The 144,179-nt window shown below is 40.8% G+C and overlaps 2 protein-coding genes across 3 annotated transcripts; one reads left to right on the top strand and one right to left on the bottom strand.

Moving 5' to 3' along the window:
* The first annotated feature begins 3,105 nt into the window (after nucleotides 1-3,105).
* Nucleotides 3,106-23,404, top strand: LOC125374759 (extensin-like). The gene is made up of 2 exons (XM_048386210.1): nucleotides 3,106-3,226; nucleotides 21,591-23,404. The coding sequence occupies exons 1-2, from the start codon at nucleotides 3,106-3,108 to the stop codon at nucleotides 23,402-23,404; spliced, it is 1,935 nt and encodes a 644-aa protein (XP_048242167.1).
* Nucleotides 23,405-23,546: 142 nt separating this feature from the next.
* LOC124115617 (rhodopsin-like) lies at nucleotides 23,547-116,866 on the bottom strand. Of its 2 annotated transcripts, XM_046476670.2 has the most exons (3): nucleotides 116,593-116,866; nucleotides 52,543-52,597; nucleotides 23,547-25,314 (listed from the first exon to the last, which is right to left on the bottom strand). In XM_046476670.2, exon 3 carries the CDS (start codon nucleotides 25,139-25,141, stop codon nucleotides 24,014-24,016), a length of 1,128 nt encoding a protein of 375 aa, XP_046332626.2. In that variant the 5' UTR covers nucleotides 25,142-25,314; nucleotides 52,543-52,597; nucleotides 116,593-116,866; the 3' UTR covers nucleotides 23,547-24,013. The 2 variants fall into 2 exon arrangements, with proteins under 2 accessions (XP_046332626.2, XP_046332625.2); XM_046476669.2 differs by lacking the exon at nucleotides 52,543-52,597.
* Nucleotides 116,867-144,179: the final 27,313 nt, after the last annotated feature.

The following is a 144,179-nucleotide window of genomic DNA, read 5'->3' on the forward strand; positions in this document are numbered from 1 at the left end:
TCTTTGTAACAAGAAATGAAGCTGTAGCTGTATAATGTAGTGATATCATGTCGGTGAATATTGTAATCATGTTCTTTGTAACAAGAAATGAAGCTGTAGCTGTATAATGTAGTGATATCATGTTGGTAAATATTGTAATCATGTTCTTTGTAACAAGAAATGAAGCTGTAGCTGTATAATGTAGTGATATCATGTCGGTGAATATTGTAATCATGTTCTTTGTAACAAGAAATGAAGCTGTAGCTGTATAATGTAGTGATATCATGTCGGTGAATATTGTAATCATGTTCTTTGTAACAAGAAATGAAGCTGTAGCTGTATAATGTAGTGATATCATGTTGGTAAATATTGTAATCATGTTCTTTGTAACAAGAAATGAAGCTGTAGCTGTATAATGTAGTGATATCATGTCGGTGAATATTGTAATCATGTTCTTTGTAACAAGAAATGAAGCTGTAGCTGTATAATGTAGTGATATCATGTTGGTAAATATTGTAATCATGTTCTTTGTAACAAGAAATGAAGCTGTAGCTGTATAATGTAGTGATATCATGTCGGTGAATATTGTAATCATGTTCTTTGTAACAAGAAATGAAGCTGTAGCTGTATAATGTAGTGATATCATGTCGGTGAATATTGTAATCATGTTCTTTGTAACAAGAAATGAAGCTGTAGCTGTATAATGTAGTGATATCATGTCGGTGAATATTGTAATCATGTTCTTTGTAACAAGAAATGAAGCTGTAGCTGTATAATGTAGTGATATCATGTTGGTAAATATTGTAATCATGTTCTTTGTAACAAGAAATGAAGCTGTAGCTGTATAATGTAGTGATATCATGTCGGTGAATATTGTAATCATGTTCTTTGTAACAAGAAATGAAGCTGTAGCTGTATAATGTAGTGATATCATGTCGGTGAATATTGTAATCATGTTCTTTGTAACAAGAAATGAAGCTGTAGCTGTATAATGTAGTGATATCATGTCGGTGAATATTGTAATCATGTTCTTTGTAACAAGAGATGAAGCTGTAGCTGTATAATGTAGTGATATCATGTCGGTGAATAGGTTAATATTATGTTTTCACAACTGAGGAAGACTTTGAAGTCCTTTGATATTTTTATCCTATTGACTTTATGTCAGTAAATATTGTAATGCTATTTGTCATAACGGGCGAACACACTTTAGCTTATTAAGAAAAACAATTTTGGCAAATAGTGTAACATCATCTTTTACGTGGTTCCGGGCCAGGATTTTTCAGCACTTGTGACAGGATCTGGATCAACGTCCTCCCCTGGCATTTAACTTGACGAATCTATGTCCTGCCCCCTACTCAGCTCCAAGTGGCTGTCGGTTGGCGGTGTCTATCATAAACTTTAGTGGTGTTGTGCTTCAGACATTTCTGAAAGAAATATTATTTAACATCAGTACTTTTGGTTCGTCCCCATTACCCACATTTGCATCTATCATTATTTGATTAGACTGCGTCTAATTGACTAGACGGACCATGTAATTGGGACGTGGTGAGCGCGGGCAGACTTCTGGTATAAAAAACTAACACCAAATTAAAATAATTAAAATAAGACAGAATTACTGTCATTGAACATCTGCAAACTTGCTGACTCTGCATTGAACAACGTGAAAGATAGTTGGGTTTAGATCATGTTTTACGAATTGTTGTCGAAACGTGCTATTTGATCTGTAAGAATATTATTGGTATATTCGAGGTGTCGCTGGGTTTCCTACCAATGCCAGAGTATGCTGCTGGTTAATTATTTTCAACTGTGAACAGAATTCAGTGTCATTAAATCTCTTCGAAACGAAGTCCTTGGCATCATAAACTATCTCGAGTTCGTAACTAATGTAGTTCGTGAGAGATATAACATCATGGTACCCATCAGGGCACTGTCTTGGCTATTCAAAGAGATTCTTCTAAAACGGTATTGGAATTAACAGTTTTCGACTTAACGAGGTGTTATATACGAACCTTGAGTCGACCAGTCGCGACCAGTGAGTGAACATGATTTAACGCCGCTTTTAACATGATTTCATTTCTATCTCGGCGTGTCAGATTGATTTGTGAGCAAAGCGCTGAGTGTTGTAATTTGTCTCAAGAGCTTTTAAACTTTAGTGGAAGCCAAAATACGGGTGTTGTACTAACACGTTTAGGAAGATTATCAGGCGAATCGTACCAGTGTACCGCGAGCCCAGAGTGAGCATTTTTCATCACATTAATGCACTGTGGATTAGTAGATTTGGAACTCTATTGGTAGAATCTTTTCAACAGAGTTAATACATACGTCAGCGCCGGACAATAACCAATCTCGATTATCCTACAAAACAGATTCCATTGAGCATAAAAGGCAACACAGCGGTGAAAACTATATGAATGGATCACCGAAAATCAGTGATCTGACCAGGTGATCCCCAAAAGGGTAAACATATCCTGCCTAACGGATAATACCTGCCACGTGCACAATTTGCATAACAAAGTTAGTGTTTGGTGTGCCTGACGTCGCACGGCAGTATTTCTGCCAGGCTACGGCGGCCTGTAATGACACCAGCGGTTGAAGTGTCCCCTCTACGAATGTTAATAAATGATTCTCAGACAACGTTGTATATGTCTTTTCTCCTCTGTACATCTATCACCACTAGATGCCACTTGCTACTTTTGTGTTGAAGGCTTCAACTGAACTAATGCATGCTACTTTCAATTTATATTTGTTCAAGGCTTTATCCTGACTTCTGTTAAATATATCTTGTTAAAGGCGATTTTCGAGAGCTACAGCGGGCGTCAACCTCGTTGTTCCATACATCGTCTTAACAGCATTGCTGCCAGTGATGGATTCACAACATCGCGTGCACGTTAAAAACATTCTTCATTGGAAAAATGGGTCGTATTAGGTTTTGTAATACAGATGTGGCGTTTTTCATTACGTTTGACTGTATGAGCATAGTGGCGACAAACAACACACCAGGCGGGTAGAATGACTCCGCACCAGGACAGTGACACCGCATTGATCAACGATTGGTGTTCCTGGTTCGGTACATTCATTCAGCGGGAGCGGGCGTCCTGAACGGGAAGAGGATGAGAGGGTGAAAGGATGAGTTGGATCAGAGGAAGAGTGGACCAGAGGATGAGAGGATCAGAGGATGAGGTGGATCAGAGGATGAGAGGATGGGTGGACCAGAGGATGAGTGGACCAGAGGATGAGAGTATCAGAGGTTGAGCGGACCAAGGATGAGTGGATCAGAGCATGAGAGGATGAGTTGGATCAGAGGATGAGGTGGATCAGAGGATGAGAGGATGGGTGGATCAGAGGATAAGTGGATCAGTGGATGAGTGATCAGAGGATGAGGTTGATCAGAGGATGAGTGAATCAGAGGATGAGAGGATCAGAGGATGAGTGGATCAGAGGAGCAGAGGATCAGAAGATGAATGGATCAGAGCATCAGAGGATGATCGGTTTAGAGGATGAGTGGATGAGAGGATGAGTGGATCAGAGAATGGGTGGATCAGAGGATAAGAGGATGGGGTGGATCAGAGGATGAGATGGATCAGAGGATGAGTTGATGAGTGGATGAGTGATCTGAGTGGATGATCCCGTTTGTCGCCTCTTACGACAAGCATTAGTCTCTGAAGGCCAAATCCAACCGAAACTTCACGTCACCTTATAATTAATATGAATCACATGCTAATAAATAATTAACGATATGTTGGTCTTTGATAGTTTCAGACTACATAAGGACTTTTCAGATGTCCACCACATGATGTTTATATTGTTTCTAGTAAACACAAAACTGTTTAAAAAGAATTCGAAAATTATAATATGAATATGAATAAGGTTGAATATAAAATTCCCTTTTTACATGTTTGTTCTCAATAGACAATAAAGAAATGTTATACCCAAACATCCTTGTATCAACCAAAATACGTTCACTTTCTAATAATGTAACTGAAACGCTTTAAAGCTGCATGATTTTATTTGATTTAAACATACACTATGTTAAAGTGTTCAATGTGTTATTTATGTGTTATAAAAGATAAGTTGTAATTCAAACACTCAAAGCATTGGAAATGTACGCTATGCCTGTGGCATTCTGGGTAGTGAAACAAAAGATTGAATGTTAATATCTAACCTGTGCTAATAATCTGCACATGCGTGACCTTTCGGTCCACCCCACATCCCCTTACTGATTGCACTTTCCATATAAAAAATGACACGAAGGAGTGTTGTTATTAACTGTAAAAAACTCAGTCTGCATTTGATGTCTTTTATGAGAACATTTTAATATGCCACCATATATTCCAGAATGTAAAGAAAGAAAGAAGTTTGGGATGGTTGTGAAACAACAACATGTTTTATTAAAGTCCGAGTGCATGTTTCGTGATTGTTTTATTGTCAATGTGACGGCACCACACGCAACTCCAGTCTTATTTTCGGTGGGAAGGCGCATAAAAGAAAACAGTCGCAATTTATTGTACATAAAACAGTATTAAACATAACATATTTGAAATATCATTCAAGAAAGAATGGCTCCTTGAAAACAAAGCGCCTCGTGTGTGTCGTTTGATAGGCAATTTAATGTCCATGTTTACATCCATTGTAATGCATGGCATGGTTCTTCAAAGGATAGGAGAGAAACGAATATAGTTTGTGGGGGCGGAACAGGGTGTACTCAGGATTGTTATGAAAGTTTCGTTAGGGAGTCTGAAAATTATATTCGCATACAGTTAAACCTCGTAAGTTTTGACCCCGTTTATCCGGAAACCCGCTTTCCGGACGGCAGCCGTTCAGAGGCATTTACTAACTATGACACGATGCATTTCAACATGGCGATGCTATCTCATACCGCGGCCTTCACAGAGAGTCTTCACACCTCCCTACCCACTGGCACCTACTTGCATGGGTCGGGAGGTCTTGCATGGGTCGGGAGGTCTTGCATGGTGACTTGGTTGGTAGCCTGGCGTCGTACCCCAACAACGTTGGCCTTTGCTTATTATACTGATCACCGGAGTGTCTGGTCCTGACTCCATTGTTTACAGATCGCCGTATGGCAGGAATATTAATGGGTGCCGTGGAAGGAACAAACACTTATTATTGATGAAAATTGTGTGGCCTGTGCCCCCGGTAGAGCAGAACATGCCTGACCTTCTCGCGAACACCTGGTGTTATCACTGATTCATTCCATCACGTAGCTGGAATATCGCTGAGTGCCGCGTTAGACAACAAATAAACAATTCAACATGACCATATAATCATATATAAGTTCATGACTATTTTTTTTATTTTACGACCATCGGTGTCAGATAAATGAGGCTGACTATTTTTAGTGTCGTTGACGTTTTGAATTTAGGAATGGCTGCGTATTGACAAAGTACAACACTCAGTAACGATAACTCGTTAATACGGACATTTATACTCGCAATGGTGCCGTCCGGATTAACGAATGAGTAAGTATTATTTTACGCCGCTTTTATCAATATTCCAGGAATTCACGTCGGGGGACACCAGAAATGGGCTTCACACATTGTACCCATGTGTGGAATCGAACCAGGGACTTAGCCGTGACGCTTTAACCACTAGGCTTCACGCATAAACTAACATGCATACATAAAACGATTCCATGAGTAAGTACTGCACGTTTTATGACATGGTCAAAGTAGGTAGAAGGTTCCACACTGTGGAGCTGGTATCTTGATAAGTACGTCGTTAGACGGAAGGTCACGATCAATTGGTAATGGCCCATTACAGGTTTCCTGTAACGAAGTAATTAGTTTACGGGTCACCTTGATCATATAACGGGAATCAGAACAATGATGATTAACGTTGCTAGACATTAGGGTAGGGTGATAATGACTTGGTCTTTGCAGATGCCTAACACTGTCCGGACTTGAGCGCGGACTCGGCCAGTCTATCATCTGGAACGAGATGTTGATATCTAAATATGTTATTGTCAACCTTTCTGCACAGCCAACACAATCCATCACCTTTAAGTTAATGACATCGACATCGGATGTTTGTCATGTATTTATTGATTAAAAATCAGTGATACAGTGAGTGAGTGAGTGAGTGAGTGAGTGAGATGGGTTAAACGCCGATATAAGCAGTAATCCAGTTTTATCACTGTGTGTCAGCTTAATGTCGGAGGAAAGCCCGAAGTGATGCAAGTCTCACATTTTTACCACTTCGGTGAAACCCACGAGGACGGGTATGGTGCTGACAAACCTAGAAACATAATAGGGGCGAACAGGTGAAGCTGTAGCTGTAGTTGTATAATGTATTGATATCATGTCGGTGAATATTGTAATCATGTTCTTTGTAACAAGAGATGAAGCTGTAGCTGTATAATGTAGTGATATCATGTCGGTGAATATTGTAATCATGTTCTTTGTAACAAGAAATGAAGCTGTAGCTGTATAATGTAGTGATATCATGTCGGTGAATATTGTAATCATGTTCTTTGTAACAAGAAATGAAGCTGTAGCTGTATAATGTAGTGATATCATGTCGGTGAATATTGTAATCATGTTCTTTGTAACAAGAAATGAAGCTGTAGCTGTATAATGTAGTGATATCATGTCGGTGAATATTGTAATCATGTTCTTTGTAACAAGAAATGAAGCTGTAGCTGTATAATGTAGTGATATCATGTTGGTAAATATTGTAATCATGTTCTTTGTAACAAGAAATGAAGCTGTAGCTGTATAATGTAGTGATATCATGTCGGTGAATATTGTAATCATGTTCTTTGTAACAAGAAATGAAGCTGTAGCTGTATAATGTAGTGATATCATGTCGGTGAATATTGTAATCATGTTCTTTGTAACAAGAAATGAAGCTGTAGCTGTATAATGTAGTGATATCATGTTGGTAAATATTGTAATCATGTTCTTTGTAACAAGAAATGAAGCTGTAGCTGTATAATGTAGTGATATCATGTCGGTGAATATTGTAATCATGTTCTTTGTAACAAGAAATGAAGCTGTAGCTGTATAATGTAGTGATATCATGTCGGTGAATATTGTAATCATGTTCTTTGTAACAAGAAATGAAGCTGTAGCTGAATAATGTAGTGATATCATGTTGGTAAATATTGTAATCATGTTCTTTGTAACAAGAAATGAAGCTGTAGCTGTATAATGTAGTGATATCATGTCGGTGAATATTGTAATCATGTTCTTTGTAACAAGAAATGAAGCTGTAGCTGTATAATGTAGTGATATCATGTTGGTAAATATTGTAATCATGTTCTTTGTAACAAGAAATGAAGCTGTAGCTGTATAATGTAGTGATATCATGTCGGTGAATATTGTAATCATGTTCTTTGTAACAAGAAATGAAGCTGTAGCTGTATAATGTAGTGATATCATGTCGGTGAATATTGTAATCATGTTCTTTGTAACAAGAAATGAAGCTGTAGCTGTATAATGTAGTGATATCATGTCGGTGAATATTGTAATCATGTTCTTTGTAACAAGAAATGAAGCTGTAGCTGTATAATGTAGTGATATCATGTTGGTAAATATTGTAATCATGTTCTTTGTAACAAGAAATGAAGCTGTAGCTGTATAATGTAGTGATATCATGTCGGTGAATATTGTAATCATGTTCTTTGTAACAAGAAATGAAGCTGTAGCTGTATAATGTAGTGATATCATGTCGGTGAATATTGTAATCATGTTCTTTGTAACAAGAAATGAAGCTGTAGCTGTATAATGTAGTGATATCATGTCGGTGAATATTGTAATCATGTTCTTTGTAACAAGAGATGAAGCTGTAGCTGTATAATGTAGTGATATCATGTCGGTGAATAGGTTAATATTATGTTTTCACAACTGAGGAAGACTTTGAAGTCCTTTGATATTTTTATCCTATTGACTTTATGTCAGTAAATATTGTAATGCTATTTGTCATAACGGGCGAACACACTTTAGCTTATTAAGAAAAACAATTTTGGCAAATAGTGTAACATCATCTTTTACGTGGTTCCGGGCCAGGATTTTTCAGCACTTGTGACAGGATCTGGATCAACGTCCTCCCCTGGCATTTAACTTGACGAATCTATGTCCTGCCCCCTACTCAGCTCCAAGTGGCTGTCGGTTGGCGGTGTCTATCATAAACTTTAGTGGTGTTGTGCTTCAGACATTTCTGAAAGAAATATTATTTAACATCAGTACTTTTGGTTCGTCCCCATTACCCACATTTGCATCTATCATTATTTGATTAGACTGCGTCTAATTGACTAGACGGACCATGTAATTGGGACGTGGTGAGCGCGGGCAGACTGCTGGTATAAAAAACTAACACCAAATTAAAATAATTAAAATAAGACAGAATTACTGTCATTGAACATCTGCAAACTTGCTGACTCTGCATTGAGCAACGTGAAAGATAGTTGGGTTTAGATCATGTTTTACGAATTGTTGTCGAAACGTGCTATTTGATCTGTAAGAATATTATTGGTATATTCGAGGTGTCGCTGGGTTTCCTACCAATGCCAGAGTATGCTGCTGGTTAATTATTTTCAACTGTGAACAGAATTCAGTGTCATTAAATCTCTTCGAAACGAAGTCCTTGGCATCATAAACTATCTCGAGTTCGTAACTAATGTAGTTCGTGAGAGATATAACATCATGGTACCCATCAGGGCACTGTCTTGGCTATTCAAAGAGATTCTTCTAAAACGGTATTGGAATTAACAGTTTTCGACTTAACGAGGTGTTATATACGAACCTTGAGTCGACCAGTCGCGACCAGTGAGTGAACATGATTTAACGCCGCTTTTAACATGATTTCATTTCTATCTCGGCGTGTCAGATTGATTTGTGAGCAAAGCGCTGAGTGTTGTAATTTGTCTCAAGAGCTTTTAAACTTTAGTGGAAGCCAAAATACGGGTGTTGTACTAACACGTTTAGGAAGATTATCAGGCGAATCGTACCAGTGTACCGCGAGCCCAGAGTGAGCATTTTTCATCACATTAATGCACTGTGGATTAGTAGATTTGGAACTCTATTGGTAGAATCTTTTCAACAGAGTTAATACATACGTCAGCGCCGGACAATAACCAATCTCGATTATCCTACAAAACAGATTCCATTGAGCATAAAAGGCAACACAGCGGTGAAAACTATATGAATGGATCACCGAAAATCAGTGATCTGACCAGGTGATCCCCAAAAGGGTAAACATATCCTGCCTAACGGATAATACCTGCCACGTGCACAATTTGCATAACAAAGTTAGTGTTTGGTGTGCCTGACGTCGCACGGCAGTATTTCTGCCAGGCTACGGCGGCCTGTAATGACACCAGCGGTTGAAGTGTCCCCTCTACGAATGTTAATAAATGATTCTCAGACAACGTTGTATATGTCTTTTCTCCTCTGTACATCTATCACCACTAGATGCCACTTGCTACTTTTGTGTTGAAGGCTTCAACTGAACTAATGCATGCTACTTTCAATTTATATTTGTTCAAGGCTTTATCCTGACTTCTGTTAAATATATCTTGTTAAAGGCGATTTTCGAGAGCTACAGCGGGCGTCAACCTCGTTGTTCCATACATCGTCTTAACAGCATTGCTGCCAGTGATGGATTCACAACATCGCGTGCACGTTAAAAACATTCTTCATTGGAAAAATGGGTCGTATTAGGTTTTGTAATACAGATGTGGCGTTTTTCATTACGTTTGACTGTATGAGCATAGTGGCGACAAACAACACACCAGGCGGGTAGAATGACTCCGCACCAGGACAGTGACACCGCATTGATCAACGATTGGTGTTCCTGGTTCGGTACATTCATTCAGCGGGAGCGGGCGTCCTGAACGGGAAGACCTATTAACCTGCTGATCGCGGGCTGAACGTTATCACATAAAGCAGGCCTCGTGTCTCGTTAACTATTGTGCTATTTTCGGTAGCAGGCTATTCGACTCACGGAGTCAAGATGTCGCATCCTGGCCTTATGTTATTAACCAGCCATGTCCTGTCTGATTCGACTGCTGAGCATCTCATACATTCTGTGTGGAATATGTCAAGGCCAAAGTCGTCTATGGCGCACGGAGCACGCCAAAGGGCCGTTCAAGATGAATAAATGTACGTTAACTCATTATATAATCAAGTTTTGTTTGTCCCGGACAGACTGACGAAGGAATCGACAAATTACATTATTTTGATCTTCTGGAGACGCTAGCTCCCAAAGTACGGTCTCATTATGTGGCTTAAGCTATTGGCGTGAAATGAGTGTATAGTTTTAAAAGGGTAATTACAGTACAAATTGAAAGAACGTGGTGAGTTGGCCTCGTTACAACGCTTTCCTTTGGTACAGTACTGGCACTAGTTGTGACCACACATATCTGCCAAGGTTTGCGTTACAAACCCCTGTGGTCAAGCGTGCCGTTTTACAAATAATAGCGCAAATACTTGAAACACTTGCTTGATAACGGTGTTGGAACCTACACGGAAACACTTGCTTGATAACGGTGTTAGAATCTACACCGAAACACTTGCTTGATAACGGTGTTGGAATCTACACGGAAACACTTGCTTGATAACGATGTTAGAATCTACACGGAAACACTTGCTTGATAACGGTGTCGGAACCTACACGGAAACACTTGCTTGATAACGGTGTTAGAACCTACACGGAAACACTTGCTTGATAACGGTGTTAGAATCTACACCGAAACACTTGCTTGATAACGGTGTCGGAACCTACACGGAAACACTTGCTTGATAACGGTGTGAGAATCTACACGGAAACACTTGCTTGATAACGGTGTCGGAACCTACACGTAAACACTTGCTTGATAACGGTGTTGGAACCTACACCGAAACACTTGCTTGATAACGGTGTTGGAACCTACACGGAAACACTTGCTTGATAACGGTGTTAGAATCTACACGGAAACACTTGCTTGATAACGGTGTTAGAACCTACACCGAAACACTTGCTTGATAACGGTGTTAGAATTTACACCGAAACACTTGCTTGATAACGGTGTAAGAATCTACACCGAAACACTTGCTTGATAACGGTGTTAGAATTTACACCGAAACACTTGCTTGATAACGGTGTTAGAATCTACACCGAAACACTTGCTTGATAACGGTGTCGGAACCTACACGGAAACACTTGCTTGATAACGGTGTTGGAACCTACACGGAAACACTTGCTTGATAACAGTTTTAGAATCTACACGGAAACACTTGCTTGATAACGGTGTTAGAATCTACACCGAAACACTTGCTTGATAACGGTGTCGGAACCTACACGGAAACACTTGCTTGATAACGGTGTTAGAATCTACACCGAAACACTTGCTTGATAACGGTGTTGGAACCTACACGGAAACACTTGCTTGATAACGGTGTTAGAATCTACACGGAAACACTTGCTTGATAACGGTGTTAGAATCTACACGGAAACACTTGCTTGATAACGATGTTAGAATCTACACGGAAACACTTGCTTGATAACGGTGTCGGAACCTACACGGAAACACTTGCTTGATAACGGTGTTAGAACCTACACCGAAACACTTGCTTGATAACGGTGTTAGAACCTACACGGAAACACTTGCTTGATAACGGTGTTAGAATCTACACCGAAACACTTGCTTGATAACGGTGTCGGAACCTACACGGAAACACTTGCTTGATAACGGTGTGAGAATCTACACGGAAACACTTGCTTGATAACGGTGTCGGAACCTACACGTAAACACTTGCTTGATAACGGTGTTGGAACCTACACCGAAACACTTGCTTGATAACGGTGTTGGAACCTACACCGAAACACTTGCTTGATAACGGTGTTAGAATCTACACGGAAACACTTGCTTGATAACGGTGTCGGAACCTACACGGAAACACTTGCTTGATAACGGTGTTAGAACCTACACCGAAACACTTGCTTGATAACGGTGTTAGAATTTACACCGAAACACTTGCTTGATAACGGTGTCGGAACCTACACGTAAACACTTGCTTGATAACGGTGTTAGAATCTACACCGAAACACTTGCTTGATAACGGTGTCGGAACCTACACGGAAACACTTGCTTGATAACGGTGTTGGAACCTACACGGAAACACTTGCTTGATAACAGTTTTAGAATCTACACGGAAACACTTGCTTGATAACGGTGTTAGAATCTACACCGAAACACTTGCTTGATAACGGTGTCGGAACCTACACGGAAACACTTGCTTGATAACGGTGTTAGAATCTACACCGAAACACTTGCTTGATAACGGTGTCGGAACCTACACGGAAACACTTGCTTGATAACGGTGTTGGAACCTACACGGAAACACTTGCTTGATAACAGTTTTAGAATCTACACCGAAACACTTGCTTGATAACGGTGTTAGAATCTACACCGAAACACTTGCTTGATAACGGTGTTAGAACCTACACGGAAACACTTGCTTGATAACGGTGTTAGAATCTACACCGAAACACTTGCTTGATAACGGTGTTAGAATCTACACGGAAACACTTGCTTGATAACGGTGTTAGAATCTACACGGAAACACTTGCTTGATAACGGTGTTAGAATCTACACCGAAACATCGCTCTTAATTGTAAAACAGAAGTTATTCATCCATAATTTCTTATCCTTACTTAGTACTCCCACTTCTAAATGCCTATCAAAGAAGAAGATCTTAGTATAGTCGACTAACGTTTGATAGTAAGCAAACGGTACTCACTATCACCATGTCTCGAATCTACCCTTGCCTAGCTCGGCGGTCGTCGTTATTGAGTGTCATTGCATTCTAAGTTGGAGAATTAGTGACCCGGCTGTTTCATTCTCTTGTGATTTAACGGCACACACTTACCATGTATTGACTTGATGTGTGTTATCTCCGATATGTTCGCTACCTTATTCCTGTATTGATGTGTTTGTAACTGTGATATCCGAACATACGATTATTTAAATGTACACTAAAATGTTTCTCGTGTATTTGTGACGATATTTGCCTCCTCAAAAATTCTACATGGCTTGTTGTAAATATTTAATGATACCGTCAGATAGCGTTTGTTCAGCGCTTTAATTTGGTACTCACATCATCCTTAGCTATTTGTGTTTTCCCAATGTTTAGAAACACTTGGGCTCAGCGCCCCCAACTGTTGTATTCCCTGCTATCCAGGGTAGATTGGCCTCTCTGATACTCTTTCTAGATCTTGGATTGTTTCCCCCCAAGGATCCGTCAGAGCCTTTGCTACGTGGTGGTCGTACGAAACTTAGGTTTTCTTAGTAAGTGATTACGGGGAATGTTTATTCTAGTACGGAGTTACTGTGGTTGTATTGAGCTAAACGTATTGACTAGGGTTTCCAATTATCCGTTTTATTTTTGTTTAATGACCCCCCTAAACACTGGACCACAGCTCCCTGACACCCACACGTATATATCCAGTTTGCCACATTTCCGTTAACGGTGTTTCCAGCAACTTCTAATACTCCATTAATAAACAACCACCACCTGAAATAACAACACTAAGAATAGACACACGATATTAATTTTAGATGCGTTAACATCAGTTCAATAATATATTCAGCAAATGCATATCACTGGCACATGCCTTATTTAGTTAGGTAATAAACAATATGCTCCAAAAACATATTATCATAAAACTAAAACTCTCAATTTCTCATCAAATGCTCGCCCAGGTGTTACCATGACGACGTTCTAATTTAATGAAGACATTGCCAATACAGACTAAATGACCCAGAGGAGTAACGAAATGTTCTAATTAAGCCGAAATTTCTACTGAAATGATTCTAGTTGTCAGATTTCAAATGATGATAAAGAAAAGAGGAAGGAATACGATATCAGGTAATGCTGTCATTACCCCGAGAAAGTATTTCCTTTTCTGTTTTCTTTGTCTAGTTATCCGGTTGCTACGTGATTCAACTGTATGACGTTTGGAGCATTTAGAAACTCAGTGATTGATTAGAAGATCTGTTAGTTGCGCATAAAATCAAAATAACTCTTTTCTGTCATTTATTGTATTAATTGTAATTGAGCATACATGTAAATTTATAAATTGTGGATAGAATATGTTTAAACTAAAAGCATCTAGCATCCTAACGAATAAGGTCCTGACTTAATGGATGTGAGCCAAGATCCGACCCCATATAGCTCGCACGTCCGTTTCTCCCTTGCTTCAACATACAGGCGATGTTCTTAGCACAATATAGGACAGTGTCCAGGAGAAATTCATGCTAACAAATATTTTCTATTGGACCAAACAAAATACGCTGAATCTTTTCAACTGATTATAACGTGGCATCGTTTACGATCTACGTCACTTTGAGCTACAACCCTTTACAATCGTACGTGTGTTCTTCGGTGTCACACCGATGTGAAATGAAATGAATAGTTTAAGTTCACTTCATTCATGGAACACCCGTGAAGACCCGGGGTAGAATAGGTCTTCAGCAACCCATTCTTGCCGTAAAGGAGACTATGCTTGTCGTAAGAGGCAACTAACAGGATCGGGTGGTGAGGCTCGCTGACTTGGATGATGCATGTCATCATATCCCAATTGCGTGGATCGATGCTCATGATGTCCATCGCTAGTATGTCTGGTCCAGACTTGATTATTTACAGATCGCCGTCATATAGCTGGAATATTGGTGAGTGCGGCGTTAAACAATAAAGAAACAAACAAACAAACAAACAAAACACATCCTACATGGAAAGTGCCTTCCTTACATCCTCTCCACCAGTGTTTACACTGATCACAAACTGCTCACGGTATACCAATCAGACCTACAGGCCTGACTCCGGCCCTGGGTAGGAAGAAATCACAACAAAAAACATAATTATTATGATTAACATATTTTATTCGAGTATTGTATTGGAGAAAAGGTTATTCCTGATGTAAGGCCACAGGTGTATATGCATGTATATATGAGGTTGGAGTAGGAACAAATGCTATTTACAAGCCCCAATAGCTACTTATACAGCTGCGTAGCTCACCCTTCGGCAAGCATGTCAGAAATACAGTAACGAACTCCTCTTAGACGGCGTAATACTAAATCCAAAATACAAATTAACTTTAATGCAATACACACTGGAAGCAAAGATGGCCGTTACAAAATAACAAATATTTTGACATTAATTGATGTTAATCTATGAATGTATGTTACGCTTCTAAATGTCATATTTAAAATTGTCCAGAGTTGTAAATTGATGATTTACAACCTTTGAGAATGCAGCAAAGGTTTATGTTTCTTCCAATGACTTCTTTCCTCAAATGAAATACATATATCCAGGGAATTATTTGTTTGTTAAATACCCCAGATTACTTAGCATTGTCGAGAATATCCCGGGGAATTTAAAGATTTAAGCAAAAGAAGCTTAAACAACTTGAGTTTAAATTTCTTGATCATGCTATTAAATAATATAGTCAGCAAAATTCTTTTAGGGGCTGAGTTGCAAAAGTTAAAGGCTGTAAGCGACTGTAACATGTTATATCCTTGCAGACACCAAGCACTTCTACATTACACGTCGAGTATGTGTAGTCATGAAACTGGAATGTAATACAAAGGGTCTTGCCATACCTCCAGGTCAAAATGACGAGATCTGATTGGTCCACGTGATTTTGATTAAATACGTTATCATACCTCCATGTCAGAATGATGAGATCTCATTGAACCACGTGATCTTGATTAAATACAAAGTATCCATCCTTGGTGGGAAAAACATTTCTCAGGGGGAAAATAAATCACTCATATCCCGCCACGAGCAAGTCAAGCTGCACGTGGATTCGGAGAGGCATAATACATCCCTTTTGCCCGTCTTCGAAGCAAAAAGCAAGTCAATGAAAGTCACGTCACACAGCACAAGCTAACCTCCGCTCAGCTCGAGCAGCTGTTTCCTATTAATTTTGAATTTGTTTTAATTATTTTACAATGTCATACTAAAACATGCCGGTAAGATACATTCGTTGTCGCAGGATCACGCGGTGCTTTATACGTCCCTCGCCTCAGCCTCGCCTGGTGCAAAACCTAACGTGGGACGCATAAATCCCATCTACCTCTCGTGTTCCTGCTTTAAGTTAAAGTATGGCATATGCTTCGTTCTATGTGTTCTTATTGAGACTGGAATGCATGTATGGGACTTTGAAGCAACAGAGAACATGCTGAAAAGCATTACAATACACATAAATGTATACACAAAACCCACATCACGCATGTTACCAATATATTATGAAGACTAAAACTAGAGGGACCGTTCGGCAAATGAAAGTATACACAATGCATGCCTTAACATGTGTGAATATAACAGACATAAATGTAGCTATGTTTTAATTACTATAAAGGTTAGTGAATTGAAGACACAGGTAATGAACTTAACATTACGTCTGCATGATCACAAGTACTGAGTCTTATGTTCGGTGAAACATGTCACACACATATTGATAATATCTTAATAGAACAATTTCGTTTCACCCATGCTTTGAACTTGCCCTGGCTGTTAGTTATTTGTTTGGAAACTACATGTTGCATGTTAAAGATCAGCCTTGACACTATGCATATTAATGATCAGCCTTGACACTATGCACGATAGTGATCAGCCTTGACACTATGAATGTTTATGATCAGCCTTGACACTTAGCCTGTTGATGATCAGCTTTGACACTATGCATGTTAATGATCAGCTTTGACACTATGAATGTTGATGATCAGCTTTGACACTATGCATGTTAATGATCAGCCTTGACACTATGCATGTTAATGATCAGCTTTGACACTATGCACGTTAATGATCAGCCTTGACACTATGCATATTAATGATCAGCCTCGACACTATGCACGTTAATGATCAGCCTTGACACTATGCATATTAATGATCAGCCAGGACACTATGGATGTTAATGATCAGGCAGGATGCTATGCACGTTAATAATCAGCTTTGACACTATGCACGTTAATGATCAGCCTTGACACTATGCATATTAATGATCAGCCTCGACACTATGCACGTTAATGATCAGCCTTGACACTATGCATATTAATGATCAGCCAGGACACTATGAATGTTAATGATCAGGCAGGATGCTATGCACGTTAATGATCAGCTTTGACACTATGCGTCTTAATGACCAGCCTTGACACTATGCATGTTAATGATCAGCCTGAAAGATTTGCATGTTAATGATCATCCTTGACACTATATAGTTAATGATCAGCCTTGACACTATGCACGTTAATGATCAGCCTTGACATTATGCGTCTTAATGACCAGCCTTGACACTATGCATGTAAAAGATCAGCCTGAAAGATTTGCATGTTAATGATCAGCCTTGACACTATGCATGTAAATGATCAGCCTTGACACTATGCATGTTAATGATCAGCCTTGACACTATGCGTCTTAATGACCAGCCTTGACACTATGCATGTTAATGATAAGCCTTGACACTATGCATTTTAATGATCAGCCTTGACACTTTATGTGTTAATGACCAGCCTTGACACTTTGTTAGTTAATGACCAGCCTTGACACTTTTTGTGTAAATGATCAGCCTTGACACTTTGCCTGTTAATGATCAGCCTTGACACTATGCATGTTAATGATCAGCCTTGACACTATGCATTTTAATGACCAGCCTTGACACTTTGTGTGTTAATGACCAGCCTTGACACTTTGTGTGTTAAAGATCAGCCTTGACACTTTGTGTGTTAATGATCAGCCTTGACACTTTGCCTGTTAATCTCCAGACTTGACACTATGCATGTTAATGATCAGCCGGGATGCTATGCATGTTAATGATCAGGCTTCACACTATGCATGATAATGATCAGCCTGAAAGCTTTGCTTGTTAATGATCAGCCTTGACACTATGCATGTTAATGATCAGCCTTGACACTATGCGTCTTAATGACCAGCCTTGACACTATGCATGTTAATGATCAGCCTGAAAGATTTGCATGTTAATGATCAGCATTGACACTATGCATGTAAATGTTCAGCCTTGACACTATGTATGTTAATGATCAGCCAGGATGCAATGTATTTTAATGATCAGCCTTGACACTATGCATGTTAATGATCAGCCGGGATGCTATGCATGTAAATGATCAGCCTTGACACTATGCATGTTAATGATCAGCCAGGATGCAATGCATGTTAATGATCAGCCTTGACACGTTTTGTGTTAATGATCAGTCTTGATACTATGCATGTTAATGATCAGCCTTGACACGTTTTTTGTCAATGATCAGTCTTGATACTATGCATGTTAATGATCAGCCAGGACACAATGCATGTTAATGATCAGCCTTGATACTATGCATCTTAATGATCAGCCTTGACACTTTGAGTGTTAATGATCAGTCTTGATACTATGCATGTTAGTGATCAGCCAGGACACAATGCATGTTAATGATCAGCCTTGATATTATGCATCTTAATGATCAGCCTTGACACGTTTTGTGTTAATGATCAGTCTTGATACTATGCATGTTAATGATCAGCCTTGACACTATGCATGTTAATGATCAGCCTTGACACTTTGTGTGCTAATGATCAGCCTTGACTTTTTGTGTGTTAATGATCAGCCTTGACACTATGCATGTTAATGATCAGCCTTGACACTATGCATGTTAATGATCAGCCTTGACACTATGCATGTTAATGATCAGCCTGAAAGCTTTGCATGTTAATGATCAGCCTTGACACTTTTTAAGTTAATGATCAGCCTGAAAGCTTTGCATGTAAAGATCAGCCTTGACACTATACATGTTAATGATCAGCCTTGACACTATGCATGTTAATGTCCAGCCTTGGTACTATGCATGTTAATGTCCAGCCTTGACACTATGCATGTTAATAATCAGCCTTGACACTATGCATGTTAATGATCAGCCTTGACACTATGCATGTTAATGATCAGCCTTGACACTATGCATGTTAATGATCAGCCTGAAAGCTTTGCATGTTAATGATCAGCCTTGACACTTTTTAAGTTAATGATCAGCCTGAAAGCTTTGCATGTAAAGATCAGCCTTGACACTATACATGTTAATGATCAGCCTTGACACTATGCATGTTAATGTCCAGCCTTGGTACTATGCATGTTAATGTCCAGCCTTGACACTATGCATGTTAATAATCAGCCTTGACACTATGCATGTTAATGATCAGCCAATACACTATGCTGGTTAATGATCAGCCAGGACGCTATGCATGCTAATGATCAGCCAGGATACTTTGCATGTTAATCATGAATCTGGAAGCTATTCATCAGAAAATGACATGCAATGTGAGGGCTCAATGACCTTGTTACATTTAATAGTTCTTTCAAATCGATCTCTATCACGACAAATCTATTTCTATTCTAAAATATTGCGAAACCCCGCTTAACAGCAAGCTGCTGTTCCCAATGAAATGTTCAGTAATACATATTCAGATCAACAGGTTGGACTATCAAAGAGTAGGCGTTGAATGGATGCTACTCAACATTCGATCGTGCTGTCAAGACAGCTGGTCTTCGTTTCGTTGAAATGCCATGCCAAATTATAAATGTTATTGTCCTACACCACCATATCGGATGCCTAAATGACAATAAAAAACACTGTCAAGAAGGCCAAAATATAACTTGGATGAATTCAGTGCAATGCGAAAAGTAAACTGTCAAGCTTTGTCAAATGTTGACTATAATTCTAATCTAATAATGATATACATACATGTGACTGGGGACCGACCATTGTATATCCATGTCTTGAAGCAGTGACAGCACAGGGCACCCCGTACCTCCCCTCAGTATTAAATGAACGGTCCCTTAATCATATATCACAATCACAATAGATCGTATATCACAATCATCTTGACATTGCTCGTCACGTTGAGAGGGGTGAACGTTAAGTACACAAGTAACACAACTGATATATAGCATGCCTCGCATTTACACGTCCTGTGCTAGTGGCCGCTCATTTAATCATTTCTGGGGGGAGGCGGTGGCAAGGATATTTGTTTTGGAAAAATATAACATTCTTCCCATAAATGCTGGAAAAGTATTTTGACCTCAGGTTTCGCCAAAACAAATCTATTACTAGACATGCGTTCATGTTTTGAAAAATGGTTTTATGCGGGTTCCCAAAATTGTTTGGCTCATCAGAAAAACATCGTGTGTCTTCAGGAGCCGAGTATAATAATCTGTCTCAATTAAACAAACTCAGCACGCCTCCCTTCTCCCCCCACCCACTCCTCCCTCCCACTCGCCCCTCCACCTCCCTCCTCACCCCTCCCACTCATCCCTTCCACTCATCCCCCCCACTCGCCCCTCCCAGTCCCTTCTCACCCCTTCCACTCACCCCTCCCACTCGTCCCTCACACTCCATTCTCACCCCTCCTACTCGCCCCTCATCCCCCCACTCACCTCTCCCGCTCACTCCTTCCACTCACCCTCCCCCTCGCCCCTCCCACTCCCTTCTCAGCCTCCCACTCACCCCTCCCAGTCACCCCTCCCACTCACCCCTCTCACTCACCCCTCCCACTCACCCCTCCCACTCCCTTCTCCCCCCTTCCACTCACCCCTCCCACTCACCCCTCCCACTCACCTCTCCCACTCGCCCATCCAACTCACCCCCTCACTCACCCCTCTCACTCACCCCTCTCACTCACCCCTCCCACTCACCCCTCTCACTCACCCCTCTCGCTCACCCCTCTCACTCACCCCTCTCGCTCACCCCTCCCAGTCACCCCTCTCACTCACTACTCCCACTCACCCCTCTCGCTCACCCCTCTCACTCACCCCTCCCACTCACCCCTCTCACTCATCCCTCCCAGTCACCCCTCTCACTCGCCCCTCCCAGTCACCCCTCTCACTCACTACTCCCACTCACCCCTCTCGCTCATCCCTCCCAGTCACCCCTCTCACTCGCCCCTCCCACTAACCTCTCCCAGTCACTCCTCTCACTCACCCCTCCCACTCACCCTTCTCACTCACCCCTCTCACTCACCCCTCCCACTCGCCCATCCAACTCACCCCTCCCACTCACCCCTCTCGCTCACCCGTCTCAGTCAACCCTCCCACTCGCCCCTCCCAGTCACCCCTACCACCCACCCCTCTCACTCACCCCTCTCACTCACCCCTCCCAGTCACCCCTCTCACTCACCCCTCCCAGTCACCCCTCTCACTCACCTCTCCCACTCACCCCTTCCACTCACCCCTCCCACTCGCCCCTCCTACTCCTTTCTCACCCTCCCACTCACCCCTCCCACTCAGCCCTTCCACTCCCTTCTCACCCCTCCCACTCACCTCTCCCACTCACCTCTCCCACTCGCCCCTCCCACTCCCTTCTCACCCCTTCCACTCACCCCTCCCACTCCCTTCTCACCCCTCCCACTCGCACCTCCCGCTACCTTCTCACACCTCCCACTCACCCCTCCCACTCACCCCTCCCACTCCCTTCTCACCCCTCCCACTCGCACCTCCCGCTACCTTCTCACACCTCCCACTCACCTCTCCCACTCGCCCCTCCCACTCCCTTCTCACCCCTTCCACTCACCCCTCCCACTCGCCCCTCCTACTCCTTTCTCACCCTCCCACTCACCCCTCCCACTCAGCCCTTCCACTCCCTTCTCACCCCTCCCACTCACCTCTCCCACTCACCTCTCCCACTCGCCCCTCCCACTCCCTTCTCACCCCTTCCACTCACCCCTCCCACTCCCTTCTCACCCCTCCCACTCGCACCTCCCGCTACCTTCTCACACCTTCCACTCACCCCTCCCACTCCCTTCTCACCCCTCCCACTCGCACCTCCCGCTACCTTCTCACACCTCCCACTCACCCCTCCCACTCACCCCTCCCACTCCCTTCTCACCCCTCCCACTCGCACCTCCCGCTACCTTCTCACACCTCCCACTCACCCCTCCCACTCACCCCTCCCACTCCCTTCTCACCCCTCCCACTCGCACCTCCCGCTACCTTCTCACACCTCCCACTCACCCCTCCCACTCACCCCTCCCACTCCCTTCTCACCCCTCCCACTCACCCCTCCCACTCCCTTCTCACCCCTCCCACTCGCACCTCCCGCTACCTTCTCACACCTTCCACTCACCCCTCCCACTCCCTTCTCACCCCTCCCACTCGCACCTCCCGCTACCTTCTCACACCTCCCACTCACCCCTCCCACTCACCCCTCCCACTCCCTTCTCACCCCTCCCACTCGCACCTCCCGCTACCTTCTCACACCTCCCACTCACCCCTCCCACTCACCCCTCCCACTCCCTTCTCACCCCTCCCACTCGCACCTCCCGCTACCTTCTCACACCTCCCACTCACCCCTCCCACTCACCCCTCCCACTCCCTTCTCACCCCTCCCACTCACCCCTCCCACTCCCTTCTCACCCCTCCCACTCGCCCCTCCCACTCCCTTCTCACACCTCCCACTCGCCCCTCCCACTCCCTTCTCACACCTCCCACTCACCCCTCCCACTCACCCCTCCCACTCCCTTCTCACCCCTCCCACTCACACCTCCCACTCACCCCTCCCACTCCCTTCTCACACCTCCCACTCGCACCTCCCACTCACCCCTCCCACTCCCTTCTCACCCCTCCCACTCACACCTCCCACTCACCCCTCCCACTCCCTTCTCACACCTCCCACTCACCCCTCCCACTCACCCCTCCCACTCCCTTCTCACCCCTCCCACTCACCCCTCCCACTCACCCCTCCCACTCCCTTCTCACACCTCCCACTCGCACCTCCCGCTACCTTCTCACACCTCCCACTCACCCCTCCCACTCACCCCTCCCACTCCCTTCTCACCCCTCCCACTCACCCCTCCCACTCCCTTCTCACCCCTCCCACTCGCCCCTCCCACTCCCTTCTCACACCTCCCACTCGCCCCTCCCACTCCCTTCTCACACCTCCCACTCACCCCTCCCACTCACCCCTTCCACTCCCTTCTCACCCCTCCCACTCACACCTCCCACTCACACCTCCCACTCACCCCTCCCACTCACCCCTTCCACTCCCTTCTCACCTCTCCCACTCGCCCCTCCCACTCCCTTCTCACCCCTTCCACTCACCCCTCCCACTCCCTTCTCACCCCTTCCACTCACCCCTCCCACTCCCTTCTCACCCCTCCCACTCACCCCTTCCACTCCCTTCTCACCTCTCCCACTCGCCCCTCCCACTCCCTTCTCACACCTCCCACTCACCCCTCCCACTCCCTTCTCACCCCTTCCACTCGCACCTCCCGCTACCTTCTCACCCCTCCCACTCACCCCTCCCACTCCCTTCTCACCCCTCCCACTCGCACCTCCCGCTACCTTCTCACACCTCCCACTCACCCCTCCCACACGCCCCTCGCACTCCTTTCTCCCCCCTTCCACTCACCCCTCCCACTCACCCCTCCCACTCCCCGGCCCGTGAGTATCACATGGTCGATCCCTCCCTACAGAATGCGACAACTGATATCCGCCTCTCACATTCCTCCTGGTAGAGATGTAAGGCAAACATATTTAGCTGCTCTGGGTCGGGGCCATTACAATGAACGTCACATTACGTCACTGTATCTACAAATATCTCTGTTTATAATACTTCCAGTGGAAATGTCAGGCCGCAGTCTGAATCGTCCAGATTGAGAACTTGGCATCGCGACGATCCGCGTCAAGATCCGCATCCTCAGTCATTTGGGGATAAGAAGACACAACCAATACCTTGAAATGAATTGAATTAAGCCCTATAGGCACACTTCAGGTCATCCGACTTAGCTCACACAGTTCTAGGCTTAGCTACACCTACCCACAACTAAGCTATTAAAAAGAAACTTTTCACTTTTTCCCGCAATAAGAAGTTAAAATACCAAATGCTTCCCGTGCAATACTATCCGGCTGTTAACTCAAAAAGTGAACGCTTGACGCAAGAAAGTCCCGTATGCAAAGCGATGGCTAATAATACATCATCCGTTCAGAATACATGCCAAGAATTCGCAAAATAAATAAGCAATGTTAACGTTGTGCTTTCGTCCCGCAGATGAAGCTATATGTAGTTGTTGGGACATGTCGTTGCGGTGTTGGAGTTGGGGTAGGCGGCTCCACGACGTGAACACATGACGACCTTCAGGAAGTTACGTCTGAATTTCCGGGCACTTAGGAAATATAGATAGAAGTTGACAGCATGGCTGAGATCACACAGAAGGTAGGCCATGTCCCTGAATATGCTCTTCCATCCCTGTTGGACGCTGTAGGGGGAGACGTGCCAGTAGACGTTCACGACGTAGTAGACACACACCGGCAGCGTCAGCAGCACGAACACTATCGACGCCGTCAACAACATTGCCGTGATCTGGACGTTGAAATTACTGCCTCTTCTGGAGTTGATGCTGTTGGTGAGGAGGGTCCGTGTTTTGAGTGAGTGCGTCGTGTCGCGGATGATGAGAACGTTGAGCGTGAAGAGTGAGATGCACGGGATGACGGCATACACAACGGAGTCGATCCAGTGCCAGACCTCTTCCACGAAGTAACGGTACTCCTCTGGTTCACCACACCGCATGACGTCCAGGTAGGAGTCGTAGATGTAGGAGTGGGTCCACAACACCGGGGCAAACACCCAGAACAAGATCCCTGCCTCAACAGACACCACAAGGACGGCTTTCTTCATCTTAAACTTCCGGGTAGATGTTTGAGAGAACGGGAAATGTATTGCTATGAACCGTTCCACTGCAAGGGTGATGAGCACCCAGTTTGCAAACGCAACAAGAAAACTTCCAAGAAACTTCAACGTCTTGCATCCGGATACTCCAATGGGAACACTGTACATTGCTAGTTGATGATACAGCAGTTTGACAACGATGGCGAGGTTGTCCACGACGGCCAGCAGCAGCACATAGAAGGATGGCGTTCCCACATGGCCGACTCGGAGGATGGTGAAGATGGTGGCGATGTTGCCAGGGAAACCAAATGCGAATATGAACCACAAATACCGCTGGTCAATATAATAGGAGACTGTTGCCAGTTCAACCCATTTATCGTATTCCTCATAGATTAAACGTGGGTCCGGATAAGGGCTTGTTGTGTGGTTTTCGTTCACAACCGCGGTGACGTTACTGTCCCCCTCTGGGTACATGGTAAACTCATCCATTGGCGAAGTGCTTCTATTCAATATCATATTCTTACATCTCGAGTCTCGCGCTGGAGACGACTGCTGGTATCACTACCATGGAGAGTTGGCAACTTATTGTACTTCCGTGCAGATTGGTGACTGGCTAATCGATCGCATCTTTTAGTGTGAGCTGCGTCAACATGCTTCCATTGGCGTCCTTACCCGCCAGCGCCAGCCAACTAAAACACACAAAACAGAGATTAGAACACGCTTGTTATCATGCTTGCAGTTCAGCGAATCACTTGCCTAGGGCTGGAGCTTATCATAAAAGTCTTTAACTCAATTTCCCACTTCGTCTCATATTCAATTAGGTATTACCATTTACGCAAGTGAAGACATTATCCTGTGATTCTAAGCAAGCGATCACGTCAACTCCTACTCGCTAGCGTCTAATATCAGCTTTCGATCGATCTCATTCTAAGGATGTCGATCAACTATTAATGAAACACTTTCAGGACTAAACATCAAATATATTGTCCTATTCTCGTAATCGGTTACAGATACGCTAGTAGTTACGATAAGCTGCATTTGAAATTTAACTACGTTTTTTGTGCTCGAAAGCTTTGTAGGTGATTTTGTGAGGTAGGACGGTTTAGATCGTGAAATTCTTATCACATTATCAGAGATTTATGGATACATTATATGCGTCCTGTAATACAGAGGATACAGTTTCACGATGATAAAAGTGGATGCACTATTAGTTTTTTGTTTTGTCTGTTTGTTGTGTAACGCTGCACTCAGCAAGATTCCAGCGATACGATAGCGGTCTAAATAATCGAGTCTGGGGCAGACAATCCAGTGATTGACATCATGAGCATTGATCTACGCCTTTGAGGGTACACTGTCACTATGATTCAGAGCTGCGCGTAGCTTGAAGAGTCTCAATTTTATCATAATGATACATAACTAGTGATATATCTCACAATTTAAACAGAGAAATGTTTCATAGTCTCAAACAATGTTGCTTTGCATTCATTCGGAACTCGTGAGTAACAAGAAACAAAAACATACCTTGAATTTTTAATATTATTTTAGCAGGTTATTTTAGGCAAAGAAGGTTGTGCCTAGGTCATAAGGTTGGATATAAACCTCCGTTTAAACCGTGTTAGTGGTAGGCATTAATTAATGTAAACTCAACGTATCCATTGCTAGGTTGAAATTCGTAAGTCGTTATACAGTTAACACGTTGTATCGAACGCCGATGTTTATTTACCCGGTCATGAGTTTGGTTAAATGTACGTTGGACTAGCCACGTCTCAAGTGAAGTAGGGATATAGGGAATGTCTTGACCCTTCGTGGCATTTTGTTCAAAGCAAAAGCAAAATGACAATTAATTTGTGAAGAGGCTCTCATATTGTGAAATCACAGAGAGGTCCTAACATCAGACGGCATGCCTCTATGGTAAAGTCGCTGTAAGTCAGACATATCTTCGTGGTTAATACACGTAGGTTTGAGACTACGCTGTTAATAGGGAAAAGGTCAGTATTGATAATTATATGTGTTCAACAAACACTCAGTCTTAACGACAAATGTATACAGATGACAACACTGGTAATAGGGAAAAGGTCAGTAGTGATAATTATATGTGTTCAACAAACACTCAGTCTTAACGACAACTGTATACAGATGACTACACTGGTGATAGGGAAAAGGTCAGTAATAATAATTATATGTGTTCAACAAACACTCAGTCTTAACGACAACTGTATACAGATGACTACACTGGTGATAGGGAAAAGGTCAGTAATAATAATTACATGTGTTCAACAAACACTCAGTCTTAACGACAACTGTATACAGATGACTACACTGGTGATAGGGAAATGGTCAGTAATAATAATTATATGTGTTCAAGATGCCATCAATCTTAAGGACAAATGTATACAGATGACTACACTGGTGATAGGGAAAAGGTCAGTAATAATAATTATATGTGTTCAACAAACACTCAGTCTTAACGACAACTGTATACAGATGACTACACTGGTGATAGGGAAAAGGTCAGTAATAATAATTATATGTGTTCAACAAACACTCAGTCTTAACGACAAATGTATACAGATGACTACACTGGTGATAGGGAAAAGGTCAGTAATAATAATTATATGTGTTCAACAAACACTCAGTCTTAACGACAACTGTATACAGATGACTACACTGGTGATAGGGAAAAGGTCAGTAATAATAATTATATGTGTTCAACATACACTCAGCCTTTACGACAAATGTATACAGATGACTACACTGGTGATAGGGAAAAGGTCAGTAATAATAATTATATGTGTTCAACAAACACTCAGTCTTAACGACAAATGTATACAGATGACTACACTGGTGATAGGGAAAAGGTCAGTAATAATAATTATATGTGTTCAACAAACACTCAGTCTTAACGACAACTGTATACAGATGACTACACTGGTGATAGGGAAAAGGTCAGTAATAATAATTATATGTGTTCAAGATGCCACCAATCTTAACGACAAATGTATACAAATGACTACACTGGTGATAGGGAAAAGGTCAGTAATAATAATTATATGTGTTCAACAAACACTCAGTCTTAACGACAAATGTATACAGATGACTACACTGGTGATAGGGAAAAGGTCAGTAATAATAATTATATGTGTTCAACAAACACTCAGTCTTAACGACAACTGTATACATATGACAACACTGGTAATAGGGAAAAGGTCAGTAATAATAATTATATGTGTTCAAGATGCCATCAATCTTAACGACAACTGTATACAGATGACTACACTGGTGATAGGGAAAAGGTCAGTAATAATAATTATATGTGTTCAAGATGCCATCAATCTTAAGGACAAATGTATACAGATGACTACACTGGTGATAGGGAAAAGGTCAGTAATAATAATTATATGTGTTCAAGATGCCACCAATCTTAACGACAAATGTATACAAATGACTACACTGGTGATAGGGAAAAGGTCAGTAATAAAAATTATATGTGTTCAACAAACACTCAGTCTTAACGACAAATGTATACAGATGACAACACTGGTAATAGGGAAAAGGTCAGTAATAATAATTATATGTGTTCAAGATGCCATCAATCTTAACGACAACTGTATACAGATGACTACACTGGTGATAGGGAAATTGTCAGTAATAATAATTATATGTGTTCAACAAACACTCAGTCTTAACGACAACTGTATACAGATGACTACACTGGTGATAGGGATAAGGTCAGTAATAATAATTATATGTGTTCAACAAACACTCAGTCTTAACGACAACTGTATACAGATGACAACACTGGTAATAGGGAAAAGGTCAGTAGTGATAATTACATGTGTTCAACAAACACTCAGTCTTAACGACAACTGTATACAGATGACAACACTGGTGATAGGGATAAGGTCAGTAATAATAATTATATGTGTTCAACAAACACTCAGTCTTAACGACAACTGTATACAGATGACAACACTGGTAATAGGGAAAAGGTCAGTAGTGATAATTACATGTGTTCAACAAACACTCAGTCTTAACGACAACTGTATACAGATGACTACACTGGTGATAGGGAAATGGTCAGTAATAATAATTATATGTGTTCAAGATGCCATCAATCTTAAGGACAAATGTATACAGATGACTACACTGGTGACAGGGAAAAGGTCAGTAATAATAATTATATGTGTTCAACATACACTCAGTCTTAACGACAACTGTATACAGATGGCAACACTGGTGATAGGGTAAAGGTCAGTAATAATAATAACATGTGTTCAACATACACTCAGTCTTAACTGTATACAGATGTAAAAATTGTCCCCACAGACGATAAGGTATTTCCGGTATGATAACCAATGGTACAAGAAGGAAACTGATGTGATAGGCATACAACTTGATGACGCCAGGGCCAAGAAATCCCCCTTGGAGTGAGCACGTCATTTTGTCAGAAAGCTCTTGTGATGGCACTCGCTCTTAAGAGTGCCCCTATGGACAAATGTTCTTCGCAACATGGCGGTGACTTCTCCGTGACTGGAAAAAAAACATGCCGAGTCTCTTCCCGTTGAATATAGTTCCCTTATGACGTCATGCTGGGTGCGTCGCGTTCCTGGTTCACAGTACCATGAGAATACTCCTTGTGCGTGTGCAGTTACATCACGCTCGTGTGATAACGTGGTTCAGCCATTTTCATTCATAAAACTTGCGCTTCATATATAGCACATAACAGTGTGCTTGTAGTGGGGGCTAAGGTTCTGATAGTGATGGTTGCATCTGATAGTGTAATTGGATAAAAATATAGCCATTCGATTTTTAATTTGGAAAAGGTTCTTTTCATCGTCATTATAGAATTACATGTTATTGAAAGTGAAAAGGGTGGTTATGAAATACCAAAGAAAGTACAATTTTTGGACAACAATGTCTTGTTTATTGCACTTCTGGTTTATGTACAGTGTAAGAATCACATCGAAATGCCGCTTTTTGCGTTAAACCTGAAGTTGGTATCCATGATGTTTTCTTATTTACTCACCGATTTCTAGAACGCCCATCAAACAGTTAAAGAAATACTATTTCGCAAACCTTGGGCACATCAAATGTCATAACGATACATATGAATATAGAAATGTGCGCGTCTCTGGGATCGTGTATGCAAAGTGTTAACTACATACATGTATGCATTGTTTTGTCAGACGCAATGTCGAAAATGAAAAAAATGTAACGACTTGATTTATATTGAGATGAACTAAAGGGCAAACGGTGGTGGGTGGAGTGGGCAATGTGGATAATAAGTTACATTTCATGTGTGTATTGATACAAAATAAACGACAAGGGCGAGACAAATTTAAACACAATAAATATTTCAATGCACGGAATGAACTCAAGTTCAGAAAAACCGTAAACGACGACCATCTCACGAACCACTAAATGATTATTGCTTTCAAAGATTATATGTCTCGGGTCAGTGGTTGCTAATGAGTTATCTAAATTATTGACACGCATGTCTCTTGGGGCGTTTGGTTTGCGTTCGAGAAAACAGTGTGGACGAATACACGTTATTGTCTTCATGTTGTGCCAGCGATTATCAAACACATCAAGGAGAACCCTGCTTCACGGTTTTTCAAACGATTTATGTTTTCATGTTAACAAAGATATCTTTGAAAGGTGCCTTGGTCCTGATATCCGCAAGTCAGTTTCATACTGATAGTGATTCTCGTTTTGTCATCATAACCCCGAACACCTTTGTTTCAATAATATACTACCAGCTGCATCATTTACGATTTCCTCCACTTGGCGGTCCCGGGTCAGAGTTGGTCACCCTCAATCTATGCCAGTCGTAAGCGGCGATCACGTGGATCGATTTGTCAGACTCCATGACTCGGTTGATAGCCTGTAATCTTATCTCAACGTCGTTACCCGTGAAGATCCGGGATAGAACAGGACTTCAGCAACCCATGCTTGCCGTTAAAGGCGACTGTGCTTGCGACTAACGGGATCGGGTCGTCAGGCTCGCTGACTTGGTTGATGCATGCCATCGTATCCCCATTGCGTGGATCGATGCTCATGATGTCAATCAATGGATTGTCTAGTCCAGACTCGATTATTTCAACCGCCGTCATATAGCTTGAACATTGCTGAGTGCGGCGTTAAACAACACACAACAACAACATATCTCGACGTCGTAAATCGTTGTTCTCAATATCAAAGCTTTGCATTGTCTGGCCCAGACTCGACTATTTTACTGGCGGACGCCATGTGCTTATGGCTAGAATATTTCTGAAACAAACATCTTTTAGGGTTTTCTCAAAAATTCAACTGACAAGTTATCATTGAACAAAGCTGGGTGTTAAACCAAGATCATTTAGTCACAGAATAAAATATTAAATGGTCCCAATTTGTTAGTGTATACAACACAAAAACATATTTAAGAGGCTGTGTCAAAACGTTTAGAGCCTTGCATACATTGAAATGAAAGCTTGAGCTTTCATTATTTTTCAAAATGGTCCCCTTTCATATTAATGAAACTATATCTCTCTCCACTGTTTTGTCGAAGGTCAAATCAAACTCGTTCTGCCAGTCCTCCGCAGCAGCAACCAATTTCTGGTCCTCGTTAAATTTTTGACCACGGTTGCCCATATGTTTTCTAATGTTGAACACGTGCACCTGTGGCAGTCGCTGTGATTCAGATCTGGTGAAGAAGTTGGATGGGGAATCTCAAAGGTAGGGCGAATATAGGATTCGAACCCAGAACCAGCATACCTAATCACGGCAATGATCCGCAGCGTCTTTTTGCATCGCAACCCAGTGAAGCACATTTATGGTGGGAACAGAGATCTAGAAATACCATAGTTTAGAAATGTTTTAATCAAGACGGTATCTTTGGGGAATACTTTCTGTCGGGATTAAGGGGGTGTCGCCGTCTCTCTACATTTATTATGTAGAAATGTTAGTGGCATGACCGCTGTTCTTGCTCAGCTGTCTCCGAGAACAGTGCGCTGAGTTTAAGATGCAAGGCCAGCTAGCAGCACTGTTACCTAACAGACTTTATAGTTGTTGCAAGTTGACATGTTAAAAACCAAAGGGACGGAATGACCATTGGCAAGCATCAGCGCAAGGCGTAGGCCACAGTGACATCAAAGATTCAATTATCAGCATCGGTGAGCCAGTTACGAAACTTGAACACAGACGCTTGCTGAGAATTAGCATGCACAAAGGGCCCCAGGTGAAAGAATAGTTAGCGTTAAGATATTAGTTATACAAACGGCTAACACGACTATCGATGCGTTTATATTGAGTATGCATCAGTTATTGTGACTAATTAAAATTCATGTACACATCATTGATGTCAGACAGATTCGCGTTGTGAAGTCGAGATGACTTGTGCCGTCTGACGTCCGTCTGATCTTGCACTGTTTCCACCCCAGCTGAGGTCACAGTGACCTATACACATGGAGCGTGTTTCAACAAGCATGACAGGTGATGGAAAGGCATCATCACTGTAGTGCCTTAAAAAACAATGATGTTGACAGAAAAAGTCAACATCATTGTTTTTTATGTGCATGATCCAGGGACTGGAGGCCAGAACACTGTTGTCAAGCAAGCAATGTTGTTAATAGACAGTGTGACTGACGCTACCAGACAATGTTGTTCATAGACAATGTGACTGAAGCTATACCAGACAATGTTGTTAATAGACAATGTGACTGACGCTACCAGACAATGTTGTTAATAGACAGTGTGACTGGCGCTACCAGACAATGTTGTTAATAGACAATGTGAGCTATACCAGACAATGTTGTTAATAGACAATGTGACTGAAGCTACCAGACAATGTTGTTAATAGACAGTGTGACTGACGCTACCAGACAATGTTGTTAATAGACAATGTGACTGAAGCTATACCAGACAATGTTGTTAATAGACAATGTGACTGAGGCTACCAGACAATGTTGTTAATAGACAGTGTGACTGACGCTACCAGACAATGTTGTTAATAGACAATGTGAGCTATACCAGACAATGTTGTAAATGGACCATGTGACTGACGCTATATCAGACAATGTTGTTAATGGACTATGTGACTGACGCTACAAGACAATGTTGTTAATAGACAATGTGACTGAGGCTACCAGACAATGTTGTTAATAGACAATGTGACTCACAAATATGTAGGACTGTTACTTTTGTGTTTGCTGACCATTACATGGAAATGGCAGATGATTCATTAAGTTAAAATACTCAGTACAGTATATATTTTATTACTCATGAACATTCATTCACTTTCATTTAATTTTTCATTTTAATAAATTAAGTTTTATTCATTTATCTCTTGTCTTCTCTTATCACTATGTGTATCGTAGCGTATCGAGATACGTATGGAATCGTGATGTAAGTATCGAGATACGTATCGTATCGTGTCCTAGGTGTATCGTTGCAGCCCTATTAGATTGTACAATTATGACAGAACAGTCATCACTGCTTATGTCTTATTATTTCACGTAGGCATATGTCCCATTTTCCCACACCCCAGTTTCTGTTTGGTATTTTGTAGAATTATTAAAAGAAAGTTTTGTGTGGGACTTAACATTTATCACTAATTCTAAGAGGATATTGGAAATGAATATGAACAGCCATTTTGTCTCACTGTTGATAGAATGTTAGATCTTCACAATCACCAGGTGTGACCATGTAGACAGAATCTCGTTTGGGTTTGTGATTTTTACATTTGCCCAATGACCATGGTGAGTATTGTTGGGGATACCAAACGTGACAGTTTACTATTAGAGGAAATTGGTTGTGAGTACTTATACCATTTGGGTAGGATATCTTTAGGATTTTAATCCTTTCTTTCTCTGTGGGTAATCCTTTTACGTTGATGGAAGGAATCACTCAACCAGGTCATGACAATGGTCATGCGCAAGGCTCGGAATCGCGAAAAGATCACTGGAGGTGTTGATGGAGGCTGGACATGCAGCATACAGCACTCCACATTCAAAACTTTGACCATTCACAGGTGCATTTATCTATTTACAATGAAGTTGTTTAGCGTTCCCAGTATTTCTATACTATCTCACTGATTCCGTGTTAATTGGTCACTGCAAGTGCCTTAATTTTTAAAATTTCAGTGAACTGAGTTTATTCACATGTTAGCTTTCAAAGGTTGTGATGGATATGCTCAGTTGAGTTTACTCACTAACTACTATGAGGGTTTTGGCATGACTTCTGTGCTTGTATAAACACAGTAACTGTTACAAGCGGCGTAAAACCATGTTCACTCACAGTAACTGTTAATCATCTGCATATTGGTACATGACCCCGTGTCGACACTGTCACATCGGTGTATTGGTATATGACCCCGTGTCTACACTATCACATCGGTGTATTGGTACATGACCCTGTATCTACACTATCACATCGGTGTATTGGTATATGATCCTGTATCTACACTATCACATCGGTGTATTGGTACATGATCCTGTATCTACACTGTCACATCGGTGTATTGGTACATGATCCTGTATCTACACTATCACATCGGTGTATTGGTATATAACCCCGTGTCTACACTATCACATCGGTGTATTGGTACATGACCCTGTATCTACACTATCACATCGGTGTATTGGTACATGACCCTGTATCTACACTATCACATCGGTGTATTGGTACATGACCCTGTATCTACACTATCACATCGGTGTATTGGTACATGACCCTGTATCTACACTATCACATCGGTGTATTGGTACATGACCCCGTGTCTACACTATCACATCGGTGTATTGGTATATGACCCCGTGTCTACACTATCACATCGGTGTATTGGTACATGACCCTGTATCTACACTATCACATCGGTGTATTGGTACATGACCCCGTGTCTACACTATCACATCGGTGTATTGGTACATGACCCTGTATCTACACTATCACATCGGTGTATTGGTACATGATCATGTATCTACACTACCACATCGGTGTCTTGGTACATGACCCTGTATCTACACTACCACATCGGTGTATTGGTACATGACCCCGTGTCTACACTATCACATCGGTGTATTGGTACATAGCCCTGTATCTACACTATCACATCGGTGTATTGGTACATGATCCTGTATCTACACTACCACATCGGTGTATTGGTATATGACCCCGTGTCTACACTATCACATCGGTGTATTGGTATATGACCCCGTGTCTACACTATCACATCGGTGTATTGGTACATGACCCCGTGTCTACACTATCACATCGGTGTATTGGTACATGACCCCGTGTCTACACTATCACATCGGTGTATTGGTATATGACCCCGTGTCTACACTATCACATCGGTGTATTGGTACATAACCCTGTATCTACACTATCACATCGGTGTATTGGTACATGACCCCGTGTCTACACTATCACATCGGTGTATTGGTACATAACCCTGTATCTACACTATCACATCGGTGTATTGGTACATGACCCCGTGTCTACACTATCACATCGGTGTATTGGTATATGATCCTGTATCTACACTATCACATCGGTGTATTGGTACATGATCCTGTATCTACACTATCACAATGGTGTATTGGTACAACGCCAATCAGACATGTCCATACAACAACGCTATCTCACGGCGTACTCGTACATGTCCCTACCACCACACTATCTCATGGGCGTACATCTATATGTCCCTACCACCACACTATCTCATGGACGTACTCGTACATATCCCTACCGCCACACTATCTCATGGACGTACTCGTACATATCCCTACCGCCACACTATCTCATGGACGTACTCGTACATATCCCTACCGCCAAACTATCTCATCGACGTTCTCCTATATGTTCCTTACCAATACACTATCTCATCGACGTACTCCTACATGTCCCTACCACTACACTATCTCATGGGCGTACTCCTATATGTCCCTACCACTACACTATCTCATCGACGCACTCGTACATATCCCTACCACTACACTATCTCATCGATGTTCTCCTACATGTCCCTACCACCACACTATCTCATGGACGCACATGTACATGTCCCTCCGTATGCACTCTCTCATTGACGTTCTCCAACATGTTCCTTCGTCGAAACTATCCCATCGGCTTACACATTGGTGTCCCTGTGTCTACACTATCTCACGACGTGCACGCACATGTTCCTGTCGCCTACACTATCCAATGTCCTCTCTTTTCTCATCCATTCCCAACGTACGTGTTATTTTTAATCTCCAAAATATTTGAACAGTTAATTGTAATAATTACCAGCCGAATATCCACGCTACACTATCAAAACCGTGCAAAAAACTAAATGTATCACATGTGCATAAAAATTCGATCAGACAAGCTGTTGAAATATGATTTATAATCAACGCAGAAAGGTAGCTCGCAATGAGCGTGTGCTTCTTCATTGTGTACCACGTGGCTGCACATACCGAAGGCGACAGCTGAAGGCTTTGTGTTGATAGGGACAGACTACGCTCATTTACACTTTATGGGACTTGGAGACATGCGGCATGTATTTCCTCAACCGCTCAACTCACGATGTTCAGTAATGATAATGTTTTCTGGGAATGAGAAAATCAGACGTAGTCGTGAAATATTCAGTTACTGAAGGCAAAGTCGCATGTTAGGCATGAGGGATTGTTGATTGTTTTGTGTATATGAATATGTGTATTTGGGTTTATCTGCAGGTTTAACTTTAGTTTGGTTATATCGTCAGCTAAATGAAGGTGAAATCTTCGACTTCTGCCACTTTGTGAAAGCCACGAGTGTATGGATAAAGTCTTGACATACCAAGGCTCATAATCGAATATAATCTGGAATTTGACAACGAGTGGTACAAATGTATAGTGATAAAGTGAAATTATTTGCAATGAAAGAAAATTCCCAATCCAATTAACGCACACGTACATGTTCATGGTCTACACTATCCAGTACTGCCCTGGAATCTTCCCTGTCAAGCCAAGGTACATGTTTAAGGTCTACACTATCCAGTTCTGTCCTGGCGTCGTCCCTGTCCAGCCAAGGTACGTGTTCAAGGTCTACCCTATCCAGTACTGGTACATGTCCCTCAGTCTTCCCTGTCCAGCCAAGGTACATGTTCCATAGTCTACACTATCCAGTACTGCCCTGGAATCTTCCCTGTCAAGCCAAGGTACATGTTTAAGGTCTACACTATCCAGTTCTGTCCTGGCGTCGTCCCTGTCCAGCCAAGGTACGTGTTCAAGGTCTACCCTATCCAGTACTGGTACATGTCCCTCAGTCTTCCCTGTCCAGCCAAGGTACATGTTCCATAGTCTACACTATCCAGTACTGCCCTGGAATCTTCCCTGTCAAGCCAAGGTACATGTTCATGGTCTACACTATCCAGTACTGTCCTGGAATCTTCCCTGTCAAGCCAAGGTACATGTTTAAGGTCTACACTATCCAGTACTGGTACATGTCCCTCAGTCTCCCTGTCCAGCCAAAGTACATGTTCCATAGCCTACGCTATCCAATACTGGTATATGTCCCTCAGTCTCCTCTGTCCAGCCAAGGCACAAGTTCATGGTCTACACTATCCAGTACTGGTACATGTTCCTCAGTCATCCCTGTCCAGCCAAAATACATGTTCATGGTCTACACTATCCAGTACTGTCCTGGAGTCGTCCCTGTCCAGCCAAGGTACATGTTCAAGGTCTGCGCTATCCAGTACTGGTACATGTCCCTCAGTCATCCCTGTCCAGCCAAAATACATGTTCATGGTCTACACTATCCAGTACTGTCCTGGAGTCGTCCCTGTCCAGCCAAGGTACATGTTCAAGGTCTGCGCTATCCAGTACTGGTAGATGTCCCTCAGTCTTCTCTGTCCAGCCAAGGTACATGTTCATGGTCTACACTATCCAGTACTGTCCTGGAATCTTCCCTGTCCAGCCAAAGTATATGTTCATGGTCTACACTATCTAGTACTGCCCTCGAGTCTTCCCTGTCAAGCCAAAGTGCGTGTTCCATAGTCTACACTTTCCAGTACTCGTAGATGTCCCTCAGTTTCCCTGTCCAGCCACGGTTCGCGTACATGTTCATGGTCTACCCTATCCAGTACTGTCCTGGAATCTTCCCTGTCAAGCCAATGTACATGTTCAAGGTCTACACTATCCAGTACTGGTACATGTCCCTCAGTCTTCTCTGTCCAGCCAAAGTACATGTTTATGGTCTACACTATCCAGTACTGCCCTGGAGTCTTCCCTGTCAAGCCAAGGTACATGTTCAAGGTCTACACTATCCAGTACTGGTACATGTCCCTCAGTCTTCTCTGTTTAGCCAAGGTATATGTTCATGGTCTACACTATCCAGTACTGTCCTGGAGTCGCCCCTGTCCAGCCAAGGTATATGTTCATGGTCTACACTATCCAGTATTGTCCTGGAATCTTCCCTGTCAAGCCAAAGTGCATGTTCCATAGTCTACACTTTCGATTACTCGTAGATGTCCCTCAATCCTCCCTGTCCACCCACGGTTCGCGTACATGTTCATGGTCTACACTATCCAGTACTGTCCTGAAAACTTCCCTGTCCAGCCAAGGTATATGTTCATGGTCTACACTATCCAGTACTGGTACATGTCCCTCAGTCTTCCCTGTCCAGCCATAGTACATGTTCATGGTCTACACTATCCAGTACTGCCCTGGAGTCTTCCCTGTCAAGCCAAGGTACATGTTCAAGGTCTACGCTATCCAGTACTGGTACATGTCCCTCAGTCTTCTTTGTCCAGCCAAGGTATATGTTCATGGTCTACACTATCCAGTACTGTCCTGGAATCTTCCCTGTCCAGCCAAGGTACATGTTCAAGGTCTACGCTATCCAGTACTGGTACATGTCCCTCAGTCTTCTCTGTCCAGCCAAGGTACATGTTCATGGTCTACAGTATCCAGTACTGTCCTGGAATCTTCCCTGTCAAGCCAATGTACATGTTCAAGGTCTACACTATCCAGTACTGGTACATGTCCCTCAGTCTTCTCTGTCCAGCCAAGATACAAGTTCATGGTCTACACTATCCAGTACTGTCCTGGAATCTTCCCTGTCCAGCCAAGGTATATGTTCATGGTCTACACTATCCAGTACTGCCCTGGAGTCTTCCCTGTCAAGCCAAGGTACATGTTCAAGGTCTTCGCTATCCAGTACTGGTAGATGTCCCTCAGTCTTCTCTGTTTAGCCAAGGTACAGGTTCATGGTCTACACTATCCAGTACTGTCCTGGAATCTTCCCTGTCCAGCCAAAGTATATGTTCATGGTCTACACTATCTAGTACTGTCCTGGAGTCTTCCCTGTCAAGCCAAAGTATATGTTCATGGTCTACACTATCCAGTACTGCCCTGGAGTCTTCCCTGTCAAGCCAAGGTACATGTTCAAGGTCTTCGCTATCCAGTACTGGTAGATGTCCCTCAGTCTTCTCTGTTTAGCCAAGGTACAGGTTCATGGTCTACACTATCCAGTACTGTCCTGGAATCTTCCCTGTCCAGCCAAAGTACATGTTCATGGTCTACACTATCCAGTACTGTCCTGGAATCTTCCATGTCCAGCCAAGGTGCACGTACATGTTTATTGTCTAATAATTAAATTTTCGTTGTGTTCATTGAAATTCCTGTATTCTGATTAGCTGAATGGGTCACGTGTTATTGCATTCATTTCCCAGTGCATGTAAAAAACTAAGCCACGCCCACCGAGGCGCACTACTTTTATTACTTCGGAATGTCGGGGAATCCCAATATTACAGTCGAGGGAATTCCCTTTCTGCTCACGTGTATCGTCATGCACTGGACATTTAGCGACTTTCATGCATATTCATTGTCCAAACAAACTTTTGAAGCCGAAGGCCGAGAATGAATGAAACAGCAAACGTGCAGGCTCACTCGCCTGTTTTTTTTTCTGCTCGCCTCGATTCAACTTTCATTTCTTCGGTGTTTCTTCGTTTTTATTTAGATACCCAATAAATATTCAATAGCATCTTAAAAAATGAAAACAGATAATGTCCCAAATGACATAAGAAATATACGCTTTAGTTCATTTCCTTGTAATATCTTACATAAAAAGTAGATATATTTTTATCTGACGCTTGCATCTTGAAGAGGGCAATTTTCTTTGGGCAATTTTCATTTTAAAGTTCTTGACACGTAGTAATACAACGCTACGATCTTTTACATGTGATTGATAACTAATTAACTTGAATTATATATATTAAGTACTAGTGATCCTTCAGTGACATATATATCATGGACGAAGTAGTGATTGTGGCATTATTATACAATAGCCCAGACTTTGAGGAAACTAACAAATAAAAATCCATACATCATGCAAACAAAGTTCTCTGGGAAGAATAAAACATAATACGACGGAGGCATAGAGCATAGACAGAACCTACATTGTACGTTTATACATGGACACTAACACCAATAGGTCCATTCATGTTCGAATGTAAAGCTGTCACCATGACGCAAATGTTGCGTTATTCCAAAACAGTCAAATGAATTAGTGAATCTTATATAACTTAGTCAATTGTATCATTCTAAAGATTATAAGCAAGACTGAACGAGTGAGGTGTGTTAACTCCTCTTTCTAAATCACCCATATAACGTAGAGGCAAGGCCCAAATTTTGGGCAGGTCTTTTTTGTTTATGTTTTGTATTTCACGCCGCACTCACTAGTATTCCAGCTATATGAAGACGGTCTGAAGATAATCGACCAGACAATCCGGTTATTGACATCATACACATTCCGAGATAAATTTGTGACGGAGGCGGTCTGTGGCATGGAACTACAAGAAATCGTCCCATTATCAGGTGAACAGCTTGCAGTGTAAGTGTTGTAGTGTAATGTCTCATATATATCTTTTGAGAAGCAAGTATACTGAACCGCAAAAGAAACGTCACCCCAAGTAACATTGCATGAAAAGTTGTCATTTAAATATCTGGGTAATTATTGGCAAAGTTTCTAAAATGTAACATTACCTTGTCCGGAAAAATGAAATTTGATGATAAAAAAACAAAGCAAATGACAATAAAACCGATCGCCCAAACGCATCACGGCAACGGCCATGGTAACCCGATTCACGTGAGTTCCGTGCAAATTGAAACGCACATGTGTTCCCCCATTTCTTGCCCTATAAAAATCCACCCAGATCGGATAACATTCATTCGTTATTGAATTGCTACCACATGCCAAGATTGACAAGAAACAAGCGACACCAAGCCCTTGGACGATTGCCACCTGGACAAACCGCCCGGCAAGTAGCCAATGCATTTCAAGTCCACCTAAGGACCATATACAGGCTCCAGCAACAGTACCAGACCACCAACACTACAGATGACCGACCACGTAGTGGAAGACCAAGGGTCACCATCCGACGTCAGGATCGTCAGATTGTGCGACAGCATCTTCAAGATCGCTTTGTTACTGCTGCGGAAACTGCTCGACAGACCATGGGGACACAACAGCGACACATTAGTGCCGGGACCGTCTTCAGTGGGAAACACAGCACCAGCATTGGCGCCACAAGTAGTGGAGAGGAGTCATTTTCTCAGACGAGAGCCGTTACTGTATCTCAATAGCAGATGACAGAGAGAGAGAGAGTCTGGCGACGCCGTGGGTACGTTATTCGGATGCTTGTGTTGTTGAGAGAGACTCGTAGGGTAGTCCGAGCATCATGGTGTGGGGTGGAATTGGTCTTGCACAGAGGGTCGGACCAGAACATCGGTCCAGGGAGAGGCAATGGTGTCACAGCAGCTCGGTACATTGATCAAGTCTTGAGACCACACGCCATACCTCATTCGGCACGTCGCCGCAACCACGCCCGTGCTCACACTGCGAGAGCAACAAGAGACTTCCTCCAGCAGAATGGCATCAGAACCACGCAGTGGCCTGCCCTCAGTCCCGATTTAAATCCCATTGAGCACCTGTGGGACGAGATCCAATGACGGCTGAATGATTTCCTGCAAGGCCGACAACTGCAGCTGAACAGCGTCAGGCGTTCCTCGGAGTGTGGGCTCAAGCCCTATGGCCTTCATAATCCGCCTCATCCATTCCATGTATCGACGTTGCACGGCAATCATCAATGCATATGGCGGACACACGAGATACTGACTTGTGATGCCATTTTCTCAGAGACACTTATATTTCCATCTTGATGATCAGTTTTGTCAAGTTTCATCTGTATAATATGTCTCAAAGTATGTTTACAGTGACAAATACGGTTTCTCATATATCTATCCATGGTGACATTTCTTTTGCGGTTCATGTCACTATGTTTTATTGCGGATATCAAGGATTGAAACATGCGTCGTCTTGTAAAATGTGAGAGGTGAGATGAAATGGAGTTTAACGTCGCGTCCAAACGTGTGTGAATTCGGTCTAACTCCCCTTAGAAATGTATTTCCGTTATATCATGGCGTACATGCTTGACATTGGAGGAGAGCAGACATGATGCTTGTCGTATATGTTTACTACTTCGGTGGAACCCAGGTTGGGTTATTATGATTACGGTCCGGAATTCGAACCCTCGATTACCAATGTCTGGCACGCCCAAGGGACGCAACTCTGCACATCGAGCTGAAGCGCCCTCGACGAGTGAGCCAGCCACGAACAGTTACTTCTTAATATAGTATCTCCACTATCGTTATCAACCGACTCACAAGTTTACCCTGCTGGTGCCCCTCACAAGTCGGACCATATACTAGTATTAAGCTTCAAGTGGTGTTGGTTGAGGTTATCTGTAAATCTAGTATAAGGACTATCTCCTCGAAATTGAGAGATTATTGCAAAACGGACTTGGCCAAGTCGAATCAGTGTCGGGCGGCCTTAGCTTTTTTAAAATAAAACATGCTTAGCAAACAGAAGCACGCAATTTGAAAAGTTCATTCAGAATTTACAACTGCTTTCAGTCAGTATTTCTAAACCTTAAAACCTACGTGTACGAAGCCATTCTCTCGCAATGACACACTTGTACCATTAATTTCGTCGCAGCCTCAGATTTTTGTCTAAGAGTTAGTATAGCCAATATTTCAGCCACATAATGACTACAACAATGTATACATTGATAATAAATAAAGTTAGACGATAAAACCAGTTAAAAAGGACAGGAAAATAACCATACTATCACAGATTTATATTTAAAACTAGATAAAAAGATAGCACGATACATAGCAATACATTATATAACACGGGATACGGATGACCAGGAAGCAACGGGTAGGCTCCATACCAGGGACCAGTGGGACCACACGCTTTGAAAACAATATTTCTGCTACCAGCAGGACTTACGCCATCCCTTTAGCTGCAGCCGAGTGTTGGTAGTTGTAGCCGGCAAATAAAATCAACAAAAAATCAACGATTAAAATAGTGGTAGGCCAAAATATATTGTGAATGATTTGGAACATCCGTATTTTATTTTTACAATAATTTTATACTACTTTCATCCACTTCAAGGATATAGCCACTAACAAGCTCAGTCTTTACTAATTTTAAAAGCATATTTTATTGAAAAAATCTTTTTAGTTATGAAAATCATTACGCAATAATAAGAATATAAACAATGTATGCTGTCTTGCACGTCTTTAATGAGAAAATGTTAATATGTGTTGGTGGGATAGGGAATGAAAGGTAGGCAACAAACCCAGTGGGTTCGATTTCTCAAGTGGGCGTATGCGTGAAGTATATTGATGATGTCCTCCTGTTTAATATGGTGTTATTACATCCCATGAAGATTCCGGGTTAGAATTGGTCTTCAGCAACCCATGCTTGTCGTAAGAGGCGACTAACGGTATCGGGTCGTCAGTCTCACTGACTTAGATGATGCATGTCATCGTATCCCAGTTGCGTAGATCGATGCTCAGGATGTCAATCTCTAGATTGTCTGGTCCAGATTCGATTATTTTCAAACCGCCGTGATAAAGCTGGAATATCGCTAAGTGCAGCGTTAAACAACAAATAAACAAAAAACAAACAAACAACCAACATTAATAGAACCCTTAGTAATTCGTGTTATGACGAGAAAAGCATCTCATCCGCTTGTTTCAAAAAGTGACAATGCAATTCGTCAGCAACTCTAGCGTGCACAGCGATAACGACAAAGAAGCGCCACATTTAGCCCGCCCCTGCAGAATATAAGAATGAAAGGACACAGCTCACATGATATCCTGTCGCCAGTCATCTTTACAGTCAAACAACCTTTGCACCGCTTCGTAACAGACAGCCAATCCAAACTGGATTGGACGATGCAAATGTTCGTCCTATGGGATGAGTGGAATAATGACTTGTAAAAAGACCATCAAGGTTGTCATTGCCCATTGGTGCCTTCAATGTCATCGGTTTTGTTGCTAGTTTATTGATGTAGGCCAACACCACCAACGTGGAACACAGTCAGTGTTGTTCATTTGAAACAAATGAGAAATCCGAAAATGGTATTTCTGATGATAAGTGAAAGGTTACATTAAACGATTCTGGATATTGACTCGCAGTAACTGTTGTCATGACCCTTATCACTTGAAGGTAATTTTGCACAAACCTCTTCAGGAATAGGATAATACCAAATAGTTGTGATCCTTTTTATCCGTATATCTATGTTACCTATTCTTTGGCCATTAATATTCGCGGTTTTCCCAACGACATACGTGACTGGAGTGTTTCATCTTAACAATGTCTTAATGTGAAGATATTACATGGTTAAGATCATGAAAAGCGAAACCGAAGCATGCGATGAGCATTGTTTGAGTATTTATTGCTGACTTGTTAAATTCTAAGACTGACGAGTAGGTGTGGTAGAGTTGTGCAATGGTGCTAGAGAAACAATGGATGTATACTAGTATATATATGTATTTCTCTAGATATATCAAGCCACCGGTTCCACGAGATCAAAGAAACTTATGACTTGAAAAATAACTGTTAATGAAATGACTGGACAACATCGTAAGGTGAAACTTGAACTTACCAAAAATATTTGGTAAAATGACAACATGGCGAGCATGGCCAGTGACTGACTGCATGGCGAGTATGGCCAATGACTACTTTGGGAGTATTGCTTAAGACGACATAGTCTTTGTAACCAATGCCTACATGTTGAGTATGGCCGATGCATTTATGATGAGTATGGCCAATGTTACATGGTGAGTATGACCAATGCCTACATCATAACAATGACCAATGTCTACATGATGAGTATGACCAATGTTACATGGTGAGTGTGACCAATGCCTACATGATGAGTATGGGCAATGTTACATTGTGAGTATGATCAATGCCTACATCATGACTATGACCAATGCCTACATGATGAGTATGACCAATGTCTACACGATGAGTATGACCAATGCCTACATCATGACTATGACCAATGCCTACATCATGACTATGACCAATGCCTACATGGGGAGTATGACCAATGCCTACATGATGAGTATGACCAATGCCTACATGATGAATATGACCAATGCCTACATGGTGAGTATGACCAGTGCCTACATGATGACTATTACCAATGCCTACATGATGACTATGACCAATGCCTACATGATGAGTATGACCAATGCCTACATGATGAGTATGGCCAATGCCTACGTCATGACTATGACCAATGCCTACATGATGAGTATGGCCAATGCCTACATGATGAGTATGGCCAATGCCTACATGGTGAGTATGACCAATGTTACATGGTGAGTATGGCCAATGCCTACATGGTGAGTATGGCCAATGCCTACATGGTGAGTATGACCAATGCCTACATGGTGAGTATAGCCAATGTTACATTGTGAGTATGCCAAATGCATACATGATGAGTATGGCAAATACCTTCATGGTGAGTATGACCAATGCCTACATGGTGAGTATGGCCAATGCCTACATGGTGAGTATGACCAATGTTACATGGTGAATATGGCCAATGCCTATATGGTGAGTATGACCAATGCCTACATGGCGAGTATGACCAATGCCTACATAGTGAGTATGACCAATGTTACATGGTGAGTATGGCCAATGCATACATGGTGAGTATGGCCAATGCCTACATGGTGAGTATGACCAATGTTACATGGTGAGTATGGCCAATGCCTACATGGTGAGTGTGGCCAATGCCTACATGGTGAGTATGACCAATGCCTACATGGTGAGTATAGCCAATGTTACATTGTGAGTATGCCAAATGCATACATGATGAGTATGGCACATGCCTACATGGTGAGTATGACCAATGCCTACATAGTGAGTATGACCAGTGCCTACATGGGGAATATGACCAATGCCTAGATGGTGAGTATAGCCAATGTTACATAGTGAGTACGTCAAATGCCTACATGGGGAGTATGACCAATGCCTACATGTTGAGTATGGCCAATGCCTACATGGTGAGTATGACCAATGCCTACATGGTGAGTATGACCAATGCCTACATGGTGAGTATAGGAAGTCCAGCTTGATGTTGGAAGAATGTCCACCTTGATGTGGGAGGAAAGTCAACCTTGATGTGTGAAGACAGCCCACCTCTATGTGTGAGAAATGTCCACCTTGATGTGGGAGGAAAGCCAACCTTGATGAGGGAGGAAAGCCCACCTCATTGTGGCAGGAAAGCCCACCTTATTGTGGGAGGAAAGCCCACCTTGAAGTGGGGGGAAAGCCAACCTTATTGTGGCAGGAAAGCCCACCTTGATTTCGGAGGAAAGCCCACCCTGATCTGGAAGGAAAGCCCACCTTGATTTCGGAGGAAAACCCACCTTGATATGGGAGGAAAGCCGACCTTGATGTGTGAGGAAAGCCTACCTTGATGAGGGAGGAAAGCCCACCTCATTGTGGCAGGAAAGCCCACCTTATTGTGGGAGGAAAGCCCACCTTGAAGTGGGAGGAAAGCCAACCTTATTGTGGCAGGAAAGCCCACCTTGATTTCGGAGGAAAGCCCACCCTGATCTGGAAGGAAAGCCCACCTTGATTTCGGAGGAAAACCCACCTTGATATGGGAGGAAAGCCGACCTTGATGTGTGAGGAAAGCCTACCTTGATATGGGAAGAAAGCCCACCCTGATGTGGGAGGAAAGCCCACCTTGATGTGGGAGGAAAGCCCACCTTAATGTGGGAGGAAAGCCCACCTTGATGTTGGAGGAAAGCCCACCCTAATGTGGGAGGAAAGCCCACCTTGATGTGCGAGGAAAGTCCACCTTGATATTGGAGGAAAGTCCACCTTGATATGGGAGGAAAACCCACCTTGATGTGCGAGGAAAGCCCACATTGATGTTGGAGGAAAGCCCACCTTGATATGGGAGGAAAGCCCACCCTGATGTCGGAGGAAAGCCCACCTTGATGTGGGAGGAAAGCCTATCTGTGTTGGAGGAAAGAGCACCTTGGTGTTTACAATTGTTCGTTGTCTTCAGAAATACGTTTCCTCAATGATAAAAGGAAAAAACTTAAACCATGACGAAACTGTATGCGTCATCTACTGAAGCTGAAAGCATCGCTTCCTCGAAAAACCAAAAAGTGATCGTAATCGGTAACTGATTCTGGATGGCTGTCATTTATAAACACACTGCTGCTTTGAACTTTCTATGTTTTTTCCCCATTACTACGATTGAATAAGAACAACTTTATTGTACTAAATGAATCTCTAAGTGCACTGGCTTAATTTTAGTGTTTCATACTGATTGAATTTTCAAGACATCAAATGTCGAAATCATAAATAACAACTGTATTGAAGCAGTGCAATTTAGATTGAAACGAACAAAGGAGGAGCATGCCACAATTCCACTGATGCATGTCATTCTCATCTCAAAAACAGATACAATTTATTTCAACCATTGAAGTTATATTGAAGTTATATTATTGGGTAATGTTTAACTGAATCACCGGTAGATTGGGAGAAAACGTGTGTACAGCTGATTGCTGTTTCCGGCTTAGTTTACGAGGAAATACACTCGATAATCTCAATCGATGCATATAACACAATGCTTAGCAGGACTGAAAATACAATTTTAATAGTAAATCATCATGTCTAGTGATGTTTTATCGCAAATTTGACACTTTTATTGACCATGTTTGTTATTTCCTGTTCGTGCACCTAATTCGCTGCAGGGTGAGGTTACGTGAGGTGAAATGGGGTTTAACATCGCGTCAAAGATTATTTCACCTATATAGTGACGTGCTTGCACTTGTGTGTGTATGTGTGTGTGTGAATGTGTCTGACCGCCTCCGTGGTCTAAAGGTAGTGCGTTTGCCCGGAGAGCGCAAGGCCCGTGGTTCGATCCCCGGGCGCGTCATACCGAAAGACGTTAAACGATGGTACTTTAAAAACAAAGACTTTTCGCCTCGGAGTCAGTATATTGTGTCCGAGTGGGGTGTTCGTGTTAAACTGTCGCATGGCATGTCAGTGGGCTAGCACTATAAATCGGCATCAGTCGGGACTAGTACAAGCAGACACATACACGTACATGCACGTAAGCGAAAGCTTGGACGCAACGTTAAACCCCATTTCACCTCACCTCACCTCAACTCTGCTAGCCCACTGACATGCCATGCGACAGTTTAACATAAATACCCCACTCAGATACAATAACCTGACTCCGAGCTGACCAGTCGACCACTTAACTCCGAGTGCTTGGCAGGATAACAATAAGTACCATCCTTTAATTAATATAACGTCTTGTGGTATGGGCCCGTGGGGCTCGGGGTACTCTTTTTGTACACAACTGTATTTTGTTTTTCACAAATGTTTTGCTTGGTCTTGGTCTTTGAAAACCCTAATTATTGATGTAATATACAGACTAGAGTCCTGTGCAAGAAGGAGGTGGCTCACGGGCCTATCTTGTAATGTTGACTACTGAATATTGTACGTCTCTAAAATATTGTTATGGGCAGAACCAGCCTAGCTATTCATGTTATATTTACTGGAGTATACCACCCCTGTAGCCCTGGTGTTTTGCGTTCTGGATATCCAATGCAATAAGACACCGTCCTCGTTGACACTCGATGGTGGGTGGGGAGCAACCGGTACAGAACCACTTTAGTTCATTATCTCTATAAAACACTCTGGCTCAAACAGAAAACACTTAGATGCTAGCTTGTCTGATGAAGAGACTGAAGTGCAATTAGATTCCTGGGCTCGATTCATTGTAATCGAAGCATCAGATCTTCAACCCATGAAACTAAACCTGTTTGCCATTTCCAAGGCCGTCAATGGCACGAGTGAAAATAAGAATGTTACAGAATTGGAAAAAAACCGAGGTGTTACAGCTGTCATACGTTTCACAAGAAAACAAATTGACAATAATATCAAGACAAACATACACATCTTTACTTTTTCTTTTCTAAAAGTCCTGAATCTTTCACAACTTTGTATTTTAATATGGGAGTGGAGGTTTATGTACCAAACCCACTCCGTCAAAATTTTGGGCACGGTGCCAAAACCTGCACCTTCAGCACAGTCTGTATCCACTGCAGCGGCTCACATGAGAATACTGAGTGCACAGACGCAAATAATTGTGCACATTGCGATTGGGAACACTTGGCCTCATCCAAACTGTGTCCATATTTTGTCCTTCAATCAAAGATTTAAAAAAAAACTATGTCTCTTTTCATGATGGTAAAAAGTGTTCAATCTCATTCCGCAAATACTTCTACTAAATCCTTCTCAGCAGTAGTAACTTCCCATCCTATTGTCAAATTTGCTGCAGCATCTTCAGGATGCCAAACAACCATCTCTTCGTTTCGTGATCAGCAGATGCTAGTAGATATAAAAGTTCAAAAGCATCTCCAGATGATAAAATAAAAGCAACATCAGCCTCACAGACGGAGGATCTAAAATCACCACAGCCTTCAAATGAAACAATAGAACTGGAATAATTAATTAACAATTCAAGGAGATTTCATTTAACGAAACAATATGATAATAAAAATCCGGTCAGGGCCCTTCATCACTTGGAGGTGCCTTCTTCCCGGTCCAGTTTGAACCTCTGGCGATGGAGGTCACTCCATCTCAAACAGGCCATGGAACTAGACCTCCATCCCTGTCATGATCCCCAGTAGAACTACCATGAACACTTCTAATCCATTAACACAGTGGAACTGCTGAGGCCTAAAGAACAATTTTATATATCTGTAGCCATCCAACTTTAGATTACAGGAAACATACTTTAGACTTACAGATCAGCTTAACATTAGACGATATAATTCATATAATTTCTTTTCACCTCCAGGGGCTGGGCAACTGGATGTTCTTCAATCTTGGTGAGGCAGGGATTTATTGAGTCCTGTTCCTCTCACAACCCGTCTTCAGGCTACCGCAGTTCGTATCACCATGCAATGTTTTTACTCAGTGCTCTCTCTGTGCCGTCCCAGGCGACCTCTGTGGAAGGGACCACTTTCTGACCATTCTAAACCCTATTACCCCATCTGGTGTTCCTCCATCACCTCGATGGAACTTTAGTAAACCAACTGGCCTTTATATGATATTCTTTGCACCGCCAAACCTGATCTCTGTACTGACGTTCGTGACCCCTATGCAATGATTTTCTGATGAACAAAACAAACTAGCTGACGATTGTGTTTTAAATTCTTCAGCAAATCCCCACAAACGTAAACCCCGAGGTTAAACGGTGACTGTAAACAAGCTAGGAAGGAGGAGCTTTATTTCCGTCGCCACACTATTGTTGCTAAAACTAAAATTGTAAACGCTGAAACACGGCGTAATTTAAACAAAGGTTAAATTATGTCTTAAAAAGATTCACGAACGCCCATGTCCAAGGTTTGGAACATGATCCAAAAAATCAAAGGTGAGGGCGTTAAATCTAGTATTCATCATCCTACAAATGGGGACAAATTACTAACTCACAAATGAGATATTGCTGATAAACTTTGTGAAATGTTGGCTAAACACTCTCCCTCGTCTAACCATGTACCTTAATTCCAAAAGTATAAATTTATTATTCATGAGATGCAAACTGCCCTTGGACAGGCTGACGAAACTGCAACAGGAGCTGATAACATAATATCAACTCCTTCAAACACTTACCAGTATCATCGTCAGAAACACGCTTGGGTATGTTTCACGAAATTTAGACGTACCAATACCCGAACCCGGGCGAGATCATACAGACCCTTCACATTACCGATCAATATCATTGACAAGCTGCGTAAGCAAAACCATGAACGCATGATAAATAATCGACTATTTTGGTACAAAGAAACCAACAATGTTATTACTGATACACAATGTGGTTTCCGGAAGAACCGAAGTACCATCGATCATTTGGTTCGCTCAGAATCATTTGTTAAAAATGCCGGTTTTAAATTCTCAAAATCTAAACAAACTATATTCATTTTTGTAGAAAACAGAAACCTCACAAAGACCTTTCTGTACCACATTAAATACTTAAAGAATAAATGTCTGAAGGCCCTTGATATATCAAAAGTTGTTTTCAATTCCAAGTGGATCAGAAGGTCCTCCTTCAAATGTACGGAACCCCGATACGCTCTAAACTTCATTACGGTTCCGTCGTTTATGGCGGAACCTGTAAAATAATTATATATTGGATATTTATAAAAAAATATTGTATAATGCTCATCAACAAGGCCTAAGTCGTTGCCTTGGTGCCTTCAGAACATTTCCTAACAATAGCCTGTACGTGGAGGCTGATGAGCCATCTCTCAAACAACGGCGCATTAAACTATCATTACAATTCAATGTCCCTTTATTTTCTCAAATTGGATTGGGCGGGGCCGGGTAGGTCTTTTGGGCCGGAGAAATATGGGGCCATTTGGGACCAGCACACCTACTAACAGACACACACTCACAGGTGATGAATATGTATACCACAATTATTTTCACCAGCATTTAAGATGACACCACACGCATGTTATTAATTAATGTCCGACAGCATAGTAACTAGTAGCCTATACGTGGTGTGTGATTGCTGCATGTTTACTTTCCAATGAGCGGAATCAGTTCCTTTGTTGTTGTTATGGAGACACAAATAATGATACCCCCGCGAGCGCATTTAACAATATGTACAATAACTATACCATGCAGGTGTTATTTGATAGAAGCATGTATTACCCTACCAAATACAATAATAATGCCTTTGCCAAGAAATAAAGACTAAACGACAACCTATATAAACAAACTCGTAAAGAACCGGGTTAGAAAATGTCTTCAGCAACCCATACTCGTCGTAAAAGACGACTATCGGGATCGGGTGGTCAGGCTCGCTGACTTGGTTGATGCATGTCATCGTGTCCGAATTGCGTGGATCGATGATCATCATGTCAACCAATCACTGGATTGTCTGGTCCAGACTCGATTATTTACAGACCGATGTCATATAGCTGGAATATTGCGGCATGCAGCGTTAAACAAGAAACAAACAAACACAATATATTAAGAGGTAATGATTATGTTCATGTATCATGAACTATGTTATGAATCGTGCTGCTAAACTGACAACAACACGACCAGCTTCAATCCACTGGTGGCCCGTGAAGATTCCGGGGTAGAATAGGTCTTCAGCAACCCATGCTTGTCGTAAAAGGCGACTAACGGGATCGGGTGGTCAGACTCGCTGACTCGCATGATATTAATCACTGGATTGTCTGGTCCAGACTCGATTACTTACAGACCGCCGTCATATAGCTGGAATATTGCTGAGTGCGGCGTTAAACAACAAACCAACAAACCAACCAACCAATCCACTGGTAACGTGATATTGTCAGATTTATCGAAAATAACACAGGCACATGTACAGTCGCACGTATTTATCAGAAGAGTATCACAATGTTCCAATAAAACGCCCAATTCCCATATGATACACGTACGAGGTAATGTGGATAAAATGCCGGTATGCTCCATCCACAAAATGTTTTCTGCACCTTTTTGCTGTTAGCTAGCTCACATTGTACTAATTTGCTCATACTCACCATACCACCTCCGGCTTGGCTGGGACATGGCACCGCTCCGTGGAATCAACTCCTCCTGTGAATTTATGAAACACAGTGATGCCAGTGGAAATTCCAAAGCGATGAGTCTGTTTCAAATACCACTCTAAATCACGTGCACCAACTTCCCGGAGCATCTAACTATACCGAACATGTATTGCTTCTGGGTATTTTAACAAAGAACATAATTTTAGATTGATGAAACTGCAATTTCCCTCAAAACACAGAATCAACAGCCTTTGTTGATATTTTCATAATACTATACTTTACTATTGGTGAATATATTTTTTGTAATTAGATGGGGGTGAGTATATGATATACAAATGCAGTTGGCTCGGGCGTTAATGAGCGGTCTCCCATCAGTGTTGATGGCATAGGCGTTGACGTGCCTTCCTCTTCTAGTTCATGGTTGAGGGCATGGGCATTAATGCGCCGTGTCCTATATTTACTGGTGTCGTCCTTGACTAGACTGTGATCAACTGTTGATGGCATGAGAGTAGATGTGCCGTCTCCTGGATGATCAAGTGTTGATGGCATGGGCGTTGATGTGCCGTGTTCTGGGTGGTCAAGTGTTGATGGCATGGGCGCTGATGTGCCGTCTTCTGGGTGGTCAAGTGTTGATGGCATGGGCGCTGATGTGCCGTCTTCTGGGTGGTCAAGTGTTGATGGCATGGGCGCTGATGTGCCGTCTTCTGGATGGTCAAGTGTTGATGGCATGGGCGTTGATGTGCCGTGTTCTGGATGATCAACTGTTGATGGCATGAGCGTTGATGTGCCGTCTCCTGGATGATCAAGTGTTGATGGCATGGGCGTTGATGTGCCGTCTTCTGGGTGATCAAGTGTTGATGGCATGAGCGATGATGTGCCGTCTTCTGGGTGATCAAGTGTTGATTTGATGGCATGGGCGTTCATGTGCCGTCTTCTTGGTTATCAAGTGTTGATTTGATGGCATGGGCGTTGATGTGCCGTCTTCTGGGTGATCAAGTGTTGATGGCATGGGCGCTGATGTGCCGTCTTCTAGGTGATCAAGTGTTGATGGCATGGGCGCTGATGTGCCGTCTTCTGGGTGGTCAAGTGTTGATGGCATGGGCGCTGATGTGCCGTCTTCTGGGTGGTCAAGTGTTGATGGCATGGGCGCTGATGTGCCGTCTTCTGGGTGGTCAAGTGTTGATGGCATGGGCGTTGATGTGCCGTCTTCTGGGTGGTCAAGTGTTGATGGCATGGGCGCTGATGTGCCGTCTTCTGGGTGGTCAAGTGTTGATGGCATGGGCGTTGATGTGCCGTCTTCTGGGTGGTCAAGTGTTGATGGCATGGGCGTTGATGTGCCGTCTTCTGGGTGATCAAGTGTTGATGGCATTGGCGTTGATGTGCCGTCCTCTGGGTTATCAAGTGTTGATTTGATGGCATGAGCGTTGATGTGACGTCGTCTGGGTGATCAAGTGTTGATGGCATGGGCGTTGATATGCCGTCTTCTGGTTTATCAAGTGTTGATTTGATGGCATGAGCGTTGATGTGACGTCGTCTGGGTGATCAAGTGTTGATGGCATAGGCGTTGATATGCCGTCTTCTGGTTTATCAAGTGTTGATTTGATGGCATGAGCGTTGATGTGACGTCGTCTGGGTGATCAAGTGTTGATGGCATTGGCGTTGATGTGCCGTCTTCTGGGTGATCAAGTGTTGATTTGGTGGCATGAGCGTTGATATGACGTCGTCTGGGTGATCAAGTGTTGATGGCATGGGCGTTGATGTGCCGTCTTCTGGGTTATCAAGTGTTGATAGAATGGGCGCTGATGTGCCGTCCTCTGGGTTATCAAGTGTTGATTTGATGGCATGAGCGTTGATGTGACGTCGTCTGGGTGATCAAGTGTTGATGGCATGGGCGTTGATATGCCGTCTTCTGGTTTATCAAGTGTTGATTTGATGGCATGAGCGTTGATGTGACGTCGTCTGGGTGATCAAGTGTTGATGGCATTGGCGTTGATGTGCCGTCTTCTGGGTGATCAAGTGTTGATTTGGTGGCATGAGCGTTGATATGACGTCGTCTGGGTGATCAAGTGTTGATGGCATGGGCGTTGATGTGCCGTCTTCTGGGTTATCAAGTGTTGATTTGATGGCATGAGCGTTGATGTGACGTCGTCTGGGTGATCAAGTGTTGATGGCATTGGCGTTGATGTGCCGTCTTCTGGGTGATCAAGTGTTGATTTGATGGCATGAGCGTTGATGTGCCGTTATCTGGGTGACCAAGTGTTGATGGCATTGGCGTTCTTGTGTCTCTTCATGACTGATCGCATCGTCGTTGATGTGCAAACGTTCCAGTCGCTAGTTTCCACTAATAGGGCTCATTGTTGATGGTAAAACGCCATTTTCATTTATGGTTAATGACACAAGTCGTAAGTCACCGGACAATTTCTAGTAATTAGTACGACATCCACACACTGCTGGATATGACCTATTTGAAATTTGAATCGACAGTACATACAAAGTACATCTACGAGAAGTATACTTATGTCGTCTTGAAAGTAAAGGAACATTTGTGGCGGTTGAAATATCATATAGCACTGTCGTAATGCCGAGTGCCTCTGTGAATGGACAAGTCAATTACCATAGTGAGTGGAATATGCTGGAATGTGAGCGTGCAAATGCATTATCCGCATGCTTATTAAACACGTTTTTAAGAATTAAGTGAGTGAGTATGGTTTTAGCAATACTTCCAGCAATATCACAGCGGAGAACACCCGAAATGGGCTTCACACATTGTACCCATGTCGGAAATCGAACCCGGCGTGAACGAGCGAACGCTTTAACCACTAGGCTACCCGATCGCCCCTTTAAGAAATAAGAACTTACATGTGTGAAATATACTACACATGACGGCATGCCCGGTAAGACATTGTCACTTTAGCCAAGGAGGCCACTTCAAAAGGGCGGTTGTCGGTATCAATAGCATTGTCAGGTATCCATGCGATTTTGTACTCCCTCACGCAAACAATATTCAAAATGTCTTGGTGTCCACATATGGCCAAGACTACAGTAAACCTATGTGGATACCACAAAAGATTAAATAAATATTCGACATACAGAAACCAGCATATCACAATGCTGACCACCTCTTCCTTCAAGCCATATATGGATTTTGTTCTGCAAAAAGATCGTCACTAATGGATAGATTTAAAAGGTAACGAAATCCTAACACTTTTAATCTTGTTTTTGCAGTAATCCCCATCTCCCCTGAGCCTGGATACAGAAGATGCTGAGTGCCCATGGCATTTCCGACATCTTTCTACTCTCAAGAACTTTGTTCCGTCACCCAATTCCGAAGTTCAAATAGGCAAATTAACCTAAAAACATCCCTCACTTTGAAAATGTCGATGGTCCCAAATTACTTTGGAGACCAACTCAGAGTTTTTAGCGATGAAATGCATATACGATGTGACTTCCAGTTCGATCTTTGATTTCTTTGATGGAATTCAGACTCGTATGAAGAACATTTATATGTATATTATTATCTCAGTTTTAATTAGAATTCAATCTCCAAAGGCAGAATGTCATTCCCAGACGAAAACCTATATAAAATACATTTGTATACTGAGTCAAATTAAAAACTTCACATTTTTAAAAGTAATCCCATATATGATATACAACGGACAAATGTATCAGAGAAGGTAATTTTTAATCATTAATGTCCAAAGAAGGATTCTAATTAACGATGGTAACTATAATTTGTTCCAAGCACCTACGGTATTCGGTAATAACATCAACAGTTTAAATCATATGTCCCCAGCACGAGAATCTGATGGCACACAAGTTCAGTAGCGTGTATGGCCACCATGTGCGTTGACAACTGCCACACAACGCCTCCGCATGGATCTTGTGATGCTTGTGAACACATGATTGGGAAGACGACGCCATTGTTGCTGCAAAATGGTGCCAAGATCTTGCAAATTCTGTGGTTGGTTCTGGAGAGTGCGCAGACTTCTGCCAAGAGCATCCCAGGCGTGTTCGATGGGATTAAGGTCGGGAGACCTTGACGGCCAGTCCATGACGTTGACTCCCGCATTCTGAAGGAAATTCCTTGTCAAAATTGCTGTGTGGGGTCTGGCATTGTCGTGTTGGAAGATCAAACCGGGTCCATATGCTGCCATAAAAGGCAGAAGTTCTGGTGCCAGTACCTGGTCGCGGTAAGCAGCAGCGTTGAGGTTGCCACGGATGACAAGAAGCCTGGAACGTGCATTGCCACAGAAAGCACCCCACACCATGACACTTCCACCTCGAAATCTGTCAACTTCCTGTACACAACACTGGGCGTAACGTTCATAACGGCGCCTCCACACCCTCGCCCTACCATCAGCAAATCGAAGATTAAATCCGGATTCATCACTGAAGACGACTCATCCAATTCCTCTTAGTCCATCGTAAGTGTCGCTGTGCCCACAATTGACGTTGACGTCTGTGTAATTGAATCGGCCTGCAGTATGGCCGTCGTGCTTGAAGGTGAGCAGTTCTCAGACGGTTTCGAACAGTTTGCGCACTGAGTCTACCCCTAAACAGTTCATTTCTGGTTGATGTAGCCGTCAAAAATCGGTTACAGAGGTGACGTAAGACAATCTGACGATCCTCTGCATGTGACGTCACACGTGGTCGAACTGGCCGAGGGCGATCAGCGGTGGTACCCGTTTGCTGTAGACGCGTCTGTAAATCATAAACAGTCCGTCGACTAAAACCATCGTCCTTGCGACTTCAGCTACGGAAGTTCCCGTCTGCAACATGCCGATGGCACGTTCACGTTGCACATTTGAAAGGCGTGGCATGACAAATGGCCGTAAAAACTTTTGTTTTCTTGTGTTTTTCTTTTTTTGTTAATGACTGCCAACAAGTATGGCTGAAACCACGTGCGGTATTATGGCCACGTGACCAGTTGCACGTGAAAAACCACTTTTGCCACTATAGTGCTGTGCACATGATTTTGATCGATTCACCTGCACAAAAACGGGTGTTATCTGAAGACAGTACGTGGCCATTACTGTTTAAATACACAATAAGGGCCCACAATGATAACTGGTCAAAATGTTAAAATTTTAGGATTGTGAAGTTTTTAATTTGGTTCAGTATAGTTAATAAAGAATTGGAATTTGAAGTTAAATGACTGAATAAGTATAGAAAACTTAAATATATAAAGGAAAGGTTTAAGTGCACTATAAATTCTTTTTATATATTGACTGCGTATAATATATGATTTTATTTGCGTCCCGCGTAACGTGCTGCTGAGACCCGAATAGTCTCAATACACCGAGACTGTGGGTCGCCAGCCTCTTAGTTGACAGCACTTAAGCGAAGCTGCGCCAGTGCTGTATCTTGTGAGTGAGTGAGTTGGGGGTTAACCCTCATCATGTGCTTGAATATGGGCGTTATGTTCTTAAAGTGAAAGAGAAAACGTGATATCGCCGTACAGTTCTGTCACTTACGGAAACGGTGAGATGGCTTTGTGTTTAAAGCGTTCGCTTGTGAAGCGGGAGGTCTGGGTTCGATTCCCAAGGTCTGGGTTTGTTCCTGTACATTGAACAAATTTTGTGTGGATTGTTTTCATGGGTATGATGCGTGAAGCCCCTGTGTGATGTTCCGCCTTGCTGCAATATTGCACAAAGCGGCGAAAAACCATACTCATTCATTGTCGGTTACCCCAACATATATACTTCTGATGAGGTAGATATGGTCATTGCATCGCAATTCTCTACTTCAGAAATTGCAGGGAATCTTCCTGTTCAGTGTGTGAATTACTTTCACATTCCTTGATAACAGATGCCGCACTCTTATACCCAAATGAATTTAGTTTTGAGACTCATTATTATCCCCCGCCCAACAAAGTTTTTCCGGATGATAGAGAAACGGTCTCCGTCCGTCCGTCCGTGCGTTCGTCCGTCACGTTTCAAGAGCATAACTCAGAAATCGTTCAATATTTTTTCATCAAACTTTGCAGATCTGTCAAGTACATGCTGAACTGGTGCCTTTTGCTATTTAGAATGTTTAGAAATTTGTATTGTTTATGTTTCCATGGCAACACGATGGACTTAGGTTCTGTGAGGGTAGGGTTCGTTTCCGGAGCATAACTCATAAACCGTTCAATATATTTTCATTAAACTTTACAGGTCTGTCAGGTACATGCTGAACTGGTTCCTTTTGCTATTAAGAAATGTAAGAAATTTGTATTTTTTACGTTTCCATGGCAACAAGATGGACTTAGGTTCCAAACTCTCCTTTTTCACAATTTCCATGACAAGTTCCACCTCGGTTAAAAAAGATTAGGGTTTGTTTAGATTTAATCATGTCATAAATTCTGCAACAGGGGCGGGGGATATAGCTACGGGCAAACTCTCATTTGATTGAAATTGATAGTAATAGTGTGTGTGTGTTAGTGTTTGTGTGTGTGTTAGTGTTAGTGTGTGTGTTAGTTTTAGTGTGTGTTAGTGTGTGTGTGATAGTGTTAGTGTGTGTGTGTTAGTGTTAGTGTGCGTTAGTGTGTGTGTGTGTGTAAGTGTGTGTGTGTGTATGTTAGTGTTTGTCAGTGTTAGTATTAATGTGTATTAGTGTTAGTGTTTGTGTGTGATTGTATGTGTGTGTGATGATTGTACAACTCAGCTATTCTGTAGTCCTTTGGACAAATTTATCTATGTTATGTAGATTCTAAATAAATGGTCTGCCACTTTGCAACAATCCTAAACAGAAACATTAACGTTTCAGATCGAGGATGGGTTTCTCTTCAGGCAATTATACAAAGAATCCAGTGAGCAGCGGATGGCGACAGAGACAACATCACTCCATGTCGTGTTCAGGAGTCCATTCCGGTTGATACGGTCACTGAAGGAAGGATAGTGGTGACTTAGTGGTGTTCATGCTTCCATTTTAGTATCAAATATCTTTCTCTTTAAAGTAAACCCATCAATTGTGAATATGCAGCAGCATGATGTTGTTGAGCCGTCGCTGGGTCGTGGGACTTCTGAGGTGTGTTTATTCGTGGGAATAACCGTTCACATTTTGCAGTTGTATTGTCAAGTAAATCTCGAGTGGCTTGATAACTTCAGTGAACATGCCCATCAAAACCCGACATGTGTTCAAGACATCACATGTAGTAAGAACTAATGTAAATGGTTTGATCAAGCATTCCCTCTCTTTAGACACAGATGGCATCGGTTGTGAGGGCATCTGCAATTGCTCCTGAAGACGTTTGAAATCAACATCTTTGCACAGGTCAGAAACGGGTACTCGGACAATGGCAATTTGCAAGTTTCTGAGTGGCATGAAAGCATGGCTTCATTTCTATCACAATAGTTGTTCATTGTGAAGTACATTGTGTTTATGTAAGAATAAAAATATGACAAAATTAAACGATTGCGAATGATAAATTTTATAAGTCATAACAACGACCAAGAGCCTGTTGCCAGTGGAACCACACCGAATAGCATGGAGCCCAGATCCAGACAGGACGGCCCGGTACGACATGACAGAGTTTTCATTTTTGTGACCTGTCACGGTATTTGAAGCTCAACTGTTGTGGTCCTGACACAGTAGATCGTGTATCGTTGCTCATTGTGCTTGTTTTGAATTTGATTTCATCATGATTGATAGGCTGTTATGACTAAATGCCTATGCAATATTCCAGCTATATGACGTCGGTCTGTAAATAATCGAGTCTGGACCAGACAATACAGTGATTAATATCATGAGCATCGATCTACGCTATTGGGATCGATTACTGCATCAACCAAGTCAGCGAGCCTGACCACCCAATCCCGACTCTGTAGTGTACCAGTTAGTGTCGAGAGCTGGGTTTGTGTGTTGTCGCGGCCTTTGGAAGAGACCAGTGATGTCTGGTTGTCATTTGGGACAGATACAAGTCTCGTGAAGCCATAGGACAGCCAGCAGTACCATCGTATAGGAGCTTGGTTTCGTCTCGTTTGAATTCTAAAGATCATCGCTATGATTTTGGGTCACCTGATTGTTGGTGCTAAACTCGCACCATACGTCGTCGACCTAGATATGGAAAGAAGTGCGGGTGAGGAATCCCCTCTTGCCAAATCCTAGCATTGGTGGTTGACCCAGACGGCAATAAATATCGATCACAATAATGTTTGTTAACACTATATGTTGTCATGTTTAAAGTTTGTTTAAAGAGCTTTTCTGATGTTTGTTTTACGTTTATTATTGTTTGTGTCATGTACCAAAAGTGTTATGAACGTTATCCTGTGTAGACAAACGATGTGCCTTCATCTCATCATCAAAACAGTCAGGGGGGTGAATGGCTCGGGGCGTCACACAAAGATCCGATAATGTTCCGATATCGAACATACACACTTATGATGGGTTATCGGCATTTTTGTGGAAAGATGTATGGGTTATCGATGTATTCATATGTACGTTTTAAATGTGCAGATTTATTTTAAAAGAGGTTTCAAACCTAAAATTGATACCTCGTTTTAGCCAATCAGAATAAAACAGTATGCAATGTATGAGTAAATTGTTATTGGAGGACATTGACATTTGAAGTACATTTGTGTTTGTCTTTGTTATCAGTATCAGTTGATGAATGCGTCTGGTGTCATATGATGCTCAGTATACAGTTGTGTGTCAGCTTGGAGCGGCCATATTGATCAAATTTGCCTTTGATTAAGGAAAACACACATGTTAATAATCTATCAATATATATTTTTCTTTCAGATTCACATCGTGTCTATCTTGATAGATGGGTGGTGCTGCTCTACACTCCAATTACCGCCAAACAGCAAGTCTGGCTTGATGCCGAAAGTTCGCTGGTCGGTAGATTTGATATTGAGGTCTGGCCTGTTTGTTGTAATTGGCCATTGATTCAATGTTTTCCAAAGATATTTTGACGCATGAAATTGTTATCAATTGCAATAAGCAAACATACAAGATGATGCATATACAGCATCATGTTCGACAAAATGGTTTTGTCATATAAGAGCCACTTGATATTCATTGGAAAGTTTGGGATATATGTTAGAAACTGGATATCGTTTTGGTTTCTGCATCAAAACAAGCAATGTTAATTCCAATGAGAGTATAAGCCAAACAATTTAACGTTTTCATTTCAGAACATCCATGATCTCCGGCGAACAATTTACTTTTCAAACCCTGAAGACAAAGTAATTGTTTTCAATAAATAAAAGCAGCTAAAACATGTCCATGGTAAAAACAGATTTGGCGTCGATTGTTTCATGCATGTATCTGACACTCGTGTAAATAAAAACGACAAAACCCTTTTTAAAATCAGACATATCTGTTAAAGGTCCATCGTACGATTCCGACTATATGATAAGCAAGTATTATGAATCACTATCAAACAGTGATGACACAAGATGTTCGCGAAAAGGTGAGCGTATCCTATTTATATATTTGCACGATACGCATACATATTCTCTCGTGTGTAAGAATGCCTGACGTATTGATTTACTTGTCTGATGACAATGAACTTGCTTTAGTTCACGATGGGTTCACCTGTTATGATATGAGATGGCCAGGTTTTAGTTTTCAAAAGATTTCCTGGTAGACATGTGGATTTCCAAATTTGAAACATGAATGACTAAGATTGACCATAATATGTTGGTATAGATTTGAACTGCCTTTGCATGTGTTTGCGACAGCTGCCCCCGCTGAGCCAGATGGGCTCATCTATTCGTGAACACCTGGTGTCATCACTATTTGTTAGTGATGTATAACCATATGCTCAATGACAGTCGGACTCGTACAATCGACTCTGCTTTTAGCAGAGATTTCCCTTGATTATTGAGTGAGTGAGTGAGTGAGTGAGTGAGTTGGGTTTAACGCCGCTTTTAACAGTATACCAGTTATATCACGGCGTGCCAATCACATGTGTGGGGAAAGCCCGAAGTGATGCCGGTCTCAGACGTTTACCACTTTGGTGAAACCCACGAGCACGGGTATGGCGCAGACAAACCTTGAAATATAATCGGGGCGAACCGGGATTCGAACCGAAAATCATATGGTTTCTGGTGTGCCCAAGGGACGACATGATTCTATCAAACATCACCTGCTTGTATTTGTACACATTATAGCAATGTAATGATTTAGTGAGATGGGTTTAATACGGTTACCGCTTTTAACAGTATACCAGTTATATCATGGCGTGCCAATCACATGTGTGAGGAAAGCCCGAAGTGATACCGGTCTCAGACGTTTTCTACTTGCACAGCGAATCGCGGCGCCTCAGACGAGTGGGCCATCTGTGCCCCCTCATGATTGTTGAACCGGTTTTGTCACTTTTATGCAGATACTAACTACTAACATCTTAACTGGTGCAATTAGTTATTGACATTTGGACATGCGTTATTCCCATGGCGAAGTCGAGAATGTTGCGTTACACCGCTGTCAGCAAAAGTGCTGCATTGTGTGGAGATTAGCCATGAGGAATCCATGTTAATACTTTGTAAATACTTTGTGGCGAAGTCGTTGTTGATCCTACACGTGTGTAACTTAGACAGGGGTATGCAGAACTGTTACACCGTGTAACAATATTTACACTTTCAACATAATGATTTCAACAGATTGACAATTGAGGTTGTTAATCATACAGTTATTCAATCATAGCCACAAAGGTGAAATAGCGCGTTAGGAATTTCGAAACCACTGGAAGTATACTTTTGTGGTTCAATCAATGTTTTTAACCCGCCATACTCGTCAAATCGTCAGCTTTTCTTCGACCCAACAGCTCCATGCTCGTTACAAAGATACTAAATCTATTTCCTGTCACTTGGTTTGTAAAACTAATGAGCACGGGTCAATATCGTCAGAGAATAATATATGTCAGGAACGATGTTCACGCTACCAGACAACTGATTATGATATGACATAAAGCAAATATGTTGCCCCCCTTAAAATAGTTAATCTCATATACTCATAGGCCGAGCGATCAATCTGAGAAATATATCAACAGAAAGTGACTAAACTTGCTGATGGTGAAATCCAACTGTAATTGCCCAACTCAATCACCAACTCACTCACTCATTGCAAGGTGGAAACACTTCAACAATAACCATCATTGTTCATGCAAGGGGTGGAAGCGATCTTGACTAGTGTTCTCATGAATTGGCATCATTTCAAATTTCGTGCAAATTTCAACACACGACAATTACTACATACATGTACTACTATATACGGTTAACCTGATGCTTGGGGAATGTATTTTTCCTTGACTCATATGCGTTACATAATAGATAATATAAGTACTTTTCTAAACAACTAATTTTACTGGTAGTAGTTTGTTCTTCAGCCCCCCCCCCCCCCCCCCCCCCCCCCCCCACACACACACACTCCCACTATACTACAGGGTCACGGGTGGTCCAGTCGTCTAAGTCCCCACAGTTGGCTGTGCAGATTTGCGTCCCAAGGACAGATTAGACAGTTATGATCGTGGGTTCGAATCCCGATTCGCCATGATAGGTTTGTCAGCACAATACTAAGCCCATGGGTTTCACCAAAGTGGTAAACGTCTGAGACCTGCATCGGTACGTACGTTCCTCCCACATTAAGCTGACTCGCTTTGATATAACTGGAATACTGTTCAAATGGGTGTTACATTCAACTCACTCACTCTATACTATTCGTTTATCCATGTGGTACACTCTCGTTGTTACAGTTTGTTACAGTTTACACCCCATGATGATGTTACTCGTATGTCAAACAATCAGGCCACAGTGTGAGAGTGGAGCAAGAAAGATGTCGAGGGTCCTGTTGATTTTAAAACATTCTACGATGAATTTCGTGGACTTTCCAGTTTGTCAAGGACAAAACTAAACCTGTTTCTCAATGGCGGTTAAACATAACAGTGTGTAAGCAGGTTCGAAAGTTTACATGGACATGCTAAATTTAAGATTAATGTCTTGACTTGACTACATTAATGATTGACTATAGTTAAATGTAATTAACCTAAACCTTTACACATTCACAAGATACGTAGGTTGAACGTTTCCAAAGAATGTTTCCAGATCATATATAAAGACATCCAACTCATTTACGTATATCACAGGCAGGGGTTTATTGCATTATTTCGACACTAATGTGGAAGGAAGGCCCAAAGTGGTGCTGTCCTAGTACACTTGAATGATGGTAATTGTATGAGTGCCCAGGATCGTGGTGAAAGGGTACGCAATGTTAGCGGAACTTGGCGTGGCTGAGTATACATGTTTAGAGGTGGTAGCAGAAAGCAGTGTGCAGCAAACATTTTAACGTCTTACTCTCGATACACTTGAACATAATATTCCCCTTAAGCAAACAAAGCTACGAAGCCCTTTCCATATTCATAAGAAAACTATTTAAAAAAGCAGAAAATGTGTAAAAAGGTTGTCAAAGAAATAGAGCTCTGTTTATAATTTAAACATGCACTCAAGACAGGACATGACAAAATCTAAGACATCGCTGACCTTATCAGATTACCAACATTCTTAAATGGCAGCAAAAGTAGCTACTTCAGGTAGCTGTCTGGCTAAATAAGTTGGTATCCTGTATCCATTTTCAAACGAATCTCGTGGATATAAAGATAGAACCACCTTTGCAACGCCCCATTCTGATAAAGCTATGCTACTGCTTGAAGCAAAGTACATCCACACTCAGACAATCTTATTGCAAGTAACATATTCCAGACACAGACTTAAAACGATCCCTAGATTCCTTCATGCGGACTGAGGTACTTGATGGACTTATACTGACTTAAAGAGACGTCCTCGTAAGAAAATGTAATTCGTTTGATCAATTTTTTTTTTACCTTGTTGGGCACAAACATTATTCTGTTTCATCGGAAACATTTGCTAGACAATCACATTTCATCTGCTCGTCCACTTCCTCTTGTTTGAGAGACTAGTTTAACTGCCTCATCAGCGTTATACTTATATCTGTGCGTAAAGACTCAGCGTGGCAAGCTTCAATAGTCAACTTACTTTGTGTCGAGCAATGTTCCAGTAATGTTACATTCGACCATGCTCATTCTACGACGACATGAACGTGCGTCATACGACTCCTGCTCGTTGTTTGAGCAGGGTTACACCATTTGACGCCTTCGAGTCGGAAATGCTAGAAAAATGACTTTTGCCCGTTCGAAAAGGATAGAAGTTTTTACAGACTGTTGCTGTTGAAATATCGATCTACCTGTGGTTTGAGGTATTTCAGTCACAAGGAGTTCTATCGACAATTTTGCAAGAGACAAATTCGAACGTAAACAGGTGGTTCAGATTTATTAGACTATAGACTTAAGGGCATGCGACTTAGTAATCCATCCATGTAGTGTGTGGTGTGTGTGATGTGATGTGTGTATATATGTAGTTTGTAGTGTGTCTGTATGTGTGTGTGTGTCTGTCTGTGTGGTTCTATGTGTGTGTGTCTATGTGTGTGTCTGTGTGTGTTTACGTGTGTGTGTCAGTGTGTGCCTGTGTGTGTCTATGTGTGTGTCTGTGTGTGACCATGTGTGTGTCTGTGTGTGTGTGTTCATGTGTGTGTGTTTGTTTGTGCCCATGTGTGTGTCTGTGTGTGTGTGTGTGTGTGTGTGTGTTCACACGATCGCGGTGTGGTTCTGTCATACCGTGAATCTGACTCATCATTTTGAACTCAAAATAGTCTCTGTTACAAAATTAATTGACAACCATTATCTGAAAGTTTAGAAAGCTCACGAGAATACACAACATCGGAAAAATCAATGTTCAACTTCCTTATCAGAGCTACTACCTCCTCTTGTTTCACCAAGAACAAACAAATTACCGAAGAATTGTGATATATAGGTGTTCCATTATCTAGGACTTCAACTCGTAAAGGTCATATGTGTACTAGAACTCAACATTGATTTCAGGGAAAGTTATTCTTAAGACGACGTTAAGTAGAAATGTGAAGGGAGCGCTATTCCCGCATCTTGGCATTTCAACTATGGAATGTGATCATTACATACTCTGCCATCTTTCCGTGGACATAGTTTCATTTGAAAACTATTCTGACATTCGAATAGACGTATTGCTGGAAAATGTTATAGGAAGTTTTCCATGGTGTACATGCTTCATTAAATAAATCTAAACCCCTCTTCTATCAACGTAAATACGACAGTGTGTAGTTTTAGGCTGCTAATAAATAAGTTCACATGAACTAATCAAAGCACACATCTCACTTCTATTTAATTGTAGCCCCAGGTGCGATATCCACCTGTTAGGGATGACGTAGAGATACAGTCAAACACCGTTGTCTTGACACAACTGAAAAGAGGAATGAAGGAATATGCAGGAACCAAACTTTACGAGACAACCGTACATTCAACACATCAAAGTTCGACACAACGGTGTTTGACTGTATGTACATATTGATCAGAAATAAAAACTGTATATTTTAATATTATAGTTATTTGTTTGTTTTCCATTTCGTTTATTCTTCGGAGATACCGAGATACAACTAACCATCGATCTCGAGATAGTCACACGTGTATTGGGGCACCGAGCCACTCACTTGGAAATGACACGATTGAATCCATGACAATAAGAAAGGCGTGTGCTAACAAATACATGACTGACGTTGTCCTCACGCTATTTTCACCTGAGGTTATTGAGAAGTTAGCATGTTATTCGCCATTCGTCATTAAAACACATTTAAATGACGAATATTTTTTGTCATTTATCTTTCAACTTACATCATTAAACTGCATTCGTATAACGAAAGAAGAATTATATTCTTCATTCAACGTACACGATTACATTACATTCGAATGGCGAATGATTTTCTTTCGTCATTCAAATAAGAACAGTGATATACATTCGAATGACGAATGCCGTTATTTCCCTACCAATGACAATACAAAAAATAAGACGTGAGTAACTCATTAAATGAATGATTGAATTAATCACTAAATGAATGATTGAATGAATGATTGAATGAATGATTAAATTAGTGATTGAAGGAATGATTAAATTAAATATTATTGAATAGTTGAATTAATGAATGAATATTGCATGATTGAATGAATGGATGATTAAATTATGATTATTGAATTATTGGTTGAATGAATGATTGACTGACTGACTGACTGACTGACTGACTGACTGACTGACTGACTGAGTGAGTGAGTGAGTGAGTGAGTGAGTGAGTGAGTGACTGACTGACTGACTGACTGACTGACTGACTGACTGACTGACTGACTGAGTGAGTAACTGAGTGACTGACTGACTGACTGACTGACTGACTGACTGACTGGGCGAGGAGCGTAAGGTTGTTATAGCTCCTATCACATGCTCCTGCGATGTGCGTACGTTACGACACGTTTTTAACTAGATACAAGCTCCCCAACAGGTTACTGCGGGTCAGTCTATCAGGTCCATTATCATATCGTCGATATATCAGATCAGATTAATTCATATCATCTGGTCATTAAGTCCGGTCACCACAGAAGGTCATAGTATAAGGTCACTATAGAAAGTCAACAGTGATTGCGTGTTATTGTTCCCCGACGATAGATCATCACTTATGATATAAGTCACTCTTTGTGTGGTCGAGATTCGACCATGTACAGGTTGCCATCATATGGCAGGAATGTCGCGATTAATAGCAAACGAAAAATAGGTCACCTGGGCGCTTGTCTGGTCACTGCAGTGAGTATTGACGTCCGACCAAGGATTCCCATCCATATGAAAGATCATTGCAAACGTTCCATAACAGCAGATAGATACTTCAGGTCATCACAAGTCAGTTCACTGCATCAGGTCCCGCTTATGTCACTATATCAAGGCACAACAACCGTGTGGACATTCAACTCATATGATCAAACCACTTAATTAAGCCATAGCATTCCAGGACTTCATAGACCGTGCTTCGGCGTAACTATAAGACTCATAGTCGCCATGACAAGATTACCGAACGTTTCACCCAACAAGATTCCCACCGTTTCACGACAAGAAGAACTTAGGTGTACAACCTAATCCAAGCCTCTTGACAATGTCAGCAACTAGCATTGTTCCGAGATTTGTTAGGCTGATCTGCTTTTATTGCCTTACTTCTGTCTCCAAAGAGGAATCTAGTAGAACATGGACATAACGATCTACAAGGGACCGGAGAAATCAGTTCGTTATATACGTGGTTCGTTATATACGTATTCGCTCGGTAACGTTCGCCATCTTGGCTAAAAACAAAACACAACACATATACACGTTTATACACGTTTCCTCCCGCATCTACCGGTGATTCAGTTAAAAGTACGCAATGATAAAACTTCAAAACATTTTGATGCAAAGTATGGCATTTATGATATGTATATCCATTCTCTAGCAACTAAAATTCGTTTCAAGGCTTCAACAGCGGTAAACTGACCACGGTTGCTGTAAATTACGGTGAGCTGTGCGATTTCCCAATAACGTCACACACGATTTCGCCGAAAGTATTGTAAACATTATTGAATAATTAGCTGATCATGTTTTTTGAGATGAGGAAGACATCGTGTCATTGGAATTATGTATTATTGACACGTGACACCGGATACAGAGATGCTAAAGGGTGATGGCACCAGTTGTGATGGCACTGATTGTAGAGCCACATGATGCTGGAAACCTGTAATTATGGTTGAAATGGGCTTCAGTGTAGAATTATGATGGCCTACGACTACCCACACGCATCACCAGTCAATATTCACTTCCGGTCTGACCAGTATGAAACCAGCAAGAGCTCATTTAAAAAAAACGCTGGACGTTCTATAAAGAAAATAACCATCATTAACATCTGAATCAATTTTGACGTTTTTTAAATGGGTTGAGCAGCGACTGCGATGCTATTCTGTAGTTGGTAATAAAACGCTTGTTGGCACACTCCGACGATATGGCTGGAATATTGTCGATGTGACGTTAAACTTTAACTCACTCACTTGTTTGCGTGCCCAGTTCTTGTTGAATCTTTAAAGAGTGAACGTAGAGTTGGATTTATAGCCGTGATTAGTTTAATGTGGAGATATGCCCAGAGTGATGTATTTTGCTGAGGCCAATGAGTACGAAAATGCTGCTGACATTGAAGGATCACAATCAGTAGAATTAAGGGATTCGAACACGCTCTCAGCGGATCCAGGTGTGACTGAAGTACGAAACTCTGCCTAGTCTATTACTACACGACCGTAAACTTCATCAACGAGCATAATTAACTAAAAACATTCATAAACTACTTTCAAATACCATATACCAACATACATATATACAACAATTGTGTTTGTGTTTGACATAAATTATAGCGACTTGATATGTTAATGTATGTATCTCTCGTTAAAAGTTAAACAACCCAAAATATGTATGATGGCACCAGTTGGCTTATAAATGTATAATTTATTGTATAGTCTTTGACAATACCTGACATGTCGTTTTTAATTCACGTCATCTGCAATGAAAAGCGGCGAGGGTCGTATTGCTGAAATGATCACTTTTGATTTATGATCGCTAGGCGTGACAGGAAGAGAATAGTAAACTTCATCAACGAGCATAATTAACTAAAAACATTCAAAAACTATTTTCAAATACCTTATACCAACATACATACACACACATATATATATATATATATATATATATATATATATATATATATATATATATATATATATACTCACACGCAAAAGAAACGCAAGTCGAGTATGCAGTATACAGTAAAGTCAATAAATACTAATAGGGCAAGATTGACAAACATTTGACTGAAGACAGTTTAATGGATTAAAAGGCAGATGACAAAATTGTTTTTATCAAATGTTAAGGGCTTACACAGTTTAGGGTCAATAACCAAAATGTCAGTCAATACCTGGTGTGACCACCATTGGCAATGGTACCTCTGGCAACATGGGGGCGAGCGTTGTGGTCTGATCACTTGGTCGATATACCGCTGAGCAGTGACGCCGTGTCCCCGACCTTGACCAACATTCAGAAAGCACATGGGTCCAAGTCTCGCATTAAGTCAAATCTCTGCCCATATCATGACGCTAGGTCCACCCCATTGATCCCTTTTCACAACGTTTCTGTCAGCGAAACGATCACCTCGACGCCGCCAAATTCTGACTCTTCCGTCTGCATGGGAGACACAAAAGCGACTTTCATCAGAGAAGATGACACGCCTTCACTCACGATGACGCCAATTGTGATGACCCTGTGCCCACTGAAGTCGTGCTTGTCGATGCCGTGGTTGGAGAACAGGACAACGTGCTGGTCGGCGACATCTGAGGTTGTTGGAACGGAGCCGTCGGATCACAATGTCCCGGCTAATGTGTCGATTATGTGTTCCTATGGGCTGTCGGACACTTTCACTTGCAGTTAGGAACGGATGTCGCTGGTGTTGACGGGTTATCTGCCGATCTTGTCGAGGTGTGGTGACCGTAGGACGACCGCTCCGAGGAAGGTCATCTGTGGTGTGTGTAGCATTGTATCGATGCAGGAGACGGTAAATTGTGGTTATGTTAACGTTGAAATTACGGGCACCATCTTGGACAGACTCTCCAGCTTCCAAACGTCCGATATGGTTTCTCTGAATTTGTGTGAGGCGTGGCACTGTTGACCAAGGAGTGGTAGGTCCAAGAATCGGCCACAGTTTTATACCCACTACAGTTCGTAACAGTTCGTGCATTTTCGATTTCGCGAGAAATGGTTGCATGATACCCACATATTCATTGAAATGGTGCGTTTTGGCGATTCGGTTTTTATGTTGCGTTTTTACTCGGGGCTTTCAAAATGCTACCAAAAATATTGATCTGACACCATCAGGCTTCACTACATGATAAAACTCGTATCAATTTATGGTTCCGTGTTTGTAAACTATTTGCTTAAAACCACTTGCGTTTCTTTTGCGTGTGAGTATACAACAATTGTGTTTGTGTTTGACATAAATTAAAGCGACTTGATATGTTAATGAATTTATCTCTCATTAAAAGTTATACAACCCAAAATATGTATGATGGCACCAGTTGGCTTCTAAATGTATAATTTATTGTATAGTCTTTGACAGTACCTGACATGTTGTTTTTAATTCACGTCATCTGCAATGGTGAGGGTCGTATTTTTGAAAGAATCACTTTTGATTTATGATCGTTAGGCGTGACAGGAAGAGAATTGTGTCTAGTTCTAGAAAAAAAAGCAGGAATGTAATGATGAGATGTCAGTAATGAAGATCGTAGTCGCACTCATATATAAATATGCTCTGTGTAATAACATTAAACTTTCTAAATATATACTCAACGCCAGAAAGAACCCGACTATCATACATGTTGGTTGATATATGAAGAAATACTCATTTTCAAGATATATTAGAGTGGTTCCATGCATAAAGGAACATACTTCGTGAACCGACGCTCATGAACGGATCTCATGGGACATCATATATCCATGACTTGAGATGCACCATTTATCTCGTGCAGAATTAGCGTGTAATGTTTGGTAATCACATGCACCATATCGCGATAAGAATAACTACTCTCTGTGGTAACACTTAACTGACTGTTAGTTTTTACCTGTTACACATTGGAAACATCTCTTGTTAACGTAGGGGGCACGGGTGGCCCAGTCGTCTAAGTAACCGCGATTCGCTGTGCAGAGTTGCGTCCCTTCGGACGCGCCAGAAACCTATGATTGTGGGTCGAATCCCGATTCGCCCCGATTATGTTTCTAGGTTTGTCAGCACCATACCCGTGCTCGTGGGTTTCACCGAAGTGGTAAACATCTGAGACCTGCATCACTTCGGACTTTCCTCCCACTTTAAGCTGACACGCCGCGATATAACTGTAATACTGTTAAAAGCGGCGTTAAACCCAACGCACCCACTCTTGTTACAACGTACATACTTCTGTTTGTGTTTCTATGGTTCGTGTTGAGTATTTGCTGATTGATTTCAGTTCATGTATAGAACCAACAACGGTTGGTAGTGAAAACATAGAACTAGTGTTCCTGTCTTACAGAACATAATATGTATCCTTCACTTGAAAAAGAGAAACACGTACAATTGGGAAGGGAATGTATGGATGTCAACTTCTTTATTTTGAGGAACACAACGTTTCGGAGTACATGCTAATTCATTCATCGGGTTATCTCGAGTCACGGCATCATTCATCTGATGTAGCAGTTAGCATGAACTACGAAACGCTGTGTTTGCTAATAAAAAAGAAGTTGACATCCATGAATTCTCTTCATTATGTGTATCACTGCTAAATGCCTTTCAAAGACCTACAATTGGGTTTACATGTCAGTGGCCAAAGCCTCAAATGATATAAAGAATACTCAAATAAATAAAACTTAATAGCCTCTCATGTCATGCACAGAAAGACGTACAATTGCATATACGTGTCATTGACCATTGCCTCACCTAATGTAAAGGACACTCAAAGCATACACATTAAACCTAATACCCTCTCACGTGGTTTACAGAAAGACGTCCACGTGGATGTATGTGTAATACAACATGTCTGAAACATTGTGAATGATCAACATACAATCGTTAATTATAGGTAGACATCTAGCAACAACCACCTGTAAACATTGTGAATGATCAACTTACAATCGTTAATGATAGGTAGGCATCTAGCAACAACCACCTGTAAACATTGTGAATGATCAACATACAATCGTTAATGATAGGTAGGCATCTAGCAACAACCACCTGTAAACATTGTGAATGATCAACTTACAATCGTTAATGATAGGTAGGCATCTAGCAACAACCACCTGTAAACATTGTGAATGATCAACTTACAATCGTTAATGATAGGTAGACATCTAGCAACAACCACCTGTAGGTTGGTCAGACATACTCACACATGGCAGCCGTAACAGGAGGCAACATGACAATCTATTTTCGTGATCTTAATTTTAAATCGGCATAAACAGTAGTTAGCTGGAGTATATTCAGCCTAAAATGTCGACCAAAATAAAGTGATAAATATCAAATAAATCGCTGGCTGAAATCAGTGATGGCGCCAGGTGTTCGTGAGGTGCCTTACTCTACCTGTATCCCCAACCACCCACAGTACATTGAAACAGTAGGTGTAATTGAGTATGGAGGTGCCTTGCTCTACCTGTATCCCCAACCACCCACAGTACATTGAAACAGTAGGTGTAATTGAGTATGGAGGTGCCTTGCTCTTCCTGTATCCCCAACCACTCACAAGACATTGAAACAGTAGGTGTAATTGAGTATGGAGGTGCCTTGCTCTACCTGTATCCCCAACCACCCACAGTACATTGAAACAGTAGGTGTAATTGAGTATGGAGGTGCCTTGCTCTTCCTGTATCCCCAACCACTCACAATACATTGAAACAGTAGGTGTAATTGAGTATGGAGGTGCCTTGCTCTTCCTGTATCCCCAACCACTCACAATACATTGAAACAGTAGGTGTAATTGAGTATGGAGGTGTGAAAACTCCATGTGAAAGTCACACCAGGGGAAAATATCGCGCATCATGTTGACAAGCGACGTGTCAAGTTTAGTAAATTCCTATGAATGAATGCACCACTAATACAGACAGTCGGTGCGGATTGGCTTCAGGGCTGGCGTCACGAGCATGCTGATGGCAAGGAAACTCGACACATTATTGCCCGCATGTCGACCATGAGTATTGAATTTAATGACTCCAAGGCGACCGAACGGTAGATGTATTAAAATAAGGTTGTTCTGTGTATTGAGACGTGAGATAATCAAATATAATATACATCAATGTCATTGTGCCACGCAGTCATCATTATTTGGCTAAATATTTACCTCTAATACCATTGCCATGTCCTCCGAGGTAAAAGTTTCATTGTGTGTCAGTGTATTTGTTTCTTCTTCTTAACATCTACGATAGGGAAGCACACACGTGCTATTGTCGGTTCACCAAAAATGACATTCTTCAAATAATTAATGTTTAAGACGTAATATCATTCAACCAACCGCCATTAAACATACTGAAGATTCGAACCCACACTTTTGCGGAATCCACGGTGGCTGAGTGGGTTACATTGCTAATTTGTGAGCTTGGGTTCAAATCACGGATTGGACTCGACCACACAACTTGGTAGAATTTGTACTTCCCTAAGAACGTGTAATCCCAAATATAACATGTTATATTTGACCTCTTTCTAAAAGGCATCGGGAACGTATCGTGAATCGTAAGTAAACTTTATATGACTTAAACCTAAATCTACCATACTCTGACGAGGCCAGTTGTGCGAGTTCTGGGAGCTCAAGGCATCGCCTATCATAAACTGCTACCTTATTGCTATATTTCGTCAGTGTCGGTGACCACGTGGGAATTCAGATGAAGGGTGTAATCACCACAGAATATAACATGACCACCACCAGTAAACTCTCACGTTGGAACATTTGATGGTGTGACTTGCAACACGTGGAACAGCAGAACATGGCGGGAGTTCGATGTTGTGCAAATGTCATTTTAACGATGTTTTTGTGTTTTGAAAGAAGAATATGTAACAGTATCTTATGTTCGTATTTTCCGATCGCATACAGACATGTAACATGACGTTATGTCGAAGCTTATTCCCATGATTAGTGCAAACTACATCACAAATATATGTTGTTTAATTACGTATCATCGTATATCTCGAGGGACTTTAAAACACGAATATTTGATAACTTGTGATTCTATGTAAGAATATTAATTTCTATCTCTACACAGATCCGTACCAAGTGCAAGTGTCAGATTCCTCATTTGTGTGATGGTAGTGTAAGGCGATCTGTTTGTCAGTTTAAACAACTCTTTTGTCCTGTTTCCAACAAAGAAGCACACCAGTGATTTGTAATTCGGAACATTCCGAAAAATAGTGCTTTACAAACGTGCAAGTGAATATCACAGCAGATTATTATAAACATACAGTCTAAACTTACATATGGAATGGTGCCATGTTTGTTAAGCAGATAATCAGATATTAAGCAATATTGGTTTTGATTAAGCCAGTCGTTTGAAACAAACAATTTCCCCGATATCCATGACCCTTAATATCATGAGGAGTTTGCATTGGTGTCAGAAGTTGTTGGCCACAGCGTCACTTTGAGTCAACTACATAAATGTATATACCAATGTGGTCAGTATCAATAATTTTTACGAGGAAGATGCGAAATCCTATTTATTAAATACAAAGGTAAATTCTCCCTGCCCTAACACGGAGTGACGTTTCACCATCCGTTGTAATTGCGACTTAAAAATAGTTTTTTCAAACTTTACAAAATATAGACAAAAGTAACAAACAATGTACACCATTAAATTACAAAAAATATTTGAGGTCAATAAAACTCTTTACCATAAATTGGGATTTGATTATATACAAAATCAACTCTAACAAAAAGTATTTTTGAAATGGTCAAGTAACACAAATGTCGCTTTGCGAAATGAACAGTTTCGATTGACGAGTTCAAAGAAAAATTTACAGTTTATAACGACACGTTTATAACGAAACGCTTTGAAGAGAAGAACAAACGGCATGAAGCGATTTGAACTCCATGAATGACCATCTTTTGCCTTGTCATTGTGGAACTAACCAACAATCGGTGTACGTGCGAGACACTTACGATAAAGGGAGATAACTTGAAGGGAGGTAACTCTTGTAAGACAAGAGTTCCCTTAAGTATTATGATCACTGCAGTGATATATCAAGGGTTATTTTCACAGCAATGTAAATGTCACTTTTCGAAATTCTTATGACCATTGGGTAATCGAGGTTGCATTGTCCTTTGTGACAAAGACACAGTATGTGTTCGCTTCTGAATTCAATTTAGCACCGACAAATTAAGATAGCATAGCTCTTAATTGACAACAAAGTGGGTTTATTATCTCAATATCATCAACCGCCTCAGGTTGTCATGGACACCGGGAGATGGTGCAGATACTGCTGTGGTAATTGTGTTTACTTTTCTAAGTGATCGCGTTCTGTTTGATGATGCTTGTTGGAACGATTGATCAATTAATGGAGAAGACTGAATAATCAAAACTCATGATACATATAGTAACGATGAAAGGAAACATATTGATTTCCACCATGGTGCTTGTGTAACGTGATATTAATGTCGTGTCAACATCGCATCGATAAAGGCTGACTTTTGATTATAGATGAATGTCTATTGCATGACTAGAGTAACAACTATTTCTCCATGTAACGTAAATGATGATGATGTTAACTGCATCGTGTCAGAACGTACAATATTTGCTTCATCTGTTATAACATGTACCAGTCTCCGCCTTTTTTCTTGAAACTCTCACATCTTCAAAAATCAAGTCTAGACCAGACAGTCCAGTGATCGATATTATGAGCAACGATCCACTTCGTCGGGATAAGATGAAAGACAATCAAGCAAGCCTGACCAGCTGATTCACTTGGCTGCTTATTACGAACGGAATTGTTAAGCTAAGTCGGAGTCCTCAAGAGTCCCTAGCAAAATGAAAATGAAACGAAATTGCGTGTTCAATTGTTGTGGCTGCAGATGAACGTTCAACATGGCGTCATCCTGGAGGCATACAATGTGTCCATATCACGTTCTATTCTGACAAATGTTTAAGAAGCATCAAAGAGAATGTCGTGTGTTGTGTTCGTCTTTGTGATGGTCTCGAGGCCCTTGTTTCTTTGCGCATATGCATTAACGCGTTCCCAAATGGTGGGAATAAAATAATAATTTGACGATTACACTTTTTTTGCCAATTAGAATATGGCAGTAATATGATATGCGACGACATGGTGTTGGTCCTCGTGATCACAGCGTATTGTAATGAAAGCAATAGCTTGACACGAGCCAGACAACTCTAGCCTGACGTTAGAGAATATTCAATTCATGTGGGTTAATCCCATGTATAAAATCGTAGTCAAGTGGATCTACACTGGAGAGATACATTTTCCTACTTGTTGACTCGTGTAAATATTGTTTAATTACAACTAGTTTGTACATATGATATTTACAAATCTTAACAATTACTGTACAAATTACTTTTTGAAGCCCAAAAATGTGATGTGATGTTTATTGCTTACATTGCACTAAGCAATGTTTCAGCTATTTGAAGGCGGTCTGGGGATAAATTATTAAAATGTGAATGTACTGTAATTGTTTGTTATTAAATCGAGTCTGGACCAGACAATCCAGTGACTGACATCATGAGTTGGTTGGTTGGTTGGTTGTTTTACGCCGCACTCAGCAATATTACAGCTATATGACGGCGGTCTGTAAATAATCGAGTCTGGACCAGACAATCCAGTGATTAATATCATGAACATCGATCCACGCAATAAGAATCGATGACAAGCATCAACCAAGTCAGCGAGCCTGACCATCCGATCCCGTTAGTCGCCTTTTACGACAAGCATAGTGACCTTTGCTGAAGACCTATTCTACCCCGGAATCTTCACGGGTCGTACATTTACATACGACATGTGAAATATACATATATTGCTAAGTATGTGTCTAAGCGCACATACATTTTCATACTTTTACTTAATCTACAACCTTGTAAATCTTGTAACGGAGATGTAACGCCTCTTACGGCAAGCGTGGGTTGCTAAAGGTTTATTCTACCACGGTTCCTCAAGGGTAAAAATGTAAACTAAAATTATATAAGACATGACACATGACATATAATAACACATAACGCCAAAGATTAGTGTGCACTCAAATCACATTCTCAACTCCCTGACGAGTATTCAGCACATGGTGACATTTAGGCATCAACATATCAATCTCTTGCCGCTGGTGAACAGAAGCAAATGTTGAAATAACTTCGCCTTTAATAACATGTTATTCAGTGTAGGGCAGGACAACAGTCCGAGTAACTCGCACGAATCATGCGCGGTCACCCATCAAGCCACTCTGCGGCGCAATTGTTGCTATGGAGACGCTTCAAAGCGCTTCATTCCACAACAAGGCTTACATTGTCATGCTATGCATTACACAAATCCAAACCGGTAGTTTTAACATTGGTGCGGAAAGGAAGCCGAATGATTTTTTGGGTCACGTCAGTTTAGGTCTTCCAGTCTTTGGGTATCGCTCCATGACTTCCGGGGCACGGGTGGATCAGTCATCTGAGGTGCCGCGATTCCCTTTGGCATGTCATGATCAGAAACCTATGATTGTGGGTTCGAATCCCGGTTCGCCCCGATTATGTTTCTAGGTTTGCCAGCACCATACCCGTGCTCGTTGGTTTCACCGAAGTGGTAAACATCTGTGACCTGCATCACCTCGTACTTTCCTCCCACATTAAGCTGACAACGACTCCGACACAAAGTATTACGCATGTCCAAATGTCAATAACTAATTGTACCAGTTAAGATGTTAGTAGTTAGTATCTGCATAAAAGTGACAAAACCAGTTCAATAATCATGAGGGGGCACAGGTGGCCCACTCGTCTAAGGCACCGCGATTCGCTGTGCAAGTGGTAAACGTCTGAGACCAGTATCACTTGGGGCTTTCCTCACACATGTGATTGGCACACCATAATATAACTCGTATACTGTTAAAAGCGGTATTAAACCCATCACACTAAATCATTACATTGCTGTAATGTGTACAATAACTATACCAAGCAGGTTTTATTTGATAGAATCATGTCGTCCCTTGGGCACGCCAGAAACCTATGATTGTGGGTTCGAATCCCGGTTCGCCCCGATTATGTTTCTAGGTTTGTCTGCGCCATACCCGTGCTCGTGGGTTTCACCAAAGTGGTAAACGTCTGAGACCTGCATCACTTCGGGCTTTCCTCCCACATTGAGCTGACACGCCGTGATAATACTGGAATACTGTTAAAAGCGGCGTTAGTCTCAACTCACTCACTCACTCTATGACTTCCAACTTCGTCTGATTATAACCTCCGCACCATCTGTTCCGTCACAAGACTGAGGAGACTTAATTATCAAGGCTGCAGATAATCGCCTTGTGATGGCGAGCATCGGTAAAGCTATTGAGAAAATCTGTCACTATAGTTTTATCCATAAACTCAATGCCCATGCTATCGAACGCGAGTTACTTGATAAACGGAGCAGAGGTTTTGATACCCGACTTCAGAAGGGCTAGCCAAATTGTTATAGACAGCTATAAATCTTGCGTTTAATCAATCCCGTTATTCTAATTAACTACAGCTTCAGCAACGTACTAAGTGCGGCACCTTTAATCACTGGTGGCCCGTTAGGTGATTATTAATGGTCCATTTGTTGACGTGTACCGAAACTTGGTGCGTCTTATCTGGTTTCAGTAATTACCATACATGTTATTTAAATCTCATTACCCGATTTTTCAGTCATGACAAAATGTTTATCCTGAGTGATTGAGTTCAGTTCCACGCCGCTGTTGGAAACACTGCAGCAATTAGTATCACAGAGGGAGTGCCATGGCCCTGCTAGCACTGTTTCATGCAAACATTGGGAGCTTCAGACTGGCCATAAACTTATAGAACTCAATTTGGATTCAGTGTTTTGGTAATTATATAAGTCTGTACATCTTACGAAATTGTCAACAGTACTTCGTTTTAATTTCCATAAATGGGATATTCAGTCCCATCCCATTCTTAGCAACCATACATGTTGAAAAAGCTTAACATATCCATGACGTCTTAACTGGTCTGTTTCGTGACATTATATTCTTGTAGAGATACCACAGATGTCGTGTAACACGAATATGTCTTGAACGTCACGCTGTTAAATACCCACATGGTTGTGTGCATTGAGCAAATCTATATGTATTCTGTGATATAAAACGATAAATGAACTTTTGCTACAATATTACATGATAGGCCGAACTTCTTGTTTCATCACACTACTTCGCCTCATCTAGTTGAATAGCATCACGTTTGGTTTGGCTCCCATGTCAAGCTAACCTGATGCCCTTGAAATATTGTTCGAAGCGAGAAACCTAGTTTGAACTCACTAACTGGCTTAATGAAATCGGCATATTCATTGTAAGGCAACAAGAAATTAATTAGACATTTAAAATGAATAGCTACATGTGTACTATTAATCAAGGCAGATAAATATATCTCAAGCTTATTCTAATAATCAACGGTTTTCAATACGTTACTTTGTCCTCCATATTGACAACGAGGTATATCGTACATTGACATTTTATTCGAGACTGACACAGTTCACAAAATATCTCATGATTGATAGTTGGTTTGTAAACATCGTATTTCCACAAAAGTACTTGATAAATAAATCTGGACCAGCAATATCGATATTCCTTCAGACACGCACAAATGTATTTCCTCGATGTCCTGTTATAACCAAGGAGCACGTAGATTTAACGAGTCATCGGTGGGTTTCTATTACATAAATACATATATAACATATACAAACATTTCAGAGGTATATACTCCCTGATGACAAGATTTATGTGAAATCCATTCCTGGTTCCCCCGCCGTATACAATGCTGAAGCCAGGCCCTCTCATTAACATCAGTGCAAAGTAAAACAAAACCATTGATGCCAACAGATAGTTAACTGACAGAAAGCTTAAAGAGCGGCGAAGCACTGATTTAATCAGAAATTATTGTGATTTGTAACTTCTGATTCTATTGACCAAGAAATCGATGTTTTGACAAATTCCACGGGAATTAACAATATACCACGAAGATGTGATTAATTGCAACAAACGGAGAAAAAACACTTTTTTATTGTAGTGTCACTCTTTTCACACGATGTGTATTCATATTACAGTAATCTACGGTTATAACGAACTCAAAGGGACTACTAATTTTAGTTCGTTATAACCGTAGTTCGTTATAAGTACATATACAGCATGACTACAGCAAGTAGTCGGGACCAAAAGGTAACTTCGTTATATCCGTCAGTTCGTTATAAGCGTGTTCGTTATAACCGTAGTTTACTGTACATAGTTGTTACTTTGATGGAAGTTCTGCATTACATTCTGACAGTGTTCAACCTCCGTAACGAGCAACGTTAATTGTTACAATAGTCCTTCTGGTGGGCTACTCACAATCACTTTCGCCCTGTATGAAAAATGATAATAAAATATTAACTAACGAATGCAACCGACATTATTTGCACATCTCCCAAATGATTGATCTGTACCTGATGTACCTGTCATTCGCATAACACGTGATTGATGATGTCCATAACCTGGCAGATAGAGTCAGTGGGTGATCAGAAACGTACGTGTCACCTCGCCCCATACCCCACGTCATCCCAGTCAATACACTCAAGTAGTCATATTACTGGACATGACCTAGCTCTTCAGCGAACGATTAATACAATTAAGCGATGCGTCCCATTAAACATTTTGAGAGCGTAGTCAGTCCTGTACAAGACTGGGGAATCGTTAATGGTCCTTTAGTGGTAGTTCACATTTTCCTGGTGCATCGTTCTGTGTATCGATTGTGATAAATCCAGTATTTTTCATTCGTTTCAACCGACCCGTGAAGGTCCGGGGTAGAATAGATCTTCAGCAACCCATGCTTGACATAAACGGCCACTAGTAAGAAGCGACTAACGGGATCGGGTGATCAGGCTCGCTGACTTGGTTGATGCATGTCATCGTATCCCAATTACGTGGATCGATGATCATAATGTCAATCACTGTATTGTCTGGTCCAGACTCGATTATTTACAGACCGCCAACATATAGCGGCGTTAATCAACAAATAAACAAACAAACAAACAAACAAATAGTCTGTCAGCCGTACCACGCCTGCAGCAAGCAGCGACAGCTGTTCTCGAAGACAGGGTGATATATGGATGAGTACAAAACAACGCTCCGTGTAATGTTTCCATCTAATCTCAGGCTGATGTTACACAAATACACAAGGAATAGCACTGGGTAGTGATGAGGAGCTAATTGCTCCCGATAGAGACATCAGCTGTGTGCAGCTTCCATAGGTCAGTCAGTTCAATATGAATGTTAAGCAAGGACTACAACGCTAATGTAGCTTCCAGAAAGATTCCAAAGCTGATTTATTGCTCGACAAATACACGAGAAAGTGGAAAGCTATATATCAATAAGAACTGTCAGGCAAACGTTTAGTAGGCTATTGGTTTATGGAGATCCGACTATGAACAGGCTTGTTGCGCTTGGAACAGGCGAACTGACTGACATCAAGTTGCAATCTTAAACCTTGATCCAGGTAAACTTTGTGAAATATTTGTTATAAGATCCTACTATGAATATGCGTGTTGTGTTGGAGGTTCGTGTTGTAGTGAAGTAACTTTTACGTCACCTTAATCAGGAACCTAGGATAATTGTCACTGGCTTGACGCAGTACGCTGGCTCATTGATGCAATTAGTGCTAGTATTAGCTCAGTTATCCAGTATCTAATGTACCCACACATATCGTCGCCATCATCATCATCAGCAGCAGCACCGCCATCATCATTATCGTCGTCGTCATCACCATTGCGTCCAGCATTCTTATCACAACCATCATTATTCGTCAAACTTTATCATTATCATTATCATCATCATGTCTAGCATTAGTATCACCATCATCATCATTATTCGTTAAACGTCAATGCATTCACTCAATCATTGATACTCGTCATTACGAGTCTCTAAACTTTTACATCTTGACACTGTCTCAGGCCATCATCTTCCACACTCTTTATCCGAACACATCTCGTGTCTCTGCCCCCGTCAAGGCTGTCATCTTCCATACTCTTTATCCGAACACATCTCGTGTCTCTGCCCCCGTCAAGGCTGTCATCTACTCTGACATGTGTAGGTCAGCGTGCTCCGCTACTTTCCATCATGTCGTTTTCTCTTACCCTTGCCAACTGGCAAGTGTCATTGGAGGAATCAGGAACCAGCATTCTCTATCCCAGACTGCAAGTGCGTATTTACAAAATATGCATGACACCATGAGGAAACGGTCATCCATTATGTATGATGTTTTATGTTTCCCTCCCCAATATCATTCTGACAATAAGAACAGATGGTAATGATGCAACTCGGTGATGACGCAGGAGGTAATGCACACGCTTCTTTGATTTATGTCAGTTATAACTTATTCTTTGGTTCAGTCATTCTGTGTGTAGACATGATACACATTATCTTAGCACTGTGATACCTCTATTAGATCAAGGCGGTCGGGTAGAATAGTGGTTAAAGCGTTCGCTCGTCGCATGTTCGATTTCCGACATGGGTGCAATGTGTGAATCCCATTTCTGGTGTCCCCCGCGTGATATTGCTGGCATGTTGCTAAAAGCGGCGTAAAACCATACTCACTCACTCTATTAAGAATCTTCCAATTCCATTGGTTAATCCGTACCACGTGACGAAACAATACCTTTCAATGTTGACACCGAAATAATGCCACTGACACTAACTTCGATTACTGACTCGTCACATGATCGGTATATTGACCTGTCACGTGATGAATATTGACTCAACTGCTACAAAACAACATGGCGTCTGGTATGAACATTTTACCGTTCACGACTAAGTTACTGTTACGACACAAAAGACGGTCTGGACACTTCATAAACTATATAGTGAATTTCGGTATAACAAAACGAATGATTATTCTTGACAAGGTAAATATGCGAAAACAATGACCCTGGGACCCGACCCCTTCGAGGGGCCTGTGGTCTCGTCCAGTCACACAACCTCAGGGGTCGGCTCCTTGTTGTCACATACTGACCTCGGCAGGAGTAATAATTTTTATAATATTTGAAAATTCTATGTACGTTTGTGTCTCGTAAGACGTATAAAATTGGACTTTGTTAGTTGATGAGACATCAACATTATCCACAGCCTCTTTGAGGTCGTCATTAAAATTTTAAAAATACTTACCCGTATTTAAATAAAGATGACTCCCGCAATACAATCCGATCTTGGCAATGACTGACAAATCTATTTTATGATTTTCGTAACATTTCCCCCCCCCAAAGCGATTGTCACATCTCTTCTACATTTGGACGCGATCGTTCGCCTGCTGCGTTGCCAAGCTACATCTATTCGGAACGGCTCACTGGACACTTCCCGCTCACAATTAACGTCGTTCAATATATGACGTCATCAAGATGCGTGCGCATGTTCGAATCTCGAGAAATGACGTCATGATAGTAGAATGTTTTATCGTGATTTGTCGCGTAGCTATCATATACACAGTATTAATATGACACTACCTTACTGCCCGTGTCGCCAGATAATATTTCAAAATGCACGAGAAGTAATGAAGCGATGTCTGACGGTGCGAGTGGATCCATCCGATGTAGCTAGGGTCTGTATGTAATAAACTATCACAATGAATGGAACACATATTGTTTCAGTGGTTAATATTGAATATTGAAACTAATAGTTACAATACAACTGACAATGGGAATAGTAGCAGGATCTTAATTAAGACATTCGCATCACACTTGTGTATGGCTCGGAATCATATAAAAATGGACTTCAAATATGGAAAAGCCTAGTCCAAGAGATATTAATTGACGACATATTGGGAAATTCAGGACCTTTTATCATAAACTTTCATTTCAGACTGAATGATGTACCATTTCCAAAAAGATAATGCGTATTAGAAATAAATGTATCAGAAATATGAAATTTACAAGCCGAAACATACTGTAACATTAGTTCATGTCTAAATGTTCAAATATCTACGTTAGTGTATGTTCAAGCTGTACATACATTTACTTATTATAATGTCTTAACTTATGTTCTTGTCAGTTTCCGTAAAGGTGGTTTATTCGTCCAGTGTAACATCCCTGGGTATTTCCTCCCAGGTACATGACTGGCCGCGTGTGGATACAGACACCCTTGTGCTGCTCACTTCCCTGTTTGGGTGTATTTAAGTACAGTTCAGATCGCACGTGCCTATTCCTCAACCCTGTGAGATGCAAAAGGAACGCAAAAATGTGTCCCCATCGATTAACAAATATTTGAACTGGATGCTTGACAAAGTGGATCATTGCTGTATTGCAGGAGTTAAAATGAAGTAAACAAGAAGTTCTTTTTTAACAACGTCAAAGCACATGATGTAATTGGTTGTCCTATAAAAACATGACTCATTACATGTACGTATATATGCTGTGCGAAAGGAAAGGAATACAACCCCATCATATTTAACAGATTTGCAGTTGTTAAAGTTGGCGGAATCAAACGTTTGACTGAGGAGAGGACTGAGGATGTTTCGTTCAGGTTGAAGATCACCCACGAACGTTTAAATGATCTTGTTAACAAATTTGCTCTTATAATATATTACAAAAACCTCCCCGTTCCGTAAGGAAGCTAATGCTGATTCTATGGTATATCACAAAACACACATATAGTCAATAAATATAGTTTGCTGAGAAGTATTGTTAACACACGATGCCCAGGATGTCTGCACCTCGAGTTCTGTGGCATTGAGTAGATAAGAGTACAACTGTACAGTATTACACTACACGTGGGGGAAAAACAAACTTCATTCCTTTCCGAAGTTGCCGAATTTAAGACTGATCTTGTGTTTTAACGGAGATGTGTATAAAATCACAACTGTAAGCGGCACTGTTAATTGAAAATCATCGAACAGGGCTAACTGACAGGGTTTCCCATTTATTCTCTTGCGCCTTTACATTAAGTGACAAAACACCCTCTGCACAACCTAAAACACCAATACGATGTCACATTTTATCACCCTACAGTATGTGTTCATGCAATATCTCAGGCAGCAATAAGTAGGATATGGATTTATATTGGTTCACTTTAATCAAGTGATTCTACCTATTCCACAAGTGCATTGAGGGATCGAGCTAACCTATGTTCTGTGTCGTTACTTGTGAGTTGAGGTGTTTTCTTACGGAAAAAGTTGAAACTAATGTTAGAAGACTGCAGCAACTGCAGGCGATGAAATGGAGTGCTTACCGAGCTGGTTGAACTATGGGATACTGTACCAATGACGAGATGACTTGACGCGAAATGGCGTCGCCGTGGGACGAGCGTGGCGGATAAAAGAGCAAAAATGGTCGTGTTGTATGACTGCCGTATGTTTGTCTGTGTATCGTTTCAAGGATTGCTAATTCCTGTAGGCAGTGACAGGCATAATGTTTGTTTGTTTGTTTGTTTATTTTTTTTTTAACGCCGCCCTCAGCAATATTCCATCAATATGACGGCGGTCTGTAAATAATCGAGTCTGGTCCGCGCAATCCAGTGATTGACATCATGGGCATCGATCCACGCAATTGGGACACGATGACATGCAAGTCAGCGAATCTGACCACGCGATCCCGTTAGTCGCCTCGTACGACAAGCATAATCGCCTTTTACGCCAAGCATGGGTTGCTGAAGATCTGTTCTAACCCGGACCTCCACGGGTAGACAGGCATAATGACAGACATAATTCATTAGGCACCAACGCCCGCCTCGTACAGCTGGGCCAAGTTTGTGGCTCCCCGTCATTGTAGTTGGATGACGTAATCCTTTGGAGACTGTTTACACCCATGGGCTGCTGAAGAATATCAAAAAATCAATTTCGGATACGCAATTGGACGCCGAAAGAAAGCATCTATTTGCTTGATTATATTTAGCGAGTAAAGTCTTAGTTTGTTACGAGCCAGTCGTCCGTGGCTATTTCACTTTTCATGATTGTCACCGTCATGATATGTTTTATCAGATTCACTATAAGAAACTATGTTAACGATCGATAGCATTAATGTGGACACGCCATCTTGACTGACAGGAATGATAGAACAATGTTACAAAGGATAGGTTAGATCGTGGCGTAGGTAAGTTGAACAGCTTCAGGACTTCAACCAATTAGGTTGTATCTTTAAGAACGTACTTTTTGCCTCAGTACAAAGTACAGTCGGCTAATTACTATTCACTACTCATCACCACTACCTCTGCTGACGAATACTGTCACACTCCACAGCAAGTCGTGTTTTCTTCCCCGAATCTCGGCATCACAGCTGGTACACCCACAGCTCTCCGTAGTTTCCGTTTATCAGCTACAAACAATTTAAAGTCAAGCGAAAACAGAAGAATTTATATTGATGAGCTGACCAAGGATGTAAAGTTCCCATTCTGTGACGATGTTGACGTGTTGGCTGGGTCACTTTGAACGTTTCTTTGATAACAAAGAGAGTATACTTAGATAACAAATGCCTTGAATACTGGTTAATCTTGTATTTTCCTTGTGCACCATCTGATCTTAGGCCACGACTGCGACGATGGCTATTGTAAGGAGTTTGGGGGCAGTCCTTGCAGACCAACAATGAAAAGAATTAAATCGAATAAAATAAACTATTTCAACAGATGTTTGATTTGATACTATTAAATCAGTGTGAATCTTCTGCAAATGCTGAACTAAGGCATAACGTAAGGATTGGCGTTGTATATGTATGGGTTTATCACCAGTACATAATGATATTGGTAGTGGCATCGACGAGGCCACTTACGAAACCCGGGGGGTAAATGTCACATGACTACATTAAAAAGGGATCATGTAGCGTTGTATCAGTTCGTGGTGGACAAGCGAAACCTAGAGGCGGAGCATTGCGCGCTTCGTGGATCGGTCTATTGGCCTTTTGTCCTCAAAGAACTGTGCGAATCAAATAGTCAGGATATTGAGTTAAAAACCCGTGTGCATCTCAAGCAACTATTTGCGCGCCGTTGACTTAAGCGCATCCTATCTAAACTCTAGGGCAAAAGAAAGTATACCGAGATATTGTTGAAATTGAAAGAACTGTTGTTAAATTTGATTATATATATTTAACCATCACTCATTCCTGCAACAGTTTGTAAAAAGGTAATATGTGGCTGGGTAAATTTGTGTGAAAATAGATTGGTTCAATGAAAACTAGGGAAAGAAATGAATTTTTAACCACGTGACCCCTACAATTTTTTATATGCTGCACATTTGTGCCGTAAAAAGCATATTATTTTCACAGATAAGGTGTCTAAAATACCCCTCAAAAGTTGTGGCATGCGAATTTGGATTTAGTTTTAAAAAGTCAGTGGTAAATCAAAAAACATTCTAACTGCTTAATGTAATTTTTGACTGCGCATGGTATACGTTATAATTATCACAAAGAGAGAGAGAGAGAGAGAGAGAGAGAGAGAGAGAGAGAAATACACATGACATGGTGTACAAAGGCCGCTCAATGGGCTTTGATACCATAAAATCCTGAATCCTATATGGCATAAGAATTTATGGATGAACAACTTCTTTATTACAGTTAAGAGCGACGTTTTGGTGTAGGTTCTAACACCGTTATCAGGCAAGTGATTTACAGGGTGTGGTTGGCAGGTATATATACAGGTAGGAGGCAATGTTTATACAGTAAAGTAGATATTGTTTTACTGGAGTAGAGACGCCTGTTATGTACACACTAGGGTAGTGATGACAATCATCGGTGAAGTCAGTGACATAAACAAATGAGTCACAGCCCTCACCACCAACCTAAAAAAATTCAAGATCAGGAGCTTCTCTTTTGAACCATATCGTTCTGTAACACTTGTTGAGTAAGCCCTTGGTTGCAACAGGTAGGTTTTTAATATCTCTTATCTGACAAGATAGACACAATTTTATGGATAACAACTTCTTTTCTTTGTTATATTGCATCATATATATCTTAGGCACGAGCAGTTTTTTCCTGTTTGAATTCTTTGCTGAATTTTGTTGTTGCTGCTAATAGATGATGAGTGTTCAGCTAGAATGTTGGCCTTTTCTTTGACTGTCTGGGCGTTGGCCACTTGGGAATATTTGTCGGTTTACGTTTACCGCTGATCGCATGTTTTTGCTCCATGCTGTTTCAGCGTACTTTATTTTCATTGAGAGATGTCTGCCATAAATGTCTATATAATGGTTCGGTTCGCCTCGATTATGTTTCTAGGTTTGTCAGCACCATACCCGTGGTCGTGGGTTTCACCGAAATGTTAAACGTCTGACACCTCATTACTTCCGTCTGTCCTCCCACATCATGCTGACACGCCGTGATATAACTGGTATACTGTTAAAAGCGGCGTTAAACCCAACTCACTCACTCACTCACTATATAATGGTCTCTGTTGTGTCCTACTTGTGTCCTTGGTGATCGGACTTGGGCGGAGACGATGTACATTCGTTCCTGAATTTGACCCAATCAGCTTTTGAACAGTCCCATAAAGAAGATTGAGCTGTTCCTCTATTGGGCTACCTTTATAGGTGAGTACAGGAAGAAGTTTCAGATGGACATGGACTCACCATTGACAATTAGAAGCGAGGTTGTTGGAGGCATTTGAGAGATCCTTACTTAGTACTCCAACTTCTATGACCTATCAACGACATGTGAGAGATCAGTTGAACTGCATGTGTTGCTGACATGATCATAACGTGCTGTCTGCAGTTATTTAGAGTTAGGAGATTGTCGTCTTCAATCCATTCCTCTTCGATTTTGCCGTATTTGAACGAATTGTTCCTATCTTCACGTCAAAGTCACCAAGGATTATCCCATATTCGCCTATTATTTAAGCTCGCCGCGTTAGCCCGTCCGTGTTTTGTCATGGGCAACCCTGTGGTGTACGTTGGCTATGGAAATTCATTGCCATTTGCCAGTTTTAAGGAGATCACTTTTGTTTCTTTCGATATGTTTGAAGGCACAGCTTTCGTGGACAAGGGTGATATAAGTCAGGTATTAGTTGTGGTATGGCACATGGGATTATTACCTAAATTTAAAGCAGTGGACATCAATGGAAATGTATTGAAATTGTTCGAAAGCTATTTATTCAATAGGTTACAGAGTGTAGCAGTTAATGGTCAGGCATCTAACGTAAAACACTTAGCAGCCGGTGTATCTGGTACCAGATATTGTCAAATTGTCCGTGTTCTTTTGAGACTTGGATGCAGTGGTCTCAATAGTCACAAAGTTGAAATAAATATTGCAGCATGTTTGTGAAGTTTTTATTGGGAGTCTCCGATTCACTTCCTCTCTACTTGTCCTACATGTCATCACATTAGAGTGAGTGAGTATGGTTTTACGCCGCTTTTAGCAATATTCCAGCAATATCACGGCGGGGGACACCAGAAATGGGCTTCACACATTGTACCCATGTCGGGAATCGAACCCGGGTCTTCGGCGTGACGAGCGAACTCTTTAACCACTAGGCTACCCGACCGCCCCTCATCACATTAGAAGCACTATATACTGCTACATAAAGGGTTTTGTTCTGAAAACAACAGTGTATGGTTACAAGAATTTAACAGGAGATATAAATCACAACATACTTATGTCTCTCAATGACTTAATGGAAAATAGTGGTAGGTCTGTACGTGGAGTAAAAATATATGTTCAGCTTTTACAAATATGACTGTAGTGTTGGTAACATGGGTGGTCTTCTTACTTTATAATTTGTATTGTTTCTTTACCTTAACGTTTTGATATCAAATGTAAGTATGTAACAGGTAGCGGTAATTACGTAAGCCAGTTAGCCTGTTTACAAATCCCTTGTTGAATAACATATGTTCAAACTACACGTCCTACAGGCGATAAGTCCCCCTCCCTTGTTGCCAGGTATGAGTCTTTTTCTGTCTATTCTAGATTTGGTGTACTCATGTAGTGTTTAGTGCTGAAGTTAGTCTCCTGTATAAGAATGGCATGCGGCTTTATCGCCTGTGTTTTGGCAAGTGCATTTAGTTCAGTGCCGTGCCATTTGCGTTCGATTTCAATGAAAGTAAGTCCATTATGTGTTTCCATGTGGGCTCGTTGTGTTTTAGGGGATGCCCTATTTTGGAACTGTTGCTTTGCATTCGCATTTCAGTAGTATGGAAGCCAGTTTAAGGATGCAGGAGGCTTTGGCTTTGGCTTTGACACTTATGATCCTGCTTATAATTTGGATCAATGCCGTGGCAATGAACTTTACAACTTTGTTTGTGATCTGAGCCATTTGGTTACCATGAGCTGGTGATTTCATTGCCAGACTGATTTGTTGGTTGTGTGCCACGGTGTGTACAGCAGAAGGCATGGAGATGGATGTTGGTCTTGGGTCTTCTTCCCCTTGCGTTCTGCAGTGGCTTTGTGTCTGTGACCTGGCGGATCAGTGCTCGGGTTATTTCGACCTCAATGAGGTGAATAGATGCGTATTCAGATTGCTGACTAGTTTTATTTATGCGTCTGCTGATGAGCAAGCGTCCTGCATCTGTCCAATAACATGTCCTTATAATCACGCACAGCAGGACTTATGTATATCCATCCTTCAATTCATGCGATTTTAACGCGAACGCAAAACCAGACTTGTAAACAGGAACAGCGTCCTCATCATGTGGTCCATCTATGTAACGAGGGTCGATAATTCATCTCTGAAAGTATTTAATTAATACTACGGAAAGGAAAGATGATTGTTGTGATCCCGGAGGGATAGACAAGCAGTTCTTATAATGACAGTTATCCACATGGCCGCTATATATTTGATAGATATTCTCAAATGTATTGTTTCGTTCGACGAACAGGATGACGCTTCCCTTTCGACATGAACATTAATCTACATCCAGACAGTCGTAATGGGTATAATCCCTTCCACTTGATAAAACAATAACAAAAGTTTTCTGATAGTTGTAATAGGACCAGATGGCATGGCGGGTGTAGGAAAGTTAAAATCGTAATACACGCGCCTGGTGTCGATCGTCATTGTATATGATGTGAAATTACGATGCAGACATGTGGAATATGCACATCACCTCATCGCCTTTCTAATTTGATCATAACAATCGGTAAGGTACTTGTAGTTGGTTTAAGTGGTTTTATTGTACATCTTATCGTTAGTGTCAAACAAAAGTGACCATCTATGCAGAAACAGAATTCACTGTCGACATAGAAGTAGTATTTATTGTCGACATGGAAGTTATCTTCACCATCGACATAGAAATAGTATGTGCCGTCGATATAGAAGTGGTCGTCACTGTCGACATAGGAATAGCATTTACCGTCGATATAGAAGCAGCCTTCACCGTCGACATAGAAATAGTATGTGCCGTCGATATAGAAGTAGTCGTCACTGGCGACATAGAAATAGCATTTACCGTCGATATAGAAGTAGTAGTCAACGTCGACATAGCAATAGCATTTACCGTCGATATAGAAATAATAGTCACTGTCGACATAGAAATAGTAGTCGCTGTCGATAAAAGCACGAGTGTTCACTGTCCTTGTCGACATACATACAGTTGCCTAATAGGAGCGAAATAAGAGACGATGTCGCCCACTAAACTCACACTTGATGAGGCTTGCCGGTTGAAAGTTTCGTGACATCCACGTAAAGCAAACTCCCTTTGATTTGGAAACAGAACCACAGTAAGGTATATTCGGAATTGAACAACGAACTCTGCTTTTAGCAGAGATGTCTTGCGATTATGATGGTTTTGTCGCTTTGATTAAAAAAATATCAACAGGTTTGTTACTAAAGGACATACTAATAACATCATTTTCTGTACCTCGTTGTCTTTATTGGTCATAACAGCTTACTATATCGTTTTATGATTAGGATAATGTTAAAAAGGTGAAATGCAATGTCATATAACGCGATGGATGTTTTTAATCCTGGTCTACGTTCCTTGCATGAAGAACCAAGAGACGTACATAACAAGGTAAAGGGATATGTCAGCGTGTATTCAAACGATATATAAAATGAATATAATGAGCTTAGCGTGTTTAATTCTACGTTTGTCACATTTTTGTCTCGAGAATTGTTTTTTGTACTCTATTATAAGAGCTTCAAATGCAATTTAACCATGTTTTGCAACCATTCAAACTTCGGCACATATTCACATTTCTTTTTGCAACAGGTGGTTGAGTAGCTTTTGAATGGCTATCTCCTTTGGTGTGAATTGATCTGACAATGCATTGATTGTGGCGTCATGGTTTGTGCCATATTTTGTTCTAAATAATATTATACTGCTCGTAATAATATAAATACAATCAATATATGCTGCCAACAGTTTATTATGAGACTTAAAATCTAAAAAATATTCACATACCCAATGATATGGAGATGATAGTTATAATTAAGACAATGTGAGAAGTTAGAAAACCTTCAACTTTATGGATAACAACTTCCTATATGTTGCATAAAGCGACAGTCCGATGTAGATTCTTACAACGCTATCAAGCTGGAGTGGCAACAACCAAGTGATGAGAGGTACAGATTCATGCTTGGTTGTGATAAGCAGCAGATTAGCATTGACAAGTAGCATACAGATACTTGGATGAAGCCAAATGTACAGTAAGATAACTAATAGCACACAGGTGATGAAGCCGGATGTACAGTAAGAATAACTAACAGCACACAGGTAATGAAGCCAGATGTACAGTTAGAATAACTAATAGCACACAGGTAATGAAGCCAGATTTACAGTAAGAATAACTAACAGCACACAGGTAATGAAGCCAGATGTACAGTAAGAATAACTAATAGCACACAGGTAATGAAGCCAGATTTACAGTAAGAATAACTAACAGCACACAGGTAATGAAGCCAGATGTACAGTAAGAATAACTAACAGCACACAGGAAATGAAGCCAGATGTACAGTAAGAATAACTAACAGCACACAGGTAATGAAGCCAGATTTACAGTAAGAATAACTAACAGCACACAGGTAATGAAGCCAGATGTACAGTAAGAATAACTAACAGCACACAGGTAATGAAGCCAGATGTACAGTAAGAATAACTAATAGCACACAGGTAATGAAGCCAGATTTACAGTAAGAATAACTAACAGCACACAGGTAATGAAGCCAGATTTACAGTAAGAATAACTAACAGCACACAGGTAATGAAGCCAGATTTACAGTAAGAATAACTACAGCACACAGGTAATGAAGCCAGATTTACAGTAAGGATAACTAACAGCACACAGGAAATGAAGCCAGATTTACAGTAAGGATAACTAACAGCACACAGGTAATGAAGCCAGATGTACAGTAAGAATAACTAACAGCACACAGGTAATGAAGCCAGATGTACAGTAAGAATAACTAACAGCACACAGGTAATGAAGCCAGATTTACAGTAAGAATAACTAACAGCACACAGGTAATGAAGCCAGATTTACAGTAAGAATAACTAACAGCACACAGGTAATGAAGCCAGATGTACAGTAAGAATAACTAACAGCACACAGGTAATGAAGCCAGATGTACAGTAAGAATAACTAATAGCACACAGGTAATGAAGCCAGATTTACAGTAAGAATAACTAACAGCACACAGGTAATGAAGCCAGATTAACAGTAAGAATAACTACAGCACACAGGTAATGAAGCCAGATTTACAGTAAGGATAACTAACAGCACACAGGTAATGAAGCCAGATTTACAGTAAGGATAACTAACAGCACACAGGTAATGAAGCCAGATGTACAGTAAGAATAACTAACAGCACACAGGTAATGAAGCCAGATGTACAGTAAGAATAACTAACAGCACACAGGTAATGAAGCCAGATGTACAGTAAGAATAACTAATAGCACACAGGTAATGAAGCCAGATTTACAGTAAGAATAACTAACAGCACACAGGTAATGAAGCCAGATTTACAGTAAGAATAACTAACAGCACACAGGTAATGAAGCCAGATTTACAGTAAGAATAACTACAGCACACAGGTAATGAAGCCAGATTTACAGTAAGGATAACTAACAGCACACAGGTAATGAAGCCAGATTTACAGTAAGGATAACTAACAGCACACAGGTAATGAAGCCAAATATACAGTAAGAATAACTAACAGCACACAGGTAATGAAGCCAGATTTACAGTAAGGATAACTAACAGCACACAGGTAATGAAGCCAGATGTACAGTAAGAATAACTAATAGCACACAGGTGATGAAGCCAGATGTACAGTAAGAATAACTAATAGCACACAGGTGATGAAGCCAGATTTACAGTAAGAATAACTAACAGCACACAGGTAATGAAGCCAGATGTACAGTAAGGATAACTAACAGCACACAGGTGATGAAGCCAGATGTACAGTAAGAATAACTAACAGCACACAGGTGATGAAGCCAGATTTACAGTAAGAATAACTAACAGCACACAGGTAATGAAGCCAGATGTACAGTAAGGATAACTAACAGCACACAGGTGATGAAGCCAAATGTACAGTAAGAATAACTAACAGCACACAGGTAATGAAGCCAGATTTACAGTAAGGATAACTAACAGCACACAGGTAATGAAGCCAGATTTACAGTAAGAATAACTACAGCACACAGGTAATGAAGCCAGATTTACAGTAAGGATAAGGATTGAAAAGATTAAACAGCTGAGACAAGCTGATTGGATCTGCAAATAAAATAGTCTATTGCTTGATTACATCTTAATAAGCAGACGAGATTTAATGCCATTGATCTCTGTTGATCAAAGGTTTGTGACAGCGAATTTCTACAGCTTCTGAGAGTTTTCTTTTGGGGAAGTCCTGATGTGTGCTTGAGAGGATTTGGACTTTGTCAAACTGAATTGATAGCAAGGGATTTTGTGCTGGTAGTCTGAGAGGGCTGATGTGCTGTCTGCAGTAGAAGTCCTATGTTCTTTAAGGCGGGTGTCTAGTGGGCAGGAGGTTACAATGTCAGAAACTCATACTCCTTGTATTGTGGGTAATCATTAACTGATAAATTCATAATTAATAAATACAGTTAACTACGGTTATCGTGAACTCAAAGGGACCACTAAGTTTAGCTCGTTATAACCGTAATTCGTTATAAGCATTTCAACTTCCAGATATCTTTGATAAAGTCACGTTTCCTTTAAAGCAGTATATCCCTTCACAGGCTGAAGCCGAATCACTGTTTTACTATTGTTCACTGAGCGGGTACAAGTGTCAGTCCTTAATCCAGTTAATCACTTTCCCTCAATTGTGCATTGCTCCTTTGGAAGAGCCGCGCGTGGTCGGTGATGTCATCATAGGCTGAATGGTGACAACTGAGCTGCTCAGTGATTAACAGTTTGTAAACATAAACATTGCCTTTGACAGAGTGCATAGCGGGACCACAAAGTTAGTTCGCTATAACCCTTATTGTTAGCGTGTTCGTTATATCCCTCCATTTTTTATGATTACATATACAGCAAATAGTCAGGACAAAAAAATCATATTTTTTTTCAAAATGAAATGGATTGACAATCAAGTCTGTGGCTTATCATAATGCCACTACAATACAAATACATGAAAACGTATTGCATGACAAACCAAATGTAGGCAATTAATTTGCAATACGAATATCTGTTAATATCAGATACAAATTACCATGCTATCAGTTAAGCAATCATGTAATCATGAGAGTATAAGTTGATAAGTTAAATATAAGACCTTATTCATAACTGAAATCTGCCAGATAAATGTGTGTTTTCATTGAATGATTTCTATGTTTTCCTGTACAGATTTTTTAACATTACGATATGAAGCTGTTTTTAAGTCACATCCATGTGTGTAATATATACTACACATTATATCTGATAATGGAGTAATTTGTACCCACGAATAGGCAATGAATGGGTTTTCATAAGTAGCCAACAAGAGCAGGATTCGAAATGTGGAATGAATCTTTCAGTTTTATGTGAATTTAAATCGCTACTACCTAATATGAGCCGAGAATGTATTACTTGGCGGCATTTGGTTCCAAAAATGATATCAGATTCAAAATTATGTATTGATTGAGTATCTTCTGGTAAATAGTTCCAAAGTTCTACAGTTCCAGAATGGAAGATGTTTTATAAGATGATGTCCTTGCTTTAATAGATTTCAATTCCGAAATAGTGTATTAATTTATAAGGTTTTCCCACCGAAACATGAGCATGAACAATATTACATGTACGAGCTTCATGGTAGAACGTTAAGTGAAAACGTTTAAAATTCTGTACTCGTCTCCTGTCACCCAGGGGTATAAATTTAGTTTCAGCATATAATTTATATGTGACTTGCACACCTTGTTGCCCCAAATACATTGTGTTATTCAAGAAACATCAAATTGTAGCTTTTCTAGAGCTGTTTTCTCGGCAATCGTACAATTATCACATATGTAGCAACAATAATCATAAAGCGGTAATATGAAAGATTCAAACATAGTTGTCCTTGATAAACGGTACTCCCCAGAAATTAACCATTGATGTGACCCTTTCTCCAATGCTATCTATAGGAAGGTTCCAAGTTTAACCAAAAATGTTTATGACTTTCAACTTCGGTTCTAGATAAAACCTTACCTGCCTGTAATTTACCCACATTGAAACTGTTTCTCAGTCATCATTTAGACATGTTGCTGTATTAATGGGGTCACCAGTTATTGCGTTTAGTGATACATAGTCCGCAAAAAGTCGCACATTACATTGTATATATAAAAGAACTAATAACAACACCGATTCTTGAGTGCCGCCTGCCGCCACGGACATAAATTCAGAACTGTATCCGTTTATAGGTACGTTTTGGATTCTATTTTAAGTGAGTGAGTAACTTCGCTTTTAACAGTATTCCAGTTGTATAGTTATATATTCCAGTTGCACTTATATAGCGGCGTGCATGTGTGTGTGTGGCTGCTTGTACTTTTCCGGACTGATACCGATTTATAGTGCTAGCACACTGAGATACCAGGCGGCAGTTTAACATGGATATCCCACTCAGACACAGTATACTGACTCCGAGCCGACCAGTCCTTGTTTTAGCCCCTTAAAGCCGAGCGCCAGACAGGGTAACAACAAGTATCATATGTTAACGTCTTTTGGTATGCCGCGGCCCGGGATCGAACCCCGGACCTTCCGCCCTCCAGGCGGACGCTCTACCACTAGACCACGTAGGCGGTCTCTACCGAAACTTGCGGATCTGCAGCAGCGTACCGGCGTATGTCACAATCCTTTAACTTTACGTTTTTTGTTGGCCACACGAAGTTTCTTTAACAAGAGCTTATCTGTGGTCAAGTAGAAGAGCGTCCGCCGAGAGAGCGGAAGGTCCGGGGTAAGAATTATGAGATTCAATTTTTCTTCTGTTTTCTTTTGATGCATGCCTTTTCATGTTGTTTTTGAATTTATGTTGGTTTTTCCTGTATTTTTGTATTTTTAGATTTTCTAAGCAGGGTTACAGTTCAAGAGTTGTAAGTTTGTTTCGTATTTTTCAATGAAATACATGTAAATAAAAATAATGTGTTATAAACTATTCATTTATATTGTAAAAGGAAATTCATAAACGGTTCCTAAGGAAAAGATGGTCAGAAACAGAACAACAAGCATTCTATTTTGTTCAGGCTATGTCAGCAACTCATCTTTCTATTTCAGGTCAACATGGCAGCAGGAATTTCTCCCGAGACATTTTCTGTAAAATATGCTGGGTAAGTTTCATTATTCTTACTTTTCTAATTGTTATGGTGTCCAAATTCTATTTTTGATACATAAATCCTTCATTGATTGACAAAAATATACTCAAAAATATTCTGTAAAGTATATGTGAACAAGTTGTAGCATTATCACACTGCAACATTTCTTAATTTTCAAGGATGAATGGTTTTCCTCTGCATCACATTACACATGGACTTTTGCTGAGTGAGGCCTAAAACAGAACAAACAAACAAAACGCTTGGATAAAATTAATCTTTGCTGACTTCCTCTGACTGCAAATATATAAAATTAAAAAATGAGTGCCATGTGAAAAAGTTTTACGTTTTAATACAGTACTTATTTCATTTCACAGGTATTGGGCATACAACTAAATCAGATGTTGAATAGTTACCTGATGCTGTAGAAAATTCACGACTGTATCAGCTGGCAAAGAAGCTACGGTTATTTAATTTGACTTGGAGACAACATACCTTTGTAAGTTTGAATTGACTTATTAATCTTTGAACCAAATTTTGAACGTTTTGTTGTGCCAATAAATCTGTGATAAGTAAAGCATCGCCTAAATAAGCATTAACTGATACGTGTACTTACATATCATATTGTATGTACTTGGATTTTAAAACTTGAACATTTTGTCAGTACGTGGAGGACATATGCCACATACTACACAGATTGCAGCTAGGGAAACAGGGATGGGAGTTTCAACCTATGTTCTTCCACAAGTACCAATCTCAACAACAGCTCAACAGGTTACTGCTATCATAGTTGATAACAGTGTTACAATGACGGTTCAGTTTGCACTTGACAAGTTTTGTAAATGGCTCAGTGGGTTCCCCAATGTATTCCTTGTAGCACATAATGGACGAAGATTTGATTTTCCTGTATTTGTATCTGCCTTGCTGAACATCTGGTGTGAAGCACAATGTTTCCACTGTGTATCAGGTTGTATTTGATAGCCTACATGTCTCTCCTGGACAATCGTCATACAAGCAAGAAGATCTAGCCAAGACCTTGTTGCACTCATCATGTGAAGCACACAATGCCTTAGAAGATGTAAAGGTCCTTGGTAAGCTTGTATCTCACACAAAGAGGAAAAGATGAAAAGTTTCCGGAGCATTACTTGAAGACTGTGAAATATATTTTATCCGAACTTCCTCCAAGTATTAACAATGGGCTGAAGTGGTGCCTTTTGGTATTTAAGTTTTCTTTAGTTTTGTTCCTGCTTCCACGGAAACAAGTCCGACTTAGCTGAAACTTGGGGAGGTGATATTTCTGGAGCTGCTAAATTCAAACACTATTTAAGATTTTTCATCTATACTTGTAAGATGTATTAATCGGCGGATAAAGGGGTGCCTTTAGTTATTTTAAAACTTTGAATTTATTTTCCGTTACCATGGCAACCAATTTGACTTTGACTGTTTATTGTGGGTTTTTTGTGCAAACCATATCTCTAAAACTAATAAGTACTCTTGCTTAAAACTGTGCACACACAAAGACCAGGTTGTCAACAGGTGCCTTTTGCTAATAGGGATTTAAAAAAAAATAATAATTTCTGTTTCCATGGCAACAAGTTTGATTTTTCACTCTGTTCATAGTGGTGTGTACCTGACATAGAAATACAAAGTTCCGAATCCCAATTCCATTGTATTGTTTTGATAGCTCAATAACTACTCTTATATACAGATAGACAGATCAGATAGAAACAGATCATTGGTTCTTTCAATTTTGTCATCTTCTGACGACTCTTGTTTATGTCAGTCAGGAATCGTTTCTTGTTCCTGTCTGATTGATAAACTTGATGTTGATGTATATGTGAAATTAGAAATGCTTGATGATATGCTTTTGTTGTCTCTGGGTGGAGATGTTGATGACTTGACCGACGAAGTTGATTGTGATACTTGGGAATACATGATACCGTCCTTTTGCTACTATATATGGAATTTTAGAGAAACACCTCATGTATATGTACTAGACACATACTGCTCCCAATTTGTACATTGTAAATTGTGTATTCATGAGCACTGTATCACATGCTTTCATTGTATATACTCACGTAATATAAATAACGTATTATAAATGGTGTACTTGCCTATCATCTATCATCTTCGGTAAATTATGAATTTAAATCTTTTTCTGACCGTCTCCGTGATGTAGTGGGTAGAGTGTCAGCCCGGAGAACGGACGGTCGGTGGCTTGATGCCCAGGCGCGTCACACCAAAAGACGTTGAAGATTCTTTTTATTACCCTACCTGGCGCTCGGCATTAAGGGTTTAGAAGCAAAGCGTTACCGACCCTAATATAAACACTGTTCACGTGTTTCCAGTAATTTGTGATCAACCATATAAATACGTACACGTGATATAAAATTCAAGGAAGATTTTTTTATCGTGTTTATCGTATTAACGCCAAAATTGTACTATGAGAATTGTGCTTTAGAGGGCATCTGAATTCTGTTCAGTCTGTATACCTTAAGGCAGCAATAGTCTTGATGTTTTTGGACGAATCGCAAGCTTAACGACCCGCTGAGATGATGCAGGTCTCAGACGTTTACCACTTTGGTGAAACTCACGGGTATGGTGTTGACAAACCTGGAACAATATACATGGCGAATCTAAGATTGGAACTACCAATCAAAGGTTCAGGGCCCCGTTCACAAAACGATCTCAGCGCTAAGATGATTGCTGTATTATCGAAAAAACTAAGTGTCTCTGAAAATGCTTGAATGTTTCTTTATTATTTTTCAGCTGAAGGAAAAAGAAATTATCTGACACAATAAATCCATAGTTGCAATTAGTTTTCTTTAAAAAGTATTAAGGCTCATAGTGTAAACTAGAACAAATATCTGGTTTTGCAGGTGTAGCTGAAAAAAGTATTAGTCTCCAAATAAAATCACCATTATTGTTTTTTTAGCTCCAACTTTTTCCTTTGCTCAAAACTTAGTTCTTCGTTTTGCACAACCATAAAGGTGTAACTGTATGTACAATGTCACATGTACTTCAACATGTTCTTAAAGAGTTATTGAGAAAAGTCCAGTTTTATCTTGGGATTCTAAACGTGACAAACAGAATCATTCAAGATTAGGAAAAGTTAAAATTACAGAAGAGGCATCTTCTCACGTATTTCTATATTAACATTTTCAAGGTTGATAAAGTGCCAACGTGTATTGATAACAATATAGTTCCATCTTACCAACTCAACAACTTGCTCACTAGTCTTGTTGAAGTGCCATTTGTATATTACACACTCGTAAACACATATTTATCGCCCTGTCGTAGATTAAATTACGTCTTCGGACCAGATAAATGAAAAGCCATCTATCACTATATATCCTACAGACATCATTGTCCGAATACACATACGAGTACGTCATAGGTTTGAGAGAAACGCTTGTCATTTCATTACATTTCATAGTGTTTACTGTGCATGATCTATGTCAATAAATAAAGCGACAAAACCCTTTCCATATCCAACAGAAATCTCTGCATAAAGCAGAGTCGATTGTACGATTCCGACTATATCATGAGCATGTGTTGATGAATCACTATCAAATAGTTATGATACCAGGTGTTCGCAAAAGACAATCGGAAGATTTTATTTGCTACGATAAATTACATCTGTACGCACAAATCTGAGGCTGCATCAGAACCAGTGTATTGATGAGATGCAACAGGATTGAGTTATAATGTTGGGCATTGATAACAACACGAGTATAAACTGTGGTAGTGATTATTGCAAAAGTATTCATTTGACAGCCTGAACACAATTCAGTTTTGAGCATTTCCAATACAGTTTTCAGAAGACAATGGAGCACAAACATCAATTTCTTCATTTTGTGACAGATACAACAGTTTGTGACAGATACAACAGTTTGCACCAGCAAAGGTGTTTCACCTTGCTTTCATTACTTGCATATTTTTCCTTCAAGCTAGAAACTGTACAGCTTCTGGATATGCCTTGATTGTATTCTATCATGCCCTCTCGAGTTTAGGTTTTAAAGTTGGCCAAGCTTTGTTGTTAGGAACGGATAGTTCATGGCATTTAATCAACATATCAATCACTCGCATCCGTACTGATATATTGATGGTTTCCAATTCATCGCTTCAAATATGTTTTCTTGTCAGTTACTTACCAGTCTGAAAGCTAAAATGATACACTATAGTGTCCCTCTTACTGAAAATGCCTCTCATGATGGCTGTTCAACTTTTAATTATGTCAACTTCAGGAAAGCAGCGTGACAAAAATCTAGAATAAAGATTGCTCTATCAATAATGCACATGAAAATCATACATTGCTGAACGATAACCCCCGATAGTATGACTACCAGTAATCTTTTCATAAAAAAATAATATTATATATATAATGTGAGTTGAAGGTATTGTTGCGAGGTGATTTCCTAATTGAAACGCAGAGGTTAGACAAGAAATCGGTACGTACAGATTTAAATTGTGGAATCAGTAAATGGTCACGCATAATCCGCGAATAATCAGTTTGTTTGATTAAACAAGCTGGTTTAAGTGTAAAATAAAAAGGCAGTTGGTCCAATAAGTGTCAGCATCAACACATAACATGCCCTAGAATGGACGTTAGTGCGCTCACAAGTGTTCAGAATGTTGTCGGAAGCTGGCAGAATGTTGGTGTGTCCAAATAGGCATCAGAACAGCACTTGGCCTCCAAGTTAGAAACACATCAGGTCGATGAAGACCCCGAAATGCCCTCTTGTCACTCATATCAAGGGCACATCCCTCTCAAGCCTGTCTTGTTCATGTACTGAACAGGGGGAGATAAGTTTCGTTCTAAAAAAACAACAAACATTCTCAAACTTGTGTTCAAATCTGGCCAAGTCAATACGTGATATCTTTTACTAAAAGTTCGATCATTTACTGCTAACGACAACGACTACAAACTTATTTACAACAGTTTCTACCGCCATTGAAATCACTTATACACAACACAATCACAACGTCAAGGAGAAAGTTAACTCACAACACTCAATCAAAAGAACACAAATACACGCCACCTGCATATACAGCAAAACTGCATTTATGTATTGATCCAAGCAACAATCTTGTGAAAGAACATCCACAATCCCATTGTCTTCGTCCTTGATACGGTTGTTTCCAACTATTGAAAAGAGTCACTATACTTCATCAATCTCTCATTTTATTTTTGTTCTTCATCTAATGAAGAACATATAGCGGGTTGTGACTGTGCACATTACTAATGGACTACTTTGTAGATCTCAAATACGCCTAAAATGTTGCAATGACAAAATCAGAGCAAGTTTGTTTTCTCTATTGTAGAATTATTGTTCTGATTGTCATATAAAGAAACAGGATGCCTCATGCACCACCAGCACCAATGGCACTAATATCAATCGCCACACGAAATGTGTTCTCACAATCTAGTGCTTTCAAGAATGGAGAATTCATAAGACTTTTAGCAACTTTCGTTTTGGCCAACGATCTTGTGAGAGCCACAACATAGGAGACATTTGGACAAGAAACCAGCCATACCCAGAAATCTCATTTAGTTTGTCGGAACTGGGACATTTGTAATAGCTTCTACTTTTACCTGGTCTGACTTCATTAGCTAAGAACACAATATATGCCTTAGTAAATTCACAATTTTCACGGAAATACCTCTTTAAAAGGTCAACTTCAGCCTAATACATTCTGTCAATATAGTAATCATTTTTTGCATGTGGAACTGGTCGGTTTGAGATAACGAGTTCATCCGTTTGAGGTACCGGTGAGTACAGCATCGGTATTTGGTGTCAGTCAAAGCACCCATACCTATGTTATGACTAAGCCTGTATGAAAAGGTAAATCCAAAAAGAAATGGACCAACTCGTGAATTAAATCTGACAACAGTCTCTATTGTTCTGGGGTAAAGGTAAACTAATTTCAAATCAAGAAATACCCTCAGTCAACATCAAACATCAAAGCCCTATTGCCAGGACTAAACATGTGATCTTTGGACTTATTGACATGGTAGGTTTTCATTTTGTCCTGCGCTCACTTCACATTTTCCCTGGCAACTGCAGTTGCCCTCAGACGTTTTTTTCGGAAAATATGCACATATGATACTATGTTCAAACCTGATTGGTCAATACATCATTGCTCCTTTAAACGCTTTAGTGGTCTCCTAAGCGTGTGACTAAATGCCAACTCGAAGGGACTGAATCCTGATTCCTGAAATGACTCCCAAGCAATTCATCAAATTAAGTCCTTCGTCCCATTCCTTCTCAGTTTCAAAGCTGTAAATTCTAATCACATTTTAACAGTCTGGTGGAATCTCTCAAATGCACCTTATAACTCATGGTGGCAAGCACAAACTTTAACCTGCATAATTCATACACGACCTCCTGAATCAACCCTGACAAGACATTCGACCCTTGGTCAGGTGGAACTACTTCAGGAAAGCCAACCACGGTGAACGATAACTGGCGCAGTACTGTTCCTCAATGCAATGGCTTCTGCGAATCTGCTTGCAGAGCGCATGATTATCCACAAATACTGATTATCAGACTTGCAACGGAATGAGCTGCGTTTGAAAGAGCCCAGCGTCAACGCCAAGAAAATTCATAATAGATATTCTTTTTGGAAGAAGTCTTGACTGCAAGAGAAGAAGCACCAACTGGAGCTCCCCTGTGTTCCTCAGAATAGTAATTTTCGTAATGTTTTTATCACCAACATACTCCTCCTTTGTGTTAATGGTTGTCACGGAGCTGTGCTCAATGATCAGGGGTGTCCTTATATAAGAATAAAAGAATAATGAAAACGAGGTAATAGATTCACAGGTTAAATAATAACAGCTAATTGTACCAATATATGACAAGAAAATAATCAAATGAACCAAATATTCGCTGACAAAGATTGATGATTAATTAAATCAGAACAAATATACAAACGGCTTAGCTGAGCAACTGTATTACAGTATTAAAATGAGAGTAGGTAAAACAAAACTTGGACAAGTTACCGACCAGATGCGAAGACAGCCAATTAAGTCGGCTAGGACGAATTGAAACCTGAGTCAATTAACTCAACACTCAAACGAGTGAGTAGCCTTGACTGGGTAAAATAACGGGAAATAAACACAGATGGCCTTTCCTAAAATGTATGAGCACGAAAGGGACACCGGAAAATGGGCTTCGTACATTCTACCCATGTGGCGAATCGAACCCGGGTCTTTTAAGGCAAGCATGGGTTGCTGAAGACCTATTCTAACCCGGAGTACGTGTTTCAGGACATCGTCGAGTACGTTTGAATATCAAACTAGTATGATCGACTGAAGATTCAATCACTTAGACTGAACAAGGAAATACTAACATTACAAAATAGCTAGAGGACCGCCTCCGTGGTTTGGTGGTAGAGCGCCCGCCTGGAGAGCGGGAAGTCCCTGGTATGATAAACGGCCACGTCATTCCAAAAAATGTTAAAAGATCGCTTACGTCACTTAATCACGTTCAGAAACCTAAGATTGTGGATTCGAATCCCGGTTCGCCGTGATTCTGTTTGTAGGCTTATGAGCACCTTGCCCGTGCTCGTGGGTTTCACCAAAGTGGTAAATGTCCATTTCTGTGACCTGTATCACTTCTGGCTTTCCTCCCATATTTGTCAAAAAAATGTTACTGAAAATGTTTGAAAAACGTTATTATTCTTCAGAAATTCAGTGAAGCCAGTAATGTCAGACGAGTAGAAGGTAATACCGCAGTGGTATACGTGTAGATAGATAGTAATGTCATACGAGTAGAAGGTAATACCGCAGTGGTATACGTGTAGATACATAGTAATGTCATACGAGTAGAGGATAATACCGCAGTGGTATACGTGTAGATAGATAGTAATGTCATACGAGTAGAAGGTAATACCGCAGTGGTATACGTGTAGATACATAGTAATGTCATACGAGTAGAGGATAATGCCGCAGTGGTATACGTGTAGATAGATAGTAATGTCATACGAGTAGAAGATAATACCGCAGTGGTATACGTGTAGATAGATAATAATGTCATACGTGTAGAGGATAATACCGCAGTGGTATCCGTGTAGATAGATAGTAATGTCATACGAGTAGAAGGTAATACCGCTGTGGTATACGTGTAGATAGATAATAATGTCATACGTGTAGAGGATAATACCGCTGTGGTATACGTGTAGATAGATAGTAATGTCATACGAGTAGAAGGTAATACCGCTGTGGTATACGTGTTGATAGATAGTAATGTCATACGTGTAGAAGATAATACCGCAGTGGTATACGTGTAGATAGATAGTAATGGCATACGAGTGGAAGGTAATACCGCAGTGTTATACGTGTAGATAGATAGTAATGTCATACTAGTAGAAGGTAATACCGCTGTGGTATACGTGTAGATAGATAGTAATGGCATACGTTTAGAGGATCGTAATGTCATACGTGTAGATAGATAGTAATTTCATATCAGTAGAAGATAATACGGCGGCGGTTTAAATGTAGATAGATCGTAATCTCATACGAGTAGAGGATAATACGGCAGCAGTATACGTGTAGATAGATAGAAATGTCATACGTGTAGAAGATAATACGGCAGTGGTATACGTGTAGATAGAGAGTAATGTGATACGAGTAGAGGATCGTAATGTCATACGTGTAGAGGATAATACTGCAGTGGTATACGTGTAGATAGATAGTAATGTCATACGTGTAGAAGATAATACCGCAGTGGTATACGTATAGATAGATAGTAATGTCATACGAGTAGAGGATGATACCGCAGTGGTATACATGTAGATAGATCGTAATGTCATACGTGTGGAGGATCGTAATGTCATACGTGTAGATAGATAGTAATGTCATACGAGTAGAAGGTAATACCGCAGTGGTATACATGTACGTGTAGATAGATACAAATGTCATACGAGTAGAGGATAATACCGCAGTGGTATACGTCTAGATATATCATAATGTCATACGTGCTGAGGATCGAAAGGTCATCAGTGTAGATAGATAGTAATGTCATACGAGTAGAAGGTAATACCGCAGTGGTATACCTGTAGATAGATAGTAATGTCATTAGTGTAGAAGATAATACCGCAGTGGTATACGTGTAGATAGATAGTAATGTCATACGAGTGGAAGGTAATACCGCTGTGGTATACGTGTAGATAGATAGTAATGGCATACGTTTAGAGGATCGTAATGTCATACGTGTAGATAGATAGTAATTTCATATGAGTAGAAGATAATACGGCGGCGGTTTACATGTAGATATATCATAATGTCATACGTGCTGAGGATCGAAAGGTCATACGTGTAGATAGATAGTAATGTCATACGAGTAGAAGGTAATACCGCTGTGGTATACGTGTAGGTAGATAGTAATGTCATACGTGTAGAAGATAATACCGCAGTGGTATACGTGTAGATAGATAGTAATGTCATACGAGTGGAAGGTAATAACGCAGTGTTATACGTGTAGATAGATAGTAATGTCATACGAGTAGAAGGTAATACCGCTGTGGTATACGTGTAGGTAGATAGTAATGTCATACGTGTAGAAGATAATACCGCAGTGGTATACGTGTAGATAGATAGTAATGTCATACGAGTGGAAGGTAATAACGCAGTGTTATACGTGTAGATAGATAGTAATGTCATACGAGTAGAAGGTAATACCGCTGTGGTATACGTGTAGATAGATAGTAATGGCATACGTTTAGAGGATCGTAATGTCATACGGGTAGATAGATAGTAATTTCATATGAGTAGAAGATAATACGGCGGCGGTTTACATGTAGATAGATCGTAATGTCATACGAGTAGAGGATAATACGGCAGCAGTATACGTGTAGATAGATAGAAATGTCATACGTGTAGAAGATAATACGGCAGTGGTATACGTGTAGATAGAGAATAATGTGATACGAGTAGAGGATCGTAATGTCATACGTGTAGAGGATAATACTGCAGTGGTATACCTGTAGATAGATAGTAATGTCATTAGTGTAGAAGATAATACCGCAGTGGTATACGTGTAGATAGATAGTAATGTCATACGTGTAGATAAATCGTAATGTCATACGTGTAGATAGATCGTAATGTCATACGTGTAGATAGATCGTAATGTCATACGAGTCGAGGATAATACGGCAGCAGTATACGTGTAGATAGATAGAAATGTCATACGTGTAGAAGATAATACTGCAGTGTTATACGTGTAAAAATATCGTAATGTCATACGAGTAGAGGATAATATCGCAGTGGTATACGTGTAGATAGATAGTAATGTCATATGAGTAGAAGATAATACGGCAGTGGTATACGTGCAGAAATATCGTAATGTCATACGTGTAGAGGATAATACCGCAGTGGTATACGTGTAGATACATAGTATTGTCATACGTGTAGAAGATAATACGGCAGTGGTATACGTGTAGATAGATAGAGATGTCATACGTGTAGAAGGTAATATGGCAGTGGTATACGTGTAGATAGATAGAAATATCATACGTGTAGAAGATAATACGGCAGTGGTATACGTGTAGATAGATAGTAATGTCATACGTGTAGAAGATAATACGGCAGTGGTATACGTGTAAATAGATAGTAATGTCATACGTGTAGAGGATCGTAATGTCATACGTGTAGATAGATCGTAATGTCATACGAGTCGAGGATAATACCGCAGTGGTATACGTGTAGAAATATCGTAATGTCATACGAGTAGAGGATAATACCGCAGTGGTATACGTGTAGATAGATAGTAATGTCATATGAGTAGAAGATAATACTGCAGTGGTATACGTGTAGAAATATCGTAATGTCATACGAGTAGAGGATAATACCGCGGTGGTATACGTGTAGATAGATAGTAATGTCATATGAGTAGAAGATAATACTGCAGTGGTATAAGTGCAGAAATATCGTAATGTCATACGTGTAGAAGATAATACGGCAGTGGTATACGTGTAGATAGATCGTAATGTCATACGTGTAGAGGATAATACCGCAGTGGTATACGTGTAGATAGATAGTAATGTCACACGTGTAGAAGATAATACCGCAGTGGTATACGTGTAGATAGATCGTAATGTCATACGAGTAGAAGGTAATACCGCAGTGTCATATGTGTAGATAGATAGTAATGTCATATGAGTAGAGAGAGTGAGTATGGTTTTACGCCGCTTTTAGGAATATTCCAGCAATATCACGGCGGGGGACACCAGAAATGGGCTTCACACATTGTACCCATGTCGGGAATCGAACCCGGGTCTTCGGCGTGACGAGCGAACGCTTTAACCACTAGGCTACCCGACCGCCCCTCATATGAGTAGAAGATAATACCGCAGTGTTATACGTGTAGTTAGATAGTAATGTCATACGATTAGAGGATAATACGGTAGAAGTATACTTTTAGATAGATAGAAATGTCATACGTGTAGAAGATAATACGGCAGCAGTATACGTGTAGATAGATAGTAATGTCATATGTGTAGAAGATAATACGGCAGGGGTATACGTGTAGATAGATCGTAATGTCATACGTGTAGAAGATAATATAGCAGGGGTATACGTGTAGATACATTGTAATGTCATACGTGTAGAAGATAATACGGCAGTGGTATACGTGTAGATATATAGAAATGTCAAACGTGTAGAAGGTAATATGGCAGTGGTATACGTGTAGATAGATAGAAATATCATACGTGTAGAAGAAAATACGGCAGTGGTATACGTGTAGATAGATAGAAATGTCAAACGTGTAGAAGGTAATATGGCAGTGGTATACCTGTAGATAGATATTAATGTCATACGAGTAGAGGATCGTAATGTCATACGTGTAGAGGATAAGACCGCAGTGGTATACGTGTAGATAGATAGTAATGTTATATGAGTAGAAGATAATACGGCAGCAGTATACGTGTAGATAGATAGAAATGACATACGTGTAGAAGATAATACCGCAGTGTTATACGTGTAGATAGATAGTAATGTCATATGTGTAGAAGATAATACGGCAGGGGTATACGTGTAGATAGATCGTAATGTCATACGTGTAGAAGATAATACGGCAGTGGTATACGTGTAGATAGATAGTAATGTCATACGAGTAGAAGGTAATACCGCAGTGGTATATGTGTAGATAGATAGAAATATCATACGTGTAGAAGATAATACGGCAGTGGTATACGTGTAGATAGATAGTAATGTCATACGAGTAGAAGGTAATACCGCAGTGGTATATGTGTAGATAGATAGAAATATCATACGTGTAGAAGATAATACGGCATTGGTATACGTGTAGATAGATAGAAATGTCATACAAGTAGAAGATAATACGGCAGGGGTATACATGTAAATAGATAGTAGTGTCAAAAGTGTAGGGATTTGTAGGAGTGGAGTGTCTTTTTCGTTAAGTGCTTACTTCTTGCGGACGTGTTTTGGAGAATTATTTATTGCATACATTTAGACAACACTGTTTAATCTAGCATTAATATCGAAACGTACCACAAACTAATAGTTAAAAAAACACTAAAATATATAAGGAAACTCATAACTCATGCAAAACAAACGCTCAGAATGGATTCTACAATTACATGTTCAGCGTAATGTAAGAGGAAGGTCGTGCAGGACGTCTCCTCCAGGGAAATGTAATCAAACTCCGCGCAGCCTGTAGCAAAGGGTTCACTCTGGTCTGCTATTATCTGACACAAGACTTTCAGCCTTTGAATTATTTTTGCAGTGTTAATTATTCAGAGTGTTATGTTGTCAACTAATGGAACAGAAAAACTCAGAAAACTGCGATGCATCACAATAAACGTCAGCTGAATTTCGCCTGTGACTAGACCTTCTTCCAGCTTGGTTGACGTTCAACGAACGTCTGCCTGCATCGCACGTTGTCACATTCTGTATTAAGGACGTAAAATGTTAACTGAAGTTATGTGCTGTTCTCTTATTAACATCATCCATTAATCTTCAGCTAGCGCGAAGTGAAGGAGATGCTAACACGCATTGAATGACCTGTTTTCAGGTACAGTGTTTCAGCTTTACCACGCTATGGGTGCCGCCTGTATTTTTACATACGGGACATAGGTCCATCTTGTCAATTGTCAATTTGTCTCCTATTCCTTTCTATACGTGTAGCAGATGGATGCTCTTCCGTCTCGTCGGTGATGTATGCAGACACCTGGACGCTTTATCTACTCTTAACGGAAGACATCGACGCCTTGGTGCCTGAATGCTGATCCTAAATACGTTTCAGGCTGTTTAACGCTGCACTCAGCAATATTCTAGCTATATGACGGCGGTCTGTAAATAATTGAGTCTGGACCAGACAAAGCAGTGATTGACTTCATGAGCATCGATCCACTTAATTGGGATACGATGACACGCATCAACCAAGTCAGCGAGCCTGACCTCCAGTTCCTATTAGTTGCCTCTTACGACAAGCATAGTCGCCTTCCTAAATACGTCATAATGGAATTCTCATTCTGCGCATGACACCATTATAAACTAACTGTCATTTAAGACGTGTAGAAAATTTGATAAATCGTCGTTTTGAATAAGAGCTCGATGACTACAAGAGAACTTAAAGTGAACGCTGTCGGTGGCTTAGATGTTGCTCATCTGATGTTGATGTTAATATATTCATCCATCCAAATGTAAATCGTTTGTCGATACAGCATAAAATAGGGATTTAACGCTAATCGTTAAAACAATAGATTTCCCCATTACCGCATATACAAGTATAATTACAACATTGCGTCAGTAAAAAGGTATAATATTTTCTGTTAAGGAGAACATACGACTAACTGAATGGTTTGTGAATAAACTTGTGAAGAAAACGCAGCGTTTAGGAATATTCCAGCAATTTAAAGGCGTGGTACACCAGAAATGAGCTTTACACATTGTTGCCATGTGAGGAATTATTCAAAAAAGGTCCAGGATAGAGAATCTTATTCATGGACCGTAAGTTACCTGTATGTTCTCCAGCTTTAAACACAGCCTACTTTCGCAAACATAGGATACATCCCTACCTTGACACTTTGATAAAAAGTTTTTGTTTGTGGGAACTGTTTCAAAAATTGAACCAGGACTCTTTGATGTTTTGCTGCACGAGATATGTGTTCGCGACTATGGTGCACGTGCGACAAGCACCGCCGCCAGGTGATCGTTATTTCTGAGGTTCTTTTCAATTCCATCCTAAATATTTCATGAATCGCCTCTCTGTTTGTAACACATGCTGACGGGGATATGTATGAAAAATAGATCCCCGAACAGTCACATATATGCCTATCGTATTACTTTGCTTTAACCGCCGTTAGAGGTAAGCTAACATGATGCAATAAAACATAATAGAATTCTAAGCTTTTACGGATTATTTAAATGTCTGAAAACATTTAAAAGGAAATTTCACGCCGACCTGTCCTATGTCCATGATAACCCTACATCCACGCCACAAATGACCTATCTCTTTGTGAAGCAGGATCCAATCCAGGTACACTTGTCAAATGTTACCATTCGTACTGTGGTTGTTCCACCTAGAGCTGTACTCTGTGAAATTCAACCAGTATCTGTAGAAGAGTTCAAGCTTAATCAGTCATCCAATACGGAGTCTATTTTGAGCCTTATTGATGTCAATGATAAAAAACTTACCCCGGAAGATTTGGATAAAGGTGTTAAACTTATCTCAAAGTACATTGATGTCTTTTCAAGTGGGGAATTAGATCTTAGTCATTCAACTGCAGTGCAACACCGTATTGAGTAATGGATACAACTCTTTTTAAACAAAGGTATCGACGTATTCCCCCAGCCATGTTTCAAGGGGTGAAAAATCATCTTAGACAGTTGCTAGCATGTGGAGTGAAACGTAGATCACATAGCCCTTGGGCCTCTAACATTGACCTTTGTTGGAAGAAGAGTGAAAAACTGAATGGTCGTGGACTTCAGACATCTAAACAATTCCACTATTAAGGACAGATTTGCTTTACCAAGGATAGAGGAAATTTTAGATGTCTAGCTGGCAGTAAGTTTTACACTAAGTTGGACAAGAAGTCTGGATATCACCAAGTCGAACTTGCAGAAGAACGTAAGGAGCGCGCGACGTTTGTCAGTTGGCTCAGTGCACATATACAAGATGGTTCAGTTTGAATTGTTTGAGTGGAGACCATGAGTGATGGTGAATGCATTGTTACAATGTTATATGATGGGGTTTGTGAATTAAATGGCAATCTATGGTCATCGAGCGTGACTCACCACGTATAATTACATGCCTCAATTCCACAAATAGGTAAGGCTTATTATCATGTACAAATATGTTTTATCTTTATGTACACTTTTTGTGTAGCCTTTGAGGGTTACGACATATTTATCTAAATGTACTTGTGGAATGATGTCTATAATATATATATATCAGTGACTCAAATTAAAAACTTCACATTTTTAAAAATAATCCCATATATGATATACAACGGTCAAATGTATCAGAGAAGGTAATTTTTAATCATTAATGTCCAAAGAGGGATATTAATTAACGGTGGTAACCATAATTTGTTCCAAGCACCTAGGGTATTCGGTAATAACATCAACAGTTTAAATCATATGTCCCAAGCACACAAGTTCAGTAGCGTGTATGGCCACCATGTGCGTTGACAACTGCCACGCAACGCCTCCGCATGGACCTTGTGATGCTTGTGAACACATGATTGGGAAGACGACGCCATTGTTGCTGCAAAATGGTGCCAGGATCATGCAAATTCTGTGGTTGGTTCTAGATAGTGCGCAGACTTCTGCCAAGAGCATCCCAGACGTGTTCAGTGGGATTGAGGTCGGGAGGAAGAAAATTCCTTGTCTGACATTGTCGTGTGGGAAGATCAAACCGGGTCCATGTGCTGCCATAAAAGGCAGAAGTTCTGGTGCAAGTACCTGGTCGCGGTAAGCAGCAGCGTTGAGGTTGCCACGGATGACAAGAAGCCTGGAACGTGAATTGCCACAGAAAGCACCCCACACCATGACACTTCCGCCTCGAAATCTGTCAACTTCCTGTACGCAACACTGGGCGTAACGTTCATGACGGCGCCTCCACACCCTCGCCCTACCATCAGCAAATCGAAGATTAAATCGGGATTCATCACTGAAAACGACTTGATTCCAATTCCTCTGAGTCCATCGTAAGTGTCGCTGTGCCAACAATTGACGTTGACGTCTGTGTAATTGAGTCAGAATCGGACCTGGGTTCAAGATACCGTGGGCATGACTAATTGACAACAAACCGTCCATTCGTGAAAGATATACCGTCGTCATTTACCTGAAAATGTGTTCACTGCGACATCACACGGGACACAAAAGACATGTACATGGACAACTGCTCAAGGCAGCAATGTAGTTAATTATTTCTATTACATCTGAGCCGGCACACATGACAAAAGAATCCACCATATTATGGATTCGGAAACTTTGACGCCGCCTCACAATAGCTGTATGGCTGAGATTCACACTCCCCACCACCTTCCTCTCACCACCAGTATAATGGTCCTCATATCGATTCCAATGAACGTTACGACAGTAAATGATCGCTGTATGGTATTTTCGTGAAACTCACAAAACGTTTTTAAACAAATGCATTAAGCTATGTATGTTTTAACGACACGTGACTTGATAAATAGAGAAAAGACATCATAAGGGGCGTCTAACGTCGTTCATGACTTTACTTCTCTGACAGAACATGTTTCATAGGCAAAGGTGACACAGCCCTAAGAAACTGAACACTGCTCTTATCAAGTTGTATTTTGTAACAGCGCGCGGACTGTGAAATAGCTGCAAATGCACGTTTAAAATATTTTTTACAAAAAACATTACAGTGTCTTTGACAACATGTTTAAAGGATTTTAACCCCAGAAATGAAGGATCTATTACTTACGCGGTTGTGTAATTTCAAACCTCAGATGAAAACAATCTTACCAGTAAAGTGTTTTGTAATACGCGGTAAAACAAGTACTATAAATGTAAGTGCACGGTTGAAGTATTAAAATGACGGAGTTTGCAGCCACGCGACTCTAACATGTTTGAAGTATTGCAGCCACGCAGGTAAAATATCTGCAACATATTGCAACCATAGTGTGAAGTATGAGTTACCATAAACGTACAGTATTTGTTTGATAAATTTGTAAACACAAATTAGATCTATTTGAGTAACACCTCAAATAAATATGTACAATCATCACACTATTGTTTTTGAAAGGAAAATAAGGCAAATGGGTATTATGCATGACTCTGCATTTATAAGTTATTCAAAGATTGATGTGGTATCGGTGCTAATTAGCAAAAACTGCATCAATAGCTTACAATGTTACTTCCACATTTGTATTGAGCAGCGAAGAATAATATTAACATTTAACAATGGTCTAGGAAGCTACAGACAACCTGATACCACAGGCACGAGTCACGGATATCAGTGTACCACCAATTCCAAACTGTGACATACATGCGTAATACTTATGGAGTAACAGCACAAGAATTCAAACATAAACTCACAGAGTGTACACGTTCCCGACATTGAACGAACATAGGAATATCGCCTCTGTGTGTGTGTGTGCGCGTGCGTGTGAACGAAGTCACACAGATGACAGTGAGTTTGTTTCAAGTTCCACAACTTCGTCAGCGCCATTGACACCACGGTTAAATCACATCCCACACGCCCATAGGATAGAAAACGAACAGAACAATTTCCTCATATATAGAGTGAACAAAAATCCTTACGTCTGGATTAAATGCTTAATTTGAGACAATGATGCAGCCCCTTACCTGTTACCCACTGAAGAAGAAGACAATCCTAGGTTGCATGATATCCGTGTCTAACAGCAATATGAGTCACTATGCTGTCAGATTGACATGCCCGGGTCTTGTCCCTATATTAAAGTGGAATGGCTTTATCCGAGCCTGTGACACGTTTCCCTATAGAGAAGAAGCATTTCTAGCACCTGACTACACTGGCAAAGAGTGACTGCAGTGAGCCGGTGTTCCCTCAGTCACCATCCGGCATCCAGTAAGGCGATCAATACGACAGCAGTGACACTGCAACGGGATTGGGGGAATGAAAATGACTCCCAAATAACTGCGTATTTTATTTCCTTGTTATGAAGGCGTGACGACGGCAAATCAGGCCAATCAGACTCCGAACAGCGCCAGATGCATGTAAGCAGTCAAGTCGGAATTCAGGCAACGAGAAACTCTTGCTAAAGGTCACCATCAACCACTTATTCCAAGAGCTGCTTCTCCTAAAACGAGGCTTACATTACCGTGTTGTTGTTTAGTGTTACGGATGTTTCTGCACGATTTCCTATTTAGTAGTTCTAACACTGGTGTCGTGTGAAGAAAAGGGACGTATTTACGTCACGAGTTACGTTAGGTCTTCTAGCCCTTTTGTACCGATCGATGGCTTCCTTTAATATTCATTGATGCTTTATTTCTTACATGAGATTTCAATATTATGTACAGCCTCTTTAAGGCTGATGAGGAAGTGTACAAGCTTTAAGAACATATAGATTGTTTGTTGTTTAACGCTGTATGCAGCGGTATTTCATCCCTATGACGGCGGTCTGTAAATAATCGAGTCTGGGCCAGACAAACCCGTGATTGACATCATGAGCATCGATCCATGCCATTGGGATACGGTGACTTACATCACACCAAGTCAACGAGTCTGACCACCCGATCCCGTCAGACAGCTCTTACGACAAGCATAGTCGCTTTTTATCCCAAGCTTTGGTTGCCGAAGACTTTTTCTACGGGTTTTTACGGGTCGAAACATATGTACCCGTATTTAAATAATGATAACTCCGACACAATAATCCGACATCGGCAATGTCGGACAGTCAATTTTATGCACAGGTGGGTATTTCCCGCATGTCGATTACCTGTTCGCTTTTCTCCCAAATCGCGTTTATCTGCCTTACCCGGCTACATCTATGGGGAACAATTCACTAGACACTCCCTTCTCCAAAATAATCTCGGCCAATATACGACGCCATCAAGTTGCGAGCGCATGTTCGAATCTCCAGAAATTTCGGCATGATATAACCATGTTATATGGTGAATTAAACCACAGTTCGTTTTTCATTGTTCTTTGCGATTTATCGCCTAGTTATCTTATATGAGGGAATGTTTGTTTGTTTGTTGTTTAACGCTGCACTCCGCAATATTCCATCAATATGACGGCTGTCTGTAAATAATCGAGTCTGGACCAGACAATCAAGTGATTCATATCATGAGCATCGATCTACGCAATTGGAATACGATGACATGCATCAACCAAGTCAGCGAGCCTGACCACCCGATCCCGTTAGTCGCCTCTAAAGCATAGTCGCTTTTCACGGCAAGCATGGGTTGCTGAAGACCTATTGTACCCCGGATGTTCACGGGTCATATAAAGGAATGAGTGAGTTGGATATTTCAACTATGGCGCGTCAGTTGTAATTACGCTTCTGATTATAACAACTTACCTATTTTGTCACCGAAATTCAACGACTTGTTTGCACTAACATATATTCTGTTGTTTCTTATTCATTAATGTTTTATCAATATAGGTAAAATATTAACATTTGAAAACTTAGATACTATTAATTATGCTTTATGATAAACTGTGACCACAGCGAATGACAATAGCAACCTTCAAATTTGGCCACAAATACCGTTAACAGTCTGCAACCAACTGGGGTCACAACGTCAAAATTATTATGGATACTGTCGAAAAGAGAAGATGAACCTGTTGAATGTCTGTGAGTGAGTTAAGTCGTGATGTGTCAATGGTAGAATCTACAAACTGAAAAAGAAGAAACAACATTGGAACATTCTGTCCCAGCCAGCTGTCGCCCATAGTCTGACTGTCCTATATGCCCCTCTGTCCCAGCCAGCTGTCGCCCATAGTCTGACTGTCCTATATGCCCATTCTGTCCCAGCCAGCTGTCGCCCATAGTCTGACTGTCCTATATGCCCATTCTGTCCCAGCCAGCTGTCGCCCAAAGTCTGACTGTCCTATATGCCCATTCTGTCCCAGCCAGCTGTCGCCCAAAGTCTGACTGTCCTATATGCCCATTCTGTCCCAGCCAGCTGTCGCCCAAAGTCTGACTGTCCTATATGCCCATTCTGTCCCAGCCAGCTGTCGCCCAAAGTCTGACTGTCCTATATGCCCCTCTGTCCCAGCCAGCTGTCGCCCAAAGTCTGACTGTCCTATATGCCCCTATGTCCCAGCCAGCTGTCGCCCATAGTCTGACTGTCCTATATGCCCCTCTGTCCCAGCCAAATGTCGCCCATAGTCTGACTGTCCTATATGCCCATTCTGTCCCAGCCAGCTGTCGCCCATAGTCTGACTGTCCTATATGCCCATTCTGTCCCAGCCAGCTGTCGCCCATAGTCTGACTGTCCTATATGCCCATTCTGTCCCAGCCAGCTGTCGCCCATAGTCTGACTGTCCTATATGCCCCTCTGTCCCAGCCAGCTGTCGCCCATAGTCTGACTGTCCTATATGCCCATTCTGTACCAGCCAGCTGTCACCCATAGTCTGACTGTCCTATATGCCCATTCTGTCCCAGCCAGCTGTCGCCCATAGTCTGACTGTCCTATATGCCCATTCTGTCCCAGCCAGCTGTCGCCCATAGTCTGACTGTCCTATATGCCCATTCTGTCCCAGCCAGCTGTCGCCCATAGTCTGACTGTCCTATATGCACATTCTGTCCCAGCCAGCTGTCGCCCAAAGTCTGACTGTCCTATATGCCCATTCTGTCCCAGCCAGCTGTCGCCCATAGTCTGACTGTCCTATATGCCCATTCTGTCCCAGCCAGCTGTCGCCCATAGTCTGACTGTCCTATATGCCCATTCTGTCCCAGCCAGCTGTCGCCCATAGTCTGACTGTCCTATATGCCCATTCTGTCCCAGCCAGCTGTCGCCCATAGTCTGACTGTCCTATATGCCCATTCTGTCCCAGCCAGCTGTCGCCCATAGTCTGACTGTCCTATATGCCCATTCTGTCCCAGCCAGCTGTCGCCCATAGTCTGACTGTCCTATATGCCCATTCTGTCCCAGCCAGCTGTCGCCCATAGTCTGACTGTCCTATATGCCCATTCTGTCCCAGCCAGCTGTCGCCCATAGTCTGACTGTCCTATATGCCCATTCTGTCCCAGCCAGCTGTCGCCCATAGTCTGACTGTCCTATATGCCCATTCTGTCCCAGCCAGCTGTCGCCCATAGTCTGACTGTCCTATATGCCCATTCTGTCCCAGCCAGCTGTCGCCCATAGTCTGACTGTCCTATATGAAACGCGTGTGGCTGTTCCCACTGACACGGCCTCACATAGCATAACCATTATGTGTAGGCATTACTGCATTAATTGTTTGATCAAGGACATGGTAGAAGTGACATATCATACAATGCCACATACAGTATGACAGTATGTCAACCGAAGAAGAAATCTGCCCAAACCACACATCAGAACTTATAAAAAAAACAACTCTAAACCCTGAATACGTGTCCATTCCATGTTTGTACTTGTTTCCCAAACTCCATAAAAACTTTTTCAAAGAGAGATACATTTCTTGGTCCAGTAAATGTACTACCAAATCACTGTCTAACCATATTCCTAAACACCATCACTTCACCCCACTAGAAACTTAAGGGAAAACATCAACAAAGATTCAGAGTTACAGAAGGAAGTAATCACACGCCTGTGTGAGAAAATGCATGACGTCAAGTTTCTAAATGTCAACCTCCCTTTTTGTCGGGCAGTATGCCAGCAGCTTTCACCCTTGATGTCTACTCTACACAATTTTAGTGGTAAAATCGAGCATGCTTCAAATATATCAAAGAGCGTCTCACGACTCCTACTTCAAAGTTGATTGGTGAGGGTTACAACATTGAAGACCTTGGTAAAGCTTTACAAACGTGTAATGATAGGCATCTGGGGGACATTTCTAAATTTGACGCGTCAATGACAAAAACAACAGGTGAACTGTTGCCTTGCCTTACCATGTGTTTGTGTCACGGTTCCGCCCGTGGGACAGGGACAGCTCACCGTATCGACAAACTTAGTACCATCACTTACTTATAGTGATTCATAAACTAAATGTAATATATAACTAGTCGGAATCGTACAAACGAATTTAGTAGATATTTCGTGTAATCATGGGCATGGTTTTGTTGCCTCTATTTGCCATGGTGTATGTTGTCCTGGCAACGATTTACCATGCACGTGCACGATGGCTGTGTTAGTACCTGACAATTTACCATGTATAGGAGTTACTGCGGCACGTGTCGGCCTGACGTTTATTTGTCAGGGGACTTGGGGGATAAAAAGGTACCTATATCGTCCGTAGTGGTACAAACCCCATTATATATGTGATAGTAATCACATTTAGCAATCATTTGAATTAAGAGGTGTTTCATTACATACAAAGACGTTTGGGATTGCAGTGGCCTTTTTCCTTACTTACGGTCCGAAGTGTCCGTGCACCCTGGTATTTCCACTTGGTGCCCAGAATGTAGCTGTAAGATGTGTTTGACACGAACCCCTCCGGACACTTAGAACACTTCCATTCATTGCCCCTCTTTTTCGATTAAAGTAGCGACGTATTCTATCGACAGCGAAAACGTTGAAAAAATGTTTTTTTTGTTTGAAAAACACGGCACAAAGATGAACGTGAGACCCGGTTGTGTCCTCGGGACTTGTGCCTGATCCTAAGTGACCAGGCAATTGCCTTATATAATTTCGTTACTCTGGAACATAAATTGGACAGGCTAAACCTTTTTTGTGACCCGATTAGTATTCAGTGTGGTAACTTGAAAAGCTACTAGTATGTGTATTGTCAGAATGTTACGATTAGTAAGTCTTCATCACCTGACTAGACATCGTCATCACCTGACTAGACACCGTCATTACCAGACTAGACATCGTCATCACCTGACTAGACATCGTCATCACCAGAGTAGACATCACTGGCGGAGAATATGCCCGCAAACGTGGAGAGTGGAAATTCGATTTGGTCACTGATTGAGTTACAATGTAAGGCTACAGATTGGGGCATCATGAATAAGTATCACTTGGTACAATTAGTATTAATATTGGATGTAAGATGTAGACAATGGACACAATTTTGCCATATACTAGTACATTCTATTCATGTGCAGAAATACTGAAATGTCTATAGAAGTAACCTAGATAGAGGAATACCGTTAAATGAAACTGAACGTAAACTGGTTTAGATAGCATGTCCCTATTGATATACTCTCTACATCGTTCAGTTTGTCTGGTGTCAACATGATGAATGTTAACAAACTAAAGCCATTCGGAAAGGATCAATTATCGGATGCAAAATCCCAAAATTTCAAATTGAAATGGCGGGAAAGAAACTTTGACGATTTGGGAATAATCTTTATGGCTCAGGTTAAAAAAAATACAAAATAGGACAAAATACAGAAAATATATACAATACTATGGATTTGGAACAAAAAGATATCTGAATGTAAACCAAAAACATTTGGTTAAAATCATGCTTCTACCACTGTGACTAAACTATCAATTTTTAAACAAATATTTTTCTATTCACAATTGGCGCAGAAGGGCATCCATACCATAAACTTATGTGTAACCCAGAGAGATGCAGATGGTTTCATTTTCTGCAAAACTATATTACTGAAATTTGTTTTGATGCAGTAATGGACCATGACGTTATGGCAAGAGATGTCACATTATTACACGTAGATTTGCAATCAGAGTATGTTATATTCAATAATTCTGCATTTTGTTGTAATAAATGTTGACAGGTGCATCTGATATTCATATTAAACGTTTATCTATTGTGTTCAAAACAAAGGTAATACTTTAATAAGTTGTACATTATAAGAAAACAAAGCTCAACAGCACCACAATCAGACCATGCGATCCATGGACATACCATATCTTTTGTTAGAACACAATACAATTTTATTTTAGTGAGATACTGTGTTATAGTTTCATGTTATTTAATATTTTTGTTTAACGCCTCGCTCAGAAATATTCAAGCTATATGATGGTAGCCTGTAAATACCTGAGTCTCGGCCAGTCAAGCCAGTGCTTGATATTATGAAGAAAGTCCCAAACCGTAGAGTACAACGGTAAGGATTCGACGAAGTCACCAAGTCTGACCTTCTGACAACCAACATGACGGCAGAAGGTGAGTGCAGGAAGTGGGAGAAAATAGATCAGTGGCTTCCCTTAAAAGAAAGCAACGCTGCTTGGGCGATGAACTCCCCCTTCTAATCATTTTCTATGGAAAACTGTAAGGGACATTCTAGCGATCTAGCATTCTCGCGATCTCGACCTTTGGAAACGAGCTAAATAGACCAAAAACACGAGAATGTGAGATCGCGAGAACCCAAAATTGGCCAAAATATCGCGTTCTCGCGATCTCGCATTCTCGTGTTTTAGATACATAGCACGACAACGCAAGAATGCGACATTTGGACATGATGAAAAATATCGCAATCTCCTAATCTCGACCTGTCAAATTAGGCCACAAAAACACGAAATCGCGACAACACGAGAATGCGACATTTCATTTTCTCGCGATCTCGCGTTCTCGTTTTTTAGACGCTATCCGTGCGCATGGGTAATATCAAGGTCAAGGCGCATGCGCACGTTAGTAGTCCGGTGGTAATGCTTCTTTCATGCTCTTCAATCTCCAAGTAGCATTTAGCAAAATTATGACTTGAGCTTGAAAATGCTATGTAATTTACATACACAAAGTCCCATGTAGAGTAGAGTCCTCTCCCTTTGGTACAGTTTCCTATGTACTTTAAATTAAAACCCTCAACATGCTCAATATATTTTAACAAAAGAAATTGTGTACATCAATGTCCAGTGATAGTTAAAACATTAAAGTGTCCAGAAGTTGGAAACAAACTATCACTGTCAGTGAGAGAGTAAATATTGCTTAAAGCCACGTCAGCAGTATTTACAGAATAATTACAGAAATAATCACAGGCCAGTGATTTTTTTCCATGAGGTAAAATTTGTAGCATTCGGCTAAAATGAGATTGTCCGATGTTTTCAAACGACACCACAGTCCCTATTTCAGGCGACACAAAATTAATTAATAGAGTTTCATCCTCTCCCATCTGACTACAAAACACCCCGCCTTAAATTATCCACATCCACATGATAAGCATGATAGGCATGCTTATAATGGAGAAGTACCCCAAATATACACCCTGAGGGACCGGCATGGCTCTGAATACAAGTAATATTCCAGTTCTACCCTGGCTTGTCAGCTTGAAATGGGACGAAACCCACCATGATAGGTTTCTGGCACGCCCAAGGAACGCAACTCCACACAGCGAATTGCGACTGAGCCGCAAGATGACTGTATCGATAATTGGCACGAAAACACGAGAACGCGAGATCGCAACATTGGTCAAGTGTCGCAGTCTCGCGTTCTCGCGTTTTTTTCAATGGTTTCATATGACGATTTGAGTGGAACGGCGCTGGGCAGTTCGCGCAGGAATTGTGATATTTTAATAAACATTATGAATTATGAAGATGGCGAATCGTGTAAAACATTGGCAAAGAACCGCAAAAGAATCTTCACCATGGATAGATGCATAGATGTATAGGAGAAACCTTAATTGTCCAAACACTGTAAACATACTTTGAGACATATTAAAAGGATGAAACTTGGAAAAACTGATCATCAATGTTGAAATGAAAGTGTCAAATGTTCTTAAAGTGAAACACAACACTAGTCTCTGAGTAAATGACATCAACTCGATCTTGAAGATGGTGTCGCACAATCTGACGATCCTGACGTCAGGTGGTGACCCTTGTTATCCACTACGTGGACGGTCATCTGTAGTGTTGGTGGTCTGGTACCGTTGCTGGAGCCTGTATATGGTCCTTACGTGGACTTGAAATGCATTGGCTACTTGCTGGGCGGTTTGTCCATCTTGCAATCGTCCAAGGGCTTGGTGTCGCTGATTTCTTGTCAATCTTGGCATGTGGTAGCAATTCAATAACGCATGAATGTAATCCGATCTGGGTGGATTTTTATAGGGCAAGCAATGGAGGAACGCATGTGCATTTCAATTTGCACGGAGCCTACGTGCATCGGGTTATCATGGCCGTTGCCATGATGCGTTTGGGCGATCGGTTTTATTGTCGCCTGCTTTGTTTGTTTATCGTCAAATTTCATTTTTCCGGACAAGTTTATGTTAAATTTTAGAAACTTTGACAAAAATTACCCAAATATTTAACTTTTCATGCAATGTTACTTTGGGTGACGTTACTCTTGCGGATCAGTATATATGTATTGTTGCTTGCAAACCTGATATGAATAATACATAAACAGTAATAGTGATAATAATTGACTACCCAAAAGAAGTTTTGAAAAAAACGAATTGTTCATATGAAAAAAGTTAATCTCTCGCGATCTTAAATTACCTACATGTATACTCACATGAAAAAAGCAATTCTCAGAAAGTTTGGAAACATTTGATTTTGCAGGTTCAGAGGGGTAGGATTTGGAAGACATGTACCCCAATCTAAGTAAAATCTTGAAACAAACAACATGATATGTCCATCACTGGAAACAACGGACAAGAAAAGAAGTTGCGGAACAACAGGGCAAAACATGTCTTTAAAAGCGAATGGTTACTGAATGATCTGCCCTTTGTCATTGGGCCTATGAGCTTGGGTTTTTTGTGGTTTCTGGTGCTCAACTGTGTTCATACATACCAACAATTTGAACAGCATCGGTCTACTCATAATTAAGTTGTTTTTGTCGCAACAATCGGCGGAATAGTCACTTTCCACTCGAAACCGCTAATGTGTGATTTTGCATCAAAATGTAAATGTGAAATGTAGATTATGTAATGAATTTAATGGGACTGTCCAACACATTGTCAGTGGATGCCCAGCTTTGGCAGAAACACAGTATCTTAAACGACATGATGGTGTAGCTCGATCATTTTATTACCGTCTTCGCCATACTTGTGGTTTTGACACAGAGGTCCACCCATGGTACGACCTGGAATATGTTGAGGGCGTCATGGAAAATGATAAATACAAAATTCTTTGGAATAGGCCTATTTACAGCCTCAGAGGTATCCAGGCAAACAAACCTGATCTTGTCCTTTTTGATAAATCCAATGAAATATTTATATCATTGAATTTTATGTCCCCTTTGACACTAATGTGATTGACAAGATTGAGGAAAAACATGGCAAATATGCAGACCTCGCTTTTGATATGTTACGCTTGCATCACAAGAACCACGTTGTCCGACTCACCATTGTTCTCTGTGCCTTAGGTTTGGTACCTCCCAATCTGTTGACTGACATTGGGAGAGTACCCGGGTTTGCTGCCAGGAATACAGCCCTTCTGTCAATCTGGGTAATGCAGAAGGCTGCAGTGTTGGGGAGTCTTCACATTCTCCGAAAGGTTCTGGGTGAGTTTGACTAGGCAGCGCTTCCTGGGAGAAGTCCCATTCGCTGTCTAGGCTGCGTGTAGAGGGGGCAAGGGCTTTGAGCTGATGATGAGCTTTACCAGCCTGACTGTGCCAGGATCACCCAAACCCTCTTTGCTGCATTTTTTAATTTTAATCAGTAAATAACAATAATGAATGAATCACCAGTCAAAACAATACATACACGTATGTAACTCTCTCGGTATAACATAAAATAATAATATCTTTTGCCATATAAGATACCACATGTACGAATATACCACAAATGGCCGTTTATGTTCATTCTATCATGAATGACTTGTCTAAATTACTCGATTCTGATTGGTCAAATTACAATAACCACATGTGACTGAAACAGACGACTTGACAGCCGTATTAACGTGGAAGCTAATGTTTATAGAAAAGTGCTTCTTTCGCAGTCATTGTCAATAGGTATTTATAAATATATATTTGTATGATTACAGATTACGAAATCCAGAGATGCGGTTATTTTACAATAGTCAAAGTATGCGTGGCTTAATAGAAAACAAGTTGAAGAGTGTACTTTAACGTTTTGGAACAAGGGAGAGCTTGAGATCTTAATACGTTGAGCAACGTCTCTTCATATCACAATATCTCAAGTTGACAACGCGCATACAGAGACGGGAACCAGTTTAGAGATTTGTTTTTTTTCTCTAAGCTGATTCCCGACTCTCTATGCGCGTCGTGAACTTGCGCCAAGCTAGGAGTCGGTTCGCACAGGCCTCCATTTTCAAAGCTCATCTCGTTTATGTGACGTCACCCCCGGCAAACAGTTCAGCTGGACTCCGACTCTATATCGACGTCGAGTGGAAATATACGGGAAGTAGTTTAGATGTAATGTCAATGCAAGTTGCACACTTGTTACCTCATTTTCTGATAAGATTAAAAATTATCGGCTATTTCATAACTGTACAGTCGTTACCCGTAAATTGAGTATCACTTATATCCCGAGATGATGACATGATGAACGGGTAATAAATGAAAACTGTGTGGATAAACTCAGTATGCTGCTTAAACTATATATAATACCAGAAACTCAAACACTATATAATATGTGAACATAAGCAAGAGGTTTCATGCCATCTGTGTGTGTAGAGGAAGCGGCGTTCACATTCTAAAAGCATAAGTTACACATCAATGTTATGTCAGTGGTTGTGAAAATGATGAAAATATCACTCAGTAGGTTCATGTGTATGGTATTACGCCGCTAAGGGCAATACTTCTGCAATGTGAGTGAGTATAGTTTCACACCGTTTTTAGAAATATTTCAGCAATATCACGGCGGGGGACACCAGAAATGGGCTTCACACATTGTACCCATATGGGGGAATCGAACCCGGGACTTCGGCATGACGGGGAAACTGCACTATGACTGCGGAAGAAAACAATTAACCTTCGATGCGATGCATCAATACGGCGGCAAACTTTACGTTCGTCAAAATTAATTTACCATATAATATATTCCCAAAATGTTTAAACAACACAGGCATGTTTAAAACAATATGAACAATATTCGTTTCAATTCATTTCGTTTTACATCTTACACCAAATTTTTGACTACTATGCGATTACCTTACAAATGTCTTTCCACAGTAAATGAGTGCAGTTACCTATTCCAGCCGCTTGTGAAGACCGGTACTGTGACACTCTACCAGTAGAGTTCTACGCAGATTGTCTCCAACTTGCCATTCTACGCTCGAGCGACTTCGCGGACTGTTTCCAGTACCCAATTGATCCACGCGACGCAACTGTCGCATCCTGTAAAATTATTAGAAAAGAGACTGTTGAAGAAACAGCCACACGTACTTTCCGTTTCGTGGTCAAATATAACCAACGAATACGTAAACAAAAATCTGTAAACTGCAACCGAATAACTTGCTGGCTCTTACGACTTAACTTTGTAGGTTGTGACCGTTGGTACATATTGCCAGAGACCATATGCCGATAATTAGTGTCTGATATTCCTTGCAATTATACAGCCGGGGGGGTTATTGTATGAAAAATAGTCAGATGGCAGTGTAACAGAATACTGCATATTATCCCGCACAGTTCTGTTTTAAGGTAAATTGTCAAGTCAAGAAAAAGTAGTTAAAATCGTAATGTCAAATTCGATTATTGAATATTTCCCTTACATATTAGATACTGGGGTACCACATTTGCATTAACTTTGGCTAAAATCATTAGAAAACGTTCAGACTAAGTAAAGGTCAAAGAATAAGAAATACATATACTTTGAAATAGATATTTGGAATTTCATACAATCTCGTGAATGATAAATCATTATCTTCCAAATACAATGAATAACTACGCAACGGAATATTAGAGTTCAATTGAAATATATTAACACTTGCAGGCTATTACAACTTATGTTAACAAGACATACAGTACTAGTGTGTCCAGCCAATAAGGTTCATTCCCAGGACGCCAACATAGAAAGCATGTTTGTCGACGAAGAGTAACCATAACGATAATAATGAACATACATGTATATATTTTTCTGAAGCCAAGATCCAACTGAATAATGAGTGTATTGTATCAGCCGCTCTTCTAAAGACAACACGTGTGACTGAGCTGAAAACGAAACATAGCATTGTGAGAGCGCAGACCCTACCCATCGACCCCACCACCCTCACACGTAACAAAAATAATCAAGGCCTCGACCCGACACTCATGGAACGACATGCGGATCCGGGGTAGAATAGGTCTTCATCAACCATTGCTTGCCGTAAAAGGCGACTATGATTGTCGTAAGAGACGACTAACGGGATCGGTTGGTCAGGTTCGCTGACTTGGTTGATGCATGTCATCTATCCCAATTGCGTGGATTGATGCTCATGATATCAATCACTGGATTGTCTGGTCCTGACTCAATTATTTACAGACCGCCGTCATATAGCTGGAATATTGCTGTGTGCGGCATACACAAAACAAACAAACATTCCTTTATAAAAGATAGCTAGGCGATAAATCGCAAAGAACAAGGAAGAACGAACTGTGGTTTAATTCACCATATAACGTTTGAATTATGTTTCAATGTATTTCATATATGGGGAGTTTATTCCTATATCTTACATTGGATTGCTAAATGTCACATATTTAGCTTTAGAAGATACATGGAGTGATTTCACAACAGTGAGACAGCGTGTGGGGTGATTTTGAATGCTCTATTAAATTATTCCAATTGCATCCAACAACTACCATACATTCCAGTAACGGTTATAATAGAATTACCCGGCTGGGTCCACAAACTGCAACCAAAGTTATTAGTTTGAAGTTATATATACATGCAAAATAATATGCAAGATTAATTTCCCACAGTTACATGGTACTTAGTACTCCAAGTACTATTATAGACATGCATGTACATGTTTTGTCATTTTATCATTACGTATATACATGTGCACAGTCATGTATTATCAAGTACATTTATTTTCATTCATTGTTCATAAGTCTTGTCGGGGGCACGGGTGGCCCAGTCGTCTAAGGCGCCGCGATTCGCTGTGCAGAGTTGCGTCCCTAGGGCACGTCAGAAACCTATGATTGTGGGTTCGAATCCCGGTTCGCCCCGATTATGTTTCTAGGTTTGTCAGCACCATACCCGTGCTCGTGGGTTTCACCGACGTGGTAAACGTCTGAGACCTGCATCACTTCGGGCTTTCCTCCCACATTAAGCAGACACGCCGCGATATGACTGGAATACTGTTAAAAGCGGCGTTAAACCCAACTCACTCACTCATAGGCCTTGTCAGTTTTCATCTTCTACATGTTTCAACTTCAAAGTGATCAATTTACCTCGAGTACAAGCAAGTAATATTCATGGTGCTGGTACAATGTGTCGCCATTGTGTAGCGTAGCATTATTATGAATATCAAATCACAATGACACATTTTCATTTTAAAACAGACGAATTGTGCGTTGGTAATGCTTTAATCTCTACATTAACAATCCCGAAAGAAAACTAACCCCTTTATTACACCACTGTGCCCAGCGAAGCAGACATTTGGGATTCCATTTATGCACACGAAGATGTTTCATTTATCAAAATATGCCTGTGTTTGTTTGCAGGGAACATGTTCTTCACCAACTTTGCTGCAGGCTTCAATGCAGGGTTGGAGTACACAAAGACTATTTAGAAACAATCAATACAATTAATTAATCAGTGCTGCTACCAGTGTAAATAAAGAATGTTTTGTATAACATGTTAATGTCATTGTGTGTATATACACATAAATAAAGTACAAGTTTACTTTTTTTAGAGTTATATATACATAAAGTATAAGATTACTTTTCTACTTTTCTTGGATCACTCCATTCTTATACTTAGGTAACATGAAGTAGTCCACTCAGTGCCTTCCGCCATGACCTATGTTGTTTTAAGTTGTGTGACAAATGGGACGCGGAACTAATGGAAGGATACTGACTACACTGGCCCAGTCTGACCCAAGCGGGATTCTCTCTACTGGTCAGTTCTCCATGCAACACCCACAGCGTTGTGTGTCTCCGAGATCCATGAGAATAAATATGAAAAGGACTCCAACTCAAGTCAAGAATGATTTGGCACGTCAAGATTGCCTCAGTTTTGGCCTTGAAATCAAAGCATTGTTTTGGGATCCAATTTTGATTCTATAGGATATATCATAGTTAACACTATCGTTTATTTATTATAATCAAAACTTGTATATACATTACTGCAATGGATATTTACATGATCACTCACTAAGTATTATCAAACACTATATTCTATCGTGCTGGGAATTGAACTGGTTCCATCGATATCTATTCTGGTTGGTCTATCCATGTTTGATTCAAAAGCAATTTGAATTTGAGTTATTTAATTCATTGAATCATGTAGTCAGAATGGATACAAGTTCATACAAAACATATATAGTTTTAATTGCATTCCAAGAGAAGATATATATTTGCCATCATTTACTTGTGGGCCTGCGTTTTGTTGTGTTCACGGAAAAACATTCCCGTCAGTCAGTGCGCTTATATCACAATAAGTCCATTTTGGCCCTTCGATCGGCCGGAGCCACGACCCGTCATCGCAGCTTGCCTTTGGTTATATCAGCTATAATGGCGGATGAAATTCCTAAGTGAACAAGAACCTACTCAGTGAGGGGTCCTTTATCCTTCGACGTCTTGTGGAAATCTGATATATCAACTCACAGCTGGTTAATATATACTAGTATATTGCGCTAAATATTCAAAACAGACTGAGTGAGCTGGTTTGAACGACATACGTACAGGTCCTCTATTTGAAATGGCTACAGCTCTCCAGTTTGAGTGTGTGTTTGCTGTTTAACGCCGCAATTCAGCAATATTCCCGTTATAAGAACAATGAGTCACGCCTTCAGAGCACGTTGACACGCCAACAACCACATGCATTCAATCATGAATTGCCTCGCACATTCGCTAACTTTTATTATGGAACAAAATATCGCAGTGCAGAGTTCTCAGAACTCCCAACAAGCAAGAATTGATGATTGCGCTTATCTAGACTTGCTTTTTATAATTATAGAACTACTATACATCCATGGACCTTTCCTTCAGTACAGCCTTGGAGCAAGGCTGACCACAGAGAGCGGGGAGATTGGGAGACGGGCAGTTTTAAGCTCCCACTTGGCGTGTACAATTAAAGTTATGCCGAATCTCCCTACTGTTGACAATGGAACCACACACAGCAAAACGGACATGGCAGAAAGAATCGGACCATTCCTCATAAATAAATTGCAAATATGATAGAAAAGAGAAACCGACTTTATTCTAACATAACAATAACTGGCATGTATGGTAGTTGCTGGATGTAGTTTGAATACTGTTAAAAGAGCCGTCCAGATCACCTCGCGCTGTCTCACTATTGTGAAATCATTCCTTCATGTATCTACTAAAGCTATACATACGACATTTAGCAATCCAATGTAAGATGTAGGAATAAACTCCAATGTAAGATGTAGGAATAAACTCCGCCCAAACTGATTTCTGTAGGTGATATAGAAACGGACAATGTCCGCCCATCACCTTTCAGGTACTTACCCTATACACCATTCAATATATCTTCATTAAACTTTATACACATTAGACATGCACTGGACTGGCACCTTTGACTATTAAGGGAGTTTTCGGGGATTTTTTCATATTGCGTTTCCAGGTATATGAGGATAGGGACGATCGTTTCTGGAGCATACTTCATAACTGTTTACCAAAGGCAAATTACCATGTTGAGTAATGTCTAGAATCACTTATGTCTTTGATTGGCATTTGGAAGTTGGAAGAACATGAATGATAGAAGTTGGAAGGACAAGACGAAACTTCGTTATGAAGGTATTTAATAAAAGTTTTGTTTTCATTGAAACACGTAATTGCCTTTACTTATAAGACGTTAATCCCCATTGTTATTCCTCATCCAAAGTGTAGTTTACATTACTGTCAGTTCGCCTAGTGTCGGCCCAGGAACGACACATTTATAGAGAGAGAGAAAATAATGTTTATTATAGTTTCACATGTTATATACACTTCATACTAAAACACGTACACAAACGATAAAATATAACATCTGACCAGGTATGGCATACGAGACACTAGACATAAAAGCAAAATTAATGTATAACGTCATGATCTGGATAAGGTCAATTAAGGCATATACTAACACAATGTTTAAAGTTAAGATTGGGTTATGAACACGCACGCACGCACACTCACACACGCACGCCAAATTACTTTTAAAGTCACGCACGCAATCATACACAAACACGTAGACACCCACACAGCCCACCACACACCATACCACACACACACACACACACACACACACACATACACCATACGTACATTATACAACCTCCCCCCCCACCCCCACACACACCATACGTACTTTATACCCCCTCCACCCCACAAACACACGCACGCACTCACGCATACAATATGTACATTATACGCCCCCCCCCACACACACACACGCACGCAACCCCCCCCCCCCGCCCCCATACGTGCATTATACACACACAGACACGCACGTACGCACGCACACACACACCATACGTACATTACACACACACACACACACACGCACACACACACACACACACACACACACGCACACACACACACGCGCGCGCACGCGCGCACACACACACACACACACACACACACACACACACACACACACACACACACACACACACACACACACACACACAACACGGAGGTGCATTTATCCTCACCGACACTCAACATAAACATTACAAGTATGATATTGATCACAAGCAGATATATACTATTCCAAAAAAGAAACGCATAAGGCAGAAATCTGAAGAGGCAAAGGTTTAATTCAAACGTGTATTCAACAAACATATTTAGGAGCATGAAATTTGACGTGCACATGGCAGAACCACGTGTGTATACGATAATAATGATCACCACCGGCTAAACAGTCATGGTTTTGTTCAGCGTCCACAGAAGTGTCAGTACCTGTTATGTCCACCACGTGCACGAATAACAGTTCGGACCCGCCTCGTCATGGACTGGATCAGACGCTGTATAACTGGTTGAGGAATTCTCCTCCACTCCTACTGAAGAAATGTAGCTAACTCCTGAAAAGTTTGAGGTTGACGTACACGCTGACGTAGACGCCGATCAAGTTCATCACAAAGATGTTCTATGGGGTTGAGATCCGGGGAACGAGATGGCCAGGGGAGCACAGGAATGTTGTTATTTGGCAGATACTCCATGGTGACACGTGCTGTATGTGGCCTGGCGTTGTCTTGTTGGAATAACTCCCGTCGGACGTCAGTGACTGGGAGGAGGTGTTGCTGAAGAATATTGTCCCCATAGCGCAGATCCGTCAGGTTTCCTTGGACATGGATAAGATAAGTACGGTTGGTGTAGGATATCGCCGCCCACATCATGACACTTCCTCCACCGAATCTGTCCACTTGACGTACACAGTTAGGAGCCTAACGTTCATGGACCCGTCTGTAAACTCTGTTTCGTCATTCCCGTCTCTGTAGAAGAAACCTAGATTGATCGCTGAACCATATGCGCCTCCAGTTTCGTAAGTTCCAGGCCGACATGTTATTGCACCAGCGGAGACATTGGACGCGATGCTGACGTCGTAAGAAGTTCCCGAAGTAGGGTCTCCGGGCTCTCAGTCCAACCTCTCTCAGTCTGTTCCGTACTGTTTGCCCCGATATCCTTCGAAGTCCAGGCACCCTGGCCGCTGTGCGCTCAGCTGTAACAGTACGATCACGTAAATGGAGGACCCGGATGTAGCGATCCTGAGCTGCTGTGGTGACTCGAGGTCTTCCGGTGCGTGGACGGTCGTTTGTGGTACCCGTAAGTTTGTAGCGTGTTGCGAGTCGAGAAAACGTACTCTGGCTTACATTTAGACGTCTTGCAACTGAAGATTGCGACTCACCAGCCCCTAGTATTCCAATGGCGATATTGCGAGTCGCAGCGTCTAGACGTGGCATAATGAGTCCGTCGTGAAACTCTTCAAAATTAATTTCACATTTCGAATGCGACATTGCATTTTATAGACAGATACAGCATGCAACTCATGGCCCAATTTGCACGTGCAAAATGAGTTTGGTTTCGTTTTGGTGATGTGTTTGTAAAACGTCTTATCAAACACAACGTTTTGCGTTTTGGTGGTTTTTTAAAATACAGATTTGCACAGAAGTCTCCTATAAACAGATTTATAACATATTTTATCGATTCAGTTGACATATTCTTTGATCAGAGGAATTTTTTAAATTCAGAAACACCTATGCGTTTCTTTTTTGGAATAGTATACTATCATTCGCAAGCATAATAACATACATGTAGAAAAGCGCACACAGAATTAAGTGAGTGTCAGGCGCCTTTGGAACATCAATTAACTTACAAAGAGTACAACACCCGTGTTCACATCTGAGTAATGTAATATATTTCTCGGTGGAAGATACGTTTAAGAAATCTGGCATACATTCACGCATAGCATCCATTACATCTTAACGTAAATCATCATATATGTTACAATCAATTAAAAAGTGGACCTCAGTCTTCACTGAGTTAGAACAAAAAGGGCAAGTTCTATACAGAAGGGGGACAGGGGGACGACTGTACCTCATTTTTTCATTGTTAAAGGGGAGGCTGCCACTGCGTAAAAGTGCCAAATATTTTCTGGTATTTCTATGGATATAATTTGATAAGACATAGGGCTCAGGCGCTAGATCCTTCTTAAGCAATCTATAGGTCCTCAGCTTATTACCATTAGGATTATTAGCATCATTCCACAGCTCTGAAAACCAAGCAGTTTCATCCACTTGAAAGAAATATTTTTTGCTTAATGATAGTGAACTGACCACGTGTCATCGAATGGACATCGATCAAGTCGACGACGTTTAAGTTTCTTGCTAGCTTGTAAACCTCCTTTTCCCATGAGCGCCCTCTTTTACTTGACCAAGCATGAATGACACGGGGTAATCTTGTAATTTCGATACTATTAAGGAGGAAGAATAAACGAAATACTTCTATGCGTTGCTTAGTGATACGTGATTTCCAACCCATGTATCCCCTGGCGGCAACATTTGACGCATTACGTCTAAGGCCGAGGAAAAATTTACATGTTTTGTTTTGCAGAGTGTTTAACTTTTTTAACTTCTAAAAGCTTGTGTGAGAACTGATAACGGTTTAACTGAATATTTTAACTGTTTTATTGGAACGCGACAAGGGTGCATGATCAGCCCGACACTCTTTTGCCTGTTTATAAATGAATTGGTCAACGAACTAAATCAATCTGACTGTCGTGGAATATTCATCTCAGAAGAAGCACCAAATATTTGTTCTTTATTATACGCCGATGATGTTGCCAACACTGCCGATACCACTGGAAGATTACAACAACAGATCAAATATATAAGTGAATTTTGTAAAAAATGGGGACTGTCTCTAAATATGAACAAATCAAAGATAATCGTTTTTTAGAAATGGTGGACGTTAAAGGAACTATGAAAATTGGACTTACAGAGAAGAAAAGATAGAGACTGTTTCATCTTATAAATATTTGGGACTTTTTTCACTCCTAAATTGCTATGGACAAAAGCAACGGCAATACTTGCACAACAAGCAGAAAAGTATGTCATTATATCTATAAAATAAACTATCTATGTGAAGGATTACCAATCACTACTGCAATCAAGATGTTCGAATCCATGGTTTTACCAATATTAACATATGGCTCTGATGTTTGGGGTTTCCAATACTACGAAACTATAGAGATGGTACAGACTAAATATTACAAACGGATTCTTAACCCACCAAATAATGCAAGCAATGACGCTGTTCTTGGTGAAACTGGAAGACAACGATTATATGTGTATTATATTAGTAAATGTATTAAATACTGGACAAAATTAATCTCTATGAACACTGATCGTCTACCGAAGCAAACGTATTTAATGATGTACAAATTAGATGAAGCTGGCTGTATATCCTGGGCAACATATATAAAAAACATTTTTTTCAAGTATGGATTTGGCGACGCCTGGATAATTCAAGATGTTGGAGATCCGCAAATATTCATTTCACAATTCAAACAACGTATCGTGGACTGTGGTCAACAACGTTGGATTGAAAACCTATCTCAAAAATCAAAACTTAAAACATATTTAACTTTCAAATCGGTATTAACAAAAGAAATGTACCTTCAGGAAGTAAACAAGAAGATCTATAAAGAAACCCTAACAAGATTCCGATGCAGCTGCCATAAACTTATGATCGAAACTGGACGTCATATCAATATAGAAGAAAACAAAAGATTTTGCCCACAATGTCAAAAATTGGACTTCAACTACATTGAAAATGAATATCATTTCCTTCTTATTTGTACTTCATATTCAACATTACGTTTACATTTTATTGATGCATATTTTCACACTAATCCATCATATGAAAAATTTGTAAATCTTATGTCTTCTAAATGTAAATACACTATTACACAACTTGCTAAATATATCTACCACGCTTTTAGATTACGCGAGTCACTCACAATTCACTGATATATTATTTATGTATTATATTGTATGTATTGTATGTATTTATGCATACACTTTATTGATATAATGTATGTTCTATGGGCCTATGGCATGAAACTTGGAGGAAATGAACTCTACTACTAACTCTTTATGTTCATACAACCCCCAGATGGAAGCACCATGTTGCATAATAGGCTGTACCAAGGAGTCATACACTTTAGTTTTAATTACATAAGTAAAATCACCAGCATCAACATATTTTGAACATAAAAAAACCAAAAGCTCGACTTGCCGATTTAGTCCATGTGTTCGTTGAGCCACAAACCAAGATATTTATAATTGTCACTATACTTCAAAAGAGTTTCTCCAGTTGAAAAATTGGTTGTGGAGCAATGTGTGTTGGTAGGCCTAAAATGAACAATCTTACTTTTTGTGGGATTAACTGCAAGTCTCCACTTTTGACATCATTCATTGACCACGTTTAAGATATTTTGCAGTTCATCCTCCGTGGGCGCCAATGATAAAATATCATCAGCATATAACATAATACCAATATTTAAATCATTTACGTCAGCACCACAGTTCATACTTTTAATATTGGCCGCCAGATCGTTAATGTAAATAGAGAACAATAACGGAGAGACAAGGCATCCTTGCTTCAGTCCCCGGGCCTTAAACCAGGGTGAAAGCAAACCATTTACTCTCACAGCGCACTTCACATTGCTGTATAAACTTTAAACAGCTTCAAACATTTTTCCGTTTATGACATTTTTTAATATTTTAAACCATAAACAATCTCAGCTTACACTATCGAACGCCTTTTTCATGTCAACAAAACAGCAAAATGTTGATAATTTTTATTGTTTTCTATGTTTGATTATTGTACAAATGCTTTAGAGGTGATCGAACAGCTCATTTTATCTGAAGCCATTTTGCTCCTCAGCTAAAATATTATTTCCTTCGCACCACTCACACAATCTCGCATTTAAAATATCACAATAAATTTACAGCATACAGAAATAAGAGAGATACCCCTGTATGACAGAGGATTGTGAACATCGGTGTCACATTTAGCAATAGGATTAATGATACACTGTTGCCATGCATCAGGTACTACACCATTTTAAAAAAAATGAGTCATAATTTTAACAATATGTCAACGCAGACAGGACTTTTCAGACACTCAGCAGGAAGATTATCAATACCCGCCGCCTTTCTGAATTTAGGGCGCTCTATTGTTTTCTCTTCTTCCACCAACGGAATAGGGACGTTCAAGGGATCACAGTTTGTTTTATCTTCCTTTGTTATAACAAAATTTGATAATTCATGCACTATATTAACCAGGTGTTCATTATCAAAATTTCTATCAGGGTATGGGTCGTAACCGTATAAATTCTCAAAGTAATCCTTCCACTTTTCAAGGACAGAGTAAGTATAACAAACAATATTTCCTTCGGTGTCTCTGATCTCAAAGGGCAACGTTCCTGTACGGTCGTTAGCTACACCTAATCTACCAATCGTTTTCCAGAAATCTCTTGTGTCAGAATGATCAAACTGTCTGTCAGTTTCTTCTGCTTTTCTAGCTGATAGGAACGTTTATATTTTCTAGGAAGTTTATCAAGGTATTTTCTCTGACTGATATATAACTGATGACTGGCTCGTTTCACGCCTGGTGATCTACATGCTAACCACTCCCTTTCTCGAGCGCATGTTAGGGTCCACTGACGCTGTTACTCGTCGTTCCAATATGGTTTACGTTTTTTAACATTATGATTATTAACTGGTTTATGTATTGCGTTTTTATTAAGCTCGTGATGAATAAGAGATGTGAATCAGTCGTAAGCTTCATTAAGACGATTGTGTGCATTCAAACGGGATTACATGCGTTTGATACAGTCATGTAAACGTACCACATCGTCCTGTGATATCAAGAAATCGTAAGGGATATCTGGTCTATGAGCGGGTCTCTCAGGACGATCTGGAGCAATAACAACAGTGTACCGATCAAAAACATTGATAGCAAATTTGCCCTGGCCGTCGAGATCTCCAGATCTCAACCCAATCGAACAACTCTGGGATGAACTTGATCGATGTGTACGTCAACGTCAGAACACGCCGCAGACACTCCCAAAACGGACCAACGCGTTACAAGCAGAATTCCGTAGGACAGAATTCGTACACTTCACCAGTCAGTGCAGAGGAGATGCAGAGCCGTGATTGCTGCCCGGGGCGGTCACTATGGTGGCGGAGAGGGGACATCGCTTTCTCGCTTTCTCGCGGTTAAGGAATATCCCCTCTTGACCACTATACTATAAATGTTGAACTTTTCTCACTATTTACTTAAAACATAATTTAACTGTACAGACGTTGGTGATTTTATAACATTTCACAGAGTTTTGCGTAAAACGTAATTGATTGATTAAGGGCCCTATTCAGTTGTATGTGACCATCACGCCTAAAGCGCGTGGCAGATCATGGCAATACGCTCTAAATACATCAGGTTAAAATCTAAATATATGCCTTTCAAATGAAGTTAAGAAGATTATGGTTAAGTTGTCACGGCTGATTGTTTTGCAAATATACAATCTTATAATTGTGGGTGTTCTATCACTTATTTCCGGTAGTATATGATGTTATAGTGTATCATACTGTTGTCCGTAAATATTCTTTTGGACTTTTGATGTATGTTTAACTGGAATTGTGTCTCTTGTCTTGTGCAAATCTACAAGTATATGTACTTGCATATAGTAATTTGATAAACACCGCTGTGAGTGAGTGAGAATGGTTTCACGTCACATTTAACAATAATCAAGCAATATCACGGCGGGGGACACCAGAAATGGACTTCACACATTGTACCCATGTGGGGAATCGAACTGGTCTTCGGCTTGGCGAACGAACGCTTTAACCACTAGACTACCCCACTGCCCCTATCGCTGTGGCGTTAACACTGTTGATATGTGTACTTGTGTAAATTACACATATGGAGAGACACAATAATTAGTGTGGCCACATAGTTAACGTTTATAACAATATGAAATGCATTACTATGTTTATCTATAACATATGTTAAATCAACTATCATTGTAGGATTTTATGTTTTATGTCTGTGTTAAAATGTATTAGATAACTACATTACTCACATAATCATACAGTTTAAATGGAGAGACAATTGTCACATGAATATGTATATTTCTGCCCGAGCCTATACTATAATCGGATATCTAGTCTCCCCTGGCGGGAACGGCAAACTTTATTTTAAATTTACAAGCACTTTAGCATCAAATTTAATTCCCGAAGACAGTTTGATCGAAAGTAATTATAAGAAACGAGTTATTTTTAAATCATATTTACAACGCCTTTCGTTTCTATTGTCCAAGGAATAGGGTTACGGGTTAATGATGCTTCGAAAGGCGTATGTGTGACTTAAGGTAGAACATTATCTAATTCATCTGTATTTTGTAAGGGAAACATAACTGTATACGTGTATAACGTTTGTCTGTATTCAAACCCTCGCACATATGAAACATTTGTGCAACCGTGCTGTAACCACACTGACCTGTACTGTTCTTGATTCGTGGCGTTGAAAGACTTTCAGTCTTGTACTGTTGACAAAGACAACATTTGAGTCAAGCAGTCTGTCATTTAGATGCCCCTTGAGAAGGATTGATATGAGATGTTTTGGGTTTATCATTTTACCACCTTTCAACGAATACAATTTCAAGTACGATATACAACTACTCTACACCCTACTTCGATCGTTCAATGTACTTCAAGTCCCATGCGAACTGAACACCATTCGGATGACTGCAACCCTGTCATCTTTGGCACCTTATTCCCCGCACTGCCATCCTGTCATCTTTGGCACCTTATCCCCCGCACTGCCATCCTGTCATCTTTGGCACCTTATCCCCCGCACTGCCGTCCTGTCATCTTTGGCACCTTATCCCCCGCACTGCCATCCTGTCATCTTTAGTATCTTATCCCCCGCACTGCCATCCTGTCATCTTTGGCACCTTATCCCCCGCACGCCGTCCTGTCATCTTTGGCCCCTTATCCCCCGCACTGCCGTCCTGTCATCTTTGGCACCTTATCCCCCGCACTGCCATCCTGTCATCTTTGGCACCTTATTCCCCGTACTGCCATCCTGTCATCTTTGGCACCTTATCCCCCGCACTGCCATCCTGTCATCTTTGGCACCTTATCCCCCGCACTGCCATCCTGTCATCTTTGGCACCTTATCCCCTGCACTGCCATCCTGTCATCTTTGGTACCTTATCCCCCGCACTGCCATCCTGTCATCTTTGGTACCTTATCCCCCGCACTGCCATCCTGTCATCTTTGGCACCTTATCCCCCGCACTGCCATCCTGTCATCTTTGGCACCTTATCCCCCGCACTGCCATCCTGTCATCTTTGGCACCTTATCCCCGGCACTGCCATCCTGTCAATCCAAGTATACAACCAAATGGAGCAGATTTAGAAGGCAGTTATTGCTGATATATTGCTAAAAGAAGCGTAACACCATGCTCACTCACTCACTCACAAAGAACGGTTCTGAAAAACAATGAGTAATCTCCGAACTGATGCTAGTCACATCACTGTCATTATCCTCATGGGATAACACTGCAGCAGAGGTTTACACCGCACATTTCATCTGAAGACAACAGTAAATCCAATTACCTCTTCCAATACATCGTGATAAGTACTCAACACCAATAAAGAGGAACGTGGCGTGTTTATCGTCATTCAGTATTGAGTTTTCAAGCAATTACATCAGTTCAAGTTCAATAGGGGAATGATGTTGTTTGAACTAGAAGGTTGTAGTAGCGATCGAGGATGACTGTTTGGGTATTTCACTATGTAATGACTGACGGATCAGTAAATAGCCTATTTCATGAATATAATGTTTACCGTTACTATTAAAACAATGTCCGACAACAAAATTGGAATTTGAAGGTCAAATCAACCCTCCTTCTCTCTGAATGCACTGTACTCATCAATAGAATGTATATTTAAGAATCTAAGTAAAACATGTAGTTTGTTTACAACAATAAGATATGGATGTTCAATCAATCAGTTTTATTCAGTACTTAAAATGCCGCAGGCCTATAGTAACATGCGTATTTACATGTAGGTGACGTGGTTGTTAACTAACAATTCCGTTTCTATATGATCGCGTGATAAACATATGTTGCCAGGTTACATAAGATAGTATCATTAGATGAAGTTAAGAGATCTACAAACTTATGGACATTCGGGTGTACAGAGTAGAAAGATGGCAAATATTTATCACGTAAATGTTTGTAAGCTTGACATACCAGGAGAAAGTGAAACTCATCTTCAATTGAATTTGTGTTACACAATGTGCATATTCTGTCTCTTCCATCAGTGTGATTATATCTACCAGTCTCTATATACAGGTTGTGAGAGGAACATCTAAATCGTGATAGTGCAATTCTAAAAAAATTTAAATCAAGTTTCCAGAGGTACGCCTCAATTTCAACATTACTTTTCATGATTCTATAATATAAACATTTATTTGATTTGACATTAATTCTAACCATTTTTGCAAATACATATCTTTTAGTCAATTAGTGAAGGACATTAAAAAGAGCGGTTCTGATTCTACACACTGATTATACCACCCATAATTAAAACCCGTAATAAATAATAATTATTTTACGTTTGTTACCCAATTTCGTTTTCCAGTACTGTCGTAGAGTTTTAACATATCATAGCACTTCTTAGGGTTTCTATCATTAGTCATGTTTATAAAGCGAAGCCAGTATTTAATAACTTTTAAGTAGGATTGAATAGACAGCGGATATCGCCCCGTTTCTCCTTATACCATTATGCTGGACGTACTATTTTAAACTCTTAAATATTTCTTGCAAACAAGCAAATGTACTTTTTCAATTTGATCATGAATTTTTATACCCCAGATTTCAGCACCATAGTGTAGTATTGGAATTATCTTTGTATCCAAATTTTTAAAATATGATCTAAATGAGATGTCTCTTAGAAATGGAGACTGTCTAAATATACCAGTCCAAACCTTTTTAGCTTGTATAGCAGCTTGATTGGCGTGAAAATGCCATGAAAGTTGATTTGTGAAATAAACACCAAGATATTTATAGGAAGATGTGGTTTCCAAAATTTCTCCATTGTGAAACCATTTTTCAGTTGATGTTAGTTTTCCCCCATTTTTAAAGACTATAACTTTTGTTTTTTCTCTATTTACAACTAAATTTGATTCTTTACAGGATTTTTCAAGTTCAATAATTTGCCTTTGCAAACCAATCACTGTCGTGGAGAAATGTGTGACATCATCTGCGAACAGCAACAGAAATAATTCCGTAAGATCTGGATGTAACTGTATACCATGGGAGCAATTTCCTTGTATTTGAGTAGCTAATTCATTAATGAAAAAGGAAAATAGAAACGGAATCATTACACAGCCTTGTCTAACACCTAAATCAATAGTAAAACTTTCTGACAGTTCGTTATTATTTCTCACGCAGGCTTTGACATTGGTGTATAAACTTCTCAAAAGATTACTCCTTTTCAAGCTAATTCCGTGCGATTCTAACAGTGTCCATAGTTTTGTTCTACATAAAATTGTCCACCTCTTTTACTAAGACATTTCTCCATTAGACTCTGTAGTATAAAAATATTAACGATGGTAGAATATCCCTGTCGAAAACCAGCTTGAGCTTCACTAATTTTCCCCATTATATCTGCCCAATTTTGTAATCTTTTATTTATAATGTATATGAACAATTTACTAAAGACGCTTAAAAGTGTTATACCTCGGTAGTTATTGATATTGTTAATATCACCATGTTTATGGATGGGGACAATTATGCC

Source organism: Haliotis rufescens, unplaced genomic scaffold (genome assembly GCF_023055435.1).
Source record: "Haliotis rufescens isolate VD_foot unplaced genomic scaffold, xgHalRufe1.0.p SCAF_10, whole genome shotgun sequence".
Taxonomy (NCBI): Eukaryota; Metazoa; Mollusca; class Gastropoda; order Lepetellida; family Haliotidae; genus Haliotis; species Haliotis rufescens.

Excerpts from the sequence above, each read along its gene's own strand:
- LOC125374759 (XM_048386210.1), top strand. The coding sequence starts at position 3,106 with ATGAGTTGGATCAGAGGAAGAGTGGACCAGAGGATGAGAGGATCAGAG. Across the intron at positions 3,227-21,590 it reads AGAGGATGAGAGTATCAGAG|CCCTTCCACTCCCTTCTCAC; the intron begins GTTGAGCGGACC and ends CCTCCCACTCAG.
- LOC124115617 (XM_046476669.2), bottom strand. The coding sequence starts at position 25,141 with ATGATATTGAATAGAAGCACTTCGCCAATGGATGAGTTTACCATGTAC.